Source organism: Camelus ferus, chromosome X (assembly GCF_009834535.1).
Source record: "Camelus ferus isolate YT-003-E chromosome X, BCGSAC_Cfer_1.0, whole genome shotgun sequence".
NCBI classification, from domain to species: domain Eukaryota; kingdom Metazoa; phylum Chordata; class Mammalia; order Artiodactyla; family Camelidae; genus Camelus; species Camelus ferus.
In genome coordinates, this window is record NC_045732.1 from 4,493,383 (window position 1) to 4,616,104 (window position 122,722).

The 122,722-nt window shown below is 38.7% G+C and overlaps 1 protein-coding gene and 1 long non-coding RNA gene across 2 annotated transcripts; both read right to left on the reverse strand.

Annotated features, from left to right (window-relative positions):
- Nucleotides 1-63,293: 63,293 nt before the first annotated feature.
- On the reverse strand, nt 63,294-97,132 carry LOC116661828. The gene is made up of 3 exons (XR_004317813.1): nt 96,566-97,132; nt 95,063-95,230; nt 63,294-63,745 (listed from the first exon to the last, which is right to left on the reverse strand). It is a non-coding gene; the product is annotated as an uncharacterized LOC116661828 (long non-coding RNA).
- Nucleotides 97,133-104,736: 7,604 nt separating this feature from the next.
- Nucleotides 104,737-118,011, reverse strand: AMER1 (APC membrane recruitment protein 1). The gene is made up of 2 exons (XM_006191824.3): nt 117,920-118,011; nt 104,737-112,943 (listed from the first exon to the last, which is right to left on the reverse strand). The coding sequence occupies exon 2, from the start codon at nt 112,834-112,836 to the stop codon at nt 109,432-109,434; it is 3,405 nt and encodes a 1,134-aa protein (XP_006191886.1). The 5' UTR covers nt 112,837-112,943; nt 117,920-118,011; the 3' UTR covers nt 104,737-109,431.
- Between the last annotated feature and the right edge of the window lie 4,711 nt (nt 118,012-122,722).

The window sequence follows — 122,722 nt, forward strand, 5'->3', positions numbered from 1 at the left end:
AAAAAGGGGATTGGAAGGGTATTTGAAGAAATCATGATTGAAAACTTCCCAAACCTAAAGAAGGAATCAAATATCCAAGTACAGGAAGAACAGAAGGTCCCAAACAAGAATCCAAATAGACCTACACAAAGAAATATTAAAATTAAGATGACCAAAGTTGAAGAATAAAAAATGATTCTAAAGGCAACAAGAGAAAAAATAGTTACAAGGGAATCCCTTGTATGGCTTTCTGCTGATTTCTCAGCACTAACATTTCAATCCAGAAGGGATTGGTAAGATATATTCAAAGTCCTGAATTAGAAACAGCTGCAACCTAGGATACTCTATTCAGCAAGATTATTCTTCAGAATAGAAGGACAGATAAAGACTTTCACAAACAAGCAAAAACTAAAATAATTTAATAACTCTAAACCTATGCTAAAAGAAATATTGAAAGATCTACTCTAAATAGAAAAGAAGCAGGAAGCTATAAAAAGGAAAAAAAACATAATTGGATATTCAATAACTACAATGAGTTGAAACAGAATAAACATGGAGATGTAAAAGAGGGCATCAAAAGCATTAAAGGTGGGAGAGAAGTGCATAAAATATAGATTTTTTTTTCTTTTTTAGGATGTTTGAGCTTATATGACTATCAGTTTGAAGAAAACAGATATAGTAATGGGTTAATATACTTGAAAAACAGGGTAACCACAAATCAAAGGCATACAATAGAATCACAAAAACCAAAAAGAAACCAAGCTAATGCAAAATAAAATTATCAAACCACAAAAAGAAAAATTAAATAAGGAACAAAGCAGAAATACAAAATTAATTAAAAAACTAGATTCAAAATGGAAATAAACACATATCTATCAATAATTACTATAAATGTCAATGGACTAAATGCTCCACTTGAAAGACATAGAGTGGCAGATTGGAAACAAAATAAGAGTCTACAATATGCTGACTACAAGAGACCCACTTTATGGTGAAAGACACACATAGACTGAAAGTGAGAGGAGGGAAAAAGATATTTCTTTCAAATGGAAATGACAATAAAGAGGGAATACCAACACTGATATCAGACAAAATAGACTTAAAACAAAGGTGATAAAGAAAAATAAAGGATACTATATAATGATTAAAGGAGCAATACAAGATGAGGACATTATGGTTATTAACATATGCACTCAATATAGGAGCACCTAAATACATAAAGCAAATACTAACAGACATAAAGGAAGAAATTGATGAGAACACAATAATAGTAGGAGATTTTAACAACCCATTAACATTGACAGATCTTCCAGATGGAAAATCAATAAGACAATGTTGATATTAAATGACACAATATAACAGTTGTACTTGGTTATATTTAGGATATTACATCCTCAAAAAAGAGAATATGCATTTTTTTCAACTGTGCATGGAACATTCTCTAGCAAAACAGAGGACTCAAAACTTTCAGACAATAGGAATTATTTCAAGCATCTTTTCTGACCACAATGCCATTAAACTAGAAATCAAACACAGAAAAACAAACGAGAAAAAAGAAAACAATTTCATGAGGACTAAACAATATGGCTAAAAAATCAATGAATGGGTCAAAGATAAAATAAAAGAAGAAATTAAAAATTATTTTGAGACAAATGACAATGAAAACACAGCCACATAAAATCTAAGGGATGGAGAAAAAGCAGTCCTAAGAGAGAATTCCATAGTGATACAGGCTTTCCTTAAAAACAAGAACAATCTCAAATAAACAAATTAACCTATCACCTAATAGAATTAGGAAAAGAAGAGCAAACAAAACCTAAAGTCAGCAGAAGGAAGGAAATAATAAAGATCAGAGAGGAACAAATAAAATAGAGATTAAGAAACAATAGAAAAATCAACCAAACCAAGAGCTGTTTTTTTGAGAGTGTAAGCAAAACTGACAAACCTCTAGCCAGGCTCTACAAGAAGGAAAGAGACAGGATACATACAAAAAAAGAAAGGAAAATGGAGAAATTACAACCAATATTACAGAAATACAAAAAAAAAAACTATGGACAAATATATGAAAAAAATTGGACCACCTAGAAGAAATAGACAAGTTTCTGGAAACATACAATCCACCAAGGCTGACTAAAGAAGAAATAGACCACTCAAACAGATTGATCACTAGAAATGAAATAGAATCAGCAATTAAAAAGAAAAAACCTCCCAAGAAATAAAAGTCCAGGACCAATAAGTTTCACTGGTGAATTCTACCAAATATACAAAGAAAAACTTATACTAATCCTTCTCAACCTCTTCCAAAAAATTGAAGTAGAGGCATTACCCCCAAACTCATTCTATGAAGCCACCATCACCCTGATATCAAAACCAGACAAAGACACTACCAAAAAAGAAAATTACAGGCCAATATCATTGTTGAACATAGATGCAGAAATCCTCAGCAAAATACTAAGAAATAGAATCCAATAACACATAAAAAGATTATACACCATAATTATGTAGGATTAATACCAGAGACACAAGGAAGTTTCAGCAAGCACAAACCAATCAATGTGATACACCACATCAACAAAAGAAAGGGCACAAATCACATAATCATCTCAATAAATGCAGAAAAAGAATTTGATAATTTTCAGCACCCATTCATGATAAAAAATCCTACCAAAGTTGGTATAGAGCAAATATATCTCAACATAATTAAAGCTATTTATGACAAATCTACAGCCAGCATAATAATCAATGGTGAAAAATTGAAAGCCTTTGCAATAAAATCTGGAATGAGACAGGATGCCCACCATCACCACTTCTATTCAACATAGTCTTGGAAGTCCTATCCACAGCAATCAGGCAGGAAAAATAAATAAAACAAATTCAAATTGGAAGAGAGAGGTAAAACTGTCAGCATATGCAGATGACAAAATGCTATATATAGAAAACGCTAAAAGCTCCACATAAAAACTACTAGAGCTGATAAAAGTATTTGGCAAAGTAACAGGATACAATATTAACATATAGAAATCAGTTGCACTTCTTCTCACTAACAATGAAATATAAGAAAAAAGAGAGTAAAGAAAAAATCTCTTTTAAAATTGCATCTAAAACAATAAAATACTTAGGAATAAATCTGACCAAAGAAGTAAAAGTCTTATACATGGAGAATTATAAAACATTGATTAAGAAAATTAAAGAAGACTTAAAGAAATGGAAAGATATCCCAGGCTCTTGGATTGGAAGAATCAATATTGTCAAAATGGCCATACTTCCCAAGGCAATCTACAGATTTAATGCATTCCCTATCAAGTTACTTAGGATATTTTTCACAGAACTAGAACAAATCATAATAAAATTTATATGGAATCAAAAAAGACCCAGAGTTGACCAAGCAATACTGAAGAAAAGGAAGAAAGCTGGAGGAATAACCCTCTCAGACTTCAGTCAATACTACAGAGCTACAGTAATCAAAACAGCATGGTATTGGTACAGAAACAGACATACGGACCAATGGAAAAGAATAGAGAGCCCAGAAATGAACCCAGAAACTTTTGGTCAATTAATCTTTGACAAAGGAGGCAAGAACATACAATGGAATAAAGACACTCTCTTCAGCAAATGGTATTGGGAAAACTGGACAGCTGCATATAAATCAATGAAGTTAAAACAATCCCTCACACCATACACAAAAATAAACTCAAAATGGCTTAAAGACTTAAACATAAGACAGGGAACAATAAATCTCCTAGAAGAAAACAGAGGCAAAGCATTCTTTGACATAAATCTTAGCAATGTTCTCCTAAGGCAGTCTACCCAGGCAATAGAAATAAAAGCAAAAATAAACAAATGGAACCTAATTAAACTTACAAGCTTTTGCACAGCAAAAGAAACCATAAGCAAAACAAAATGACAATCTACATAATGGGAGAAAATGCAAAAGATGAGACTGACAAGGGCTTAATTTCCAGTATATATAAACAGCTCATACAACTTAATAACAAAGAAAGCAAACAACCTAATCCAAAAATGGGCAGAAGATGTAAACAAGCAATTCTTAAATGAGCACATACAAATGGACAATAGGCAAGTGAAAAAATGCTCAATATCACTCATTATCAGAGAAATGCAAATCAAAACTACAATGAGGTATCACCTCTCACCAATCAGAATGACTATCATTCACAAGTCCACAAATGATAAAAGTTAAAGAGATTGTGGAGAAAAGAAGATCCATCTACACTGCTGGTGGGAATGCAGTTTGGTGCAGCCACTCTGGACAACAGTATGGAGGTTCCTCAAAAAATTAAAAATAGACTTACCATATGATCCACCAATCCCACTTTTTGGCATATATCTGGAGGGAAATCTAATTTGAAAATATTAATGCACTCCAATGTTCATAGCATCAGTATATACTGTAGCCAAGACATGGAAGCAGCCTAAATGTCCATCAACAGATGACTGGATAAAGAAGTTGTGTTATATTTATACAATGGAATACTACTCAATGATTTAAAAAAAATAAAATAATGCCATTTGCAGCAACATGGATGAACCTGGAGGTCATCATTTTAAGTGAAATAAGTCAGAAACAGAAAAATTCCAAATGATATCACTCATATGTGGAATCTAAAAGTAGAAAAAAAAAAAGAGAAAAGACACTAGTGAACCCATCTACAAAACAGAAACAGACTCACAGACATAGTAAACAATCTTATGGTTACTGGGGGGAAATGAGTGGGAAGGGATAAATTTGGGAGTTTGAGATTTGACAATGATCACAACTATATATAAAAATAGATTAAAACCAAATGTATTCTGTATAGCACAGGGAACTACATTCAATATCTTGTAGTAATCTTTAAAGAAAAAGAATATGAAAATAAATATATATATATGTATGTATACATATATATGTGTATGTATATATATATACACATATATATATAAAAATGCTGTACACCAGAAATTGAGATATTGTATCTGACTATATCAATTTTTTAAAAGATAGATAGATAGATAGATAGATAGATAGATAGATAGATAGATAGATAGATAGATAAAATGGCACGAAACAGGAAGAAACTTATAGACATAGAAAACAAACTTACAGTTACCAGAACGGAGAGAGTGATATATTAGGAGTTTGGGGTTGACTGATACAAACTACTCTGTACAGAATAGATAAATAACAAGGCCCTACTCTACAGCACAAAGAACTATATTCAGTGGCTTTAGTAACCTGTGATGAAAATGAATATATATATATATATATATCACTATACTGTATAGCAGAAACTAATACAAAATTATAAATCCCCCCAAAAAATTAAAGAAAGAAAAAATATAGACAGAGTGTGAGCCATCTCAGAATGTAAGAGAGGCAGCCCCAAAGCATGGGGTCATCTAGGAAAGTGAGAGCAGCCCTGAAGTGTAAGGGTGGTTAGTTTTTATAGACTGGGTAATTTCATATGCTAATAAGTGGGAGGATTATTCCAACTGCTTTGGGGAGGGGCAGGAATTTCCAGGAATTCAGCCCCTGTCCATTTCTTGGCCTTTTACAGTCAGCCTGGGAACTCTCATGGCACCATGGGTGTGTCATTTAGCATGCTCATGTATTACAATGAGCCTATATTGAGTCTCAATATCTACTGGAAGTCAAATCTTCCACCATCTTGGGCTAAGTAGGTTATAACCAGTTTATGTCCTATCCTCAATTGCTGTGTCATTCTTTTGTTGGTTGTGTCCTGCCCTCTTCCTTCTTGTCTAATTTTTGTTAAACCAAAGCATTCAAACTGGCTTTTATTTATTAAAGAATCTCAGGTCATGTGAAGTTGAAAAATATTTGGGTTAGCTTCTATATATCTAAGAGCATACCTGAGATATATATATACACACACACACACACACACACACACTTAATTTTTCTTTAAGTCAATTAAATGGAGCTCTTTACAATTTAATATTGGCAATACCACCTGAAGGTAGAAAGATATATACTTAAAACACACATAATGATATACATAATATACAAGCAGACACAGAGGTCTTATAGGTTTCGCTTTTTAAAAAATTTAGCCATGTCTTAGGTAGAAAATTCAAAGGAGTAGTAGGATCCAAATTGTGTTTCTGGCAGATGGAATAAATTAAGGTTACTTGGTCAGAAGGCCAAAGTCTTTACCAAAAAATTCTTATTTGCATGTAAGCCATTTTGTTTTTAGAAGCTTCTGCATACTAATAAAATAATGCATTCCATTTTCTGAGAGATTTGGGATCCTCTTTTTTAAGGGTATCTGTTAAGGTGGACTTATTAAAAACAAAGTTTCCCCAGAATGGTTATCAAAATTCTAAATTATCCAAAAGTTCATTCATTTTTGCAGAAAGACACAAAATCCTGATCTAAGGACCAGGTTGAATCTATCTTGCCTTTGGATTCCCTAAAACATCTTAAGTATGACGGGTCCTGTTTTCCAATAGCTGTTCTAAAACACCAGGAATCACGTTTTCCCTCCTTTTGAACATAAAGGGTGACTTAACAGGAATCTTCATAAAAACAGATCCCATATAAAGCCAGAGAGCTCAAATCAAAAAGAGTAGAGTTAGGCTCCTTGAAAGACTTATCCTCAAGATCCTGGGTTGATGAGAAAGCAAGTGGGCTCAATGAACTCTGTCACTACCATCACTTGTTTGTTCACCAGCCTCAGAGGTTTTTTTTTGGGGGGAGTCCTTCTTTGAATCTCACTTCTAATCACCAAGTTATGCCAACCTCAGAAATTAGTCAGTTATTTTGTCAGCAAACTGGCTTTATTCAGAAATAACAGATAATTGCAACTCAGGACAGGTAAGATATGGTGTATATTAAGGAAGCCTGAAGAGCCAAGGGAAGGTAAGATTTTGTTAGGTTTTAGGGGGAAATTGGGGAGGGTGGTTTTGAATAAAAATTCATTAGAGAAGAACAAGAGTTTGAGGTTGTGGCAGTTTCTTATGGGCTGCAAGTAGTGCTTAGCACATTGTTGCTGGGGCAGGGAGATAGCTTCCTTTTTTAAAAGTAAGAAATGAGTTTTCAATGTGAAATATGTAATCCTTTGTACAAGAAGAAAAGTAACATTCTTATCATGGGTAAGAAGTTAAGACTGAAAGAATTTTATACAAAGAATTCTATACAAACAGACCTTGTTAAAATAATTATTATCTTCCTCCCTCCTGCTAGGTATGTAGGTTGCAGCAAGTGGTATGTGCATGAGAGCTCTCCTTTCAGAGATTCCCTATTCCATTTTAACAGAGTTTTTCTTTATTCATTTTTACAGATTCAGTGCAATTCCTATCAAGATTCCAATGTCACTTTTACAGAAACATTTTTAAAAATTCTAAAATTTCTATGGAACCACAAAAGACCCCAAATATGCAAAGCAATCCTGAGAAAGAACAAAGTGAGAGGCGTTGAACTTCCTGATCTCAAGCTACACTATAAAGCTATAGTATGGTACTGGCACAAAAACAGACAAATAGATCAATGAACCAGAATCAAGAGCCTAGAAATAAACTCAAGCACATATGGTCAACTAATATTTGACAACGGAGTGAAGAATATACAGTGGAGAAAAGACAGTCTCTTCAATAAATGGTTCTGGTAGAATCAGATGTAAAGGAATGAAACTCAGCCCCTATCTTACACTACTCACAAAAATATTAACTCAAAGTGGATTAACGACTTAAATGTAAAAACTGGAACAATGAAACTCCTAGAAGAAAACATAGGGAAAATCTCCTTGACATGGGACTTTACAATGATTGTTTTGGATATGACACCTAAAGCACAAGCCACAGAATCAAAAATAAATAAATGGGACTACATCAAAGTAAAAAGCTTGTGTACAGCAAAAGAAACAATCAACAGAGTGAAAAGATAACCTAAGAATGGGAAAAATATTTGCAAACCATATATCTGATAGGGGGTTAATATCCAAAAAATATATAGAACTCATACAATTCAAAAGTGATATAGAATATGCTTTGTGGTCCAAACTTATTTAGTCAAATAACTCCCTAGTTTTCTTTTTTTTTTTTTTTTAATATTAACACCTAGTAACATTATCCCCACCCCAGGTATCCAAGATAGGATGCACTTTGAGAAATACTGGTTTATACTATTACTTTCCCCTGGAAGTTTTATTTTAACAAGGAGATCCTTAAGCTAGAAAGATGTGGCTTTAATAGAGGAATTTCAGGCATTGGTCAGTTGAAGTGGATAGATTGGACATCTGAAATCATATTATGAGTGGTGCCAACACAGATGCTATACCCCGCACTAACTTAACACTCTCTTTCATCCTCACATTAGAAGCTCAATGGGTGAATCAGACTCAGTCTGTGGATGTGAATGTTGGTGTGCTTGGCTTCATGAATAAATTGCTTTATTTCATCAGAAAGCCTCAGGATCAGAGCCTCTCTGATATTACATAAATATATATGATTATCAAGTAGATAGATGAGGTTTTTTTCTTCAACTTATACATTCTAGCATGGTTGTTTTTCAAAGTTCTCTCCCTGAGAAGATGTCCATTTTTTCCTTTGATTCTGCTGTAGTTCACAAGGTGGGAAGCAGACAAATCAGCGTTCAAATCTCACGTCTGTCAGTATCTGAGTGATATTGGATGAGCTAAGTTTCTGTGTACTTTAGTTTCCTCATCAGTGGAATAGTGGTAATAAAGCCCAGCTAGAAGGTTGTTCAGAGAATGAATTAAGTTTAATGCCTGGAACAGTTATTGTCTACCATTTTACTCTGGGGGACAGACATCCTTCAAGTCATTAGAAGAGCCTCAGGAATGCCCCAGGTTTTTGTCCAAATAAGCAGCTCTTTTTGCTCCCCAATTTATCCATCAAAAATTAAACTCATTCTCAGAAGATCAGGATTTTTCTGGTGGCTGTGAAACCAGTTGGATCTAGAGTCTTCTGCTTTTAACTGATATGCTGAGCTACCTCTCCTATGGGGTCCTTCACTGGAGATCTCTCCCCTCTGGGTTGTGGCGTCCACTTCTACAAAGCAGACTTTATATTCCCTGCCCTGTCTGATTCCCAGGGTTATGTGCAGGTTACATGGGAAAATAGATATGAAATAGTTTTTAAACATTAAAGCACACAAACACACTCACATATGTATAATTGAATAGGAAGGTAGCCTGGTGGCCAGGATCCTTCCTCCGTCTTTGACTCTTTTGCTCTTTATCCACTCTGGTGACTTAAGAAAGCCCCAAACTTCCCACAGTTTGTATTATACAGAACTAACTTGTACTGGGCAGATCAAATGAAAAACCTATATGAAACTGTGGTCACAATATTTATAATACAATTAGACTACTCAGACATAAATCCATTCTTAACCTTATCTTCTCTGTTTCCTTGATGCCTCCACCTATAAAATGGAAGGTAATTTTAGCACTTACCTCATAGCAGTGTTATAAAGATGTAATGAGATAATCCACAAAAGAAGTCTAGAAGCATGCCTGGCACATAGTAAATGCTAGATGCATGTAGAATCATCATCATCACCATCATCATCATCATCATCATCATCATCATCATTATAATTATCATCATCGTTTATGGAATCCTACCATCAAAATTTTCTAGGTCAACTTCTCTCACTTTACAGAGGTGGAAACTGAGGCCTAGGAAAGGAAAGAGACTGATCCCAGATCACACAGACGGTGGCAGAATCTAAACAGAATGTACTATAGGTGGAACTGAAGATTGAAATCTGGATACCAAGTAACATAAAGCAAGGGTCCCTATCACAATTCAGAGCTTAGCACATACAAGTTTGCTGGCCAAATATGGCTTCCTATAACACACTGGAAGATTTGAGAAATGGTAACTTGATTGTTCAATTTGGTGACAGTTTTGCATTCTGAGTTGTTAATTATTGATCAAAGAAGAAATTGCTTTCCAAACCAAGTAACCTTTATCCTTGGGAGCAAAAGGCTAAAGAGAACATTAATGAACAAAACTGATACATTGTTCTGCTTAAGACTGGAAGCTTTTTAAAATGTTTTCAATTGCACACTGGTGGACCTAGCAGAAATCCTCACATACTTATCACAGGCTATCCAGGCTCAGAGCTGGGACATTCCCCCATCTCCCCACCCAGAGGTTGCCCACAATTGCTGCCAAAATGACCACAACCTTGTTATAGCCCAGAAGGAATCCAATGTTGAATGATGAAAGGTCCTTAAAGATGACTCAGTTTAACCTCTCTTTTTTCAGTTGAGATCAGAGGGACAGAGAAGAGAAGGGACAGGTCCAAGGTCACACAGGGAAGAGCTGGGATTTGGACCCAGGTCTTCCCAACAGGGAAATAAGATTTCCCTAAGCCAACAGGTATATGGAGCAAGAGGAAGAAAATGACTGTGAGACATTCTAGAATATACTGTTGACAGAGATAATCCATCAGTAAAAATGTCAAAGAGAGGAAAGCCAAAGTGTAGCCCACACCCGTGATGTAAACATTTAAAAATAATATATGCTCTAGGTGGTGGTCAGGGTTGGGGCGGGTCACCTGAGAGATTTATATACAAAAACAGAACTGTATAGGGACACAACTTTGTACATAGTTGGAAAGAAAAATAACACACATTTGTTGAGTGCTTAACTATGTAATTATGTGCTAAGATTTTTCATGTCACTTAATTTGACCCATGCATCAACTCTAGGATATACCTCTCATCACCTTTTTTATCAAGGCTCTAAGAAGTTAAATGACTTGTCCAAGTTCATAGCTTGGTAGTGGGAGAGCCCACAGCCATCCCACTACAAATACCAGGCCCTGTCCACTGTGTTATATACCATACTAAATCCATCTATGTGGAGACCAAGGGAAATACTAAACTTCCTTGTGTAAAACATCATGATAATTTAAGATGATACCTTTAGTCTTCTGTGTTTTGGTTTCCTCAGCTGTAAAGATGGAGCTTGTTACGGACTAGATGTTTTTGTCTCCCCAAAATTCATACACTGGAACTTTAATCCCCACTGTGATGGTATTTGGAGATGGGGACTTTGAGAGGTAATTGGGTCATGAAGCTGGAGCCCTCATGATGGTATTAGTGCCCTTATAAGCAGAGATGTTAAAGAACTTGCTTCCTCTCTGCTTCATACCATGTGAGGACAAAGCAAGAAGATGGCCATATGCAAACCAGGAAGACGGCTATTATGAACCAAATCAATTCCTGATCTTGAACTCTCCAGCCTCCAGAACCGAGAGAAATAAATGTTTAATTAAGCCACTCAGTCTATGGTATTTTGTTATAGAAGCCCAAACTAAGACAGAAAAAAATATTACTACTTACCTCCTGGGGTTGCTATGGGTATTAAATAACTTAATGTGTATTAAGTACTTGGAACAGCACCCAATATATTGAAATATTATGTAAATCATTGCCATAATATTATTACTGTTTTGTCAATAAACAGAGACAGTACATTAGCCAATCAAGGCAAAACCTTTGACTTCAACAGGCTTTAATTTCTTTACCTGTAAAATGTGGGACTGGGAAAATTTACTGAAATCAGGAGATGCAAACTGAAATGCCTTCAGGGGTTTAACAGCACTAATACCTCTATAGAATTTACTAAGTGATAGGCACTGTTTTAAGCACTTTATGAATATTATAACATTTAATACTCACAACAGCTCTATGAGGTAGAGCTCATAGTAATACCATGCTATTATTATTAACTTCATTCTTACTGATTTGAGAATTAAATCACAAAGTAAAGCAGCACAAAATCACAGAGCTGAGAAGTATAAGAGCTGAAATTGAACCCAAGCAGTCTGGCTTCAGAGGCCACATTCTTCTTTTTCCATCCTATTTCTCAGGCATTTGAGGAAATGTATGAACCCTGGTATAAGACACTATAGAGTGGTGAGGACTGTGTTAAAAACTGGACCATGTATGTCCCACTTAAAGATTTTCAGATTGAAAAGTTTAAAAGAAAATATTGGGCTGGCTAAAAAAAGAGATCCACAGGCTTAGTTTCGCCCAAGAGGCTACCAATGTGCAAGGCCAGCATTAGATTTCTTCCAGCTTTGACATTCTGTAATTCCATAAGAATCTAAATCATATACAACTAACTTGTGCCTGCTTTTTCCTCTTTGGTGATGGAGTAATGTCAGACAGATGGCCTTTTCAGAGACTTGATATGTTAACTACCATTTCCTCCCAAGTCCCTCCCCAGCACATGACACTTCTGTTGTACATTGGAGAGGGCAGAAAACAGGAATGCAGTGTTTCAATTACTCAAAAGAGAGAAATAATTTGTTCATACTCAGAGGGATTTTAACCTCCTTTTTTAAGTTGCAGATATGCTGGATTTAAAAAAGAAAACAAAAAGAATCAATGTGTAGTCTTTTAGAAGTAGTTGCTAAGAGATGATCAATAAATCCACTGGTGCCCCTGCTGTGCCCTTGGAAGTCTCACATCTTTTGCTTTGAGAGAGGTGAAAGGAAAACATGGATTAAATAAACCATAAGTGAAAATTAGTTTGGCTGAGAAAGCAAAGTTGGCTTTAATGAACTCAGTTACAAGACTTCAAAAGCAGTTTCAGACTGGGAATCCAGCCCTCAAGAAGCTAAAGTGACCAGGTTTCTACCAGGAAAGTAAAAGTCACAGGGACAAACCCAGAACTTCAGATGCTTTCACAGACTGGGACAAATTCGCCCAGTGTTAAAGGTTTAAAAAAGCAGCCAGTGAATGACCCCATAACTACAAAGTGAGATAAACCCCTGTGTAAGCAAAATGTTAAGATAGCCCCAAAGATTTCCCACCTCCATCATATATATGCTCTGCATATTTCCTGAGGACTATGAATTTGATTAGGTCATATTTGATGGCACAATTGGCTTTAAGAAAGAGAGGTTATCTGGTGAGAATGAGAAAGCCTTGATGTGTTGTTGCTGGCTTAAAGATGGAAGTGGTCACATGGCAAAGAATGTGGGTGACCTCTAGGAGCTGAAAGCAGTCCCTGGCATTTCTTAACCAGTTAAGAAATGGGGACATTAGTCATATAACTTCAAGGAACCAAATTCTGTCAATAACAAGAATGAGCTGGAGTGGCTTTTTTTTTTTTTCTCCAGAAGCTCCAGTTGGAAATTCAGCATGGAAGACACTCTAAGTTTGTGGTAATTTATTATTCAGCAATAGAAAATTAATACACAACAAACATTACAGAGCCATAAAATACTAATGAAATTTTGCCATTTGCAACAACATGGATGAAATTTTAGGTTACCATGTCTAGTGAAATAAGTCAGATTTTAAAAGACATAAACAGTATGTTTTTATTTATATGCAGAAGCTAAAAAATAAAACAAACAAATGAATATAATAAAACAGGAACAGACTCACAGATATTGAGAACAAACTAATGGTTACCAGAGGAGAAAAAGAAAGGGAGGAGGGGCAAGATAAGGGTAGGGGATTAAGAAGTACAAACTGCTGTGTATAAAATAAGCTACAAGGATATATTGCACAGTATGGGGAATATAGCCAACATTTTATAACAACTTTAAATGAAGTATAATGTATAAAAAATTTGAATCACTATTTTGTACACCTGAAACTAATATAAATTTTGTAAATCAACTATATGTCAGTAAGAAATAATAAAAATGATGAAAAGGTAAATAAATAAATAAATAATGAAATAATGAAATAGATGAACTCTCAAAATTCAATATTAAAATTTTTGAGTAGAATGAAGAAAAAAACAAGAAGAGACATTTCACCACAGATGATATATAGTTGGCAAATAAACACATGAGAAAATATTCAACTTCATTAGCCTTTAGGGAAACTCTGAATAAAACCAAAATGAGAATTCATCATGACATTCAGAATAGCTAAACTAAAAAATAGTGCAACATCAAATGCTATTGACGATGTGAAAAAACTAGATTACTCATATGTTGCTCATGGGAATGTAAAATGGTACAGCCAGTCAGGAAAACACTTAGAAATTTTTTTTCAAAACTAAACATACAATGAAACTACTACAAGACCAAATATCAAACTCCTGGGTATTTATCCCAGTGGTATGAAAACCACAAATCTGTATACGAATGTTCATAGCATCTGTGTTTGTAATAGTCAAAAACTAGACTATAATTCAATAAAAATAAATTTAAAAAAAACCTAGAAATAACCCAGGTGTTTTTCAACATGGGAATGGTTAAACAAACAGTGATATAGTCATACCATGAATAATGAACAGCAATTGAAAAGAACAAACTATTGATATATGCAACAATCTAGATGAATTCTGGATGACTATGTTCAGTAAAAAAAAATCTAGACTCGAAACTTACATGCTGTATGATTAAATTTATGTAGCAGTTTTGAAATGACAAAATGATAAATATTTAGAACAGATAAAAAGAAAATATACATGCATGTATTTTCACTGCAGCATTATTTACAATAGCAAAGACATGAAAATATTCTAGGTGTTCATTGATGAATGAATGGACAAAGAAAATGTGATTATCTATTTATCTATCTATCTATCTATCTATCTATCTATCTATCCATCTATCTATCTGACTACTGTTCAGCCATAAAAAGAAAATATTATTTGTGGCAACATAGATGGAATTTGAGGGCAGTATGCTAAGTGAAATAAGTCAGACAGAGAAAGACAAATACTGAATGATCTCACTTATATATAGAATATCTTAAAAATCCCCAAAAGCAAAAATCAAACTCATGTATAAAGAGAACAGGTTGGAGGTCGCTGGAAGTGGGGGGTGAGAAGTGAATGAAATGAGTAAAGGGGTCAAAGGTATAAATTTCCAGTTATAAAATAAGAAAGTCCTGGGTAATTTACAGAATGGTGACTATAATAATACTGTACTGCATATTTGAAAATTGCTAAAAGAGTAGATCTTTAAAAAATCTCATTACAAGAAAACATAACTATTTTTGGTGATGAATGTTAACTAGACTTATTGTGATGATCATTTCCCAATACATAAAAATATCATATCATTATGTTATATACCTGAAACTAATATAATGTTATATATCATTTATTTTTCAATAAAAAAGATTTTGTTGAATTTAGTGACTGGTTAGATGAGGGATGGAAGACAAGGAAAAAGGGAAGAAACAAAAGATGATCTTGGGCTCAGGAATCAGATGGTCTCAGCCTTATTTCTGACTCTGCCACTTACTAGCTATGCAAATATGGGCAAGTCATTTAACCTTTCTGTGCCTCAGTTCCCACACCTGAAAAATGAGAGTGACAATAGTGCCTACTTCAGAGGATTACTGTGAGGATTAAGACAATACAGGTAGAGAACAGTACACAGCACATAGGAGGCACTCATATATATGAGCTATTATTTCTCCTTTTACTGAGAAGAAGAATTGCTTTTTGTACTTCTCACTCTGCCCACTGCTCAGACAACCGTGCTACTGTGAAAAGCATACCTATCTAGAATTGTTGGGACCTGATGCAGTAATTATCTGTCTGGGCCTATTTGTAAAATAGGGAAGCATTAGGTTATCTATAAAGTCCTATAAAGCTCCATCTTTCTATGTTTCTGAGATTATGTATTTACTGCTGTGAAGCTGAGGAAAGATTAATTAAAACACCTGGGGAAAGATAAGCCAGTTTGGAAAAACTATCAGTTGTTATAAAGTTGCATGCTGGCAGGGGCTGCATTGGTGAAATGTGGCCTCTAGAGGGTGCTCAATACACAAAGTATACCATTAAGGAGTCAAAGAAAGCTGTGAGAGTAAGAATGAGCAGAGGAGTAGCTGTTTTCAAAGAGCAGGTCGAATTTGGCACCACTTATCTAGATAGACTGGAGCTCTCTCGGAATACAGTTGGGGATGGTGAGAGTTCTTATTTATCAGGCTGTGTCCCACAGCTTAGCTGTGACCATATCCCAGTGTTTACATGAGCTAGTACTGAGGTTCTGACATCGTATTTCCAAACAGCTTCGCTGATGAGTTTCAGGGTTTTGTGGTAGGATTTCAGGGACCTTGGGAAGGGGAGAACTTAAGGGGAGGTACAGACAAGGCTTTTACTCCCTAAAGAGATTTGGAGGTGGGGAAGGGAATGTGAGTAGCCTAAGAAGAAGGGCATACAGATATTCAAACGATCACTAGTTTCTTAACTGGGCTAAGTGACCATGGAATCCTTTGGAAAGAGATCCAAGCTAATGAGGTCAAAGTGAGACCATGTGACAAAGAGATCTTAAACTTTCTTCAGTGACCCATGTGGTGGAAGATTGCAAGAATGTGGTTTCTGGAAAGGAGGCCTCAGATGCCTTCCTTGCTCCAAGAAACAGCAGATCCCTTTCCTACTAGAATAACTCTGGAACTCAGAGAAGCCAATTACTAATAAAGAATCTTCTGATTTCTGCCTGTTTCTAAGTTCTGTAAAATAAAATCTTAGCATCTCTGGGTTTAAGTAGGTGCTTACCCACACACTTTGGCTGGCACCCTTACAATCTCAGTACGTTTCTCCCTCCCACCAAATAAGGGCTCTAAAAGGCATAGGGAAAAGATGTCTCCTGTAGATCCCTCTACAGGACTGGAGTACTGCTTTGTTTTATTTTTCTCTCAGACTTTTATTCCAGCCAAATATAAATCTTCTCAAAAAGAAGATGGTTATCTCTTTGGTCTTGCTTCCCCATGTTGAAAAGGAGAGAGTTTTAGGAGTGGGAGGCCAAGATGGCAGAGTAGAAGGACGCTGGTAGCTCATCCTCTCCCACAAATACACCAAAACTCATATCCATGCACCCACTCAGCCAATCAGAGCACCTGCCAAACTTCAACAGAATATCGCCCTCTTCAAAAGACAAAAACGCCACCAATCTGGTAGGAGAAAAGGAAAAAAAAAAAAAGAAGAAAGGGCAAAACAGTGCAGGACCAGTCACCCGGGGAGGGAGCAGCAAAGGAGGAAGAGTGCTCGTTCACTGGGTCTCCCCTTCTCCAATGGAGAGACCAGTGGGATGGACTGCTCAGATCTGTATGGAGCAACCCCTTGACCAGCAGAACTAAGTTGAATGGGCACAAAGTGTCCCTAAGACACCCAGCCTGAGACACGAGCTGGCAGCTGAGGGACTGGACAGTCTGCCTGAGCTGGGTGGAGGACTGAGGAAGCTGCACTGAGGCAGCCCCGGGGGACTGCAGGATGCCATGCTCTGTGGATGAGTGGGTACACAGGGCAAAACAACATGGGCCCTCCATAAAACAACACGGCTGATGTGCCCTGGGAGGGGGAGGGTGATTTACCTCCATCTCTGAAAACCCACAGAAGGTTTTTGGGTGAAAAGAGGCAGGGCTCAGGCACAGCCACCATACCCTCCAGTGCTTAGCACCCAGGCGAGGGCGGGGCCAAAACCTGAATCCGTAACTAAAGGCTTTGCAGCCTCAAAGGCCAGATGGAGACTTGATTACAGCCTGAGGCAGATAGGGTCTTTCCTTCAGAGAACTCTCGAAACCAAGACAAACAAGGGGCTAAGTTTTGGCACAGAGCACAGGCGGGGATGTTCTGTGGTCTTCCCCAAGCCTGCCTACGGAGCACTGACCCAAGGCAGAGGGGTGTGCTGCACAGAGCAGGGGAGTGATCAGCGCTGGGAGAGGGAAGAAGGCCACCCACCTTCCTGGTAGGAATGCAGCACCTGACAGCAGTGCTGGGAGGGGGCAAGATCTGCCCTCCTACTTCGCCCAAGTGCAGCATCTGACTGTGGCATTGGGAGGGGAAGTGACCCGCCCGCCCACCATGAAGGAGAGCAGCATGTGACCCGAGTGTTGGGAGGGGGCGCGATCTGCTTGCTGACAGGCACTGGGAACAGCACAGACTAGGGGCGACAACAGAGGGCGTCTGGAAGCAGCAAGCTGAGTTCGTGAAACAAAGCCAAGACAGAAAGACTTGTTGATAAGATTATTAACAGCACACAGTCTCCACGAGGACACACCCTGTTTTATTATCTTATTTATCTGTTCTAATTTATATTACCTTTTTAATTTTTACTTTCTAAACAATTATATATGCTTCCAGATTTAATCCCTTTTAAATATTTCTTTTAAAATATTTTTATTACTATTATGTTTTTAAAACTCCACCTCATTTCATTTTTATTTCTCTTGGTTACGATCTCCTATTACTGATTATACACAGGTTTCAAATATATTTCTTTGTACTTTTCTCCTTTTTTAAAGGTTTTAAAAATATGTCTCAACCCGATTGCTATTCTACTTCAAATTGATCATTTATTATTAATTATATACTGCTTTCAAACCCTTTTTTATCCTATCTTTTAAAATTCTTTTTATTTTATCTTTTTCTTCTGTTCAATTTTTTATTACATTTTTAATTTTTAATTTTTAAACACTTGTACATGCTTAAACTTTTAATCCCTTTTAAATTTTTCTTTTAAAATATTTTTATTATTATTATTTTAAAAAATCAACCTGATTTCATTTTCATTTGTCTTAGTTTTAATATCCTGTTATTGATTATACACAGGTTTCAAATATTGTTTTTTGATCTTTTCCCTTTTTTTTAAGGTTTTCAACTCGATTGCTAGTCTGATTCAAATTGCTCTAACATTATTGATTATACACTGTTTTCAAACCTTTTTTCTCTCTTCTTTTGAAATTATCTCTCTCTCTTTTTTTTTCAGTTTTATTCCTGCATAGGCGTTAGATAGATAAATAAATAAACTCCTTAAGGACCACAATAGATAACTGATACTCCATAAGCCTCAGTGCCAGAGAGATATGAGCAAGATGAAGAAGCAGAGGAACAACTCCCAATTAAAAAAGCAAGAGAAATCGCCTGAATGAACGATCAATGAAATAGATATTGATGGCCTACTACACCAAGATTTCGAAAAAGGAGTAATCAAAGTACTGAAGGAACTAAAAGAGATAGTGTTGAGAGATATAAAATATGTCAAAAATGCAATGGAAGCTATAAAGAAGAGCCAAGAAAAACTGGAAAACTCATTTGCTGATATGAGAGCTGATCTAAAGTCTGTACAAAGCAGGTTAGATAATGCAGAGGAACAAATAAGTGATCTAGAAGACAGTACAACAGAAATCATCCAATCAGAAGAGCTGAGAGAAAAACAAATAAAAAAAAGTGAAAACAACATAAGTAACCTATGTGATAATATAATGTGACAATCTCCACATAATAGGGGTTCCAGAAGGGGAAGAAAGGTCAAAGGGGATTGAAAAGGTATTTGAAGAAATCATGATCGAAAACTTCTCAAACTTAAAGATGGAATCAGATATCCAAGTACAGGAAGCTCAGAGGGTCCCAAACAAGAAGAACCCAAACAGAACCACACCAAGACATACTATAATCAAGATGGCCAGATTCAAGAATAAAGAAATGATCCTAAAATCAGCAAGAGAAAAACAAAGAGTGATTCACAAGGGAACCCCCATAAGGCTCTCAGTTGATTTCTCTACACAAACATTACAGGCCAGAAGGGAGTGGCAAGATGTATTCAAAGTCCTGAATGAAAAAAAAAAAAAAAAAAGATGCAGCCTAGGATACTTTATCCAGCAAGGCAATCTTTTAGGATAGAAGGAAACATAAAGAGTTTCACAGACAAGCAAAAACTACAATAATTTAGCAACACTAAACCCATGCTAAAAGAAATATTGAAAGGTCTACTATAAAGAGAAAAGAAGTAGGATGCTACAGGAATGAGAAATTAATAATGGTAAAGGTGAACACTACCATAAATTACAAATGGAATAAACATGAAATTGTAAAAGAAGACATCTAAATCATTAAGAGAGATAGGGAAGCAAGAAAATATAGAGTACTTTTTCTCTTTTAAATGCTTTTTGTTCTCAATAGGATTGGTTTGAGACTATATTACTATCTGATTAATAAAAACAGTTATAGTAATGGGTTAATAGACTTAAAAAAACAGTAAGCACAAGACAAAAACTTACAAGGGAGTCACAAAAACTAAATAAAATCCATGATAACACAAAGGAAAATTACTAGACCACAAAAGGAAGAAAAAAGGAACAAAGAGGAAATAGCGAATCAACTGCAAAATTAAGATCAGGGGGTGGAGGGTGGGAAGGAATAGACTGGGATTTCAAAATCATAGAATAGATAAACAAGATTACACTGTATAACACAGGGAAATATACACAAAATGTTGATAACTCACAGAGAAAAAAATGCAACAATGAGTGTGTATATGTCCATGAATGACTGAAAAATTGTGCTAAACACTGGAATTTGACACAACATTGTAAAATGATTATAAATCAATAAAAATATTAAAAAAAAACTAAGAGCAAAATGGCAATAAACACACATTTATCATTAATTACTATAAATGTTAATGGACTAAATGCTCCAATCAAAAGACATAGAGTGGCAGACTGGATAATAAAGCAAGAACCTTCAATATGCTGCGTATAACAGACCCACATCAGGGAGAAGGACACATATAGATTGAGAGTGAAAGGATGGAAAAACATATTCCATGCAAATGGTAAAGCCGAAAAAGCAGGTGTAGCAGTGCTGATTTCAGACAAAATAGACTTTAAAATAAAGATCATAAAGATAAAGAAGGACACTTTATAATAAAAGTAGTAATACAAGATGAGTATATTACACCCATTAATATATATGCACCTGATATAGGAGCAGCTAAGTACATAACATAATTACTAACAGAGATAAAGGGAGACATTCATGGGAATACAATCATTGTTGGAGATTTTAACACCACATTAACATCACTAGACAGATCTACCAGACAGAAAAATAAGGCAACAGAGAAATTAAACGATATAATAAAAAAATTAGATTTGGTGGATATTGTCAGAACATTTCACCCCCACAAAATAGGATATACATTCTTTTCAAGTGCACATAGAAAATTTTCTAGAATTGATCATGTACTTGGGTGCAAAAGAAGCCTCAACAATTTTAAGAAGATACAAATTATTTCAAGCATCTTTCCTGATCACAATACCATGAAACTAGAAAGCAAATACAGAGAAACAAAGGAGAAGAAAAGGAAGCATGGAGATAAAACAGCATGCAATTAAACCAATCGGTCAATGATGTAATCAAAGCTGAAATTAAAAAATACCTTGAGACAAGTGAAAATGAAAACAGAACCACACAAAATTTATGGGACACAGCAAAGACAGTGCTAAGAGGGATGTTTACAGTGAAACAGTACTTCCTCAAAAAAGAACAATCTCAAATAAACAATTAAACTGACTAGCTAGAAGAATTGGAAAAAGAAGAGCAAAAAACCCCAAAAGTCAGCAGAAGGAAGGAAATAATAAACATCAGGGAAGAAATAAATAAAATAGAGATTTAAAAAAAAGAAAATATCAATAAAACCAAAGCATGTTTTTTGAAAAAGTAAATATAATTGACAGACCTCTGACCAAATTCACAAAGAAGAGAAGACAAAGCACAAATTAGCAAAATAAGAAAGGACAATGGAGAAATTACAACAGATAAAATAGAAATACAGGATATCATACGAGAATATTATGAAAAACTATATGGAACCAAATGGATAACCTAGAGTAGATGGACAACTTTTTGGAAACATACAGTCCACCAAGACTGAACCAAGTAGAAACTGACCACTTGAACAAACCAATCACTAGTAATGAAATCGAATTAGCAATAAAAACCTCCCTACATATAAAAGTCCAGGACCAAATGTCTTCACCAGGGAATTCTACCAAACACAGAAAGAAGAATCCATACCAGTCCTTCTCAAACTCTTCCAGAAGATTGAAAAGGAGGGAATACTCCCAAACTCATTCTATGAAGCCACCAACACCCTGATATCAAAACCAGGCAAGGACACTACCAAAAAAGAGAATTATACGCCAATATCACTGATGAGCATAGATGCAAAAATCCTCACCAAAATAATAGCAAAATGAATCCAACAACACATTAAAAAAATTACACATCATGACTGAGTGCGGTTCATCCCAGAGACACAAGGATGTTTCAACATATGCAAATCAACCAATGTAATACATCACATCAACAAGAGAAATAACAAAAAACACATGATCATCTCAATAGATGCAGAAAAAGCCATTTGATAAAATTCAACACCCATTTATGATAAAAGCTCTCACCAAAGTGGGTATAGAGGGAATGTATCTCAACATAATAAAGCTATTTATGACAAACCTATAGCCAGTATAGTACTCAATGGTGAATACCTCAAAAGCTTCCCACTAAAATCTGGGACAAGACAAGGATGCCCATTATCATCACTCCTATTCAACATAGTCTTGGAAGTCCTAGCCATAGCAATCAGGCAAGAGAGAGAAAAAAATGGGATTCAAATTGGAAAAGAAGAGGTAAAAGTGTCACTATATGCCAATGACATGTTACTATATATAGAAAACCCTACAAGGTCCACACAAAAACAACTGGAGCTGATCAAAGAATCATGCAAGTTAGCAGGTTAAAAGATTAATTTGCAAAAATCAGTTGTGTTTCTTTGCACTGATGAACCAACAGTAAAAGAAAGTAAAGAAACAATCCCCTTTAAAATAGCACCTAAAGTAATAAAATACCTAGGAATAAATCTAACCAAGGAGGTGAAAGAATTATACACAGAAAACTATGAACAATTGATGAGGGAAAGTAAAGAAGACTTTAAAAAATGGAAAGATATCCCATGCTCCTGGATTGGAAGAATCAATATTGTTAAAATGGTCACACTGCCCATGACAATCTACAGATGTAATGCAATCTCTGTCAAATTACCCAGGACATACTTCACAGAACTGGAACAAATCATAGTAAAATTTATACGGAACCACAAAAGACCTAGAATCGCCAAGCCGTTACTGAAGAGAAAGAAAGAGGCTGGAGGAATAACTCTCCCAGACTTCAGACAATACTATAGAGCTACAGTAATCAAGAGAGCATGGTATTGGTACAAAAACAGACATATGGACCAACGGAACAGAATAGAGAGCCCAGCAATGAACCCACAAACTTTTGGTCAACTAATCTTTGAAAAGGAGGCAAGAATATACAATAGAATAAAGACAGTCTCTTCAGCAAATGGTGTTGGGAAAACCTGACAGCAGCATGTAAATCTATAAAACTAGAACACTCCCTTACACCATACACAAAAATAAACTTAAAATGGATCAAAGACTCAAACATAAGACAAGATACAATAAACCTCCTAGAAGAAAATATAGCGAAAACCTAATCTTACATACATCTCAATAATGTTCTCCTAGAGCAGTCTACCCACACAATAGAAATAAAAGCAAGAATACATAAATGGGAACTAATGAAACTTACAAGCTTCTGCATAGCAAAGGAAACCATAAGTAAAACAAAACAACAACTTATGGAATGGGAGAAAATTTTTGCAAATGATGAAACCAACAAAGGCTTGATCTCCCAAATATATAAGCAGCTCATATGACTTAATAAGAAAGAAACAAACAACCCAATGCAAAAATGGGCAGAAGACCTAAACAAGCCACTCTCCAAGGAAGAAATACAAATGATCAATAGGCACATGAAAAAATGCTCAATATCATTATTATCAGAGAGATGCAAATCAAAACTACAATGAGGTATCACCTCACACCAGCCAGAATGGCCATCATTCAAAAATCCACAAATGACAAATGCTGGAAAGGCTGTGGAGAAAAGGGAACCCTCTACACTGCTGGTGGGAATGCAGTTTGGTGCAGCCACTGTGGAAAACAGTATGGAGATTCCTCAAAAGACTAGGAATAGACTTACCATATGATCCAGGAATGCCTCTCCTGGGCATCTATCTTGAAGTAACTCTACTGCAAAAAGACACCTGCCCCCCTAATGTTCATAGCTGCACTATTTACAATAGCCAAGACATGGGAGCAGCCTAAATGTCCATCAACAGATGACTGGATAAAGAAGTGGTGGTATATTTATACAATGGAATATTATTCAGCCATAAAAACCAACAACATAATGCCATTTGCAGCAACATGGATGTTCCTGGAGAATGTCATTCTAAGTGAAGTAAGCCAGAAAGAGAAAGAAAAATACCATATGAGATCACTTATGTGTGGAATTAAAGAAAAAAACCATAAATACAAAACAGAAACAGACTCATAGATATAGAATACAAATTTGTGGTTGCCAAGGGGGAGGGGTGGTGGGAAGGGACAGACTGGGATTCCAAAATTTTAGATACTGACAGGCATATAAAGAATAGATAAACAAGATTATACTGTATAGCATGGGGAAATATATACACGATCTTGTGGTAGCTCACAGTGAAAAAATAAAATTTGACAATGAATATATGTATGTTCATGTATAATTGAAAAATTGTGCTCTACACTGGAATTTGACACTACATTGTAAAATGACTATAACTCAATGAAATTTTTTAATAAAATTAGAAAATAAAAAATAAATCATATATTTAAAAAAGAAGAAAAAAAAAAGAAAAGGAGAGAGTTTTAGTGGATCTATGTTGGTGTTAAACTTCTTTTAGAATGCTAAAGCCAGGTAGCTAAGCTTTCCCTGAGAGCCATTTGAGGGAAGTAAGGAAGCGAATAAGAGAAGCGTATAGAGACCTTTAAAGGAGTACTATCACAAAAGGACTCAAAATTCTAAGGGCAGAACTTACTTCTTATATTCTTATATTGCCTGGAGGCTGTGATTAGATTCCCCAAGGGGCAGAAAAGAAAGACCCTTCCCTGAGTTTATCCCCCTACACTGTTCCTGATTCTGACTGGAATTTGTCCCAGGCACAGCAGTCCATTGAAGTACAATATGCTGGATCCTACTGTGAGAATCTAGGATTTTTTTTTTTTTTGGGGGGGCAAGGCAACTTGTGGGCCTGGGTATCAGACAGCTCTCTGTTGGAATCTAAACAACCACTTCTGCTAGGTGACCCCAAGCAACTTACATAATTTTTGTAAGCTCCACTTTCCTATCTATAAACTAAGCTGATTGTACTCTGATTCTTGGTGAATATTCACAATAATGTACCTCATTAAATTGTTCATTTTATATGTGTACCCATAAAAGTGAAGGTTTCCTTCCTCAGGAATAATGACTGCTCACAGAGTGGCTCCCAAGAAAACTTCTGTAATCTTTCTGGGCTAACTCTTCTACATCTGCAGAATTGGGATACGGTGAAGAAGGGACTATCAGTTAGAAGAAAGTCGGGGCTAAGTGGGATGAAGTCATGGATTGCCAGTTGCATTTATTACATCTCAAGGACAAGTGCAGGAAAAACCTGTAGCTGGAGAAACCAAACATCTGATGATTTTTACCAGCTGATTTGGAGGCTAATGTTGATTTCATATCAATTGGCTCCTGATTTTTTTTCTAGAAAGTTAGGTTTGGAAGAGCAGTGGAGATCTGGGCCCAGCCCCAGACCCTAAGAGGGAGAGGGTAATAAACTATTCACTCTGAGGCACTTACAAATCTAAATCACAGGCTGGGTGCATGAAGCAGAAGGACCTCACCCCTTGCTGCCTCTGCCAAGGTAAGTTATAGAGGGGGACTCTAGTGCTTACACTGAGCTCAGGACCATTTGAAGATAGTTACCCAGTGCCATGGGAAAGAAGAAATAGGGAAAGGAGACAAACACAAAGTCTTTCTCTTGGTGTCCAACCTGGCCACTGTAGCTTCATTTTAACCCCCCCTCCCTTTACCCACATGCATGTGTGTATACACATGTATACATACACTTAGGCTGTAGTAACCAGGAACAGAGAGCCAGGAGGGAAGGAGACAAGGATTTTCCACCCAGAAGAGATTTTCTGATGGTACTTTGTCAGAGAGAATGGAATAGGGAATCCAGTGATTTTCAGACTGAAAATGTTTCCATTCCGCTTTTCTGGAATCCCCAGGCCTTAGTCAGCTGAGGCTTCTTCCTCCAATGGTCAGAGTTAGTCTTTTCCTTACCAGGATCAGAGAGCAAGGGAGAGAGGGGGCACATTCACTTATCCAAATACCTGGAAAGCTTAAAGTGCTGTATAATTGTCAGGAACAGCAATTTTTACTGTACTGATTGGATTCTGCTTGTTGGACATAAGGTCAGTCCTGAATTCTGTTCCAAGTCAAATAAGTGCACTTGTTAAGCTTTGTTATTGTAGTTTTTCCTTTCTGACTTTAGGAAACTCTTTGGAGAAAACAGTGTTTCCTACAAGTTACCTAGGGGTATTTTAACAGTTCCCAGATTAAATTGGAAATACTAGTATTTTGTCACTAAAAGGGCCCTGAGAAATCCTTTAGAAAAGAATCCTCATGTTATAGATAGAGAAACTTTGGCACAGAGAGGAGACACATGAGGTTAGAAAACAAATTAAGTCTAGGGTCAGTGACTGAGACCCAGGTCTGACAACAAAAGGCTCCTTTTGATCCTATTAGGACTATTCCCAGGTCTAATCCCATCCCCAAGGATCAAGAAAGGAAAGAATGTTTGGAAGGGCCAATCCTTACCAATTTACCCCACTTATACAATTCAGAGATAAATATTCCAGCCCCAGGGGGATTCCTTAGTCTGATGTAAGAGTCCTGAATTAAAGGCAGATAGTAGTGAGATAAAAATTAAAACAATGATAGCAATAGTTCAAATTATAACAGGTAATAAAGATCTAGTATCTCAAGTCTTTACCCTGTACTAAATGCTTCACAAGTAATCTCTCATTCCATCCTCACATTCATCTTGCAGGGTAGGTCAGGATAGTCTCATTTATAGATGAGGGAACTGAGGTTTTAAAAGTTTGAGTAACTTGTTTAAAGACATATAGCTAAGGAGTTGATGTGCTGGATTTGGAAGCCAAGTCTTGCTGAACCTGAGGTCCAAGAGTCTTCTGCATGGAGGCTCAAATGTCACCTCTATTTGAAAGCCACCTGATCCTTCCATAGAAGATCTCTTTCTCCCTCTACTGAATTCCTGTATCATCGCTTCCTGTCTTTATGCCTATGTCTTATTTACCCCATAGACTGTGAGCTTCTTGAGAATATGGACTGTGTCTATGTGTTTGTGTGTGTGTGATTAGCACCTAGCCCAGTGCTCAGCACATAGAAAGTACTTGTATTTGATAAATGTTTGTTGACTGACTGGCTGACTGAAAGATATTCTGAAGATATTCAGGTCAGCAAAGTACCAATGAGAAAATGGCAAGTCATGTCCACATCCCTCTTTTACTCCAAGTTTGGAGTATAAAGGATACCTTTAGGCTCTACCTGAAGGCATATTCCTAATATCAAGCCACTATTGGTGAGAGCCTTTCAGATATCCCCTTTCCTCTTCCATCTCCATGGAAACCCCCATTCTGTCTTTACCTTCTCCTGGGGGAAAAGGAACTGTCATAGAGTGGCTGTAGGGCTTAAGGTTGGCCTAATTCTAAACAGAAGATTTCAGATCACCAAACCCTCCCAGACATCAATGGCAGGTGCTAGTGATAGGCTGATTACATCATGTCAGCCAAGTCACTGTGGGTCAGAACTAAAAATCTCCATAGAGAAAAGAGAGATTGGAACCTGAAATTTTACAAAAAGGGAAACTGAGACCCAGAGAAGGGAAAGGATTGCCTCAGCATCACATGTTCATTCAATGGCCTAGCCAAGGCTGAATCTCTAGGTACCTTGTCATTCAGCATGGGACTGTTTGTATCCCACCACTCTGCTTCTTTAATCAAAAGGTTTCCATCAAAGTTGGCATCCTAGAGAGGAGTTTTTGTTTTAGTACTCTTTAAACTGGATTTGAAAATGGTACAATAGTTCCATTTTCTAGGTCTGGACAGTGAGCTCCATCATGTAAAGTTATCTTCAATAAAGAGGGAATTATCCTGTGAAAAGAAGGGAGGAGGATGTTCTAAATAAACCTACCAATTCTCCACGTTTTTTCTTGGTCATCCCCCAAATTAATGGAAGTAGTGGGTCAAGATTCCCTAATAGGTCCAACAAAACATACTTCAAGATTAAACAAACCTTCCAAATTGATTGATGCTATCGCACTCTATCTCCTCTATCAAAACTTTGGGGATCTAAGGCTTGATTCCAACTTTGCCTCTAAGGGACCATCATAGGATTATTGAATAATATTGCTTAACTCATCAGAGAAACATTGAGGACTTCTGTTGATTGTAGTAAGATCTGGGTACTGGCTGTAGTCAGTACTCATATTAAACCATGTGATATTGAACAATTTATTCTGTCTATGATCCAGTTTCCTCAATTAACTCTTTCTGATTCTGCCCATCTACTCGGTTTACCTGTTCACTAATCCTCCTGTCTATCTACCCTTCGTTATATATATTTGTCCACTTGTCTGCCCATCTACTGCTTATTTGGAGTAGGTAAAATGACTAAGAAGTATTTCTGGAGTCAAACTTCCTGGGTTGAATCCTAGATTTCTTACTTTCTGATTGTATGGTGTTAGGCAAGTTACTCTCTGTGCCTTGGTTTTATCATCTGAAAATTTGAGATAATAATACTATCTATGTTGGCTTGAAAATTAAGGAGTCAGTCTGTTTAAAGCATTTTGAGTAGTGTTTGACATATAATAAGCACCTGAAAAATAAATGTTGGCTGTTATATTTGCATGCCCACTAGGTTCCAGGCATTTTGCTAGGCTTAGGGGATTCAAAATAAGACACGTTCCCAGACTTCTAGAGTTCTGTGTGAAGGAGATACATAAATAAATAAATTATAATTTAGTGTGAAAAGTACCTTAATATAAAGTTTTTGCCAGGTACTGGCAAAAGACGTGAGGGACCAAGATTACTGGGGCCAGGATTAAGGAATACATAATAGAGAAGACAGCACTGGTGCTAGGTCTTAAGGGATAAGGTACAAGGCTGTGGTGCTAGAGCACAGTGCCTGAAAAAGTGTTCAGAATCTTCCATAGGTGTGATGCATTTAAATAACTACAGCTCATGCAATATGGCTATTGGGACAGGCCTAGACCAGAGTGATAGGTCAAACCAGGAAAGGCCTCCAAAGGCCCCACGTTTATCTTTTCCCCTGACAGGAGTAAGGAAAGTATGGAAGCACATTTCTAGTGAGATAAGGACAAAATCAAATGTTTTCTTGAGGAAGTGCTCTAGGCACTCTATCTGTATTATAGAGTGGAACCAGTGGAAGAAGTCTGGTGAGATGGTGAGGGCCTGAATGGAAAGGAAGACAGAAGAAGTGCAGAAAAGTATTGCCAGTTTCAGAACAGTTGGTTCAAATAAAACCTTGCACCAGAGCAAAACACATATATCAACTCAGAACAGACCTTCCCTGGATAAAGTGGGCATGAGGATCCTAAAGACCTCTGAGAAGCTTCCACCAAATCCAAAGAGTACAAAAGCCTTGAGCTTAGGCATAAAATCTAATGAAAGGTGATCTTTCAGACCAAGTGGCTATTCTTAGACTTGTGTGTGTAAGCAACACTCTGCAAAAGGCCATGCATGTGAGTAATGTCTGTAATTCATTTAGGTTTCTGTGCACACAGCACCTCCTCAGAGACTCCTTCCCTGACGATCTGGTATAAAATAGTAAGGTTCTATTCCTGGGTTACCACTTACTGCCCAGCTCACGCTGGGCTATGCTGTGGCCAGGGTAGAAGATATAGTCCCTTGTCTTCAAGTTTCTCTGTCTTTGTCAGTCTCTCTCTGTCTCTGTCTCTGTCTCTGCCTCTGTCTCTCTTTTTCTCACACTCACACGCACACACACACACACACATACACACATCAAGCAAAATAAGACGGCAGCTAGTTAGAACTAAATGATATAGTCCAGCCTAGAATTTTTATAGTAGGTGATAGCATAAACAAGGAACAGTTCCCAGATGTGGAGCTCACTAGATTTCTTCAAAGATAAGATGGAATATGACAGGTGTACTAAAAGATGAGCAGGAATTTAGGTAGAGGGGACAGGTAATAGAACAGGGGTAAAGAGCTTGGGCTCTGGACTCATTTAGTCTTGGATTCAAAAATGGATTCTGCTGCTTATTCACTATGTGTCCTTGGGAATCTTGCTTTGCCTCTATAAACCTCAATTTTCATGTATAAAATGGAGAAATTAATAATACCTACTTCAAAATGTGATTGTGAGTTTCAAGGACATGGTTAAACAGTTAGAAAATCTTTGCTTTTGTTGTTATTGATATTCAGTTGCTTCTAACATCCTTTTTCTGTGACCTTTTCACTTAAAATGGCAGCCCCACCCCAGCTATCACAGGGTCTCCAAAACCCATACTCACTGTAGTACCCCACACAGATCTGCCATCTTGGGAAAATTCCCTGTGTTACCAGTGTTTTTTGCTTTCCCCACTTCTTCAAATTTGACGTGGCCTGTGTCCCATTTCCACAGGATTCTATTGCATAGCTTTTTGATCTGATAATTTAATTCCTTGTGAGAGATAAATAATTAATGACCACATCCAAAATTTTTTTAAAAATTTATAGTACTATCAAGAACATAATACTGATTCCCAGAGGCATGTAGAGAAACTAGAGGTTTCCTAAACAGGCTACATCTTTAAGTATTGAGGACATGCCCCTGCTGGAACCCTAGGGACTTACAAGATTTTTATTCAAATCACCTCCTCTGAAAGAAACCTCCTTCCACTGCTCTCCTCAGGCCTCAATCTGCTTTGCCTCTCTTTTCTCCTTTGGCCTTTTCTGACTTTGTAACCCAACATGGAATGGTTTACTTTAACTCTTCTAATCAGAAACCCCATAAGACACTGTTGTTCAATAACCATAATGATCTACTCCCAGTGCCAAGCCCAGACCTACATTCCCCATTGGCCTAGATTGAGCAGAGGGGACATCATGTCCTTCAGACTGACTGAGTGCCTATCTCATGAACTCCCACTCAACCTTATCAATTATTCCTTTAAAGCAAGTGAAGCACACTATACTATGCCACAAGACTCCCTGGCTAAGCTGTTCTTTCCAAACCCTGCACCCAGGTAAAGGAGGGTAGCATTATTAGGAAGGATTAGAGACAAAGTAACACTCAACTTGCACCTGGAAAATATCTGGGGTAAATTTCATACCATCAACTTGGCTTCATCCTACTGCCATGATGAACCCAACTGAGAAGGTATCAGTTTCCTGCCTGTGTTAGAAGTTGGCATTTTCCAGGAAAAATTTTGCTCTTCCTTCCTTCTGAAGTGATAATCATGACCCATCTGTGTGGCCCTTCAACAGATGACACAGCTACAGCAACCATATATAACAACAAAAACAAAAATAAATACGACTTACTCTGTGCCAGGCACTGTGCTAAGTGGTTCACATACATTAACTCACTTAATTCTCACAACAACCCTGGGGGGTAGGTGCTATCATAATCATTATTCTCCTTGTACAGATGATGAAACTGAGACACAGAGTTTGAGGGACTTGGTCAAGGTCACACACTTAGCAAGTTATAGAGCTGGACTCAGAATCAAGCAATGTGGTTTGTTCAATCATGCTCTTAACCTCCTATCTTATATATTCTCTCACCACTGTCCAGTGAAGCCTCATTAGCTGAGTGCCAACATAAATGGACTTGCAGAATGTATGAACAATATATTTATTGAGCAGATGAACTCTCAAGGTTGAATTGCAAGGAAACTTGTAACTCACTTAAATGAAAACACTACAGTGGCTTTGGATTTTTGTATCCACTAAATCTGCATCCATTTGCACATACCTAATGTACTAAAGAGTCCTTATTCTTTAAGGCAGGCCCACTCTATGCTAGTAGATATTTCATGCAGTTACATGTACTAACATCAGGTAACATTTAAGTCCCTCAAACCTGACAATTCAGATTAGCTTCACACCAAATTAATCTTGTTTGTAAAGTGTGATATATCTTGGCTTTTTAGGGTCACTTTACTCATCAGGCTAATTAAACATGTACCATGTGCTGACTACCACATGGGGTGCTGAGGCCAGAGACCAATGCAATTTCCACCCCACCTCCAAGAGTTTACAGTGTGTCCATGCCACATGTTGAGCTCTATGGGTCCTAAGAAGCATGATTTGAAAGCTCTGGGAAGGCAGGAAATTCTGAGTCTGAATTACAATATAGTTGGTGCCCGTTTTGAATGAATGAACAATAGCAAGATTCAAATGAAAATGTTTTTAAATTTTTGATCTCTGCTTTCAGAAAACTTACTTACAGTGTAATTGGGCAAATACCTCATGCAAAAGACAATATTTACCAAAGATGATAAACAGACTAACTGAGAAGTATCATCCGATTGATTCTAAGCACATTTATAGCTATCTCTTTTGTTTCCATAATAGTCATAAGCTAGGTAGGAAAAGGAATTTTTCTTTCCAGGACACAGGTGGGGAAATAGAGAACTAGGGATACATAGTCAGAAGAGATTTTAAAGGTTATCTTATGTAACCTCTAACCCAATCCTAAACAATATCTTTCCACCTCACCCCCTAACTATTGGCTAATCCTGAAAACTGAAGACAAAACCTCCCATTCCACAATTCCCTCCACAGCATCTTTGGCAAATGATCATTTAGCCCCTGATGGATACATACAAAATTGTGTTCACTCCACCCAGACTGTTCATATTTTATTAGGCAGCTTGCCTTACTAAACAAGTCCTCATTAGATAGGGTTGAAATTTTTCTCTATATAACTTGCCCTGAGTTCTGCTCTCTGGAAAGGTGTCTACTTTCTCTTTCACATGCCAGCCCACTCAGAGAAATAAAGAGACATGTCCAAGACCACTGGAAGTCTTTCCATTTGTCCCTCACACCTTGTAATTTTAAGATAACAAACACCCTCCCTTAGGAATCAGTAATGAGATTCACTCAATAAAATAATCCATGAGCATTGGGCTAAGGAGGGCTCACCTTCTAAGAGCTGCCAATCTAGTGAGAGAACAAGAGACATAAACTGTGTCCTATAATGTAGAGTGATTAATATCTGAGCTGCAATACAGAAGAATGGGAGCTAGCTGCTAGGGGACTTCATAGAAGTGGTATATAAGTTGAGTCTTAAGAATTGAGAAGGGGTTCTATAGATGGAGATCCTGAAGAGGTTCCATGAGGAGAGAACAAGGAGTGATAGTTCAAAAGTTATTAAATCACAGAGCTAGGAACATAACCTGTAATCTTTTGAATTACTCAGCTTTTTTTATTCAAGATTGTGTGTGTGTGTGTGTGTGTGTGCATGCGAGCATGTGCACCTGAGTGTTCATGCATGGGTGAGCATGTGTCTATGTGTGCATGTGGTTGGAGGAAGAGAGAGAGAATCCGTCTTTCAGCAAAAGGATGATTTCCTACCCTTGGTGAGTGAGTTACAGCAAGTCCATCTTCCCTACTGAACCAGCCAGGGACTACTGAGCATTGTCTCCTGACTGGTATCTGACACTTGCCTGTCTCTAAGTAACAGGAATCTGTGCATATTAAAATATACACTGATGCAGATACATAGGCTTTGTTAAAAAGTCAAAACTAGAAATGGCACGGCAACCAAATAACCAATAACCCAAAATAAGAATCCTGTCCTGCATCACATTAAGGAACAGCTGGAAAACTCTGTCCATACCTCTCAGAGTTCCAGAGTCTGCTGCCTAATTGCTTGGCCATAGAAAAAAGCTATCAAAGACTTTCCTTCTCCAAATGGTTGGAAATCATGCTGTTATTTTCAAATCCACCCATCCATTCTTTACCATTTTTCTGGACACCAGAGAATTGGTCTGAAAACATTATCTCTTAAATCCAAACCATGCATAAGTGGCTGAAAGCCAAGGGCTGAGGAGTACAGGGTGGGGAAGAGCTGACCACAGCTAACATAAAAATTCTACTTGCTAAGGGCCCCTCTTAGCTCCCTGTACGTAGGGAATGCTGCTGTCTTTGGGGTAAAACAGACCCCCAAATAGTTGCCATACAGTAGAATCACAGAAGTAAACACAGGTGCTGGAGAAGCACAAAGGAGTCACAGTCAAACCAACTAAACAAGGGTCAGTATTCTAGAGGAGATGTTGTCTCAGCCAAGTGCTGAAGAATGAAAGTTAACCAGGTGCATGGGAATAGATATACAGTTCATGTGGATGGAATAAAATTTCCACTTTGGTTCCACTTTACATTAAATATTTTCCTGCTAAAATTGTTTATCTTTCCATTGATTTCAAACATATTTACTCTTACTTCTTTCAGTATAGTTATAATAGTTACTTCAAATTTTTGATAATTACAACTTCTGTGTCATCTGAGTATCTCTTGATTTTATTTTTAATGATTTTAGGAAATAAGTTTTCATATTTTTGCTTATGTCAGGTGATTTTGGATTATACCTAAACATTTTGAATGCTATGGTATGAGACTGTATCTTGATTAATTCATATTAAGAATACTGAATTTTTATTTAGCAGGCAATCCACCTGATTGGATTAAATCTAAAAATTCTGACCTGCTTGTGTGGCTGTGATTCTAATGCCAATTCAGTTTCCAAAATGTTTGCAATGTTATTCAAGATCTGTCCCATGTCTGTGCCACCCAGTGACCAGTCTAAGATCTGAAAGGAGGTTAACCTGTAGTTCAGTTCTCAAAATGTTTGCTGTGTTTACTGTTCAAGGTCAGATCTATGCATAAACAGCTCTGGGGCAAGCCCATACAATTTATAGGATTACTGTCTTGAGCTGCCTCTTTTCTGTGATTTCTACAACACGTTCCAGCTCCAAGGATCTCCCCTTTCTGGTTTTCTAGGAAGAAGCCTGGGTTTTGGATCCCCTATCATGTCACATACTTCTCACATCTGCATCTACCACTTGGGATCAAGAAACAGGAGGGTGGAATAAGATAGAATGCAACAGGGATTATTTCCATGCACTTAGAACAATGTTTTCTCTATTCAGAGAAAAGAGTTCCTCTCCCCTGGAATATAAGTTACCTTCTCAACTGTGGTTACCATTGCTTTAACTGCTGCAGGATTGCCCGTGGGCTGGAGCAGGAGAGAAAAGATTAAACAAAAAAGACAGGGGATTTCTCCCACTCTCTCTATGACCCTTAAGCCTTTTCCTGCTCCTGAGACAAGAAAAAAGATATCTCTTTTTATCCACACTTATTGTGGAATTCCAGATTGAAGGTGGCCTTTGAGTCCAATCTAAGGAAAACTAAAGGAAAGGAAAAAAGTAAACAGGAAAATCAGTGCCAGATCAGTCTTCTGGTTTTCCTCCCCAGTCTGCCTACTGTCCATTTGCTTTCTATCTTCAGATAGCTGCTCCATGCATTCTCTACAGTGTTTCCAGTTTAAATCAGTGGAAGAGTCAGGGTGGAGTGTACTTAATCCATCTTAACAGGAATCAGAACTTAAGAGACCTTTAACGGGGACAATCTATAGAGTTCTGTGATTAATTAAATGAGGTATGAGAGAGGGATAAACAAGTCTTATGGAGACATCAAATTTTCCATCATGGATGACTGGATAGCATTATTCTTAAACAAGATTAGAAGCTTTATGGGTTGAGAAGCTTCAAAAAAGATGCTGTGCATTAGCAAAATGGTGGATTCAGAAGTTCCAAGCTCTTGTTTCCTCATATAAACATAAAAAGAACCCAAAAACTGTCTGATCATTTTTTTCAGTTTTGGAAGGCACTCGAAAGGTTACAGCAACCAGGTGAATGCTGAATCAAGAAAAAGACATCTTCAATATGGAAGGAAAGTTTTGTGGATTTTTTTAAACTCAATTTTACCCCTATGCCCTCCCCAGTGCAGCAGTGGTTTTGATCTTGAAAAAGTGATAGACTGATTCCTAGTTCCCTCTCACAAACAAGAGGGAACAGAGGAAATTTTATTTGCAAATTATTGTTTATGTTTATTCTAACCTGGCTGGAAGATACCTGAAGGACTGATGCCAAATTCAGCACTCAGATGGAAGAAGGAGTGGACACTGATTATAGGTACTTCAAAACAGACTAGAGACCCACAGACATCTGGGGCAAGAGATTATGAGTGGAGATATACAACAGACCATCTAAGGCCAAGAAGAGAAGTTGATATGAGATTCTTTGGTAATTAAGGCATTCAAAAGCAGTCATATATATGGGAAAATTTAGAAAGCCATGTACATGTGCAGGGAAGATACATGCTCAGAAAAGAACTGATGAGACCTGATGAGACCTTAAACTCTCACCATCACAGACAGATCCCTAGGCTCAGATCAAGCCTAACTGAGAGTTATAGAAGTGACACAGCACAGAGTCAATCTGCAAGGACAATGAAAGATTTGTGTTTCTTTCACATGCTTATCTCTTTTGTTTGCTTGAGTTCCTGGCATTCAAGGAAATCTCTGTCAAAACATTAATGGAACACAAGCTACAGGAACAAAGAATTTAGTTATCACACACAACAAGTTGTAATCTGCAAAAATAATTTGAAAAAGTAAAATTACAAAATACTACTATAGCCTTCAACAATCAAGTAAAAACCAAGCACACTCTGGAGAAGGTGGAGAATCTGATCTCCAGAGTTATCATTTTGTAATAGTCAAATGCCAAATTTTCAAGAACATCCCCCCAAAAAACCACATAAAGCATACAAAGACACAGGAAAGTATGGCCTATTCAAATGAACAAAATAAAATGACAGAAACTGTCATTTCAGAAGCCCAAACATTGGACATACTAAACAAAGCCTTAAAATATATTTTAAATATTCTCAAAAAGCTATCAGAATACATGAGGAAATAACTAAAGGAAACCAGGGAAATTATATAGTAAAAAATGAGAATATCAAATGAGAGATATTATAAAAAAAGAACCAAACATATATCTGGAGATAAAAAGTGCAATAATGAAATTAAAAATTCACTATAGGAGATCAACAACAGATTTAAGAAGGGGGAAGAAAGAAACAATGAACTTGAACACAAGTCAAATGGCACAGAAAGCATAAATGGAATAAAGAGGAACAGAAAGAGAAAAGAATGAAGAAAAGTGAACAGAACCTACTAACTATATAGGACCCACAAAGTAGACAAATATATTCATGATAGGAGTTTCAGAAGATAACTAGGAGAGAAATAATGGCTGAAAACTCCCTAAACTTGGGGAAAGGTGTGGAAATATAAACCCAAGAAGTTCAATGCTGCAAGTAGGATAAATTGAGGAGACCCACACCAAGATAAATTTTATAATCAAAATGTTGAAAGTCAAAGATGGAGAGTCTTGAAAGCAACAAGAGAAAATTGACTCATCATTTACAAGGGAGCCTCCATAAAATTACTAGCAGACTTCTAAGCAAAAACTTGCAGGCCAGAAGGCAGTGTTGAAATAAAAATTAAAAAAAAAAACCTCTTATCAATTAACAATTCTATATCCAGCAAAACTATCTTTCAAAACTAAGGGGGAAATGAAGGTACTCACATTAATCAAAAGCTGAGGGCAAGAGGATTGGCCAAGATGGCAGAGTAGAAGGACACTCATAGCACTCCCTCTCCCACAAACACACCAAAACTCACATCCACGGACCTATTCAGCCATCCAGAGCACCTACTGAACTCTGACAGAACATCACCTTCTTCAAAGACAAAGAAGCCACGAATTTTGTAGGAGAAAAGGGAAAAAGAAAGAAGAAAAAGCAAAACAGTGTGGGACCAGTCCCATGGGGAGAAAGGGGGCAAAGGAGGAATAGCACTCATTCACTGGGTCTCTCCCTCTCCAACGGAGAGGTCAACAGGATGGAGGGGGAACCTCTGAGGGTCAGATCTGTGTGGAATAGCCCTTGACTGACAGAACTAAGTTAAACGGGCAGAGAAGGTCTCTACAGCCCTCAGCTCTAGAGTCAAAATGGCAGGTGGGAAGCAGGATAGGCTGCCTTAGCCAGGCAGAGAACTGGGCAGGCTGTACAGAGGACACCCCGGGGGAATGCAGGATGCTGTGTGCCATTGCTGGGAGGGTATAAAGAGCAGAAAAACCTGGGTATTCCATAAAATATATATATATATATATATATATATATATAAGCAACACAGCTGGTGTGCCCTGGGGGGAAGGGTGCCATAGACTCTATCTCTGAAATCCTGCCTAACCAGTCATCCGGAGAAGAGAGGTGGGGCTCAGCCACAGCCACCATATCCTCGTGCTTAGCACCCAGGTGGGGGCAGGGCCAAAACCTGAATTCATACTTAGGGCTTAGCAGCTTCATAGGCTAGACTTGTAAAAACTGGAGGCAGACAGGATCGTTCTGCCCTGGTACCTCTAAGAACTCATGCCTCCAAGACAAACAAACAAGGAGCTGAGTTTTGGCATGGAACAGGGGCAAGTGCTGTTCCCTCATGTTCCCTGAGCCCACCTATGGAGTGAGGACACGAGGCAGAACAGGCTGCTGCACAGAGTAGGCAAGCAACTGATGCTGGGAGAGGGCAGGACCCATCCAACTCCACCCTACTCAACACCACCCCCACCCACACCACTTCACCCACCTACCATGCAGGAGCACAGAACTTGACCACAGTCTTGGCAGGGGGCATGATCTGCTGGCTGACCAGCACTGGGAGCAGCAAGATCAGGGACACCAACTGAGGGCCTCTGGAAGCAGCAAGCTGAGTTTGCACAGCAGGGCAAGGACAGAAAGACCTCTCAGTAAAACCAATAAGAGTGCACAGTCTCCATGGGAACATATCCAATTTATTTTTCTTTTTTTCTCTGTTATATTATCTTTTACTTTTTTAATTTTTACTTTTTAAATAATTGTATGTTTCTCTATTTTAATCCCTTTTAAATTATTCTTTTAAAATGTTTTTTTATTATTATTTTAAAATTCACCTCAATTTCCTTTTCATTTCTCTTAGTTTTGTTCTCCTGTTATTGATTATACTCAGTTTTCATTTTTTTCTTTTCTCCTCTTTTAAGGTTTTTAAAAATACATCTCAACACGATTTTTTTTGCTTCAAATTATTCTTCTGTTACTGATTATACACTGTTTTCAAACAGTTTTTTTTTTTTTTTTTGCTCTTCTTTCGAAATTCTCTCTTTTTTTAAGTTTTATTCCTGGATACACTTAAGATAGAGAAATAAATAAACTCCTTAAGGGCCACAATAAATAACTGATACTCCATAAGCCACAGTGCCAGAGAGATATGAGCAAGATGAAGATGCAGAGGAACTTCTCCCAATTAAAGAAATAAGAGAAATCCCCTGAAAGAATGACCAATGAAATAGACATTGATAGCCTACTAGATCAAGATTTCAAAAAAAGGAGGGATCAAAGTACTGAAGGAACTGAAAGAGATAGTGTTTACAGACAAAGAATAGATCAAAAATAGAATTGAAGCTATAAAGAAGAGCCAAGTAGAATTGGTAAACTCATTTGTGGAGATGAGAGCTGATCTAAAGGCTGTATAAAGCAGGCTAGATAATGCAGAGGAACAAATAAGTGACTTAAAAGGCAGGACAACAGAAAGCATTCAATCAGAACAGCTGAGAGAAAAACAATGAAAATAATATAAGGGACCTATGGGATAATACAGAGCATGCCAATCTATGCATAATAGGGGTTCTAGAAGGGGAAGAAAGAGCAAAGGAGATTGAAAAGGTATTTGAAGAAATCATGACTGAAATTTTCCCAAACCTAAAGAAGAAATCAGATATCCAAGTACAGAAAGTTCAGATGGCCCCAAACAGGCAGAATCCCAACAGAATCACACCAAGATATATTATACTCAAGATGGCCAAGGTTAAGGATAAAGAAATGATCCTAAAGGCAGCAAGAGAAAAACAAACAGTAAGTTGCAAAGGAACCCTCATTAGGCTTTCAGCTGATTTCTCTACACAAACACTACAGGTCAGAAGGGAGTGGCAAGATATATTCAAAGTCCTGAAAAAAAAAAAAGATGGAGCCTAGCATATTTTATCAAACAAGGCTATCCTTTAGAATAGGAGAGATAAAGAACATCACAGACAAGCAAAAACTAGAAGAATTTAGCAACACTAAACCAATGCTAAAAGAAATATTGAACGGTCTACTATAAATAGAAAAGAAGCAGGATGCTACAGAAAGGAGAAAACCGTAACTGGAGAAGTGATAACTACCATTCATTACAAATAGAATAAACATGAAATTGTAAAATAAGACATCTAAATCATTAAGAGTGGGAGAGGGAAGCAAGAAAATAGAGACTTTTTTTCTTTTTTAAATTTTTTGTTCTCTCTAGGATAGGTTTGAGCTTATATTACTATCTGTTTAATACAAACAGTTAGAGTAATGGGTTAATATACATGGGAAAAAAGGGTAACTGCAAGCCAAAAACTTACCTTTGAGTCACAAAAACTAAAGAAAATCCAAGATAATACAAAGGCAAATTATCAAACAACAAAAGGAAGAAGAAAGGAACAAAGAGGAAGTAACAAATCAACTACAAAACTAAGATCAAAATGGCAATAAACACACACCTATCATTAATTACTGTAAATGCCAATGGACCAAATGCTCCAATCAAAAAACATAGAGTGGCAGATTAGATAATGAAAAAAAAGAACCTTCAATATGCTGCATAAAAGAGAACCACTATAGGGAGAAGGACACATATAGATAGAGAATGAGAGGATGGAAAAAGATATTCCATGCAAATGGAAATGATAAGAAAGGAGGAATAGCAATACTGATTTCACACAAAATTAACTTTAAAACAAAGGCCAGAAAGAAAGATGAAGAAAGACTTTTGTTAATGGTTAAAAGAGTAATAAAAGATGAGGATATTGTACTCGGTAATATATATGCACCCAGTATAGGAGCACCTAAATACATAAAGTAAATGCTAATATATAAATGGAGAAATGGATTGGAAAACAATCATCATTGGAGATTTTAATACCACATTAACATAACTGGAAAGATCTTCCAGACAGAAAATAAATAAGCCAACAGAGAAATTAAATGATACAACAGAGCAATTAGATTTGGTGGATATTTTCAGAGCATTATACTACCCAGAAATAAAATATAAATTCTTTTCAAATGCACATGGACCATTTTACAGGATTGAACATGTACTTGGGCACAAAAGAAGCCTCAACAATTTTAAGAAGATAGAAATTATCTCAAGCATCTTTTCTGACCACAATGCCATGAAAGTAGTAATCAACTACAGAAAAACAAGGGAAAAAATGACAGAATGGAAGTTAAACAACATCCTACTAAAAAATCAATGGGTCAATGGTGAATTCAAATATGAAATTAGAAATACCTTGAAACAAATGACAATGAAAACACAACCACAGAAAATTTATGTGACACAGCAAAGGCAGTGCAAAGAGGGAAGTTTATAACAATACAGGCCTACCTCAAAAAAGAAGAATAATCTCAAATAAACAATCTAACCCACCAGCTAAAAGAATTAGAAAAAGAAGAGCAAAAAATACCCAAAAGTCAGCAGAAGGGAGGAAATAATAAAAATCAGGGAATAAATAAATAGAGATTAAAAAAAAAAACAATAGAAGAAGTCAATCAAATCAAGAGCTGGTTTTTTGATAGAATAAATTAAATCAACAAATTTCTGGCCAAGCTCACAAAGAAGAGAAAAGAGAGAGCATAAATAAGCAAAATAAGAAAGGTAAATGGAAAAATTACAACCAATAGCATAGAAATACAAAATATCATACGAGACTATTATGAAAAACTATATGGAACCAAATGGATAACCTAGAGTAGATGGACAACTTTTTGGAAACATACAGTCCGCCAAGACTGAGCCAAGTAGAAACTGACCACTTGAACAAACCGATCACTAGTAATGAAATCAAATTAGCAATAAAAACCTCCCTAGACATAAAAGTCCAGGACCGGATGTCTTCACCAGGGAATTCTACCAAACACATAAAAAAGAATCCATACCAGTCCTTCTCAAACTCTTCCAGAAGATTGAAAAGGAGGGAATACTCCCAAACTCATTCTATGAAGCCACCAACACCCTGATATCAAAACCAGGCAAGGACACTACCAAAAAAGAGAATTATACGTCAATATCACTGATGAGCATAGATGCAAAAATTCTCACCAAAATAATAGCAAAATGAATCCAACAACACATTAAAAAAATTATACATCATGACTGAGTGGGGGGTTCATCCCAGGGACACAAGGGTGGTTCAACATATGCAAATCAACGAACGTAATACATCACATCAACAAGAGAAACAACAAAAACCACATGATCATCTCAATAGATGCAGAAAAAGCCATTTGATAAAATTCAACACCCATTTATGATAAAAGCGCTCACCAAAGTGGGTATAGAGGGAACATATCTCAGCATAATAAAAGCTATATATGACAAATCTACAGCCAGCATAGTACTCAACAGTGAAAAATTCAAAAGCTTCTCACTAAAATCTGGGACAAGACAAGGATGCCCACTATCACCAATCCTATTCAAAATAGTTTTGAAAGTCCTAGCCACAGCAATCAGGCAAGAGAGAAAGATAAAAGGGATCCAAATTGGAAAATAAGAGGTAAAAATGTCACTATATGCAGATGGCATGATACTATATACTGACAACCCTAAAAGGTCACACAATAACTACATGAACTAACTGAAGAATTCAGCAAGGTAGCAGGTTACAAGATTAATTTGCAAAAATCAGTTGCATTTCTTTACACTGATGATGAATCAACAGGAAAAGAAACTAAGGAAGCAATCCCCTTTAAAACAGCATCCAAAGTAATAAAATACCTAGGAATAAATCTAACCAAGAAGGTGAAAGAAATATACATAGAAAACTATGAACTATTGATTAAGGAAATTAAAGAAGACTTAAAAAATGGAAAGATATCCCATGCTTCCAGATTGGAAGAATCAATATTATTAAAATGATCATACTGCCCAAGACAATCTACAGATGTAATGCAATCCCTATCAAATTACCCAGGACATATTTCATAGAACTAGAACAAATCATAATAAAATTTATATGGAACCACAAAAAGCCTAGAATTGCCAAAACATTACTGAAAAAAAAGAAAGAGGCTGGAGGAATAAATCTCTGAGACTTCAGACAATACTATAGAGCTACAGTCATCAATACAGCATGGTATTGGTATAAAAACAAACATATAGACCAATGGAACAGAATAGAGAGCCCAGAAATGAACCCACAAACTTTTGGTCAACTAATTTTTGACAAAGGAGGCAAGAGTATACAATGGAATAAAGACAGTCTCTTCAGCAAATGATGTTGGGAAAACCTGACAGCAGCATGTAAAGCAATGAAGCTAGAACACTCCCTTACACCATACACAAAAATCAACTCAAAATTGATCAAAGACTTAGGCATAAGACAAGACACAAGAAAACATAGGCAAAACATTATCTCACATACATCTCAAAAATGTTCTCCTAGGGCAGTCTACCCACACAATAGAAATAAAAGCAAGAATAAACAAAGGGGACCTAATTAAACTTACAACTTTCTGCACAGCAAAGGGAACCTTAAACAAAACAAAATGACAACCTACAGAATGGGATAAAATTTTTGCAAGAGATGAAACTGACAAAGGATTGATCTCCAGGATATATAAGCAGCTCATATGACTTAATAAGAAAAACAAACAAACAAACCAATCCAAAAATGGGCAAAAGACCTAAACAAGCAATTCTTCTAGGAAGAAATACAAATGATCAAAAGGCACATGAAAAAATGCTCAATATCACTAATTATCAGAGAAATGGAAATCAAATCTACAATGAGTTATTACCTCATATTGGTCAGAATAGCCATCATTCAAAAGTCCACAAGTGATAAATACTGGAGAGAGTATGGAGAAAAGGGAACCCTCCTTCACTGCTGGTTTGAATGCAGTTTGGTGCAGCCACTGTGGAAAACAGTATGGAGATTCCTCAGAAGACTAGGAATAGACTTACCATATAGCCCAGTAATCCTACTTTGGGCATATATCCAAAAGTAAGTCTACTTCAAAAAGACGCCTGCATCCTAATGTTCATTGCAGCACTATTTACAGTAGCCAAAACATGGAAAAAGCCTAAATGTCCATCAATAGATGACTGGTTAAAGAAGATGTTGCATAGTTATTAAATTGAATACTATTCAGCGATAAAAAGTGACAACATATCGCCATTTGCAGCAACATGGTTGTCTCTGGATAATGTCATTCTAAGTGAAGTAAGCCATAAAGAGAAAGAAAAATACCATATATTATCCCTCATATGTGGAATATGAGGAAAAAAAGGAAGGAAAAGACAAAAGAACATAAACTCAAAACAGATACAGACTCATTGACATAGCATACAAACTTGTGGTTGCCAGGGGTATGGGGGTGTGAAGTGAGACTGGGAGTTCAGAATTTGTAGATACTTACCAGTATATATAGAATAGATAAACAAGATTATAGTGTATAGCACAGGGAAATATATACAAGATCTTTTGGTAGCTCATGATGAAAAAGAATGCAACAATGAATATATGTATGCTCATGTATAGCTGAAAAATTGTGCTCTACATTGGAAATTGACACAGCATTGTAAACTGACTATAACTCAATAAAATAAAATTAAAAAAAAACAAATAAGCTACCAGGATATATTGTACAATACAGGGGTTAAAGCCATTATTCTATAATAAGTATAAATGGAATATAACCTATAAAATAGTGAATCACTATGTTGTACACCTGAAACTTACATAATACTTTACATCAAATATACCTCAATAACAAAATTAAATTCGAAAAAAAGAAAGCTGAGGGTATTGATTATTACTTGATTTGCCCTATACGAAATGCTAAAGAGAGTCTTTTGGGTTAAAATAAAAGGATTCTAGTAAAACAAAAATGTATAAAGAAATAAAGATATCCAATAAAGGTAAATAAATGGTCAATTCTAAAAGCCATTATTATTGTAGTTTTATTTATAAATAGACTTTTAATTTTCTTCAGGATTTTAAAGACAATAGTATAAAATAACTATAAATATGTTATTAGGCACATAATGCATAAAGATGCAATTTATGATATCAATAACATACAAGGGACAGATCTGAATAGAAAGAGGTTCTGTATGTGATTGAAGTTAAATCAGTGCTAATTCATATTAGATTTTAAATAAGAAAATATCTATAGACTATACACAAATGGAAATTAAAATGCTTAATTATTAAAAGAAATAGCTAAGCACAAAGAAAGACCGTAAAGGGAGGAAAAGAGGGACAAAAAAGCTATGACATACAGAAAACAGACAATGAAAGAAGTAATTCATTTCTATTCAGTATTTACTTTAAATATAAATAGATTAAACTATACAATCAAAAGACAACAATTAGTAGAATGGATTAAAAAAAACAGAAACCAATGATATGCTTTCTACATGATAATTTTAGATCTAAAACCACAAATAGGTTGAAAATGAAAGAATGGGGAAAGATATTATGTGTAAATAGCAATCAAATGAAAGCTGGATGGGGCAAAGCCAATATCAGACAAAATAGACTTTAAGTTAAAAACTATTGCAAAGCAGCTCATACAACTCATAACAACAACAAAAAAAAATAAACAAACCAATCAAAAATGGACAGAAGACTTAAATATTAATTTCAACAAAGAAGACATACAAATGGCCAGCAGGCATGTGAAAAAGTATTCAATATTGCTAACAATCAGAGAAATGAAAATGACAGCTACAATGAGATATCACCTCACACCAGCCAGAATGGCCATCATTAAAAAGTCAACAAACAATAAATGATGGAGATAATGTGGATGAAAAGGAACCCTATTAACACTCTTGGTGGGATTGTAAATTGGTGTAGCCACTATGGAAAACAGTATGGATGGTCCTTAGAACTAAAAATAAAGATACCATATGATCCAGCAATCCTGCTCCTGGGCATATATCTGGAGAAACTCTAATATAAAAATATATACCACCATGATGTTCATAGCAGTACTATTTACAATAGCCAAGGCATGGAAGCAACCTAAATGTGCACTGACAAATGAATGAATAAAGAAGATGTAGTGTGTATGTACAATGAAATAATACTCAGCCAATAAAAAGAATGAAATAATGCAATTTGCAGCAACACGGATGGACCTAGAGATCATTATACTAAGTGAGGTATGTCTGACAGAGAAAGAAAAATACCATATGATATCATTTATATGTGGAATCTAAAATATGATACAAATGAACTTATTTACAAACCAGAAATACAAAGACAGACATAGAAATCAAACTTACGGTTACCAACGGGGAAAGGGGGTGGGGGGAGGATAAATTAAGAGTTTGGGATTCTCAGATGCACACTACTATGTATAAAATAGATAAACAACAAGGTCCTACAGTATAGCATAAGGAACCATTTTCAATATCTTATAATAACTTGTAAAGGAAAAGAAAAAAATATATATATATATTCATATCTGAATCACTCTGTTGTACACCAGAAATTAACACAACATTGTAAATCAACTATACTTCAATTACAATTAAAATTAAAAATTAATAAAATATAAATAATAAAAATAAAGACTGTTGCAAGAAAAATGAAGTTTATATATTGATAAAAAGATCAATTCATCAAGAACCTATAACAATTATAAATGTATATGCACTAAACGCCACATAACCCAAAAACATATGAATCAGACACTGACAGAAATGAAGGAAGATCAAGCTACATAATAATAGTTGAAGACTCCAATATCCCACTTTCAATAATAGCTAGAACATGTAAACAAAGATTAATAAGAAAATGGAGGATTAGAACACACCATAAACCAATTAGACCTAAAAGAAATATAAAGAACAGTCCACTCAACAACAGCAGAATGCATTTTTTTCTGAAATGTATATGAAATATTCTTCAGGAAAGACCACATGTTAGGCCACAAAACAAGTCTTACAAGTTTTAAAAGAAGTTTTAAAATATTGAAATTATATAAAATTTCCAATTACAATAGAATAAATTTAGAAATCAATAATAGAAGAACACTGAAAGTTAACAAATATGTGGAAATTCAAAAGCACAGTTTTAAACAATTAATGGGTCAAAGAAGAAGTCAAATGGGAAATTAAAAATACTTAGGGACTAATGAAAATGAAAATAAAACATGCCAAAATTATGGGAAACAGTGAAAGTGGTGTTTAAGAGAAATTTATAGCTGTAAGTGCTTACATTAATAAAGAAGTTTTTTGATCAATCACCTATTCCAAACTTTAAGGAACCAGAAAAAGAAGAGCAAACCAAATCCAAAACTAGCAAATGGAAAAAATGAAGATTACAGCAGAGTTAAATGAGTGAGAATAGACAGAAAAAAATCAATGAAACCAAAAGTTTAAAAGTTCAAAAAGATTAAGAACAATCACATACCTTTTGCTATATGGACTAAGAAAAAAGACAGAAGACTTAAGTTACTAAAATCAAAAGTGAAGATGGGGATATTACTGTGAATTCTACAAAAATAAAACATATTATAAAAAGAATACTATGAACAATTGTATTCCAACAGATTGGTTGACCTAGATGAAATGAATAGATTCCTAAATAGAAAACTTAACAAGGCTAACTCATGAAAAGACAGACAATCTGAATCAACCCATAACTTTTAAGGAGATTGAATCAGTAATAAAAACCTCCTGACAAACAAAAGCCCTGGACTAGATGGCTTCACTGGTGGATTCTACCAAACATTTAAAAGAAATGCTAATGCTAATCCTTCTCAAACTTTTCAAAGAAAATCGAAGAGGACAAAACACTTCCTAACTCATTCTAGGAGGCCAACATTACCTTGATACCAGAATCAGATGAGTTCACAAGGAGAATAAATTATAGACTTTAAAGTTCTCATTACAAGAAAAAATTTATGTAACTATATATGGTCATGGATGTATCTAGACTTACTGATTTATTGCGATGATCCTTTTGCAGTATATACAAATATTGAATGTTGTATAACCTGAAACTAATATAATGTATGTCAATTATACCTCAATAAAAATGATAATTTTATATATATTTTACTGTAATGAAAATAGCCCCTCATGGGCACCAAATGTGCAAATTGTTTCATAATTTAAGAGATTTCCATTCCCTAAAAAGAAAAGAAAAGAAAGACACTGAACTCGGTTGAGGTTCTATGGGACATCTTAAGTGAGATTACATTTAAACTTCCTCCACTAAATATAATATTAGCTGTTTTTTGGGCACATAATTTTTAAAATAATAACTTTACTAAGATATCATGCAAAGACTATACAATTCGTCCACTGAATGTGTGCAATTTAGTGGATTTTGGTATATTCACAGGGTTGCACAATCATCACCACAATCAATTTTAGAACATCTCATCACCCTAATTAGTAGGTACATAACATTCATAAATTTAATGATATTCTCTTTCATTACTAAATTGCCAAGAAATGTTGTTATTTTTGTTGTTGTTATCATCAGTAAGACTTAAACTTTAGCAAATATTTTCCTGTATCAATAGAGATATTTTCCTGTACAGAGGTAACTATGTAATCAATTTCCTTTAGCCTATAAATGAGGTAAGTGCAAATATATGTTACAAATATAGCATGGTTCCCAGTACAAACAATGTTAGTTTCCTTTCCCTTCATCATGCCACAGATCAACTGTCTTTCACATGTATCTGGCTGTTTCATAAAGCATCTTTCTTTAATTTACCCAAGTCACTCCAAAAATTCAGAATAATTTTGACTCCTCCTCTACCCCTCAGAAACAAAGCTCAATCCATTTTTTCATAAAATGTCTTTCAGGGTTATACCTTCCTCCCTTTTCCAATAGCTGTCAATAGAATCTGGGCCTATACACCTAAGGCAAGTAGCACTGTGGCAAGAGGCAGCTAGCTAGCCTCCTAGCCACCAGCCTTTCTCTACTCTATCTTGGGTCTGCCAGATCTCATTCTCAGACAATATTAATAGCTTCACATCATTGGTAACCCAGAATCTGACCATGTTTTTTCATTATCTGTGCACTCAAACTTAACCACATTTGACTTATGGAACTCCAGCTACTCTATCTGCTCCCATTCTTCTTGGGCTTATTAGTCCCAGGAAAATCCCTCCTTACTGCCCTCAGTGCAAACTTGGTCATTCCTATTTCTATGTTTGCTTTCCCTGTTAGCCTAATTAAAATCTATTTTCTTTTCCAATTGAGATCCTGCCCATCTTTTAAGCTCCAGTCCAAGAGAAATTATCTTGTTGTCTACTCTCATCACAACTTGTCCATCCCATTGCCTGGCCACTCAGTGTGCTTGAAATGACTTGTACAAGATCTACTTCCCATGTTAGATTACAAACATCATGAATGCAGGCTTAAAGTCTGTCTTACTCAGTTTTATTCTCAATGTCCAACACTATATCTAGCACATATGGGTCACACAATAACTATTCATTGAAATTAATAGACTCAAACACCAAAGTACCCATATGTATGCCAAAGCTATCAATCTTGGTCTTCAGTTCACCATACATATTCTTGTCAGTAAAGACAATTTGTCAACAGTATAACTCAATTGACACTGAGCATCTCACCAGTTTGTGGTCTCCTTTGAATGCCAAAGTACAATTTTATTAATCTTTCTACAGCCATCTAATTCTCTAGCATATAGCCAAGTCCTGGCACAAAAGTAGTGCTCAATTTATAGTTCATAAATGGATTTTGTTGTTGAAATTTTTTTAATTTTATAAGCCTTTCCACTTGAATTCACAAATTGAAAAACATTCTTTGTATTGTCAGACCACACATTCAGATTTTTTATTTCAAAAATATGGATTGTATACATATATGCCAGTTGCTGGAATAACCACACTGCAAACACCATCCTTTCTCTTTCCTGGATTCCTACTTATTATCTAGGCCACACTGCCCAACATTCAACTTTTATCAATATTAATAGAACAATTGCTATTTCCTCTAGGCTGGAGACTTTGGTATTTATTCTTACATTCACAACAACTCCGTAAGTACCAGTATTAGCCTATTTTACAGTTGAGGAAACAGGATCACAAGAAGATCTGGAAATCAAATTCAAATCCAGTTGTGTCTGACTTCAAAGGCATACACTCCAAACCACCATGCTAATGGCTTTCAAATTATTTGACCAAAGCCCACAGTAAGAAATTCACTTTACATTGCAAACCTCTATGCACTACTACACTTGCATATGTATGTACATAAACATATACAGACCAGAACTTACAAAACAGTACCTGCAATGTACACAATCTTCTATTCTACTCTATTGTACACTATTCCATTCCATTTCATCCATCCATCCCATCCCATTATATTATTTAGAATGTTGATCTCCATATCTTATATTGATTTCACAATCCACTAATGGATTGTGACTCCTAGTTTGGAAGACACTGCGCTGCACTGTGCTAAAACCTCAAATTCATTCATCTTTCAACACCCCTGCTGTCACCATCTTAGTCTAGGCCACCAACATTTCATGCTTGGATTATGGAAAGAGTCTCCTCACTGGGCTCCTTACTTCTACTCTTGTTCCATTCTCCACACAGGAGTCAGAAGAATCTTTTGAAAGCTTAAATCATGTCAATCCTCTATTCAAAATCCTCCAAAGACTTCCTATTACAGTTAGAATAAAATGTGAACTCCTCATCATTGCCTACAAAGCCCTGCATAATCTAGACCTTACCTACGTTTCTAATTTCATGTAATTCTGTCTCCCTTTCTCACTATGCTCCAACCACATGAGCCTTCTTTTTGTTCCTCAAACACAAAGTTTGTTCCTGATGAGGGTTTTTGCCCTTGCTTTCCTTCTACTTGGAATGCTCTGTGCCCCAACTTTCCCATGACTGGCACTTTATCTTCCTCAGATCCCAGCACAAACAACATCTCTTCAGAGAGGCCTTTTCTGACTACTCACTCTAAAGTAGTCACCCAAACCCACCCAATTTCCTTTTGCATAACATTGTAAGATATTTCTCTCATGGCATTTACCACTATTTAAAACTGTACTATTGATTTGTGTGTATGTTTATTGTCTGTCTTATTCACTGCTATATCCTGAGCACCTAAAACAGTGTTTGGAACATAGCAGGTGCTTAACGAATATTTTCCAAATGAATGAATTAATGTTTCATGGGCATCTTCTCTCCCCCTTGGGATTGGTAGCTCCTTTAGTACAGGTAATGTGCCCAATTTTTCTGGCTCCTCCAGGGCCAAGCCTGACTCTGTGTCCACTCTGACATGATTCAGGCTGGCCCATTTGTTGTTTCAGCTGCTGTTATCAAACTGAGTTGGAATAATAGGATAGCTTAATTCTACCCACCTCACCCCTCACCACTTCTTTTTGAAGGTAAAAATCCACTGAGCAGCCAAGGAAGGAGCTCTGAGATAAACTCGAAGTCCCTGCATCCAACTAGTCATCTATAAGCTTTAGGGTAGAATGAGCTTTGGAGCAGCTGGTTAAATAAAATGGTCCTCCCCACAGACACCAAGAAACCTGCTCCAAATAGGATTTATACCACAGCATAAAAGTAATTCCTTTGTGTTTCCAAACCCAGTTCTTCCTAGAGTGTGATCACCTGCAAGCCTTCTCTTTATTCTCACTGTCCGAGAGACAGAGACAGAGACAGAGAAAGAGATCCCAGTACCTGCTTGAAGGTCAGGAATGAAGACCAGAGAAAGATACATAACGAGCCTATAGCCAGTCAGTGGCTGGAATCCAGGCATTCTGGGAATTCAGATTCCCTAAATCTAAATTTCAAGGCTTTAAGAGGCTGTGAGCTGTCCTAGTCAATACAGGACTCTGGAAACAGACCAGTCATCAGAGCCAATGGGTTTCTTTTCTTTTTTTTTATCTTATTATTTTTAATATTTTTTAATGATTTATAATCATTTTACAATTTTGTGTCAAATTCCAGTGTTCAGCACAGTTTTTCAGTCATTCATGGACATATACACACTCATTGTCACATTTTTTTCTCTGTGAGTTATCATAACATTTTGTGTATATTTCCCTGTGCTATACAGTATAATTTTGTTTATCTACTCTACAATTTTGAAATCCCAGTCTATCCCATCCCACCCTCCATCCTCCTGGCAACCACAAGTCTGTATTCTCTGTCTATGAGTCTATTTCTGTCTTGAATTTATGCTTTGTTTTTGTTTGTTTGTTTGTTTTTGTTTTTGTTTTTTAGATTCCACATATGAGCGATCTCATATGGTATTTTTCTTTCTCTTTCTGGCTTACTTCACTTAGAATGACATTCTCCAGGAGCATCCATGTTGCTGCAAATGGCTTTATGTTGTTGGTTTTTATGGCTGAGTAGTATTCCATTGTATAAATATACCACCTCTTCTTTATCCAGTCACCTGTTGATGGACATTTAGGCTGTCTCCATGTTTTGGCTATTGTAAATAGTGCTGCTATGAACATTGGGGTGCAGGTGTCATCCTGAAGTAGGGTTCCTTCTGGATACAAGCCCAGGAGTGGGATTCCTGGGTCATACAGTAAGTCTATTCCTAGTCTTTTGAGGAATCTCCACACTGTTTTCCATAGTGGCTGCACCAAACTGCATTCCCACTAGCAGTGTAGGAGGGTTCCCCTTTCTCCACAGCCTCTCCAGCATTTGTCATTTGTGGATTTTTGAATGACGGCCATTCTGACTGGTGTGAGGTGATACCTCATTGTAGTTTTGATTTGCATTTCTCTGATAATTAGTGATATTGAGCATTTTTTCATGTGACTTTTGATCATTTGTATGTTTTCCTTGGAGAATTGCTTGTTTACGTCTTCTGCCCATTTTGGTCAACTAATCTTCGACAAAGGAGGCAAGAATATACAATGGAATAAAGACAGTCTCTTCAGCAAATTGTGTTGGGAAAACTGGACAGCAGCGTGTAAAACAATAAAGCTAGAACACTCCTTTACACCATATACAAAAATCAACTCAAAATGGATCAAAGACTTAAACATAAGACAAGATAAAATAAACCTCCTAGAGGAAAACATAGGCAAAACGTTATCTGACATACATTTCAAAAATTTTCTCCTAGAAGAAATAAAAGCAAGAATAAGCAAATGGGACCTAATGAAACTTACAAGCTTCTGCACAGCAAAGGGAACCAGAAGTAAAACAAGAAGACAACCTAAGGAATGGGAGAAAATTTTTACAAATGAAACCGACAAAGGTTTGATCTCCAGAATATATAAGCAGCTCATACAACTCAATAAGAAAAAAAAGGGGTTTCTTTTCTTAAAGACAAGATACAGGGAAAATAAGGGGAAACCTTCAGTCATAGGCAGCAGGTCTCTCAGGCAAGGTGCTTTGTCCTCCTCTGCTCACAAGGGGTGAGCCAGTGAGGGGATGTGTCCCTCAGTCTCATGTGGCCCAGCCAGATGAAAGAAGCAGACTCAGGGAAATAAATGCAGTCTCTGGCTTCTGGATCTCTGAAGGGCTCAGTAGCAAAGGAAGCAGAATACTTTTTGTGGCCCCAATGTGCTTAAACAAGACGTCTCCAGGTTGGACCTTCATGGCCTCATCTCAGCTGGACTAACTCCCAGCTGGTCTCTATGCCTCCAGTTCCCCTGAGAATGTCCCAGGAAAGCTGGCCTCCAGAACTTTGCTAACAGGAGCTCCCATCTTCTTAGCATGCAGCATGACAGTGTAGTACAGAGTCAAAAGGCATGGATTCTTGAAGTTAGACTTCATGAATTCAAATACTAATCTCACCTCTTCTTAGCTGTGTGATCTTGAGCATGTTTTCTGAAACAGTCTGCGACTTTGATTTCCCATCTGTAAAATGGGGATTATAGTCAGTGTTCCCACTTCATGGAGTTGTGGTGAAAATTAAATAGGTAATTGTATGTAAAGTACTTAGAATGATGCTTAGTTTTTTGTTGTTGTTATTATTTGTAGTAGTATTTAATCTTCAAACTCAGATCAGTCCCTATCTTCTCTTCAAAGCCTGTTTTGACACCTAGAAACTGTTATCCCTTATGTTCTCCTATAACATCTCATCTTAGAGTGACAGAGCAGGATATAAAATTAAGGCCCAGAGAGGGTATGGGTCTTGTCCCAAGTTATCCTGAAGGATTGGTAAAGTTAAGGGTACATTTAGGTTACCTATATCCTCAAAGCCTTCACATGCTTTGAATCCTTTCTTTCAATTCCTTTCAATCTTACAGAAAAATACAAATAGCAGGAGCCCCAAAGTAGTCATAAAACAAATGTTTCAAAATAGCCTTTAAATGGCCTCAGTATGCTGGGTCAGAAGGATGGAGGTACATGTGGTACAGGTTGGGAAAAAGATCATGTATGAGGAATGTGAGCACTAAATGTCTGGGGTTGGTTCAGGAATCCAACTCTGGGTCACACTCAGGCTCAGGTACACCCACTCTTTCCATCCAGAATTTCTAGCCTTGGCCAAATGAGTGACAAGGGGATAGTCATTCTTCAAGGAGGCTGAGACTGTATCATTAGTGTTGAGGTACAGGAGAAAGGGAGAACAGTATGTGGGGATTAACTGGGAAGGTTACACATATATAATTTAAAAGATGTCAGTATGAACAAACAACCCTAAAACTTATATGGAATCATAAAAGACCCAGAATTGCCAAAGTGATATTGAATAAAAAAGAACAAAGCTGGAGGAATAACCCTCCAAGATTTCAGAGCTACAGTAATCAAAACAGCATGGTATTGGCATAAAAACAGTCTCTTCAGCAAGTGATGTTGGGAGAATGGGACAGCAGTATGTAAATCAGTGAAGTTAAAACACCCCCTCACATCATACACAAAAATAAACTCAAAGTGACTTAAAAACTTAAATATAAGACAAGATACAATAAATCTCCTAGAAGAGAAGATAGGCAAAACATTCTCTGACATAAATCTTAGCAATGTTCTCCTAGGGCATTCTACACAGGCAATAGAAATAAGAGCAAAAATTAACAAATGGGACCTAATTAAATTTATAAGCTTTTTCACAGCAGAAGAAACCATAAGCAAAACAAAATGACAACCTATGGAATGGGAGAAAATATTTGCCAAAGATGAGACTGACAAAGGCTTAATTCCCAGAATATATAAAACAGCTCATACAATTTAATAAGAAAAAAAATCCAAAAATAGGCAGAGGACCTAAACAAGCAATTCTGCAATGAAGACATGCAAATGGCTAATAGTCACATGAAAAAATGCACAATATCATTAATTATCAGAAAAATGAAAATCAAAACTACAATGAGGTATCACCTCATACTAGTCAGAATGGCCATCATTCAAAAGTCCATGAACAATAAATGCTGGAGAGGCTGTGGAGAAAAGGGAACCCTCCTACTCTGCCAGTGGAAATGTAGTTTGGTGTAGCCATTATGGAAAACAACATGGAAATTCCTCAAAAAACTAAAAGTAGACCTACCGTATGATCCAGCAATCCCACTTCTGGGTATATATCCAGAGGGAACTCTAATTCAAAAATACACATGCACCCCAATGTTCATAGTAGCACTATATACAATAACCAAGACATGGAAGCAACTTAAATGTCCATCGACAGATGACTGGATAAAGAAGATGTGGTATATTTATATAATGGAATACTAATCAGCCTTAAAAAAGAATAAAATAATGCCATTTGCAGCAACATGGATGGACCTAGAGACTGTCATTCCAAGTAAAGTAAGACTGAAAGAGAAAAAAAAAAAACATATGATATCACTCATATGCGGAATTTGAAAAAAAATAAAGGACACTATGAACACATCTACAAAACAGAAGCACTCTAGCAGATATAGTAAACAACGTTATGGCTACCAGGGGAAAGGGAGTGGGAAGGGATAAATTTGGGAGTTTGAGATTTACAAATGTTAGCCTCTATATATAAAAAAAAGATTTTTGTAAAAGTTTGTTCTGTATAGCACATAGAACTATCTTCAATATCTTGTAATAAACTTTAATGGAAAATATGAAAACAAATAAAAGTATGTATATGACTGGGACATTGCATTGTACACCAGAAATTGACATATTGTAATTGACTGTACTTCAATAAAAACAAACAAACAAACAAACAAAAAGGTGTCATGGTTTGACAGCCCTGAGGCATTGAGTAGGCACTAGAAGACAAAGTTATAAAAATTACTAACCATTGGCTTGGCTCTGTGAAATGGCAAGCTCCTTCTGGCTTCCTTGACAGCTCCAAAAAGCCATTAAAATGTGGGCAAGGCTGATTCTGATGAGCTGGGACAGGACTTACAAAGAGATTTGAAGAGAGTTTGGCTTCCCAGGCAGCATCCTCCCTGACAGGCAGGATTCAATCCAGGCTGTTAGAGGTTGGGATAGCCCAGACTTTGGTACACATAGGCTCAGCTTCCAAGGAAGGAAAGCTTCCCCCCAGAATTAAATACACTGGGGAAACTGAGGACAAGTTAGTCAGGTATATTTACCCAGGCATCAGAAGAGAAGAGAAGAGAAGAGAAGAGAAGAGAAGAGAAGAGAAGAGAAGAGAAGAGAAGAGAAGAGAAGAGAAGAGAAGAGAAAAGAAGGAAATGAAATGAAAGGAAATGAAAGGAAATGAAATGAAAGGAAATGAAAGGAAAAGTGAAGAGGATTAAATGTGGTCACACAGTCAGAACAGAAATGTTCTCCTCTCCTTCATTATTTAGACAGGAAACAGAAGTCCCAAAAAGGAAAGAAAGAGATGTGCCCAAGTTCACACAGTGAAATGAGCAAAAGTCAAATTGAGGCTTGAGAATTCTAATTTCCAATCAAGTCATTGGTTTTACCAAAATTGTGAGACATATAATTCATATCAAGATGTATATTCAGTCTTAATTTTCTCCCTTGAAATAAAGTGGTGGTTGAAGAAAACTTTTTCAATTGGGTGTAGCTTCTTCTTCTTCTTTATTTTTATTTTATTTATTTATTTTTTTTTTGATAATCCGGAGAAGTCTGGTCCACAGTTTGAGGCTGACAGAGACTCAACATACAGGGCACTGATGGTATTAATGTTGCCAATCTGACCGAGTCTCTCCCTCTCTTTATCTCTCTCATTCTTTCTGCCTCCCAGAACCACTATGAGAAACAAATAAAGAAATGTTAGCAAAAAGATCCCCTCCTCCAACATACAGAGAACTCTATCCTCTTATTTCTGTAAAATGAATAACAAATGTTCATTGAATACTTAGAATTTGAAATACATTGTTCTGAATTCTTTATATGTATTCATTTATTTTTACAGAAATCATAAAGCAGGTACTATTGTTATCATCTCAACTTTAAGGCAGGTATCAATATTATCATTTCAACTTGAAAGATGAGAAAACTCAAAGTTATATGACTGATCAAATATCACATATCCAGTAAGTAGTGGAGCCAGAATTTGAACATGTTAAGGCTGGGTCTAGAGTTTGCAATGGAAAAGCACCAGTCTGTAATAGCAACAGTTGCTCAATTATCCACATTAGTAGTAAGTCAATGAACAGGAGGTAGCCCAAACACATCAGAGGACAGGTGAGTAATGGAGGAAGGGAAGGAGTCAGCTAAGTTACAGTATGCCTACTTTAAACCAAGCACTTGTCTTTACATTTTCTGAGGCTGGGCTTCAGTCCTGGGTCTGTTCTGGATGCAAAATCAGCACTGTCTCCCCATCATGGACTGAAGTCAGTCCTAGCTCAGCTCTGCCACTGGAACAATAGTAATTCCTGCTGTCATATATTGAGCACTTGCTGTGTAATAGGCACAAAGTTATCTACTTTCTGTGCATTAGTTTATTTAATTCCTATGAGGAAGTTACGATCATTATCTTCAGTTTGCACAGTAGAAAAATGAGGCAACTTATTCAAAGACGTAAGTAACTGAAATAGCCTGTGACCCCAATCAGCAGCCAATCAGGCTTCCTCCAGAGTTTATGAGTATGGGCCTAGGACCACAATTGCCTAGGTAGGAACTCTAGGTACCTAGAACCAATGACTTTCCTCTTGGTGATTTACTCTCTTCCTCTAGCCAATGGGACTAATAGTAGTACATGTCCCTTTGGTTGTTGTAAAGATTACTTGAATGAGTACAGCTAAAGTATCATGCACACAGACAGATCTCAAAAAGAGAGTGGTTTTAATATTATGTAACTTTCAGGCAGTAGCCATGCAGCCTTCAGTGAGTTTGACATTAAACACCAATGTGGTTTCCTTGAGTGAAGGTCAGCATGGGTCATCACACTGCTTTTTATTAGAGGCTGAGGAAAAGGTGAAAATGGAGGGTGTCCCTAACAACTAGTGTATATTCACCTTCTCTCCTCTCCTCTTGCATTACCAATTAGCCATATTGTCTACCAGGAGCACAGGTATTCTCTGTTCACACAGAACTAGCTGAGTGTGACCTTCTGAGTTAAGCTAGATACTTAACCTGCTTGAGCTGATAGCAAGAGGCTTTGATGTGCCTATTCCTGTCAGCCGACTAAACTGTGATCTCCTTATTTCCCCACTACCCATAAGTTCCACAAGTTGTATTTATCATCAATGGGAAAGATAGACTTTTGGTGAGCCTTGGATTCTACAACAGCGTAATTGCCTAGATGGAGGAGATGAAAGATGGAAAACAGGAATAGTCTTGTGAATGTTACATAAAAAAGGTCACTATTAAAAGTGGGAAGAGCACTGAAAGGGAAGTCAAGAGGCTTAAGCTGCATTCCAGTGTCTGGTGGGACAGCAGGTCCATAACAACTGCCTGCTATTTATTGAGGGCTTATGATGTGTCCAGCACTGTGATAGCAGTTTACCCTAAATTACATCATTCAGTTCCCACAACCACCTTGTAAAGCAGGTATTATTAATATGACTTCCCCACTCCCCATTTTATAGAAGAGAAAGGTGAAGCTCCTAAAGGGGATATAACTTGTCCAATATCACACAGCTAGGAAGTGGGCAGAACTAGGATTCAAACTTAAACAATATGAATCTAGGGCTTATTGGGTTAAATAACCTTCATTCCACAGTGAAGCTCTGCAGCTCTGGGACTCACCTTCCCTACTGGTAAATGGAAGTTCCTCTCCAGTTCTGAAATGTAGTAACTTTATTTAAACCCTGGAATGGGTAACTGAGAGAACAATCATGAAAGCTGGGAATGATCTTCTATCTCCTTGGGCAGAGTTAAATGGGGAGTCAGCCAGTGGAAGGCAGAGGAAGAGCCTGGAAACATTGCCTCTTTGGACCATTTCCCACCTGAGGAGCTTGGGATTTATTAGACACCAGCATGTTTGTAGTAATGATTCCTTTTCTCTCCCTATCCGCCCCCGACAGGACCACTGAGAAAGCAGGATAAGCAAAGCCACCTAGCAAAACCTGGCCCCAAGACAAATGCCAAACTCTGTCTAGTCAAATGAGCCCCCAAACCTGGTGGAGTGCAAAGGAAGAATTTGTTTCTTCTCTCCTCCTGAGTTAAGTAGGGGAGGAGGACAGAGTTATCTAAACTAATTTTCAGAGGGAAGGTTTTTACCAGTGAATCTGAGTTCAGATGGAGTTGCTGGATTTCCATATTATATCCCTAGCATTTTCTAAGCATATCATATTCTGTAAGTGATTGCCCACACATTCTCTCTTTGCTAGCCCACAGTAAACCAAGGAGCTAAGGATAAAGAGAAGGAGGAAGGGAAAGGCACATCACAACCATTTTATTGATGGATTAGGAAGCTGAGGCCCAGAGAAGGGAGGGGCAGTGCCCAAGGTCATATAGTCAGGGACACACAGGCCCAGGAGGAATAGAAAAACAAAATTCTGCCCTAACTGCTGGATGGGTCAGTAAGTGGGCACTTGCAATAGACGGAGCTACTTAATTCCATCCCTTGCTGTGGGGAGACACTTCCTAATTCCTGAACAAGATGCTAGGAAGCTGTAAGGGCAACTTCACCTGCATGGTGCCTGCCATGAACTTAGCCAGTCAGGGAGGAGTCAACGTAAGACTATCCACACTGTCCTCTGGAGAAGCCAGAGAAGCTCAGAAAAGACACACATGGCAGCTCCAGAACCTAGAACCCTAAGTGCATTATCCTGTTGTTGGACTTTGGTTTAGATTTTATTTTAACTCATTATAAAATAAGTTACTAATTGATCAAAATTACATAGTCAAACTAGAGGACCATGCATTTTATAAGGAGTCAGGAGAAACAGGGGACCCAGCTGCCCAGATTCCTCTGTGACTTTGATTAAGTGTTGGTCCTGCTTGGAGCCTGAGCTCCTCTTTCTACTACATGAGGGGGCTCTACTCCATTGTTGTTTAAATTTCACTCAAGCACAGGGGTCGAGTGAACCTGGATGGGAGAAAAAATTTGCATCTCTATTTTTCACTAATCTCTGCCTGAAATGTATCATTTCCTTCAATGATGAATGTTGGCAACAAACCACAGTGGTATTGGCTGCACAGATATTTTTGTATCACATTACAATTCTAGCAAAGATGGTAAACATTATTTAAGCTCATCACCACTTAGTAATTATGCTATTAGACTCCCCTCTAGATCTTATTATTTAATGCAGATATACATTACTATATCATAGATTTTAACAGATTTATTGAGACACAATTTATATACCATAAAGTTCACCTGTTTAAAGTGTATAAATCAATGATTTTTGTATATTAACAAGTTGTGAAACCATCTCCATAATCTAATTAGAACATTTCTACCCCTCTAAAAAGAAATCTTGTACCTATTGTTGATGCCCCCCAGCCAAAAATTACCAGGAATATACCTGTAGTTAAACAAGTTAGGTTTATTACTGGTTGCAGGCAGGGAGAACAGAGACCATGGGGAACTATGAGGTATTTCAGTAAGATGTATCAGAATCTACTATAGGATTGGGGTTTTGGTTGGATGATTTGGAAGAGACTGTAAAGAAGTGGGGTTTTGCTTTAGGTTGCATGTTGTCAGAAATTGAGGGCAATTCTCTGATTGCACACCTCAATAAATCTTGTCTATATGGAGGGGAGCCTAGAGTGAGGATAAAGGTATAATTGGTAAAGAAGTAGCAGTTTTGGTCAAGAGAGAGGATGTTTGGTATTTGTGGGCTGTATTTTTGTCTATGCTTAGAAAAAATTATGAAATAGTCTTACTTTGTCTCATTTTATTTTGGTCTCAGAGTAATCTTGCCTGAGGCTGGTATTCTGTGAGATTATTTATATTTTACAGGACAATAACATGACTTGATTGTGAGTGCCAAATCAGTTTCTGAATGCCAGGTGCTATTTTTTTTCTTTTTAGTTCCCTCTTTGGGAAAAGGACAAATGAAGTTGGGCCACAGGACATTAATCCATGATATCCAGATTTTCACCATTGCAGAGATTTTTTTAAGATCAGCAAAAAGTGTGCATTGAATGTCATCTGTAGTTGAACCACAGTTCATTCTTTCCTCTCCCTCTGTTATAGAATTAGCTTTTGAAATATCTGCTCAGCAATTGCTGGTTGAGCAGCATTTCAGACTCTAGATCGGATATATCAGCCAGCTAACTATAACAGAGAACACTGTCAGAAATAAAATGAATATTAGTCCTCATAACATGTCTTGAAATAAATACAAAACAGAAACAGACTCATAGACATAGAATACAAACTTGTGGTTGCCAAGGGGTTGGGGGGTGGGAAGGGACAGACTGGGATTTCAAAATTTGTAGATACTGACAGGCATATGCAGAATAGATAAACAAGAGTATACTGTATAGCACAGGGAAATATATACAAGATCTTGTGGTAGCTCACAGTGAAAACAAGTGTGACAATGAATTTGTTTGTTCATGTATAACTGAAAAATTGTGCTATGCACTGGAATTTGACACAACATTGTAAAATGACTATAAATAAAAACTGTAAAAAAAAAAAGAACTACAATAAAAGGGTATCTTTAAAAAAAAAAAAAAACAGATCTTGAAGTCAGAGGCCTAGAATATAGAAGACAATGAATGAAAATACGTCCAAGAATTCAGCAGGGCCTATTTTGGAAATCCAAGTAGCTTTTTATTTAGCCTAGTCACAAACTATTCTATTTGTCCTGTAGTATTTATATAGCTGCAACAAGAAGTATTTGCTATAGCAAAAACTACTCCTTGGCTGGCTAAGAGGAAACAAAGGGCTATTTCATTATCTATGACAATTTTAGTTAACAAATTTGGACAGTTTGTTGGGCTTTGGAGAAGAAGTTTTATAATGACTTCTGCTAAAGTCAAGTCAAGTTTTGAACCACTTTTTCTAGTTGTATTTTTCCCATTGTAGATTATGAAGTATGTATGGAAAGGAAATCAATATCCTTCTAGGGATTTTTCCTGAATAATCTTACTTGTTTTATTTTGAAGGCTTCTGAGTATCATTTTTAAGGAAGTAAAATTTACTGGAGGGATAGTAATTTTAAAGATCTGGAAATCTCTAACAATTACTTCTAATACACAAGATAAATTAGTATGTGGTAGGCAGATATAAGTGTGATTTTTTTGTAAGAAATAGTATCCTAAGTGCATGAATATGTGGTGTATTCATACAACAAAATATTATTTAGCCATAAAAAGGAATGAATTACTGATACATGCTACAACATGATGAACCATGAACCATGAAAATTATACTAAGTGAAAGAATCCAGACACAAAAGACTGCATATTATACGATTCTGTTTATTTGAAATGTCTGGATAGGCATTTTCACAGAGACATAAATTTGATTAGTAGTTAAGGGCTGGAGAGAGAGAGAGGAATGAGGTATAATTGCTTAATGGGTACAGGATTTGTGTGTGTGAGGGTGTATGTGTGGTGAGTGTGGTGATTGATAGTAATATTTTGGAAGCAGCTAAAAGTGATAGTTGTACATTATTGTGAATATACTAAAAACATTAAATTATATACTTTAATGGTTAAAATAGTGATTTTTATGTTACATGAATTTTATCTCAATGAAAAAAGGTAACAAATAGTACCCTAGTAGAGCACAGACTGTATGAGAGTTTGTTTCATTTATTTTAATAAGATTTAGTTTTTGCTGGGAAACAAGCTGCTGGAAAACAAGCCACTGGAAAACAAGCAACTAGAAAACAGGCTGCACTTAAATTTCCATGAGCTTAAAATATTATATTCACACTTACTTGCTTAAAATACACATGGTTGATTTCTTTTAATGTTTTACACAGTAGATGACCTATAACACATATTATTCTAAAGAAAATTTGTGAGGGGCAATCCTGAGATTGACCAGAAGGGCACAAAGAAGGGCAGGTATTTCTTAGGGTAAAACAATGGATGGTCCTGGAAAGCCAGATCATCCATTAACAGAACTTTGTTCTGGCATGAAATCATGTGGTTTAACAATGGGGAAGTATTTGCTATCTCAAGATGTCCTGGAGCCAATAACAGGATAGACTTAGAAATTTTGCATACCCTGAGGAGGGTGATTGTTCCTGGAAGGGATAGGCCTGAAATTAATCAGTTAATGGGCAAGCAGAACTTAGTGCTTATCACATGGAATATCTAAAGCCCCACCTCTTTGATCCTGTTTGTTTCTGAGCTGTATACTCCTAATAAATATGATGTTGATCAGGCTTTTGGCACTCTAGATCCATGAGCTCTTGTGTCCCCTGGTCCCATCTTTGCTCTTTACTTTGTCTCTTTGTTTCTTAAGTCTTGCATCGCCCATCCTCAGACACGGTCCCGAGCTGCGCTGGACACAGCAAGTTTTGTATACCCAGAGAAGGAAAAATTCCTTGAGTAAAATTAAACCATTCTTGCATAGCAGGCTGAAGTGTCTCTGAAAAGAACAATTGACTATTATAACTAAGACAGCCCCAATATTGGTGCCGATTTCTAATTAACTTGATCTTGTTGATAGAATTATAATGATTTCAGCAAAAGCATTTTGTTGACATGAGATTAAGTTACAATTTTTGCAAGACTGAAAATTGAGATTGATATTACCAGGGAAATTTAAATACCAGAGGAGCCTATTAAAAGAATTTGGCATTCTGAAATATTTTACTGCCAGCTACTAAACTCTTGCCAGTGGAGTCAGGTAAGGGTAATAGAGCCAACAATTCTTTAGTTTCAGAGAGTTGTCTTTGGTATGGGAAAAACATGTAAGAGAGTTTTGTTTTCCCTTAAGTAGTAGAAGGAGAACATAGTGCAAAGTTATAGAATCAAGATAGGGGAGATCATATTACTATTTTAGGGGTGTCAACTTGGGATAATAGACAAGATTAGTAGAAGAGTAAAGGAACAGAAAAGGATGCTGACGAATCCTAAAATTAAACTTTATCTGAAATATTGGACAGAAGCTTTCTATGTCTGAAGTCAGTTGTTTCTGGAGGATTCCTAAGAATCATGTCTAAGATTTCAAAGTGAAATGTATGTCCATTTTTCAGGAGAATGTGATGTATATCTTTTGAATTGGGAAAAATGAATCTAAGGATAAAAATTTTGGGAGTTTTGAAGATGTTTCAGATTTGATATAAATCCATCTGAGTCTGGGCTTTTCTTTATGGGAAGGTTTTTGGTTATTAATTCAATCTCTTTACTTGCAGTAGGTCTATTCAGATTTTCTATTTCTTTTTGAGTTAGTTTCCATAGTTAGTGTCTTTCTGGGAATTTTTGTCTATTCCATTTAAATTATATATTGGCATATACATTTTCATAATATTCCTTTAAAATCTTTTTTTTTATTTCTGTGTGGTTAGTAGTGATGTTCCCTGATTTTAGAAATTTGAGTTTTATCTGTTTTCTTGGTCATTTTGTCAATGGTATCAAACTTTTGAAAGAATCAACTTTTGGTGCTGTTGATTCTTTCTATTGTTTCTATTCTCTACTTCACTTATTTAACTCCAATCTTACTATTTCCTTCCTTCTGCTTACTTTGGGTTTACTTTGCTCTTATTTTTCTGGTTTCTTAAGCTTCTTATAGTCATTTCCAGCTATAAATCTCTCTCTAAGAACTACTTTAGATGTACCTCATAAGGTTTGGTATGTTATGTAATTGTTTTCATTCATTTCAAATTATTTTAAAATTTCCTTTGTGATTTCTTCTTTGAACCATTGGTTATTTAGAAGTGTGCTGTATAAGTTTCATATATTTGTGAATTTCCCAAATTTTTCTTCTGTTGTTGATTTTTAATATAATTTCATTGTTCTTGGAGAACATAATGTGTATGATTTCAATTCTCGACTTCCAGTCAAGATGGTGGTGTGATAAGACCACGAGCTCACCTCTCCTTGGGACTACAATAAAACCAAAATTTACTGCTAGATAACCATCAAAAATAGGCTGGAACCTAGCAAATAATATCTTATTCAACTGGAAACATAAAGAAGGAACCACAGCAGGACCATAGGAGGGACGTGCTCATGATATAGTTGGGCCCCATACCCCCTGGGTTGGCGACCAACAGCTGAAGAATAATCAAGTTGCAGAGGCCCTCCTACAGAAGTGAGAGCTCTAAGCCCCACATCAGGCTCCCCAGCCCAGAGTTCTGGCATTGGGAGGAGGAGGAAACCCCAGGACATCCGGTTTTGAAGGCCAGTGGGGAAAAAATTCCAGGAACCCCATGGGACTGGGGGAAACAGAGACTTCACTCTCTTGAGAAGCATACACAGAATCTCAAGTGTGCCAGGTCCAAATGCAAAGGCAGTGATTTCATAGGAACCTGGGCCAGGCCTGCCTGATGGTTTTGGAGTCTCCCAGGAATATAGGGGATGGCTGCAGCTCATTCAGGGGACAGAAAAGCTGGTGGTGGACATTCCAGGAGTGTTCATCTACCTGAGTTTCATGGAGGCTGACACCGTGATTGGATCATTTGCACCAAGATCTAGCCCCACCCAACAGCTTGTAGGGAAGCCTCAGGCCAAACAACACACTCGGTGGGAACACAGTCCCACCCATCAGCAGACTTTCTAAACCACAAAGGCCTCTAGACATGGCCCTATGCATCAGAGGTCCAGGACCAAGTTTCACCCAGCAATGGGCAGGCACCCACTCCTCCTGCCAGGAAACCTGCATAAGCCTCTAGGACAGCCTCATCCACTAGGAGACAGACACCAGATATAAGAAATAATCCCAAAGCCTGTGGAAGGAATCCATAAACACAGGCCAGACTCTACATTAGGACTGGCTAGACTCTAGTCCTTGGGTGACAAGACAGGAATGTACTGCTGGGATGCATAGGACATCTCCCACAAAGGGCCATCCCTCCAAGGTCAAGAAACATAACTAAGCTACATAAAAATACAAATAGAAAGATAAACAATATGAGGTGGATGAGGAATATTTCCCAGGACAAGGCACAAGATAAAATCCCAGAAGAAGAAATAAGCAATGAAGAGGTAAGCAATTTATCTGAGAAAGAGTTTAAAGTAATGATGTCAAAGATGTTCAGAGAACTCAAGAGGAATATAGATGCACATAGTGAAGGTTTTAACAAAGATTTGGAAAATATAAAGAATATCCAAATAGAGTTAAAGAATAAAATCACTGAAATGAATAACACACTATAAGGAACCAAGAATAGACTAAATGAGGCAGAAGAACAGATCAGTGAGCTAGAAGACAGATTAGTGGAAATCACTACTGCAGAATAGAATAAAGAAAAAAGAAAGAAAAGAAATGAGGATAGTTTAAGAGAACTCTGGGACAACATGAAGCACACTAATATTTGCATTATAGGGGTCTTAGAAAGAGAAGAGAGAGAAAAAGGACCAGAAAAAATTTTGAAGAGATAATAATCAAAAACTTCCCCAACTTAGGAAAGGAAAGTCAACCAACTCCAGGATGCACAGAGAGTTCCATACAGTATTAACCCAAAGAGGAACACAACAAGGCACACAGTCATCTAACTGACAAAAATTAAAGATAAGGAGAAAGTATTAAAATTAGCAAGAGAAAAGGAACAAATAACATACAATGGAACTCCCATAAGGTTATCAGCTGATTTTTCAGCAGAAACCCTATAGGCCAGAAGGGAGTGGCAAGATATATATAAAGTGATGAAAGGGAAAAACCTACAACCAGGAATACCCTATCCAGCAAGGCTTTCATTCAGATTTGATGGAGAAATAAAAAGCTTCACAGATAAACAAAAACTAAAAGAATTCAGCGCCATCAAACCAGCTTTACAACACATGTTAAAGGAACTTCTCCAGTCATTAAACCATAAGAAAAGAAAACAAAAAGAAGAAAGAGGAAAAAAAAAAAAAACCTACAAAATATTGCTTTGGCAGGTTGGGGTCTTTTGTGGTTCCATATAAATATTGGAATTGTTTGTTCTAGTTCTGTGAAGAATGTTGTGAATACTTTGACAGGGGTTGCATTGGATCTGTGGATCGTTTGGGTACTATGGCCATTTTGATAATGTTGCTTCGTCCAATCCAGGAGCACAATATATCTTTCAATTTCTTTGTGTCATCTTCAGTTTCCTTCAGCTGTGTTTTACAGTTTTTAGAGTATAGGTAAATTCCTTGGCTAAGTTTATTTCTAGGTACTCTTTTTGACTCAGTGGAAATGTTTATGCCAGTTATAAAATTCTGGTTTTTGAAGTGGAAAAAACAAGTGACTGAAGGGCTGCAAATGGCAAAATAACCTTCTTTCTTATGGGTGAGTTGTGTCCCATTACATGTATATGCTGCATCTTCTTTATCCATTCATCTGTTAATGTGCATTTGTGATACTTCCATGTCTTGGCAATTTTAAGTAATGTTGCTGTTAATAGCGGGGTCTATGTATATTTTTTAGTTAATTCTTATTTTGTGATTGGCTTTATCCCTTTGGTAAATGTGCAAGTATAAAAAACTAAAATTCTAAATGTTCTTAGAAACAAAGAATAGTACATATATATAAATTTAAAAATATGCACAGTATGCTGTATATATGTATTTACATGAAATATATTGTATATGTGCTGTCAAATTGTAACAATTCTACCTAATAAAACTAAAAAATGAAAATAAATAAATAAATAAAATTTAAAACATAAAAAAGTATATACATTCAGCCCTTCTGAATCTACTGAGTCTTGTTTTATGGCTTAACATATGGTCTATCCTGGAGATTGTTCCATGTGCACTTGAAAAGTATTTCTGATGTTCTTGAATGGAGTGTTCTATGAATCTTTTTCCATTCTTTACTTTAAACCTATGTATGGAAGAGAAAAGATGGTGGAGTAGAAGGACACTCGCAGCTCACCCTCTCCCACAAATGCACCAAGACTCACATCCACAGAACCACTCAGCCCACCAGAGCACCTGCGGAACTCCAACATAACATCGCCCTCTTCAAAAGAAAGATGCCAAAAATCTGGTAGGAGACAAGGAAAAACAAAAGAAGAAAAGGCAAAGCAGAGCAGGACTGGTCCTGCGGGGAGGGAGCGGCAAAGGAGGACTGGCGCTCCTTTGCTGGGTCTCCCCTCTCGAACAGAGAGGCCAGAGGGATGGAGGGGGAGACTACGAGGCTCGGATCTTTACAGAGCAGCCCTTGACTGACAGAACTAAGTTAAATCGGAACAGAGGGTCCCCCCGACACCCAGACTGAGAAGCTGGGCAGCAGCTGCAGGCAGGGCCAGGCTGCCCAAGCCAGGCAGAGGATGGGGGCGTATGCACTGATGCAGCACCGGGGGACTGCAGGGGGCTGCACGCCGTGGCTGTGGGCGTACAGGGCAGAACAACCTGGGCCCTCCATAAAACAACACAGTTGATGTGCCCTGGGAGGAAGGGTGCATACCCCCATCTCTGAAAAATCGCAGTAAGTTTTCGGGAGAAGAGAGGCAGGGCTCAGATACAGTTGCCATATCCTCTGGCGCTTAGCATCCAGGCAGGGGCGGGGGCGAAACCTGCATCCGCACAGAAGGGCATAGCAGACTCAAATGCCAGACTGAGACTGGCCTACAACCCGGGCAGATAGGATCCTTCCATCCTGGTCCCTCAGAGAACTTGCTCCACAAAGACAAACAAGGAGATGAGTTTTGGCCCGGAGCAGGGACAAGGCTGTCCCTCAGGCTTCCCTGAGCCCACCTGTGGAGCGCCGACCCAAGGCAAAGCTCGCAGCCATACAGAGCAGCAGAGCTAACGGAGCCGGGAGAGGGAGGGCGGCACCCCACATTTCGGGCAGGAATACAGCCCCTGACCACGGTGCTGGGAGGTGGCGCGACCATCCCTCCTACCTGGCCAGTCTGCAAAATCTGACTGCGGCATCGGGAGGGGCAGTAACCCGCCCACCCACAGCAAAGGAGAGCTGCACCTGACCCAGTGTTGGGAGGAGGCGCGATCTGCTTGCTGACAGGTACTGGGAGCAGCACAGAAGAGGGCGCCAACGGAGGGCCTCTGGAAACAGCAAGCTGAGCTTCCAAAACAGGACAAAGACAGAAAGACTTCACATTAAAAGCACACAGACTCCAGGAGAACACCGATAACATTCCCCCTTTTTTTCTTAAATCTGTTTTTACCTATTCTATTTTCTATTACCCTCTCAATTTTTACTTCTTAATTCATTCCTATTTCTCTTGGGTTTTGATGTCCTGTTATTGATTAGACACAGGTTTCAAATACATCTTTTCATCTTTTCCCCTTTTTTAAAAAGGTTTTAAAAGGACGTCTCAACCCCATTGATATTCTGCTTCAACTCGCTCTTCTATTATTCATTATACACTGTTTTCAAACCTTCTTTCTCCCTTCTGTTAAAATTCCTTCTCTCTCTCTCTGATTTTTTTTCTTTTTTTCCTGTCTTATTCCTAAATAGGCATTAGATAGATAAAATCCTTAAGGACCAAATAGATAACTGATACTCCATAAACCACAGTGCCAGAGAGGTATGAGCAAGATGAAGAAGCAGAGAAACCTTTCCCAATTAAAAGAACAAGAGAAATCCCCTGAAAGAAAGATCAATGAAATAGATATTGATAGCCTACTAGATCAAGATTTCAAAAAAGGAGTGATCAAAGTGCTGAAGGAATTAAAAGACATACTGTTTAGAGATACAAAATATGTCAAAAATGAAATTGAAGCAATAAAGAAGAGCCAAGTAGAATGGGTACACATTGACAGAGACAAGGAATGATCTAATAGCTGTGCAAACACGACTAGATTATGCAGAGGGACGAATGAGTGACCTAGAAGACAGGACACTAAAAGCACACATTCAGAAGAGCTACAAGATAAACAAATAAAAAATAAAGAAAATAGCATAAGGGACCTAAGGGATAATATAAAGCATCCCAACATTCACATCATAGGGGTCCGAAAAGGGGAAGAAAGATCAAAGGGGATTGAAAAGGTTTTAGAAGAAATCATGACTGAAAACTTCCCAAACTTGAAGAATGAATCAGATATCCAAGTACAGGAAGCTCAGAGGGTCCCAAACAGGAAGAACCCAAATAGACCCACACCAAGGCATATCATAATCAAGATGGCCAAAGTCAAGGATAAAGAAATGATTCTAAAGGCAGAAAGAGAAAAGCAAAGAACCCCCATAAGGCTCTCAGCTGATTTCTCTACACAAACACTACAGGCCAGAAGGGACAGGCCAGAAGGGAGTGGCAAGATATATTCAAAGTCCTGAATGAAAAAAAGATGCAGCCTAGGATACTTTATCCAGCAAGGCTATCCTTTAGGATAGAAGGAGAAATAAAGAATTTCACAGACAAGAAAAAGCTGCAGGAGTTTAGCAACACTAAACCCATGCTAAAATAAATATTGAAAAGTCTATTCTAAATAGTAAAGCAGCAGGATGCTACAGAAATGAGAAACTCACAACTGGAAAGGTGATAATTCTTGAATTACAAATAAAATAAACATAAAATTATAAAAGAAGACATACAAATCACTGAGAGTGGGAGAGGGAGGTAGGGAAATATAGAATGTATTTTTTTCTTTATTTTAAAATTTTTTTTTAACAGTAGGCTGTGTTTGAGATCATGTTACTATCAGTTTAATAAAACAGTTATAGTAATGGGCTAATAGATTTACAAAAAAGGGTAAACACAAGGGGAAAACTTAAAAGGGAGTCACAAAAATTAAATAAAATCCACGATAATACAAGGGAAAATTAGCAAACCACAAAAGGAAGAAGAAAAGGACAAAGAGGATATAACACTCAACTGCAAAGATAAGTTCAAAATGGCAATAAACACACATCTATCATTAATTACTGTAAATGTTAATGGACTAAATGCTCCAGTCAAAAGACATAGAGTGGCAGACTAGATAATAAAGCAAGAACGTTCAGTATGCTGCATACAAGAAACCCACTTTAGGGAGAAGGACACATATAGATTGAGAGTGAAAGGATGGAAAAGGATATTCCATGAAAATGGAAAAGCCAAAAAAGCGGGTGTTGCAGTACTGATTTCAGACAAAATAGACTTTAAAACGAAGGACACAAATAAACATAAAGAAGGACATTTTATAATGATTAAAGGAGTGATACAAGATGAGGATATTACACACATTAATATATATGGACCCAATATAGGAGCACCTAAGTACATACAAGAATTACTAACAGAGATAAAGGGGGATATTGAGGGGAATACAATCATAGTTGGAGATTTTAACACTGCATTAACATCACTAGACAGATCTTCCAGACAGAAAATAAACAAGGCAACAGAGAAATTAAATACTACAATAGAAAAACTAGATTTGGTCGATATTTTCAGAGCATTACACCCCAAAAAATAGGATATACATTCTTTTCAAGTGCACATGGAACATTTTCCAGGATTGATCATGTACTTGGGCACAAAAGAAGCTGCAACAATTTTAAGAAGATAGAAATTATCTCAAGCATCTTTACTGACCACAATGCCATGAAACTGGAAATCAACAACAGAGAAACAAAGGAGAAGAAAAGGAAAGCATGGAGATTAAACAATATGTTATTGAAAAAACAATGGGTCAAAGAGGAAATCAAAGCTGAAATTAAAAAATACCTTGAGATAAATGACAATGAAAGCACAACCACTCAAAACCTATGGGACACAGCAAAGGCAGTGCTAAGAGGGAAGTTTATAGTGATATAGGCCTTCCTCAAAAAAGAACAATCTCAAATAAACAATTTAACCCACCACCTGAATGAATTAGAACAAGAATAACAAAAAGCCCCAAAAAAGCAGCAGAAGGAAGGAAATAATAAAGATCAGAGAGGAAATAAATACAATAGAGATTAACAAGACCATAGAAAAAAATCAACCAAACCAAAAGCTGGTTTTTTGAAAAAGTAAATAAAATCGACAACCCTGTGGCCAAACTCACAAAGAAGAAAAAAGAGAGAGCACAAATTAGCGAAATAAGAAAGGAAAATGGAGAAATTACAACAAATAAAATAGAAATGCAGAATATCATACAAGAATAGTATGAAAAACTATACGGAACCAAACTAGATAACCTAGAGGAGATGGACAAATTTCTGGAAACATACTGTCCACCAAAACTGAATCAAGAAACTGACCACTTGAACAATCCAATCACTAGAAAGGAAATAGAAATAGCAATTTAAAATCTCCTTACAAATAAAAGTCTGGACCGTTTGGCTTCACCGGGTAATTCTTACAAACATACAAAGAAGAACTCTTAACAGTCCTTCTCAAAATCTTCCAGAAGATTGAAAAGGAGGGAATACTCCCAAACTTATTCTATGAAGCCACCATCACCCTGATACCAAAACCAGGCAAAGACACTACCAAAAAAGAGAATTATAGGCCAATATCACAAATGAACATACATGCCAAAATCCTCACCAAAATTTTAGCAAATAGAATCCAACAACACAAAAAAAAAATTATACATCATGACCAAGTGGACTTCATTCCAGGGACACAAGGGTGGTTCAACATATGCAAATCAATCAATGTAGTATATCACATCAACAAGAGAAAGGACAAAAACCACATGATCATCTCAATCGAGGCAGAAAAAGCATTTGATAAAATTCAACACCCATTTATGATAAAAACTCTCGCCAAAGTGGGTATAGAGGGAACATATCTCAACATCATAAAAGCTATATATGACAAACCTACAGCCAGCATAGTACTCAATGGTAAAAAACTCAAAAGCTTCCCACTAAAATCTGGGACAAGACAAGGATGCCCACTATCACCAATCCTATTCAACATAGTCCTGGAAGTCCTAGCCACAGCAATCAGGTAAGGGAGAGAAATAAAAGGGATCCAAATTGGAAAAGAAGAGGTAAAATTGTCACTATATGCCAACGACATGTTATTGTATATAGAGAACCCTAAACGGTCCACACAAAAAGTACAACCGCTGATTGAAGAATTCAGCAATGTAGAAGGTTACAAAATTAATGTTCAAAAATCAGTTGCATTTCTTTATTCTAATGGTGAATCAACAGAAAAAGAAAGTAAAGAAACAATCCCCTTTAAAATAGCACCCATAGTAATAAAATATCTGGGAATAAATCTAACCAAGGAGGTGAAAGAATTATACACAGAAAACTATAAACCATTGATGAAGGAATTTAAAGAAGACTTTAAAAAATGGAAAGATATTTCATGCTCTTGGATAGGAGGAAACAATATTGTTAAAATGGTCACACTGCCCAAGGCAATCTACAGATTTAATGCAATCCCTATCAAATTACCCAGGACATATTTCACAGAACTAGAAAAAATCATAATAAAATTCATATGGAAACATCAAATACCTAGAATTGCCAAAGCATTACTGAAGAGAAAGAAAGAGGCTGGAGGAATAACTCTCCCAGACTTCAGACAATACTATAGAGCTACAGTCATCAAGACAGTATGGTATTGGTACAAAAACAGACATATAGACCAATGGAACAGAATAGAGAGCCCAGAAATTAACCCAGAATCTTTTCATCAACTAATCTTTGAAAAGGAGGCAAGAATATAGAATGGAATAAAGACAGTCTCTTCAGCAAATGGTGTTGGGAAAACTGGACAGCAGCATGTAAAACAATGAAGCCAGAACACTCCCTTACACCATATACAAAACTCAACTCAAAATGGATTAAAGACTTAAACATAAGACAAGATACAATAAACCTCCTAGAGGAAAACATAGGCAAAACATTATCTGACATACATCTCAAATATTTTCTCCTACAAGAAATAAAAGAAAGAATAAACATATGGGACCTAATGAAACTTACAAGCTTATGCACAGCAAAGGAAATCATAAGCAAAACAGTAAGGCAACCTTCGGAATGGGAGAAAATTTTTACAAATGAAACCGACAAAGGCTTGATCTCCGGAATATATAAGCAGCTCATACGACTCAATAAGAAAAATATAAACAACCCAATCCAAAAATGGGCAGAAGACCTAAACAAGCAATTCTCCAAGGAAGACATACAAATGATCAAAAAGCACATGAAAAAATGCTCAATATCACTAATTGTCAGGGAATTGCAAATCAAAACTACAATGAGCTATCCCCTCATACCAGTCAGAATGGCTGTCATTCAAAAATCCACAAATGAAAAATGCTGGAGAAGCTGTGGAGAAAGAGGAACCCTCCTACACTGCTGGTGGGAATTCAGTTTTGTGCAGACACTATGGAAAACAGTATGGAGATTCCTCAAAACACTAGGAATAGACTTACTGTATGACCCAGGAATCCCACTCCTGGTCTTGTATCCTGAAGGAACCCTACTTCAGGATGACACCTGCACCCCAATGTTCATAGCATCACCATTTACAATAGCCAAAACATGGAAACAGCCTAAATGTCCATCAACAGGTGACTGGATAAAGAAGAGGTGGTATATTTATACAATGGAATACTACTCAGCCATAAAAACTGACAACATAATGCCATTTGCAGGAACATGGATGCTCCCGGAGAATGTCATTCTAAGTGAAGTAAGCCAGAAAGAGAAAGAAAAATACCATATGAGATCGCTCATATGTGGAATGTAAAAAACAAAAATGAAAACAAAAACAAAGAAACAAATGAAGAAATAAAAACAAAGTGTAAATACAGGACAGAAATAGACTCATAGACAGAGAATACAGACTTGTGGTTTCCAGGGGGGTGGAGGGTGGGAAGGGATAGGCTAGGATTTCAAAATTGTAGAATAGATAAACAAGATTATACTGTATAGCACAGGGAAATATACACAAAATGTTATGGTATCTCACAGATATGAAAATGTGACAATGATTGTGTATATGTCCATGTATGACTGAAAAATTGTGCTAAACACTGGAATTTGACATAACATTGTAAAATGATTATAAATCAATAAAAATTAAAAAAATAAAATAAAAATAAAAATAAGGAAAAAAACTATGTATGTCTTTGAATCTAAGCTGTGTCTATTATAAACAATATATGCATCATGTTATGTTTAACAAATCTGTCAGCATCTGACTTTTAATTGGAGAGTTTAGTCCATTTATATTTAATGTAATTATGGATAAGGTAGAATTTATGACTGCTATTTTTCTATTAGCTTTCATATGTCTCTTGCATTTTATTCTTGTACTCCATTTTAAATTGAAATACATACTTTGTTGTCTACCATTTTAATTCCCTTGTCACTTCTTTATTTTCTTAATGGTTTCCCTGAGACTTATAAATATATTTTAATATATAGTGATATTATTTGGATTAATACCAACTCTATTTCCATAATATATAAAAATTTTGCTCCTGTATTACTCCATCCCTCCTCCATTATAATAATATTGTCACAGCTTAAAACTTTATACATTATGTGCCCAGCAAGATAAATTTATAATTAGTGCTTTACGTAGTTGCATTTTAAGTCAGATAAGACTAAAAATGAGTTAGAAACAAAAATACATTTATACTGTCTTTATTAGTTGTGTAAATAGAAAACTCTAGAATATCTATTGGTTTATTTTTATAATTTCTATCACTTACTGATATTTGGTAAAAAAATCACACCCATACTTCCTTCTATGATAAAAGGAGATATCATATTTACTTCTTTAGACATGGTTTCCGTTAACTCTATGAAAATGTCTCAAATAATAAACTTAAAATATTTGTCATGAGAATGCCAAGATGGCAGACTAGAAGGTTGCTCTCAGCTCACCATCTCCCACAAATACACCAAGAGATAAATCCTTGGACCACCCCATTCACTCAGAATGCCTGCTGAACTTTGGCAGAATATCTCCTACATAGAAGATTCCTAACAAAAGCTGGTAGAAGGGGAAAACAGAAATCAGTGCAGGACCTGTCTGCAGGAAGGGAGTGGCAAAGGAGAAGAAGTACTCAGACGCTGGGATGCTCCTTCTCCAATGGAGGGGTCAGCAGGGAGTTGAGGGGTAATGTCCAAGGATCAGAGGAGTACACAGCAGCTGCTTGGCTGACAGAACTGTGAGAAACTGGCACAAAGGGTCCCTGCTATTGATCCTGAGCCCTCGATGTGAGCCAGCAGGTGTGGGCTGGGACTGGCTGCTGGGGCCAGGGGAGAGGGCTGGGGCTTACTGCACAGGGGCAGACTCAGGTGGCTCGAGTTTACTGTGGGCTGTAGCTCAGAGTGTGTACAGAAAAGAACAGTCATAAAAAGCAATGCTGCTGGTGCACATGAGGGTGGAGTGTTGCAAAGCAGCTGGTCAAAGCCATTGTCACTGCAGTTTCATGACACCATTGTTGGCACATTTTCAGGAGAGGAGAAGCAGGGCTCAATCATAGTCATCATACTTGGTGTGAAGCTCCCAGGTGGAGGCCAGGTTAAAACCTGAATCCAAACCCAGGGGAGCCACAATTTCATGGGCAGGACTGAGATTTATTTGAAGCCTCAGGCAGAAGGGAAGGATTTGCTCCATAGATGCCTTTGTGGACCTGTGCCTCTAGGACAAGCAAGACAGAGCACAACATGGGTAGATGCAGCCTTTTTAATGGACATGCCTACCACATGTGGACGTGGTGCTGGGGCCCTGATAGGGCACCCTGGATCCAGGTGCATGACTACACGATTGCTGCAACAGATCCTAGTGCCTGATGTTGGCAGATCTGCAGTGGTGGCTTTGTGGGTGCAGACCCTGGGGGACATAAGAGTAGAGTGCTGACATTCCTGCAGCTAAAGTGAGGACAAGGGCAGCATCAAAAAAAGTACTTAAAGTGTACCAACACCACCTACAACACACCAGATCCGAAATGGGTCTGGAAGCCTCCATTCCAACAAAAGAGGAGCAGACCTGGCCCCTATCAGGGCTGTGACAAGCACAGAACAAAGAGGAGTCCCCACTCAACAACCAGGACAGGTTCTGATCACAACACCATTGACACCCTCAATCAAAGGGATAACAGCCAACATACACAGAAGAAAGAGATGGCAATCATCCATACAAAAAACAGACCTCACAACAAAATTATTGGACTTATACAGTCTACACAGGAATGCTCCCACTTAAAAAAAAGAAAAACAGCCCTTCAAGACCACAACAGATAACTGATATTCCTTTATCCATATAGCCAGAGAGATATAAGTAAAATGTAGAAGCAGAGAAATCACTACCAATTAAAGAACAAAAGAAGTACCCTGAAAGAATTATCAAGGAAATAGACCTAGACAGTCTACTAGATCATGACTTCAAAGAAGGGGTGATAAAACACTAAAGGAAATAAGAGAGACTATAAATAAGCATGCAGAATACTATAAAAAAGAAATAAAACTATAAAGAGGAGCCAATAAAAAAGAGAAACTCAATGCCTGAGATAAGATCCTAACTAAAGGCAGTAAAAAACAGACTATATAATGCAGAGGAATGAATAAGCGATTTAGAAGACATGATGACAGAAATCACCCAATCAGAACAGCAGACATAAAAGTAAGTAAAAACCAATGAAAGCAGTATAAGGGAATCTGTGGGATAGTATAACATGAGCCAATCTATGCATAATAGAGGCCCTAGAAGGAAAAGAAGGAGAAAAGGGTATTGAAAAAGTATTTTTTAAACATTTTTATTGAGTTATAGTCATTTTACAATGTTATGCCAAATTTCAGTGTAGAGCACAATTTTTCAGTTATACATGAACATACACATATTCATTGTCACATTCTTTTTCGCTGTGAGCTACCACAAGATCTTGTGTATATTTTCCTGTGCTATATAGTATAATCTTGTTTATCATTCTGCATATGCCTGTCAGTATCTACAAATTTTGAACTCCCAATCTGTCCCTTTGAACCCTCCTCCCCCTTGGAAACCACAAGTTTGTATTCTATGTCTATCAGTCTGTTTTGGTTTTGTATTTATGATCACTTTTTTTTAATTCCACATATGAGTGATCTCATATGGTATTTTTCTTTCTCTTTCTGGCTTACTTCACTTAGAACGACATTCTCCAGGGACATCCATTTTGCGGCAAATGGCGTTAAGTATTTGAAGGAATCATGACTAAAAAGTTTCCAAACTTAAAGAAAGAATCAGATATCCAAGTACAGGAAGCACAGAGGGTCCTCAACAAGAAGAATCCAAATAGACTTATACCAAGATGAATTATAATTAAGGTGACCAAAATTAAAGATAAAGAAATGATTCTAGGCACCAAGAGAAAAACAAACAGTTACAAAAGAACCATCATAAGGCTTTCAGCTGATTTCTCAACAAAAATACTGCAGGCCAGAAAGGAAGGGAAAGATATATTCAAAGTCATGAATTAGAAACAGCTTCAACTTGGGATACTCTATCCACCAAGACTATCCTTTAGATTAGGAGAGATAAAGAATTTCACAAGCAAAAAACAAAACAAAACAAAACAAACAAACAAACAAACAAAAAACAACAACAACAATTCAGCAACACTAAACCTATCTTAAAATAAATATTGAAAGGTCTACTCTAAATAGAAAAGAACCAAGAAGCTATAGAAAATATAAAACCATAATTGGATATGTGATAATGACAATGAGTTGCAAGAGAATAAACATGAAGATGTAAAAGAGGACATCAAAATCATTAAAGGTGGGAAAGGGGAGCAAGAAAGTATAGAATATTTTTGGTTCTTTTTAGGATGTGTTTGAGCTTATATGAATATCAGTATAAAGCAAACAGATATAATAGTGTGTTAACATACTTAAAATACAGGGTAACCACAAGTCAAAAGCGTACAATAGTCATGAAACCAAAAATAATACAAAAGAAAATTATCAAACCACAAAAATGAAAACACAAAGGAAAAGAGAGTAACAAAGAGGAAACAGCAAATCAACTGGAAAACTAATTTCAAAATGGCAATAAATATATCTATCAATAATTACCATAAATGTCAATGGGCTAAATCCTCCAATCAAAAGACATAGATTGGCAGATTGGATTATAAAACAGGAGCCTATAATATGCTGCCTACAACAGGCCCACATTAGGGTGAAAGACACACATAGACTGAAAGTGAGAGGATGGAAAAAGATATTTCATGCAAATGGAAATGACAAGAAAGCAGGAGTAGCAATACTGGTATCAGGAAAAAAACAGACTTTAACACAAAGGCTATAAAGAAAGATAAAGAAGAACATTATATAATGATTAAAGGAAAAATAGAAGATGAGGCTATTATGCTCATTAACATATATGCACCCAATATAGCAGCACCTAAATAAATAAAGAAAATACTAACAGACATAACAGAAGAAATTGATGGGAAAACAATAATAGCGGGAGACTTTAAAACCCCATTATCATCATTGGACAGGTCTTCCAGACAGAAAATCAATAAGGCAATGAAGATACTAAATGACACAATAGAATGGTTGGAACTGGTTGGTATTTTTAGGACATTACATCCCCAAATAAACAGAATATACATTCTTTTCAAGTGTACATGAAACATTCTCTAGGATAGATGGCATTCTCAGGCACAAAAGAAGCCTCAAGAAATTTAAGATGATAGAAATTATTCCAAGCATCATCTCTGAACACAATGCTATGAAACTAGAAATCAACATACAGATAAACAATTGAGAAAAAATGACAGCATGGAGATAAAACAACATGCTACTTAAAAAAAAAAAAGGGTCAGTGATGAAATTAAAGAAGAAATTTAAAAATATCTTGAGACAAATGACAATGAAAACAACCACACAAAATCTATGGGATGCAGCAAAAGCAGTCCTAAGAGGGAAGCTCATAATGATACATGCCTTCCTCAAAAAAGAACAATCTCAAATAAACAACCTAACCTACCACCTAAAAGAATTAGAAAATGAAGAACAAACAAAACCCAAAGTCAGCAGAAGGAAAGAAATAATAAAGATCAAGGAGGAAATAAATAAAATAGAGATTAAAAAACAATAGAAAAATCAACCAAAGAGCTAGTTTTTTGAAAGAGTAAACAAAATTGAAAAACCTTTGGCCAGGCTCAACAAAAAGAAAAGAGAGAGGACAAAAATAAACAAAATACGAAATGAAAGTGGAGAAATTACAACCAACATCAGAGAAATACAAAACAAAACAAAACAAAACAAAACAAAACAAAAACAAAACAAACAAAAAATTAGAAAATACTATGAGCAACTATATGGAAAAAAATTGGGCAACCTAGAAGAAATGGACAGTTTCTGGAAACATATAGTCCATCAAAACTGCATCAAGAAGAAATAGACCACTTGAACAGACCAATCACTAGAAATGAAATAGAATCAGCAATAAAAAACCTCCCTACAAACAAAAGTCCAGGAAAAGATGGCTTCCCTGGGTAATTCTATGAAACATACGAAGAAGAATTCATACAGATCCTTCTCAAACTCTTCCAAATGATTAAAGAGTAGGGAACACTCCCAAACTCATTCTATGAAGCCACCATCACCCTGATATCAAAAACAGACAAAGACACTACCAAAAAAAGAAAATTACAGGCCAATATCATTGACGAACATAAATGCAAAAGTTGTCAACAAAATATGTTAATAGAATCCAAGAACACATAAGAAAGGTCATACACCATGATCAAGTTGGATTCATCCTAGGGACACAAGGATAGTTCAACATATGCAAATCAATCAACATAATACAACACAACAACAAGAGAAAGGACAAAAATCACATGAGCATCTCAATGGATGTAGAAAAAGCATTTGATAAAATTCAACACCCATTTATCAGGAAAACTCTTACCAAAGAGTGTATAAAGGGAACATATCTCAACATAATAAAAACTATTTATAACAAGCCAACAGCCAGCATAATACTCAATAGTGAAAAACTTAAAACCTTCCCACAAAAATCTGGAACAAGACAAGGATTCCACCCTCACCACTTCTATTCAACATAGTATTGTATGTCCTAGCCACAGCAATTGTGCAAGGAAAAGAAATACAAGGGCTCTGCATTGGAAGAGAAGTGGTAATATTGTCACTATATGCAGATGGCATGATGCTATACATAGAAAACCCTAAAAGCGCCACATAAAAACTACTAGAGCTGATAAAAGAATTTGGAAGGGTAGCAGGAACCAAGATTAACATACAGAAATCAGTTACACTTATTACACTAACAATGAAATATATGAAAAAGAGCATACGGAAACAATCCCTTTTAAAATTGCATCCAAAGCAATAAAATATTTAGGAATAAAGCTGATCAAGGAAATGAAAGACTTATAAACAGGGAACTACAAAACACTGACTAACAAAATTAAAGATGACTTAAAGAAATGGAAAGATATGCCATGCTCTTGGATTGGAAAAAATCAATATTGTTAAAAATGGCCTTACTGACCAAGGCAATGAACAGAGTTAATGCAATATGTATCAAATTACCCAGGACATTTTTCACAAAACTAGAACAAATAATTCTAAAATTTATATTGAATCATAAAGGACCCAGAGTTGACAAAGTATTACTGTAGAAAAACAACAAACCTGGAGGAAAAGCCCTCCCAGACTTCAGACAATACCACAGAGCTACAGTAATCAAAACAGCATGGTATTGGCATAAAACAGACATATGGATCAATGGAACAGAATAGAGAGCCAAGAAATAAACCCACAGACCTATGATCAATTAATCTTCAACAAAGTGGGCAAGAATATACAATGGAGAAAGTCTCTGGAAATGGACAGTCTCCTCAGCAAGTGGTGTTGGGAAAACTGGACAGCAGCATGCAAATCAATGAAGTCAGAAGACTCCCTCACAGCATACACAAAAATAAACTCAAGATGGCTTAAAAACTTAAATATAAGACAAGACACTATAAACTCCTAGAAGAAAACATAGGCAAAGCATTCTCTGACATAAATCTTAGCAATGTTCTCTTAGGGCAGTCTACTCAGGCAATGGAAATAAAAGCAAAATAAAGAAATGGGACCTAATTAAACTTATAAGCTTTTTCACAGCAAAGGAAACCATAAGTAAAACAAAATGACAACCCACAGAAGGGGAGAAAATATTTTCAAATGATGCATTTGACAAAGGTTCAATTTCAATGTCTTTGCCAGTTATAAAATTCTGGTTTTCAAAGTGAAAAAAAAAAGTGAATGAAGGGCCACAAATGGCAAAATATCCTTCTCTTTTATGGGTGAGTTGCATTCCATTATATATATATACACCTATATATATATAAAACTGGGACATTGTGCTGTAGACCAGAAATTGACACCTTGCAGGCTGACTATACTCAATATTTAAAAAAATAAAGATTTGTCTAGTAACTCCCATGTCTGTGTTTTCACTGGGAAATTGTCTAATGATTATTTTTCCCCTGTGTATGAACCATACTTTCTTTTGTCATTACATATCTCATAATTTTAATTAAAATTCAACATTTTAAATAATGTAATGTGGCAACTTTGCAAATCAGAATCTGACTGCTTCTCCAGGTTTACTGCTGTTCCTGCTTATTTTACTGTTGTTGTTGTTTTTTCTTTTGTGAGTTTTATGAGCTATTTTTGTAAACTCTGTATTCTTTATGTGTAGCTATTAAAGTCTCTGCTCAGCTTGCTTAGTGGCCAGTTAATGATTGGATAACATTTTTTTCTTAATTCCTGGAAGCAATATATACTCCAATCTTTGCTAAGACACACTATGTATATGTTGTGGCATGCCTTTACACTCAGACAAGTAGTTTATAATTCTACCTTAACTTTCAGTTCCTACTTGTACAGAACTTCAAGGTCAGACAGAGATGAGAGCATAGGTTCTTCTCAGGTCTTATCTGAGCATACACACAGCCCTAGGCACGTGTAGACCTTCTAGATTTTTAAGAATATGTTGGAGCTTTCCAAAACATGTGTTTAAACAAGCACCTACACCTTCCCAGAGAAAAGACTCTCATCACTGGGCAAGATCAGAGTTATTCTTTTAAAGGGGATCTTTACAAAAACCACCAGACAGATAAGATAATGACAATTCTTTGATAATAAGGCTTTGAGATAGCTGTCATTCCATTTAGCTTCCTTTAAGTGGTTGCCAAGATGCTTTGGAATATGGGCTGTTATTTTATTTTTTTTTTAAGTTTAGTGTATAATTGGAGATAATTTAGAGGCTGGAACTAGGGCAAATTAAAATACCAGAAAGCTCACTATTCTTACTGAGATTCAGTTGTATTTCTTGAATATACACTACTCAGTTTGCTGCAAACCTTTTTTATAATGTCTGGTGCTCTAAAAAAAAGTTGATTCTGACTAATTTTACCAGGTTTTGCCTTACTTTTATAGCAGGGCAAATTTTTGGAGTGTCTTGCCACCTATCGTTTTCACTTACATCATCCTGTGCAACTACTTTTTAATTAGTTAAGAGAGAAAAGTATAAACAGATATGTAATTATGCTTTCTATTATTATCTATATAATTACATTTATTGGAGTTAATATTTTCATGGAGATTTAAATTAATATCTGATGTCACTTTGTTTCAGCCTAAAGAAACTCCTTTATTATTTCTTGTAAGGCATATCTTCGAGCAATGCATTCTCTGTTTTTATCTATGAATGTTATTTCTCCTTCATTTTTGGAGTATAACTTTGCCATATGTACAATTCTTGTTTGACAGTTTATTTTCTTTTCTCTGCACTTTGGCTATGCCATTCTGTTTTTTTTTCTGATGAGAAGTAAGCTGTTATCTTGTAATTTTCTTGTATGTGATGAATCATTTTTTCTCTTAGTCCCTTCAAGTGTCATTTTATTTATTTTTGGCAGTTTAACTTGTGTTTGGATGTGGATATTTTTTAATTTATCCTACATGAAGTTCATTGAACATCTAGGATGTGTAGATTAAAGTATTTCATCAAAATTGGGATCATTTCAGCAATTATTTCTTCAAATATTCTTTCCCTCTTTCTCTCTGTTTGCCTTCTGAGACTCCCATCATGTGTACCTTTGATGGTGTCCCATAGACCTCTTTACTCTTTCTCATTATTTTTTCTTCCTGTTCCTCAGACTGAAAATGTCAATTGATCCATCTTCAACTTCACTGATTCTTTCTTCCGTCAGTTCAAATCTTCCATTGAACACCTCTAAAGAATTTTTTATTTCAGTTATTCACCTTTATGGCTTCAGAAGTTTTATTTAGTTCTTTTTTAGGTTTTCATTCTCTTTCTCTTTATTAACAGTGTATATTTAGGGAGACATTTTTCTAATATTTTTCTTTGGCTCTTTAGAAATGTTTTCTATATGCCATTCATTTTTTGGTGAAAAATTGGCCTTTTAGCTAATATAATGTGGCAACTCTGGAAATCAGATTCTCTCTTCCACAGGGTTTGTTTTTTGTTTCTCTTGTTGTTGTTTACTTGCTTAACTTTCCTCAACTAACTCTGTAAAGTCTGTATTCTTTGATATATGTGGCCACAAAAGTCTCTGCTTGGATAACTTAATGATCAACTAATAATTGGACAGAAATGTCCTTGAATGCCTGGAACCAGTACATTTCTCAGCTGTTTCCAAGGAGCTTAGTGTATATGTTGCAGCAAACTTTCAATGGTCAGTCAGTCAGTTATTAACTCTTCCTTAGTTTTCATGTTCAGCTAGTGAAGAGACTCAAAGTCAAACAGAAGTGAGATATTAAATCCTTTTCATGTCTTTCTGGTGAAACAAAGAGTAGAGTATAAATAAATAATGTAAAGCAATAGAGAATGTAAAATACAGAATGTAAAAACAATAGAGAAAATCAACAACAAAAAAAACTCTGACAATGTAAAAAAATGGCAAAACTTTAACTCAAGTGGCCAAGAAAAAAAAAAGAGGAAACTCAGATTACTAAAATCAGGAATAAAAGAGGTGGCATCAATACCAATTTTACAGAAATAAAAAGAATTGTAAGGGTAACTATGAACAATTGTATACCAACAAATTAGTTAACCTAGATGAAATGGACAAACTCCCATGAAAACACAAAGAATTGAAAATGATTTATGAAAAAAAATAGAAAATTTGAATAGACATATTACATAGAAATAGATTGATTTAGTAATTTAAAATCTTCTTACTAAGAATAGTTAAGGATAATTAAACTTCCTAAGTGAATTCTACCAAAGGTTTAAAGAGGAATTAATACTGACATTTCATAAAATCCTCCAAAAATTGGAAGAGAAGGAAACATTTCCCTACTCATTTCATGAGACCAGGATTACTCCGATATAAAAATTATATGAAGACATCACAAGAATATAAAACTGCAGACCAATTCCCTTATGAATATAGATATAAAAACCTTGAGCAAAATACCAGCAAATAAAATCTATCAGCTTATAAAAGAGATCACACATCATGACAAAATTGGGATTTATTCCAGAAATGAGAGGTTGGTTCAACATATCAGAATCAGTCAATGCAAATTACCATATAATATAGGACAAAAACTATCAAATGATAATCTCAATAGATAGAGATAAAGCACTTGACAAAATCCAAGACTCTTTCATAATAAAAACATTCAACAAATTAGGAATAGAAAGGAACTTCCTTAATCTGATAAAAGGTGTCTACAAAAATCCCACAGATAATACCATACTCAATGGTGAAATACTGAAATCATTCCCCCTAAGATCAGGAATAAGGCAATGATGTTCATTCTTGCCACCTCTATTCAGCATTGTAGTTGAGAGTCTAGTCACAGTAGTTAGATAAGAAAAACAAATTGACATTATCCATAACAGAAAGGGAAAAAAAGGTATCTCTATTGGCAGATGACATCATCTTGCATATATAAAATCCTAAGAAATATACCTCCATTAAAGTAAATATTAGAGCTGGTAAATTAGTTCAGCAATATTTGAGGATACAAGATTTATATACACAAATCAACTGACTACTTTAGCAAAAAATGATCTGAATATTTAAAAATTAATTCCATTTATTTAGATCTAAACAAACAAAAACAAACAAACAAACAAAAACAAAGCATAAATACATGACAGAAATAGACTCATAGACAGAGAATATAGACTTGTGGTTGCCAGGAGGATGGAGGGTGGGATGAGATAGACTGGGATTTCAAAATTGTAGAGTAGATCAACAAGATTATACTGTATAGCACAGGGAAATATACACAAAATGTTATGATAACTCACAGAGAAAAAAATGTGACAATGAGTGTGTATATGTCCATGAATGACTGAAAAACTGTGCTTAACACTGGAATTTGACACAACATTGTAAAATGATTATAAATCAATAAAAATGTTAAAAAAATAATTCTATTTATAATGGAATCAAAAATAATAAATACATGGGTATAGATTTAATAAAAGAAGTTCAAGACTTGTACACTGAAAGTACAAAACATTGTTGAAAGAACTTAAATAATACCTAAATAAATGGAAATTAATCCCATGTTTATGGGCAGGAAGACAATATTAAGATTAAAAAAAAAAGAACATAAATACAAAACAGAAACAGACTCATAGACATAGAATACAAATTTGTGGTTGCCAAGGGGGAGAGGGGTGGGAAGGGACAGACTGTGAGTTCAAAATTTGTAGATACTGACAGGCATATGTAGAATAGATAAACAAGATTATACTGTATAGCACAGGGAAATATATACAAGATCTTGTGATAGCTCACAGCGAAAAAAAGCGTGACAGTGAATATATGTATGTTCATGTATAACTGAAAAATTGTGCTCTACACTGAAATTTGACACAACATTGTAAAATGACTATAACTCAATAAAAAATGTTTTAAAAAAGATTCAATACTCCCCAATTTGATCTATGGATTGAATGCAGTATCTATGAAAATTCCAACTGTTTTTTTTTAAGAAATTAACAAGTAGGTCCCCAAATTGATATCGAAATTCAAGGGATCCAGAAAAGTCAAGGCAAGCTTTAAATAGAAGAACAAATTTGCAAGACTCATATTCCCAATTTCAAATCTTACTACAAACTTATAATAATCAGAAATTGACACAATGTTATAAACTGACTATATTTCAATAAAGTGTGTGTGTGTGTATATATATATACACATATATATGTGTGTGTGTATATATATTATATATATATAATATATATACAAAATAGATTGTGTGGTAGCAGCATAAAGATAGACACCTAGATCAATAACAGAATTGAAAGTCCAGAAATAAGCCCTTACATTATTTGTCAACTGATTTTTTTGACAAGGATGTCAAGATATTTCAATGGAAGAAAAATTAATCTTTTCAACAAATGGTGCTGAAACAACTGGATATCCACACATAAAAAAGTGAATTTGGATGCTTACCTCATGCCATATACAAAAATTAACTCAAAATGGAACAGAGACCTTTATGTAAGAGCAAAAATTAATTTAAAATTATAGAAATTTTAAAGAAAAACTGTTGAGGGTTGAATTGTGTTTCCCCTAAAAGATATACTGCATTTCTAAATCCCAGTAGCTCGGCATGTTATCATATTTGGAGATAGGGTCTTTACAGAGGTAGTAAAGTTATAATGAGGGCATTAGGTTGAGCCCGAATCCAACATGACTGGCTTCCTTATTGAATGGGAAGATTTGAACATGGAGACACACACACACAGATAATGCCATACTAAGATGAAGACTAAGATTGAAGGATGCTTCTACAAGCCAAAGATCACAATTGACTCTTCTTTTCTTTCAGCAGAATATTCTGCCTCTCTCCTTGTCCTCTATGGCTTTTGATGAGAAATCTGCTGTCATTCAAATTCTTGTTCCCCTGGGTATTGATAAAGATGGCAGTGTAGGAGAACATGGAACTTATTTCCCTCCCTGTACACATCAAAGATACACTCACATGTGGAATAATTCTCACTGGAAACTAACTGGAAAGTGGCTGAAAACTCCTGTACAACCAAGATTGCAAGAAAGATCCACATGTAATTTCATAGGAAAGAGGAAAAATTGATCAGGTCAGGATGTGTGCACCTGGAAGGAGACTCAGAGGAAAAGGGACAATACATGGGTGGAGACCCACCTGGGAGAATGAGCAGTTTGAGTCACAGATTGGGCACCCCAGTCCTTGGGTCCTACACAAGGGAGATGAACCCCCTTGGCTAGTTGGAGGAGGGCTGGGACTAACATGAGGGCTGAGGGAAGCCTGGACTTTCCTTGTGAGAAGCACACAAACAATGGCTCACCCCCAAGGCAGGGTGAATCTTCCCTTGATTGAAACTACATGGCTGGCTGACTCCTTTCTCATGACCATGTTGGCCCGTACCCCAGACCAAGCCAAGTGAATTCTCCAGCCTCACTTCTTCCATGACACAGTGTGTCATTGGATCTAAGGCTTCTATGAGTAGGGAGAAAACTCAACTATGGGACAGTGAGGTGACCTGGTCCCAGGGAAGAGCCTGGGTGGGGCAGCATGGGCCGTTGTTGGTGCTTACTCATGCAAGGCATCAGAAACATCCCAGAACTGTGACTGTGGCCACTCCACCATAGTTCACAAGCCAAGATGCACCAAGAGTCCACAGAGGACCTGCCTGACCTGCTGTGTGTTTCCACAACAGGGTGGGAGTCAAAGAGGCTGTAAGGAATAATCAACTATGAGGGACAAAGGGGACTTGGAAACGAGGCTGTGTCTCAGCAGAGCAAAGGAAACAATTGCTTGCCCCTGCACAGGCAGCACATCAAAGATAGCTTGGAACTCTGTGACTAACATGAGCTGAGAGCCCAGATGGGCTCCACTTGCTAAAGCACTCTCCCTCTCTGTGGCAAGGGTCTAGTGCTGGGAGAGGAGAAAGCACACTCTGAAGGAAACTGAGCTGGCTCAGGCCCAACCCTCAGGACTTCTGCTCCAACAACTTGGGATCAAACCTCAGTCTCAATAGGGTGGTGATGGCCATTGAGCAGAGGAGAAATCCTATATCACACCTGGCTCCAGCTTTGGCTCATCCATCTCCAGCTCCACCATCTACTAAGGTGATAGTTGTGAGCACACCATGAGGAAAGATGTGACTTGCATTCATGTCAAATTCAGCTCTCTTATCAAAGACAATGGGCACACACAGTCTGTTTAGAGACACTATCACAGAAAAACACCCCTTCAAGACCACAAAAGTTAACTGTTTCACCTAAATTACTTGAGGCAGAGGAAATTAAGGAAGAGGAAAAAGTAGATCTGGTCTCAACTGACAGAACAAGAGAAAATTCCTGAACAAAATAAATAATAAAACAGAAATAAAAATATATAACCAAATAAAGAATTCAAAACATTGGTAATAAGAATTTAAACTAAATTAGAAAAAAAGAATATATGGACACAGTGAGAATTTTAACAATGAACTGGAAAAATCTATCAGAAATGAAGAATTCAATAATTGAAATGGAAAACACACTAAAAGGAATAAGTAACAGACTAAGTGATACTTAAGAACACATAGTGAATAATAAAGAACCATAAGTGATCTGGAAGATGTAATAATGGAAATCACCCAACAGAACGGGAAAAGGAAAACAAATTTTAAACATTAGAACAGTTTAAGAGATCTCTGTGATAAGAATAAGCATACCAACATTCACATTATAGGGGCTCCAGGAGAAGAAGAGAGACAGAATGGAATTAAAAATGTATTTGATGAAATTATGGCTGAAAACTTCCCAAACATTATGAAGGAAAGATATTCAGGTACAAGCAGCAAAGAGGGTCCAAAGAAAATGAACTTAAACAGACCCACACCAAGACATAATTAAAATAGCCAAAAGTTAAAGATAAAGAGAGAATTCTATACGCAGAGAGAAAAATACAAATTGTTCTATACAAAAGAACCCCCATAAGGTTATCATATGATTTCAATGCAGAAACTTTGCAGGACAGAAGGCAGTGGTATGATATATTCAAAGTTCTTAAACAGAAAAATTGCAACCTAGGATATTCTACTCAGCAAGATTATCATTTAGCATTGAAGGAGAGATAAAGAACTTCTAAGACAAGCAAAATTAAGAGTTAATCAATACTAAGCCTACCTTAAAAGAAATGTTGAACAGTCTTCACTAAGTGGAAAAGAAGTAAGAATCTATAAGAAAGGGAAAAACACACTAGGAAATGCATATATAGTAAGGGCTGAGGATCAACCATTTAAATAAGCCAGTATGAAGAATAAAAGACAAAAAAGTAAAAGCAATTACAATTACAAAAAATAGTTAAGGGATAAACATGAAGATGTAATATATGACATCAAAAATACAAAATGTGAGGAAGGGGAGAAAAAATGCAGATCTTTTAGAATGTGTTTGAACCTAAATGACTACCAGTTTAAAACAAGTAGATACAGTTCTAGGTCAACATATAACAAACTTATAGTAACCAAAAATCAAAACTACACAAATGATACACAAAAACTAAAAATAAAGGAACACAAGCATACTACCAAAAAAAAAAAAAAAACCCATAAAACCATAAGGGAAGAAACAAAAAGAAGAAGCAATGAACAGAGAAAAACAACTAGAAAACTCATAATAAAATGGCAATAAGTACATACTTGTCAATAATTACTTTAGGGAGAGGGTATAGCTCAATGGTACAGTGCATGCCTAGGATGCACAAGGTCCTGGGTTCATGCCCCAGTACCTCCACTAAATAAATAAACCTAATTACCTCCCCTACCCCCCAAATTACTTTAAATGCCAATGGAATAAGTGCTCCAATGAAAAGACATAGGGTGGCTAATTGGATAAAAAAGATCCATCTATATGTTGCCTACAACAGATTCACTCAGAGATAAACACACAGCCTAAAAGCGAGGGGATGGAAAAAGACAGTTTATGTAAACAGAAATGATAAGAAAGCAGAGGTAGCAATACTCATATCAGACAAAATAGATTTAAGAACAAAAGCTATAACAAAAGACAAATGAGGGCATTATATAATGATGAAGGGATCAATAAAAGAAGAGGATATTACACTTGTTAAGATATATACACTCAATACAGGAGCAACTAAATATATAAAGCTAAGAATAACAACTACTACTAAAAGACAAAAAGTGAGAATTGACAAAAATCCAATAGTATTAGAGTAATTTAACACTTCACTTACATCAATTAACAGATCATCCAGACAGAAAATCAATAATGCTACCATGGTTTAAAATGACACAATAGACTATTTGGACTTAATAGATATCTATAGTACATTCCATCCAAAAACAGCAGAATGCACTTTCTTTTCAAGTGCACATGTAACATTCTCAGTATAGGCCACATGTTAGGTCACAAAACAAGTCTCAACACATTTAAGAGGATAGAAATTATATCAAGCATTTTCTCTGATCACATTATGGAACTAGAAATCAATTACTGAAAGAAAAAATGGGAAAAGAACAAACACATGGGGACTAAACAACATGCTACTAAAAAACAAAAGGATAAATGAGGAAATCAAAGAGTAAATCATAAAATACCTCAAGACAAATGAAAATGGGACCACAGCTCTTCAAAATCTATGGGATCCAACAATGGAAGTTCTAAGAGGTAAGTTTACAGTGAAATAGGCCTTCTTCAAGAAAAAACAAGAAAAATCTCAAATAAACAACCTAACCTACCACCTAAATGAATCAGAAAAAGAAAAGAAAAAGTCCAAAATCAGAAAAAGGAAGGAAATAATAAAGATAAGAGAGGAAATAAATAAAATAGAGACAAAACAATAAAAAAGATCAATAAAATCAAGAGTTGTTTTTCAAAAGATAAACAAAATTGATAAAACTTTTGCCAGACTTATCCATAAGAAAAAAGAGGGACATAAATAAATACAATTAGAAATGAAAAAGGAAAATATAACAACCAATACCACAGAGATACAAAAAATCATAAGAGAATACTACAAACTGTGACAACAAATTGGGCAACCTAGAAGAAATGGACAAATTTCAACAAACACACAACCTGCTAAGAATTAATCAAGAAGAAATAGGTAATTTAAACAGATAACTAGAAGTGAAATTGAATCTGTGATTTAAAAGACTTCCAGCAAACAAAAGCCCAGGACTGGATGGCTTCACTTGGGAATTTTAGTAACATACCCATCCTTCTCAAACTATTTCAAAAAATTGAAGAAAATTGAAGAATCTCAAATTCATTCTATGGGATCACGATTACACTTATACCAAAACCAGAGAAAGACACTACAAAAAAGAAAATTACAGGCCAATATATTTGATGAATATAGATGCAAAAATCCTCAACAAAATGTTAACAAACTGTATCCAACAATATATAAAATGATCATACACCATGATCAAGTGGGATTTATTCCAAGGACTCAAGGATGGTTCAATATTCACAAATCAATCAGTGTGAAACACAAAGGAAGGATATAACAAAGGATATATATAGGAAGGATGTAACAAAGGAAGGATAAAAAACACACGGTCATCTTAATAGGTGCAGAAAGAGTTTGACACAATTCAACACACATTCATGATAAAACTCTCATCAAAGGTCGTATAGAGGGACCATATCTCAACATTAGCAAAACCATTTATGACAAATCCACAGTTCTCATCATACTCAATGGTGAAAATCTTAAAGTCTTTCCTCTAAATTGAGGAACAAGACAAGGATGCCCACTCTAACCAATTTTATTTAACATAGTATTGGAAGTCCTAGCCATAGCATTCAGACAAGAAAAAAAGAAATAAATATCATCCAGATTGGAAAGGAAGTCATAAACCTGTCACTACTTGCAGATGACATTGTACTGTATAGAAAGCCCTAAAGCCTTCACCAAATAACTATTATAACTATTAAATGAATTCAGTAAAGTTGCAGGAAAAAAGATTAATATAGAAACTCTGTTTATTTTCTAAACATTAATAGTGGACAATCAGAATGAGAAAGCAAAAAAAAAATCCTATTTAAAATCACATCAAAGAAAATAAAATACCTAAGAATAAACTTAACCAAGGAGGTGAAAGATTTATACTTTGAAAACTATAAAACATTGATGAAAAAATTGAAGATGATACAAAGAAATGGAAAGATATCCAGTGCTCTTGGATTCGAAGAATTAATATTGTTAAAATGGACAAACTTTCCAAAACAATCTACAGATGTAATGCAATTACAATCAAAATGCCCATGTAATTTTTCACAGAACTAGGACAAATAATCCTAAAGTTTATATAGAATGATAAAAGATCACAAATTGCCAAAGCAATCTTGAGAATAAAATACAAACCTGGAAGTATCACCCTCCCTGAATTACAAGGCTACAGTAATCAAAACAGCATGGTACCTGCACAAAAACAGACAAATAGAATAATGCAACAGAATAGAGAGCCCAGAAACAAACCCATACCACTATAGTCAATTAATCTGTGACAAAGGAGGGACGAATATAAAATGGGGAAAAGCAGTCTCTTCAATAAGTGGTGCTGGGAAAACTGGAAAACTACATGAAGAAGAATGAAATTAGAACATTTCCTCAGACCATCTACAAAAGTAAACTCAAAATGGATTAAAGGCCTTTTCTGGTTTCACTAGAGAAATACAAGCATATTTCAATGGTTCAGAAATAACCTATTTGGATAATTTCTTGAATACATTTCTTAAATATGTAGGTTTATGTCTTTCACCAAATTTTGGAAGTTTTCAGGTATCATTACCTCATGTACTCTTTCACCTCCACTCTCTTTTTTATCCTTCTGTGACTTCAATTATACGAATGTTAGATCTTTTGTTTTTGTCCCACTGGTATGTGGCTTTGTTCATTATTTTCAACCTATTTTCTCACTGTTGTTCAGATTGCATAAAGTCTACTAATTATCCTATTCACCAATTCTACCCTCTGCCATCTCCATTCTACTATTGAGCCTATCCAGCATTTTTAAAACCCTCAGTTACTGCATTTTTCTTTAGTTTTATAATTTTCATTTGGTTCTTTTTTGTAACTTCAAATTCTGTCTTAAGATTTTCTAATTTTTCATTTGCTTCAGGAGAATTTGTAATTGGTTGTTGAAGCATTTTATTATGGCTACTTTAAAATACTTGTCAGATAATTCCCAACATCTGATTTATCTCAGTATTGACATCTGTTGATTGCCTTTGCTTGTTAAAGTTTGATTTTCCTGGTTCTTGTTTGATGGGTAATTTTTACATTTTAACCTGGATATTTTACGTAGTATGTTAGGATACTCTGGGTCCTATACAAATGTTCTATTTTAGTAGGTAGCCACCCTATTTAGGTTTAAATGCAGGTCTTGGACTACTTTTGTGGGCTGTAGTTTCAATAGCAATTTAATTTAATTTAATTTAATTTAATTTAATTTAATTTAATTTAATTTAAGGCCTTTATGGTAACATTTTAGTCTTCTTGGTCTATTTGGTGCTGATGGAACTCCCATTTTTTTCTGATGATGCTGCCTAAGGGGTGGCAAGAATCCCCCAGGCAAGGCCACCTGGTGAACATACGTTGGGGAAAAATAGTCATTGTCCTGCAGAGAGGAAAAGCACATTCCAGGTAGGGCCACTTGTTTTTCTAGGATACCCTTTGCTGGTACCACATAGTTACCTAATATCTCTTAATGGAAGAGAGGAGTCTGAGGCCTATCAGAGAAAGGGAATGATTCCTTTTACTGCTTATTTTCAGCCAGGCTCCCAATCGGTTCTCTTTGCTGGTGCTGTTGGGATTACATGATGTTGTCAAAGGGACATCTGTTCTTTCTGGGGAAGGTTGAACCTTCCTTGTCTGATTTCTGTTTTTAGGTTTGGGAAAATATCAGGTCTGACTCACCTTTTGTTCATGGGTTGTGAATGCATTATATGCTATATTCCTCCAATTCTATGATCCTTAACCAGCTCACCTTCTTATCACTTTTTGAGTTTTCCTTTGGTTGTGCCTTGTGTTATTTCCAGAATTTGTAGTTGCACTTTAGGGGAAGCACATATGGACCAGAAGACCCTGTAAAACATTTTTAAAATCATTATTAACTGTCCTAAAGATGAGTAATATATTGTTTCTGCCCTCAAGGAACAATTGACTAGTCAGAGAGATGAAACAAGAATATAAATACAATGGCAGTATTTATTATTTGCTGTGTTTGTTTATAGTTAACAAGCATTCAATTTAAATTAATAAGTGTTTAACTTTTATAACAACCTCTGAGGGAGGTAATAATACGTTGCCCATTTTAAATATGCATGAGAGAACTTAAGCAACTTCCTCGATGCCACACAGCTAGTAGGTAATAAAGTGAGGACTGGGACCTAAGCAGTCTGGCTTAAAAGCTGCTACTCTTACCTTTATGTTAAATTGGGTGCCAAAAGAGAGAAGAAATGAATGGTTGTATGGTTCAGAACTACCATAATGTGGAAATAAGGAGGAGGTAACCTTTAGGAGGATGAGGGATAAGTGGGATTTCAATGGGTGAAGGTGGTAGAAGTCTAGTCAGAAGGAAGAACATGCATAAAGGCCCTGTGGTGGTAACAGTGGGGGCCCACTGAGGAAAAAGCTAAAGCATCTAGTATATAGAGTGGTGAAAGATAGGACTACAAAAACATTTGAAGCTATAAGATAGAAGGCTTTGAATGCCAGAATGAGAAAGTCAGCTTTAATTTCATAGACAATAGTAACATCACAAGAGGCATGGCCTGAGCAGTTGGATGATTTCTAAATAACATTCTGGTGTCAGTAGCTGAGAGTAGACGCATGGAGTTCAGTGGAGGCTAATGATGAAGGTCTGACCTAGGGCCATGGTAGCTGAGATGGAGAGGAAGTGATGATCCAATAGATATTTAAGAGGTAGAATCAACAGAATTCAACAACTAATTAGATATGGAGACTGAGCAAAAGAAAAGAGTCAGTGATGATTCCATTTAGGAGCCCGGCTGGCTGGTAATGCCATTAGGTTAAATGTTGAACTCTTCTGGCTTCAGGAAATGGAAAAAGGCAGTATAACACCCTCTGTGTATCAACTTTTTGAGATGTGAAGACTATTCATTTATTGACAGGGAAGTTTCTTTTATCAAGGCAGAATTCCTTTCACCTTTCCTCATGATCCTATTTCCAACTGTTGTAATAATTTTCCTTTGCTCTCCCCTGAACATATTCTAATTTCTAGCACTCTTAGGATGCAAAACACAGGCAGGGTGGTGAGGGTGAGGTGGAGAAAGAGAGAGGAAAAATGAGGGAGAAAGTCTGTGTTAGGGCAATGGGGCTATGGAAAAAGGATATGACCTGAAGGCTAACCTTTAACTTAGAGGGGACAATGAGGCAACAGACCTGTAGTTATCTTACCCCATCAGTACTGTGGTTCTCATGTCAGAGCTTTGTCTATTTTGACAAGGAATCAGAGGACAATAAAGCAGTAATGGAGTCTTCAGGGTTGAGACAAGGAACTAGGAGTCCTGGGGTTAACTCCAGCTCAGCTTCAGATCATCTGAGTGGCCTTGGGAAATCCTCTTCCATTCCAGGTATTCTACTCCACTAAAGATGACATTCTGTTGGACTGAACTATATAAAATTGCTAGTACTCAGTTAGTTTTGACTTGCACAAAGAGCAACATCACATGGTTCAACCTAGTACTTTCACCGACTATAATCATGTGCCTGCTTACCTTTCCACTTTCCCACAGAATGCATGCATGTGCATAGACACACACACACACACACCACTCCTCGATTGGCAGCTCTTTTATGATTGAAACAGTTATAGATATCTGGGGAAAAAAAATTCCAAATTTGCAGTATTTGCTGATTTCCATAGTGGAAATTACTCTCACCATTGCCAACTTCATCTACCAATGTGACATCATTGAATGTGGAGTTAGGAAGAGATGTGCACGATTGGTTCTTGAAAGCTGGTATAAGCTGGCTCTAGCACACCACTGCTTATCTCTACATTCCTTTATAACACTTACCACAGGATCTCAGACTTAGTATGAGAAAAGTAATTGTTTGTCAATTTGAAGATGTAGCCTCCTCCTGAAGAATCCAAGCTGCACAAATAATGCCAGTCATAAAGACAACCATTTTGACATCTTGCTTTACAGTTTTCCAAATAATTTGTATACCCATTTCAGGAGGAAGACAGGACAAGAATTCCATATTCTTACCTGATGGATGAGGAAGCTGGGGCCCAGAGAAGTGAGGGGGAGGGTTCAATGTCACATAGTCATAGGTGGGGCAGGACCAGAAAGGCAGGTCTCTGATACAACTCCCAGGAGGGCAGGCAGACACTCCTACTACTGCTAAACTCTACTCACTGGAACTCAGCTCCATCTTGTGCTATGGAGAAGATACTCCCTGATTCTTGAGGCAGGAGCTGGAAGACTGAAGACTATTTCCACTAGCTGTCCACAATTATTGCAAATCTCTGAATACTGACTGCCATGAACACAACCAGCTAAAGAGGAAGCCACATGAGGCCATCTGTACTCTGTATGTCCAGAAACATGCTCAGCCCTGGTATTGAGAATGAGAAAGACAGAGAGAGGGAAAGACATAGAAACAGAGAGACATTAAAAGATTGAGAGAAGGACAGATAGATAGAAACTGAGCATCAAGAAAGTGAATTATTTTAGCCATGGTAATTAAAAAAAAAAAAGACTTACCATATGATCCAGCAATCCCACTCCTGGGCATATATCCAGAAGGAACTTTAATTTGAAAAGATACATGCACCCCGATGTTCACAGCAACACTATTTACAGTAGCCAAGACATGGAAACAACCTAAATGTCCATCGACAGATGACTGGATGAAGTTGTGGTATATCTATACAAAGGAATACTACTCAGTCATAAAAAATAATAAAATAATGCCATTTGCAGCAACATGGATGTACCTGGCGATTGTCATTCTAAGTGAAGCAAGCCAGAAAGAGAAAGAAAAATACCATATGATATCACTTATATGTGGAATCTAAAAGAAAAAAAACAAATGAACTTATTTACAAAACAGAAACAGACTCACAGACACAGAAAACAAACCTATGGTTATGGAGGGGGTGGGGTGGGAAGGGATAAACTGGGAATTCGAGATTTTCAGATACTAACTACTATATATAAAATAGAACAAGAAGTTTATACTGTATAGCACAGGGAACTACATTCAATATCTTATAGTAACCTATAACAAAAAAGAATATGAAAATGAATATACATATGTGTATGTATGACTGAACTATTTTGCTGTACACCAGAAATTGACAAAACATTGTAAACTGATTATACTTCAATTTTAAAAAAGCTTAAAAAAATACACACACATCCATCAAAAATAAAACACTAAAGTTACTGTATCTGATGACTGGGCTGTCAGAGTGTAGGATCTGGCTACTGGCAGGAGCAAATAGCTTTTTGCAGTGCCCTGGCTTTGTGAGAGATATGAGCTCACAGAGGGCAGGCAACCAGTGCCAAAGTATTTGAATAATACTACCACCTTACCATCTACTGCATTTTCCAATAGGAAAAATGAAGATATTCTCTGCTGGAGCACAGGATTGGTGGGAGGGAGACACAGTAGGAATTATTGGCCCCATTTAGCAAATGAGAAAACATGCTCAGGGCTTGTGACAGACCTATTCAGAATATCAAAGACCAGCCTCTTACACACTCTGGCTGCTCCCAGCACAGGATTTCCCCAAGCCATGTTTTCAGCTTCCAGGTGAAGAGTCTTTTTTCAAACTGGCCTACCACTAAGCCCAGTCCCAGAAGTGGCATTATACATATCCTATGAATACTTGGCTCTAAGGCCTGAAAGTAACACTCAAAGTGGAGACCCTGAAGAAAGCACTCTGTTAAGTCCTTGGTTTGCACCTTGTATGCCAAATCAGCTCACTCACCTACAAAAAATTGTTGGAAACTCATAAAAGCCAAGCCATGACACCAAGCATCAGCCACTGTTGCCTCCTTCCCACTCACCTGTTTGGTCCCACTGTTCCTCACTTTCATCCTCCCTTTGCACCTGGGCTTCTCATGCCCTCTTTATGGTCCTTGCTTGGATGATGGCTTTAATCCTGATTATACAGCTCAGATCTTAGAATGCTCTTGTAGGTACAGCCTCCTGCAGGTCTTCTGGCTCCAGGGACTTCCAATTTCTGGTAAAAGAAACACTTGACACCCATTCTCCTTGGAGTCTCCAGTCCTGCCTTCCCTTGATGTGGGACATCAGACCTTGATTCTGGATGCTGACAGGTCCAGCCACCAACAGGCACTCACAGAACTCAATGGAAGAAACATGAGGGGCCCATACTTTTACTTCCCCAGCAGCTTAGGCCTTCACAGAGGGTGACCATATTGACTAGATTATCTCCCACTACAGGGTTCACACCTACCAAAGATCCAAGTGAGGCTGCCTATGTGCCAAGGATACAAGCCACAGTGACAGCTAAGATTGACAATCATCTGAGTAGGGCCTGCATGGGCCAGTCACAGAGCAGGGAAGCTTTATACATATCATTGCTAATCTCCACAAGGCACAGACTATTTCTCCCATTTTACAGTTGGAGATGCTGAGGCTTGGAGAAGGTCTCAGTTATTCAAGATCATATAGCTGGTCGTGGAGTCAAGAATAGGATCCAGGTCTGTTTGACTCCAAAGCTCATACCACTTAGCCTCTTGCAGGTTTCTAGGAGTAATGACAAAGGACCTAGGTGAATCTGTCTAAAGTGTCTTGTTCTGGGACCCATACTTGAAGAGAGCCACAAACATTGGAGTGGAGTGTGTCCAGGAGGGATTGAGAAGGCTGGGGATTGGGGCTTAGTACAAGGACACATGAGGAAGGGTTGGAAGATGCTGTAACTGTTTAGCCTGGAAAAGAGACAACTCCATGTAACATGAATCAGGTGATGCCATTTTCTGCTCCATCTAACTCAGGACAAGAATTAAAATCTTTGCAATGGTCTACCCGTTTCCCTCACTTTAACGTTTTATCTCCATGATCTCATCTTCTATTACTATCCCCTTCACTCACTCCAATTTAGCTATACTGGACTCCTGGTTGTTTCTGGTATATATTATCTGCTCTCACTTCAGGGCTTTAGTTCTTCTCTCAAATGTGACCTGTTCAGAGTCCTCTCTTGACCACTATTTTAAATTGTAGCCTCCTGTCTCTCTTCTACTTTATTTTTCTCCATTGTACTGATAATGATCTGACATACTCTATCTTTTGTTTATTTATTTTATTATCTGCCCACCTGTGGAAAAAAGTAAATCCCACAAAGGTAAAGCCTTTTAAAATCTAATTTATTCACTGTTGCACCTTTAGCACCTAGAAAAGAACCTGGCATAAAATAGATACTCAATATATGTTGAACCAAAGAACACCATCTCTCCCTTCAGATCTGGAAGAACTGTTATAGGGCAAAGGGAGTAGATAGCAAACAGAGCCTGTGTGTCTCCCAGGGACTAAGCTAGGCTGATTCCAGCTCAATATGAGAAGGGACATCTTAAGCATTAAAACTGTCCCAGGAACTTATGCCAGTGGAGGTGAGCAGGGACAGGACAGATGGTGTAGGAGGAAGTGAAGGATCAAAAGGGAAAGGGTGATGAAAGGACTGCAGCCTGAGACTCTGTGTTTCCCAACCCCACCATTTACAGATGAAGAAACTGAGGCTCTAAGAAATCACCAAGTTTCCATCAGTTGCAAGCAGAGCAGGGACTAAAATTTTGTGTTCTAAATTCTATGACAGTGAAATATTTATTTGCAATAAGGCAGTACTTTTTGGCAGGGTAATTTCTGGAAATACTTATGTTTGTTTGTGTCTGTTGTCCCTCTATGTCCCTACTCCCCATTCCTCTGCTCCATGGAGGTAACTAGGCCTTTGAAAGATCTCTTCCAAGAAGGATTTCACAGTGTAGAAAGCAGAAGCAGGCTGAAGTCACTCAATCTATCATTCTTTTATAAAAATCTGAAAACCCTATTGAGGATATATAGTCATAAAAAAAGAAGCAGAGAGTACAAAAGAAGAAGAGAGATCCCTACCACTCCCAGCCCCACTTGGAAAGGGAGAGCTTCTAAGTCTGGGGCAGTAGAAACACAAGCACTGTTTAGGACAGTGCCTCAAAGATGGGGAGGAGATGGCTCTAAGGCACCCAAAAAGAGGCATAACCTAAACCCCCAGGGCTTTTAACTTCCCCTCCTTCACTGCTGGCATGGAAAATGAAGATGTTGGTGGTAAATAGAATAGATGTAGAGATTAGGTGCCCTTGCCCTATTTTTGTGTAATATAAATACTCCTTGGATTTCAGGGCCACCCTTGAGGGGGCCCCCAGTCATAACTGACATGGGATTTTCTGCTTCGCTGTTAGGATGGGAGACTTGGATTCAGAATTCAGTTGTTGTTGTTATTATTATTATTATTATTATTATTATTATTATTATTATTATTATTATTATTAAATTTTTTTTTTTAGAATTCAGTTACTTTAAAGAAAACAAACAAAAACTATTTCTTGCCCACCCACATCTGATTTTGTGGACAGAGATGGATGCCCAATTCATTTTTGGCCTCTTGAAGGACATAACATTACTTTTAATCACTGCATTTGTGGATAGGCAGAGCATCCACTTCCTGTTGGCACTGCATTGTGCTGCATAGGAGCCCTCAGGGATATTTCATGAGTTTCTCCATGGGCTGGGACAACCACACAGAAAATGTGCTCAGGCATCCAGAGGGAGGAAGTGCAAAAGCAGGAGAGAAACTGAAGAAGTAGAGGAAAGCAGCCTTCAAGAGCCCATCAGACAGAAATTATTCTTCCAGAGAATGAGACTGTTTCCCATTGTGGCTATTAAGTGATTTGCAATTAAGGCAATGCTCCAATTGATGGTGAAGTTCTGAGTGGCCGGAGGCCAGTTCTCCAGGCATCTAAGTGCTCACGTCTATTGACTCACTCTGCTATTCATCATTTTTCACAGGCTGCTTATTAGCAGGTTAAGTGGGAGGACAGTTGGGCCCACCTTGCTGGGAACAATTCCCAGAGATCCAGGGCTGGAGTTTGGAGAGGGAAAAACGAGTTTCTCCTTGGGCCCACAAGGGCCTCTGACTTGGTCTTGGAGCTGAGAGGCTAGGCTGGGCCCAGGGGGATAAGGAGTCAGCCATAAGTCTCTTTTAGCTTTAAGAAGCTCTGACTTTGGGCCTGCTGCTGGGGGCATTGCTGAGATTCACCCCTATCACCCCTAAAGTATATCAAACCAAGCAGCTTCACTACAAGTGCAAGAGAAAAAGCAGGAGATTTGAAGCCCAGTGATCTGGGTGTGTGGACTTTGGGAAGGGTCTAAAACATTCTGAGGCTCTGTCTTCTTATCTGAAAACACAGATAACAACAATGTTAATCTCACACAGTTTAGGTAAGGATTACACAAGATAAGGTAGTTAAAGTGTCTAGTGCCTGACACATATCAATAGTATTATTCATTCTGTGCATGGAAAATTATTAATAATCTTTCTCTTCTACCACATCTTCCACCCCAGCCTACCCATCCTCTTTCCCACCCTGACTTGCAGTCAATATTCTATATTGCCATGAGCAAGTCATTTCACTTCTATATGCCTCCATTTACTCATCTATAAAGTGGGTATGGAATTACCTGTTCTGCCCACCTGCTTCAGGGTCCTTTTAGAAGACAATGGAGATGGAAGCTTTTGAGACTAGAAAGTGATACCCTCAGGTCAGTTGCTCCTAATGGGTAGGTCTGGCTCCCAAAAGCCATGCAGCCCTGCAAAGTCTAGGAATTATCTAGAGAGAAGAGGAACACCATCAGTAGGGCACAGAATCAGGGTGGGGGCAGTGGGGAGCTAGCAGCTTGCCCACAGCATCCTCCAAAAAGCTTCCTTACACAAAGGTCTCTTATCTGTTGGGTTTCAATCTGTTCTAAACAGTAACTCGAAACAAAGCCCATTCACTAGGCACAACCCAAGCCCTCAAGCACATAAGAGAAAAGCACTAGAGCTGACCAAGGTTGTTTTCTTGATGGTCTAAGGAAGGTCTTAGGAGGTTCTCTCCACCAATGGCCCTCTCCAGTATTGCAAAAGACTCCCCAGGGAGCCACAGGAAGGTAGCCATCAGTCACTGAAGAACAGGAGGTGGTCCAATACATCAGTCATGTAGGGTACTACAAAAAAGAACTCCCCACCAGGCCAACTGAGTCAGAATCATGATGGGGAGTGCTGGACTTAGGTCATTGACAAAGTTCCATGGGTCACTCAGAGGCAGCCCAATCTTCCGTCTTACACATGGAAACTAGTCTAGTCAAATCTATGCCCATGCCACCCACGTTATCATTAGGAAAACTGAAACTCAGAAGGAGAAAGGATTTGCCTAGTCTAGTTGATTAATGAGGGGCAAAAATTAAGGCAGAAACCCAGGCTTCCCTGACCCCCATGAACCTCCAAGGGATGTAATAAGGTCTTCTCAGAATGTCTTGCTCCTAAAGCTCCCTGAGCAACCACAACATTTGTCTTCCTTTCATGACCAGCCCAGGGCAGAGAATTCCATTTCTATGAATTATCAGATTCCCTCCCAGTACATTCCCTCTCTTTTCTCTCTTGCTAATTTGCTTTTATTTTAACTTTGCTTTATTCATGAAGTCCTGGGGGCCAACAAGCTTCTTTGCTCATCTGAGAAGGGGCCCCAGGGAGCCTAGAAGCACTATCCACAGCACTTTCAAGCAGCTGCAATTTTAGGCCTTCTGGGTTGGATGCAGCAATTGGGCAGAACTCAAGGAAGCCCACCATCAGGTGTCAGATGCCCTTCCTCGCTGGCGGCCAAGGGTAAGAGTTTGGATTAGAGAAACCTAAGCCATTAGCACAATCACCTTCTCCTGGTTGATGGTGGGTAATAGAAAGGGGCAGGTGATTCCTGCCTAGGCTAGGACGAGCCTGGAAATCAGATATGACTCAGGTGACTGGGTTGTTGATGTGGTATATCTCTCGTGCCTACTGGATGAGATGCTCTGAAAAATGGGAGTAAGCCATATGCTCCTCACTCAGCCCCACAGCTGAATAGGTGAAGCAGGCAGCTCTCCAGCCAGCAGCTCTGCCCACAGGCCTAGGTAAAGGATACCATTCCTTTCAGGTTGGCCTGAGAGTCCCACCATTAGATGACACATCCTTTTGATGGAGCCATTGGTAGGAGGTCCACACCTCTGCCTCCTGGTTGGTGGGGAAGCCAGCACACTTACATGAACTGAGGCTAACCTCAGAAGTGCTAGTCAGCCCCATGGTAGGTCTCAGGGCATGGAAGGTGTGATGGAGAGTTTACCAACACATCATCAGACTGAGATGCAGGGCATGGCTTGGATGAAGAAATGACATTTCTTCTACTTTCAGGCTTCTGTTACCCCTGCTGGGTGACACCTCCCCACACATACACATATCTCCTTGCTTTCTCCATTTCCCTTCAAAGGAAAAACAAACAACCATGGATCACAGGTATGCTGCTGTGGAACAAACCACAAGAATACACTTTAGTGACTGGGGGGGTCCCTCTTGAACCCAGTTTATTAGCATTTAGCAAAAGAAATATTTGTTGTTACAAACAGGCAGTGCATCAAGATATCCAGATGTCAGTGAGAACTAAGATTGGGCAGGTCACAATCCAGGCAATTCCATGATGTCTCAAGGATAGGTAAGAGGAAGATAGGGCACATCCAGGGGCCATGCTTCCCCTTCTGCACTGGGAGAGAAAGAACTCTTACACCTGGGGTACAGATGTACTGCAGCTTCCAATTTCTTCTTTCTGTCCCCCAGTCATTTTATTTAACATGACCTAAATATACATTCCTGGTTTCTCCCCCCCACCCACCCCATATACATCAGGGAAAATAAGCACCAATAGTAACAGGAATAATAATTAAAGCCCCGCCTCTCAGTAGGCCCAACCCTCACACATATACATGCTATGTGGATTTTCTTCCTTGGAGTGACTATAGGATGGAAAAGTGGGGATCAGGCCATCAAGCCATCACCCTAACAGTCACTGTCCCCCAAAGTTCCATCCATGTGTGAGCTGGAGCAGGGCAGGGAAGTGGGTATGATGGTAGGGGAAGACATTCCCCCAAAGCAGCAAGAGGGGTCAAGGAATTCCCCAATGTGTCTTCTGGGTGAATGTCACAATCAATTGAGCTCCTGGAAAGTCCCATGCAAGGGTTTCCTCAATGAGATGGCCATTTCTTGATGGTTCAAGCATCACTTCCATCTGTTTTCTCCAGCTTCTTGGGGAGAGGGGGAATGGTCGAAACCCCCGCCCTCCCCACTGGTTAGAGAATGTCCCCAAAATGCTCCTTTGGAGAAACTCAACATGACAAATAGCAAAATATGGGCACTCTGGTTTCAAAACTAGAGCACAAAACATAAAGAGGAGAGAGAGAGAGAAGGAAACAAAGAGACAGAGACAGACATATGAGTATTTCCAGAAGGTCTACACACGGGAAAGGGCAAAGTCCAAAAGAAAAAATAAAACCACAAAACGACACACTGTTTGCCAGGTTCCACATGCCTAAGTCACCTGGCATTTGTCTTAGTACCTGGGCACCTTCTGCTGTCCCTATCATGGAGGGAGGGAAATGGACAGTGTGATACATCAGGGATAGGGAGAGGGGAAAGAGCGAGGGCCCTGGGCAGTTGAGACGCCAGCCCTCTGCACAAGCAGCAGCAATTTTTGTGTCATCTTCGTTTTGTTTAAAACTGTAAACAGCACCGCTTAAAAATAAAATATATCAGAAAAGAACAATTGATAAACATTGTTTTCCATGAATATAAAATGCAAACAATACAAAAATAGATAATTGACTTTTGATATATATATATATATATATATATATATATTAAAAACAACTTGGATGTAACATACACATGGGTAAACTTGAAGTCTCCCTGCTAAACCCCTATGCCTCCCTCCAGCAATTGGGCCCAGAGGCCGAGGGCAGGTGGGGCGGTAGCAGTGGCAAGGGTGAGTAAGTTGTTGGCAGCAGGATGAGGGGAATGCACCCTGGGTGTGGGAAGCTACTTCCCTCCCTGGTACAGTAGTTAAGGAGAAAGCCTGGTGTTGACCGAAGCCTTTGGCCCAAGGAGGCTTATGGACTGGTGCCCAAGCTGAGTCAAGGTGGTCTGGACAAGGCCTAACTGAGCCCCAAGGCAGGGCTTCCTTGAAGGTGCTAAAGCACTGAGAAACTGATAGCCCTCGGAGAGGCCTTCTAGGTGGCCTTCTCTATCCAGTCACTGATCCCCCAAGGACCAGTCTCATCTGGGAATTCTCGGGATCAGAGCTATCTGACACTATATAAACCTGCTGGTCAGCAAGACAAGAGCAGCTACCTTCTCTCAAGTCATATCTTCCCTTGAAGTCACATCCAAAAACATTATCCCATGACCTTGCAATGCAGATAGGGTGTTCATCTGTGGACTTGACATCTACACTGTTAGTAGTCCAGGACATATTTGGTGTTAGCCAGGCAAGCACTGGCATATGTTTGGGGAAAGGCCTGGAGTTTGGCTGGCTCTCCGGTGTCACTCTGTGCTGCCATCATGTGTCCCCAGCTGGTCTTCCTTTGTCTTCTAGGCTGAAGCTGAGACTCAGCCATGAACTGCTTGGATCTGGAGTGAGACTTAAAGGAGACTGTTTCTACAGCCAGGTACCCTGACTGCCTCACTTGTGGTGAGGATCCCATCCCTGGCTGGCCAGGACAGTGAAAGGACTTGCAGGCAGCAATGTCCAAACCAGGAGTTGTCACTCAGTCCCAGGCCTTACTCTGTGATACTTGACCTTCCAAAGCCCAGCAAAGTGTGTCAGGGTTATGACTGCTTTCCTCTTGCTGCCCTCTTGTTCTGGAGGGCAGCTCTCAGCCCTTGGCCAAAGGCTGACCACCTATGTTTTCTCTTCTCAAATAGGCTGGTGGCCCAGCAGGCTCTGGAGTTTGGTGATGGCTCTACTACCTGCTGTGGCTGGTACAGTCCACATACAAACAGGAGCTTGAACTGCCCTGAAGGACAAGCAGAGGCAGAAGAGGCAAGAGGCAAGTGGTGGGTTTTCCCCTGTTGTAAAGGCATTTGGTGAGTGTTTACTTCCTGCCAAACAGCCAGGCCAATTTCAGCCCCACCCCCTCAGGGCAGCTTTGGTGAAAGGCCAGAATTTTGACACTTCTCTCCTGGAATGCTGTGCTTCAGGTGAGGAGGGCCTTCCTCACCCTCTTTGATTCTCCAGCTCCATGACTGATGCATTTCTTCACAATGCAGACAAAGTCAGCCTGAAGAGCTGGTCTGGGTCCCTTGAGTGTTGGTGTTGGTGCCATGCAAATTCATGTGGTGCTTCCAGGAGTGCAGCTTCTACCAACTAAGTTTGCTTTTTGTGGGGAGGGGCACTGGGCCAACCTCAATCTAAGAAATAGTGACAAAGACCAGCAGACACATCCCTTGGTCAAGTGACATTTTGCCCACAAGGCACCTTAACTTGGGGGGCCAACAGCATTTGTTCCTAAGCTAAGTTGCCAGACCTTGGGGATGCCAAGAGCCCTGTTTACCTCTTCTTTTAACAGGCATAGAAATGGGTGGGAGATGGAAACAGGGATGAGCAAGGATCATAATCTGAGTCAATATCCAGGCAAAAAATGTTCCATATACTATTTCCAATAAAGATATTTAAAAGGAATCATCTCATATTGGTGATTAATGAGAGGTAGAGCCTGGCTAGATTCGCCTGTTGCAATGTCCTCCTGACAGCAACTCTTCCCTACCGGTATTTCCAAGCTAGTTCAACATGAGAACTGTGTGGATGCAGGAGAAGGGAGGGTGCCATTCATTCTATAAAGGAGTGCAACTACCATGCAAATCAGAATCCTTCAGCTTGGCAGAGTGAGGGCAGGTCACAGTCTTTCCTCTCAAGAAGCCCAGTCCTTTGATGATGCTAAGAACTTGGCTAATTGGAAAATGAAAGCTCTTTAGAGAGCCTGGAACAGCAGCCTAGATGTCTTTGGTGAACTGTGTCTTGGGAGTGCTAGCATGAGGTCTCTTTACAGCGTCCAATGAAGGGGTGGGCAATGCTTAAGGAACTTCATGTCTTTGGGGATGGGGAAAAGCAATTTTCCCTTTTAAGAAGCTGGGTTGCCTCGGGGTCTACAATGTTTGAAATCCTCTCTCCTGATGCCTGGGACAAATGAACCTCCTTTTCCTATCCTTCCCCTGTAACCTGCAAAAAAACCCAGCCTCTATAGACAAGCCCAATTAGGCTGCTTCTCTTCTTGTATCTCAATTAAAAGAATATTTTCCTTGTGATAAGACTATAAAAATTTTCCTTTGGAGGAAAAGAGAACCAAAATTCAAAAGCATCTGCAATTCAGGCAGTCACAAGCTTAAGAAATGAAGAAGGAAAAAACCCTATCATTCTGGAGCTCAAGACTTATAGCATTGTCTACAATACAACTCTATTTTGTCTTCTGTTTGCAACAGGATGAATTTGATCACTCCATTAAGGGAATTAGCATTTTTGTCTTCAACCCAAGCTTTGGCAGGCCAGGTTAAAAGACCCTGATCTAGTTATGATGCCAAAGTCCTCAGCAATAAGCAGTGAGACATATGCTACTTGATCCTCTCTAAGGGCAGCTAGCTGGGGCTCATAGATTATCTCATCTGATGTAATGGTGGCACCTATGCCAAGACCAAAGGAAGTGGGGGCAGGGAGGATCTGTACCATAATTTCACATTGCTAACAGCAAACAAGTTCCCTGTCCCCAAGTGGGAGGCAGTGCAGACCTGGCTGCTCATCAGTGGTTCATCATTCACTGGGTAGAGAAGTGGCAGGGGGTGCTAAGGGTTCAGTCTGTGTCAAGGATGCATGCTATATATATAATCACTAACTCAGCAACTGGAATAGGCACAGAATTACAGCATCCCAAACCCTACGTGGGTCACAAGAAAAAACCCTGAAAGCAAAAACTGGAGCACAGCAGCAGCAGCAGTCTCCCAGGGCAGATGTACTAGAGCTGAATGTGGCCACAGATGGCAGACATGGGAAGTGGGAAAACAAAGATGAAAGCTCATAGGAGCTTTCCTTGGCCAAAAGGATTTTCAAGTTAAACAGCAACCCCCACCCCCCACCCCTCTGCCCAGCCCTGATCCCCATTCACATGCTCAGGCCCCATGCCCCCAATTCCAGAACTGATGATGGCTACTCAGCTAGGTTCCCATTCATGACAGTGGAGGAATAGCTGGTAGGGAGAGAGGCACCTTGCTTGGCCCTCTCCTTTGACAGATCAAGGCTAGAAGCCCCATAGTGAATGGGCTGAGACTCTGGGGGCTCAGGCCGGACCCTGGGCAGCTGAGGAATGCCATGGGTAATGCCCACAGGCTTGGCCTGGGGCAGAGGGCTGGGGCTGAAGCCTCCAGGACTGGAGGAGCAACTGGGCTCGTCAACAGGCAGCGGCACATCTCTAGGCCTGGCCCTCACACCCTGGGAGACCTTTGGCTGAAGGTTATAACAAGGGCCCATGGGCAGGGGTAGGTGTGAAGGTCGAGCTAGCTGAGGCCTGGATTCTCCAGGTGCCCTTGACTCTGGCCCTGATACCGACAGCAACATTGACACGGCGATGGGAGATATGCAACAGGCTGTCTGCCCATATGGTGACTGGCTGGAAGGCCCATCCAACTGGCTGGGACTTATCCAGGCAGGGCCTGGCCCCACTGGGAGAGGACAGGGAGCCCAGGCAGGCCAGTCGTAGGTCCCTGGAGGTTCAGTATAGAGGGACAGGGGACTGTCTCGGCCCCATTCCTCCTCCTCCTCTTCTTCACCTGAGTCTTCTTGCTGAGCAGGAAGCTCATCAGACTCCATATAGCCCTGGGCCAGGTGAGAACTGGAGAGCTGCAGCTCCAGGGTCTCTGCAGTGTCAAGGGAGCGGCTCCGTCTGTTGAGGGCCATGGCAGCAGGTGGAGGTCGAGGGTGCATGCCAGGCAGTCCCAAATATCGAGGGAGACTGCTCACACCCCAGGGTAGGCCCTGGTAGAATCGGCTGCGGTAGTTGTTGAAGGCATGTTTCTGGTAGTAGCCTAGCTCAAAAGCTTCCAAGGAGGCTGCAAGGTCTTCATCATTGTGGAACTCAGGATTTTCTTCACACTTGCCTTCCCCATCCCGTTCCACATCAGCGATGTCAAAGGTCACCATGGGGGGCAGCTCAGGGAGGTTTTGAGTGAAGGATGAGTCAGAGTCAGAGCTGCAGGACATGCTAGAGAATAAGTTACCATTGCTGGTGAACTCCACAAGGGCCTGAGAAAAACTCACAGTGGCATTCCCTTCATTTTCAAGTTCCTCTTCTTCTGGCTCCTCAGGGGGTGAATAAGTAGGGTAGGCCCTCCTGGGAGATCCTCCAAAATTTGCTTCTTGCATGTCTGGCTCAAACATTGCATCACTCTGGAAGAGCTGCATTAGGCAGGTGCTTTGATCTTTCTTGGAGCAGGTTCCCTCAAAACGCTTCTCCAAAGGACGGAAGTCCCTCCAGTCTGGTTCGCTGCTTGCAGTAGCAGGAAAAGCTGAGGTGGTTCCTCTGTGGGAAGTCTGAGAGGCTCCTGATGCCCCTTCCACCAGCCCCATCACTGATGGGCCTAAAGGCCTCATCTGATACTCCATGATGGGCTTCTCCTGCCGGGCCTGTACCCCTCGGATTTGAGCCTCTTGAGCACGAACCTCTTGGGCCTGGGCCTCCCTGGCATAGGCCTCTCGAGTTCGGGCCTCTCTGACATGGGCTTCCCGGGTGTGGGCCTCTCGAGCATTGGCCTCCCTGGTGTGAGTTTCTTGGGTACGGGCCTCTCTCGTATGAGCCTCCCAAGTACGTGCCTCCCGGGCTTCTCGGGCCTCAAGCTGCTCCCGCCGAAGCTCCCAATACAGCAACTGTTTCTGGATGGTCACTAGCCTTTCTTCCTCAGTCTCCATTGCCCCAGGTGGCCGAGAGGAAGAAAAGTGCTCAAAGTTCAAGAACGGGTCAAATATCTCAGAGTTATGACCATGGAGGTCATAAAGGCAGTCATCTCCAGGTGGGGAGTTCTCAAGACTATCATCTGGCTCAAAGAACTCATACAGGGCATCTCCACTATAGCTGTCCCGGGGCAAGCAATCCCTGTGTATAAGCCCCAGGGCCTCACCTGAATCATCCTCAAGTCCAGGCGTGGTGGAGTCATAATAACCCTCATCACTATTGGGGGCAGACTCTTGCTGGTCACTCTGAGGAGTCAAAAGGTCCCCAGGGGCTAGGCCAGGATAAGACCTAACTGGGTCAAGAAGCATATAGCTGTGGTGGCCTGGGGATGTGGTGGGATGGTAGCTTGGATTCATATTGGACCTTGGGTACATCTGGGTACTGGCCCACAAATATTCTAAGTCATCATCTTCTTCCTTGACTTCCTCTTCTTCCTCCTCTAATTCCACCTCCTCTTCCTCCTCTTCTTCCTCATCATCATCATCAGGCAAGGCCATCTCCTCGCCCCCTCCTTGGTAGGTCACCAGGCAGGAACTTCGCTTGGTCCCATCTCGGTTGGCCCTCTGGCCTCCGGAGGCCATGCTGTCTGTCATACTATCCATGTCCTGCTCTGCTATGATATCACCACAACCTGTCAGTGAGTCAAAACTTTTCAAGGATGTGACATCCCCAAAGAGGAGGCTCAGCTGGTCACCCACAGGGGCATTTGGTGGATTTGCCTCTCCTGTCTCCACCTTCTCCCCTGTTTCTGGGCTATGGGGCTCCTCCGGGCCACTGGCTTCAGGGGCAGATTTGGGCTGCAGGAGTGCTGAGGCACAGGCTTCTATAGTATTTTCTGGATCTTTACAGGATGTCTTCTCAGGGGCTAGTGTAGAAGGCTCTGATACTGAAGAAACTTTTGGTCCAGGGGCATCTTGGGGCTTGGCATTTTCCTTTCTTAGGGCTTGGAGGGTCTCCTCTGTGTGGGGCAGAAGGGCTGAGTCCACACGCTCATGAGGCCTGGCTCTGGCCTCCTCAGGCTCTTTGGCCCCTGGATCACTTTGCTCAGCTATAGAGACCTTGCTCTTCCGGTGACGGCGGATACTGCTGAAAAAACCTTTCAGGCCTTTTTTTGGCTTGGGCACAAAGGGAGCCTTCTCAGCCCCAGCTTTCTCTGTGGCTCCAGCCACAGACATCTTGTGTCTAGAGCCTGTCTCCAAAGCCCCATGGGCACTCTGGGAGCTAGGAAGTCGGCAGGATGACTCAGGCAAAGGTAAGGGGATGCCAGTTCCTTCACTGACAATGTCCTCAGGGCCATCAACTGCTTCACTCAGGCCATCGTAGGTCTTGCTCTTGCTAATACCTTTCTTAGAGCTGCCTTTCCCAGAACTTTTGCTTCGTCCCCCTCCAAATAAACTAGGCAGGGTACAAATGCCTTTCTTGCCACCAAAGAGCTTCAGAGCAGTTTTTTTCAGCCTACCTGGGCCAGATGAGGGTGTCTCTGATGCTAGCTCTTCTGTCGCCTCAGCTGCCTTGTTCTTGGCTCCTTTCTCTGCCCCTTGGTCCTGAGTGTCCACAGAGACTGCTGCTCCCTTGGCCTGAGCAGCTTTATCCTTTCGGGTCTCCATGATGATGGGGACAACTCAGGTATATTCAGCTGAAAAATGCAGACTTTTGGCTTCTGGGCACTGTTATAACATCATCAGTCAGGAAACAGGAAACATCACAGTTGGGTCTGAAGATGAGAGAGGCAAAAACAGAGAGACAGTACTGGTGAGCAAGCGTCCAGGCTGGGTTTATTTTCACAGGTGTCTGTGGTTTCAGGCTTGAGTAGAACCAGAAAGAAAGAGAAAATGTAGGGAAAATCTTAATGCACTCCATATGCTTGGCTTGCCAGGTCAACCTCCTCTGGGCCCCAAGGCAGTGAAACCCTACACTGAGCAGCAGGCAGCCAATACCCCTAACCCCCTTACCAGGTCCAGTCACTTCAGGCCACCCTAAGCTCGAGGGAGCATAGCGCAGGGGGATCTGTAGATGTGAGAAAGGCCCACAGTACTATTGGCCACAGGAGGGATTCTCAAAGTGGGTGAGGTAGAGAGGCAGGAAAGGCAGAAGGGAGGCCAGCTCTGACAACACAGAATTTTTGAAAAGCATCTGGCAAAACAGCCCACTGGACTCTGCAAGTCCAGGCCTCAATTTCACATTAGCTTGGGCTCTCACTGACATTTTGCCTCTGGCTGGGTAGAAAAGTAGACCTGAAATTTTACCTCCTTCCCCTAGGTTCCCTAAATTGCCTGCAGGACCATGCTCAGACTTTCAGAAGCCCAGAGTAAGAGCCTTGCAGACCCACATTCCAGAGCTGCAATCCAGGATCAGCTAAGATGGCATGGTGGCCTTGAGGCAAGGCATTCTCTGGAATTCCGTAACCTCAGTCCAAGAGGCCTAGAAATACCTCCCCCTTATAGTGGTTATGTGAGGGGTAGGTCTAGGTCAGACTCCCTGTTGACTGTCCTCCTGGGAACAGAGTTTAACCTGAGACCTATAAGTTTCACTTTAGAACCATGAGGCAGACTGTTTTTTTCCCACTCCTTTCATTATGTTGGCCCCCATTTAGCTCCCTATCTAGAAAGGGAGCTCCCTGAAGGCACAAATCTGTATGATTTGTGTTCCTGGCCTGGAAGGTAGGCTCTCAGCAGTTATTTAAATAAATAAACCTTATACAAGGCACATCCTTTTGATCTAGGCTCCCAATCCTCTAAATATCCAAATAACACAGAGATGGAATAAAAAGAAGGGCTAGCCACTATCCACCCCAGCATATCTCCCCTCACCCCATGGTCTGATGTATTCATTCCAGTGACTACAGCTGACTGACACCTGGTTCAGTGACCAGTCTGCTAAAACCCAATGACCCCTCCCTGGAAAGCCCCTCACCACTGTCCCCTTTGTAAGGTAGGCACCAGCAGATGAGGAGCTTGGGTAGGGAAGAGAGGCAGAACAGCTGCTGGGAGCCAGAGAGAGAGAAAGAGAAGAAAGCACCACTGTTGTCCGAGGAGCAGCTGGTTAGCACATCAGCCCTGTGATTGGTTGTCATGGTAACAAGACTCACATTCACCTGCAGTGGGAGACATGGACCAGCCTGGAGGGTGGAGAGAGCCTGGCAGCTACACTCTAGCCTCTGACCTCATTAGAGGAATCCTCCTGGAGTCCCTGATCTTGTCTTGCAAACATTAATTTTGTGCCTTATGCCTTGCTTGGCCTGACATTTGAATCATCAGTGTGACCCCAGGCTTCCATCAGGAGCACTCTGCAGAACTTAATATTAAATTTGGAGCTAGATAATGGCTGGTTATCCAGAAAATAAAAGAGAAAAAAAAACTCATTTGATCTCTCTGTAGAAATCTGTATTGCCATTTGCTCAAGTTAGGTGTTTTGTTTTGTTTTTTTTAATTCCATGTGACATATTTTTACATGGTATTGTTCCAGTTCAGCCCTGCAACTGATAGCCCACAATAGATAGGGTCACCTCCCACCAAGTACACAATCTCACACACACACACACACACACACACACACTCACAATCTATTCAGAGTCCTCTGCCCCAGAGTCTAATGGGAATAGGGGCCCTATCATCTATCTGAATCCCCTACTTCTCAAAGATCAGATGTTTTTACCTCAGCCCTGAAATTATTGACAGTGTTGTCCTTATGGTGCTGAGCATTGGGGAGATGGGGTGGCAATAGTGGAGTTATTTGTGAAACTGTATTCTCTTCTGTGGAATTCATGAAACATACCTCACCAGAACATTTGGTACAAGATAGATAAATTTGAGCTCAGTGCTGCCAGAAGGGGAAACCCTAGTCCTTGCTTTTGGGGAGCTCCTAGGCTAACAGGGAGAGAGTCCTATATGTAACAGTCTGAAGGCACAATATAATGCAGGCCTTAAAGAATAACCCCCATTATTGCTTAAACTGAGTGGTATAGTATTATTTTTCATACCTTGTTAATCATATCCCAGGATAAACTTGAAAGGCAGAAAGATAGCCTCTGGGCTCAGAAAAGCTGCCTTGAGAAGGAAGCATTCAATCTGGTCCTTGTTAGATAGGAGTGAGCAAAAACGGCAGTTATTTAGGGGAAAGGATGGGTAAGACTAGTAAGTATGGCTGGGCATCAAGGAAGATCAAGGTCTAAATGAAAAACCACATGGGCCTTCCCATCCTTATGAATCAAAAGCTTAATTATCCTACGGGTTTGGGGCTAGAATTCCTGGGAACAGAGGGATTAGGCAAACTGAATCTCCAAGAGAGCTGCTTTCCACAACCTTGGTGCCCTGCCTGGAGGGCAGTCCATTTGAGCCTTCTCTTGCCCTTGCTTCTGTGCTCTGTTGGAGCAGAGGCCAGCCCACTGCTCTCTACATTGCCCTCTTCCGTGTCACAGGGATCTGCAATATGTTGTAGAAGAAGCCATGGGCCACAGTGCGGGGTTCCAGACCATGCCAAGGGACCCCAAACAGGCCAACGCATTACTCTGAGCCTTAGGTACTTGTGAAATAGAGATCAAAATAGCTCCTCTATCTCTCCCCTCCATCTTCCCAGTCCACTGAAGTGGTGTGAGGATTAGATGGGATAATGGATACCAAAAGCATTTTGTAAACTTTAAAGTGAAAAGCAAATGAGAAAGGTTGGCATTACTGTTATTATTACCACCTTCCAGGTCAGATGCCAGTTTCTTAAGAAGTAGCAGACCATGTGTAAAAGGTCACTCATTTGAGAAAGCCACTCACTGCAGGAAGTGTGAGGGACCAGATGCCTTGGCCATGCTGAGGAGGAGCCAGGTATGAGGGAATTTTAAAGGCATGTGTGTGGATTTATACAAAGTCCTCCGCTGAGGGCATTTTAAAAAGCCCTCTGTGTATGTGGTGGGAGTGGGTGAACTAGGCAGGGTTGTGTTCCTGGGAATGAGATTCTCTTCTCCCAGCTTCAGGCCCTCCTCCTAGCTAGGCCCAGGGTCATCTCTGCTGGCAAGGACCAGCCTTGAAACTGCTGTCTCCTACCTCCCTGCCTTTCCCCTCCCAGAGTCATGTACCCCATTCACAGTGTCTCTGTGTCTCCCCAAGACAGTAAGGGAGGAGGTGGCAGGAATTGCCCATAGATAGTAGCCCCCTAGCCCAGCCTCACCTTGCCACCTCTGGCCTAAGCCCCTTGTCCATACTCCTTGCTACCTCACCAGGTCCTGATGTTGTCCTTCTCCAGTGAGCTATGCTGCCTTTACTCAGGACCACAAAGTACACTGGTCAGGAGAATGAGGTGGGGCAGAAGGTAAAGGGGACAGAAAGGGACAGATTCTGCAGCTCCCCTAGGCTGAAGCAGGCTCCCTTCATGGTTCCTGCCAAGAAAGTGGTCCTGCAAAATCAAAGCCCCTCCACCCTTAGGTTTCTTAACCTGTGTGGTTAAGTTTCAGGTGGACTGGCAGGTAAGGGGACTTCTAAGGCTATTCTGTGGTCCCTGGCAGGGACCACTTGCTGCAGCCATTGCTAGCAAGGCAGGAAGTGGGCTGTGTCCATCCCTGCTCCAGAGGCCAGCCTCAGGCCATTCTGGGACCTGCTAGGGCAGAGCTTCTTCCTTCTTCCCTCCTCTCAAAATACAGGCAGGAGACCAGCCACAAACCTGCCCCAGAGATCCTTCTCAGTAAGGAGGAAACAGCTGCAGCCTGAGCCTTGCACATTCTGCTCTGGGCCCAATTTCCTGGGCCAGCTCAACCAACTTAGAGAAGGCTGAGTTCAGGGAAGAAGTGTGTGGATTAGGTAGTTGCTCCAGAGGCATGCCCTCAACCAGTCATAGTTTCATAGACCTCCTCCCAAGAAGTCTTCCTGGGGGCAGGCCCACTTTGGGCTCACCCTGCCCTTGCATATGAGTGGGGAGTGTGGGCTAAGGAAGAAGCAGTAAGGATGGGGAGCCCAGCCCCTCAACTCCTGAGATTCATCCAGTTCTGCTCTGTAATCAGCTCTGCCTACCTGCAGGAAATCCAACAAGTTCTTTCAGTCTCCTCAACTAGAAAATAAGGCTATTGAGAATGCCTAACTCTTAAAGCTATTGTAAGAAACAAAACTGATGTACATAAAGTAGCAAATAAATTCATTATATAGCAAAAGCTCAAAAACATAGCAACTAGTTACATATATCTGTGTGTATATATAGATAGATAGGTATACCTATCTATATGTATATATGTTAAACTATAGTTGGATAATTTCTCAGTTGAGGTTGTGTAAGGTGTTCCCCATGGCTTTATGGTTATGTCACCAAACCTCCTTGGGCCTGTTTTCCCAAATAAGGGTGACTATGTAGTTATCTCACAGGGGGCTTGAATTGCTCTTTTAGCCAAACTTTGATATTCACGGATGCTAAAATGCTGCCTCAAGTCAGCTACTGGCTAACAGCTATGGATTATTTGGGAATTTCAGTTAGCCAGGTTCTCTAGCCCAAGCCAGACAGGTTAACAATTCAAACTCAGCTAAAGTACCAGCACCAAAGGAAGTACAAATCAACAGACTTCCTTCACGCACTCATGGTACTCACCAGTTTACAAAGTACTGCCCACTCCCTCACCCTCCATTTCTCCTTCCCAGCAACCCATTAATCAGGCCTGGCAGGGGATAGTAACTCCTTGTCACAGAAAAGGAAACTGTCTAAGCTTGGGAAAAGACTTGCCTAATAAGGTCACACAGTCGGATGATGATAGAGCCACACCAGCTTCCAGGTCTCTTGAGTCCCAGTTCTATGCCATTCTGCTGCACTGTGCCGGCCCCTAATCAAAGGAAGAAGACTGAGAGTGAGAACTGTGCAGGTTCCCTTCACACCTCTGAGAGCTATCATCTCCCACTCCCATCACACTCCTGTCCTGGCCCAAATGAGCCTTCTCTGCAGCATTTCCAGTCCTCACTGGCTGCCACTGTTTTGGCTCTACCTAGCACATTCCAGAAAGCCTTATGACTTCAGCATCCAAGAGCTGCCAACCCAGCCTGTGGCTGCTCTCCTCATCAGTAAACCCACCACGACCACTCCCAAACTGTAGAACATGTTCCTCTACTCTCTCTTTTCTTGGAAGATAAGTTTGAGGGGCCAAAAAAAAAAAAAAAAAAGGTCCAAATAGGAAACTGTCAATGAGGACAAAGATAAAGATAAAATGGGAACAAAGAACTTTAAGGAAAATGATCTATGAAATGATCTGGAACTTGAATCAATCATTTCTAAAGCCCACAGCCAAAGTCTACTCTCAAAATCATTTTTTCAGGTCCTGAAAGCAGGGATCTGGCTTGGTACCCTCTGGTGGAGCTGTAGAGGCTATTGGCAGAGCCCCAGCTAAGCTATCCCTGCAATCACCACTTTCCTAATGTTCAGCCTGTCAGAGGGGCACCTCTTCTCAGAGGGGCATCCCACCAACTCAAGATGCAGCACAGACCCCAAACTGGATCCTCTAGTTCCTGCTCTGATTCCCCAGCAACCAGCCCCTCAACTGAGTTGTTAACATACTCAGCCTTTGGTAATTCATTCTGGGAGGCCTCTGTCTGTCTGGTCATCTCTCTCGAATGGACCCCTCTTCATCTTACAGTCAATACATCTAGCACAGAGCAGGAGCTCAAACAACATTGGTTCAACAGAATTCTAATTCAGCTGGAGTTTATTAGCCCAGAATTAAAATGCCAGCTTTACCCTTTTCAGTCTGTGGGGCTTGAGAAAGTAGCCTAACCCTTCTGAGACTCAAATGCTTTATCTGTAAAATGAAGAAAATGCTACCTACCATGTGGGATCTCAGTAAGGATTAGCGATAATGAATGTAAAGACAGATTACTCATTTGGTACCAAGCAGATATTCAATAAAGTGCCCTTGTGATGGGGCCTCTTGCAGCCACCTTTTCCACTCCAGGTCCTCAGCTGCCCCACTCCCTCCCTGTGTCCTCTGAGGATGATACAAGCCTCTTAGCAGAGCTTCCTCTGGTCCCTCCCTGCCATAATACTGAAATCCCGCCCTCTGCCTCTCCACTTCCATCTCATCCATCCTGCACACTCTTGCCAGATTCATTTTCTTACAACCCAGATTTCAGGGCATCTCTCCTCTACTTACCAAATTATTCTGCATTGCTTACAGGACCGAGGCCAAACCCCTTTGCCTGACCTTCAAGACTTGCTCTCTGCATGCCCTTTGCAGGTTTCCTAGGCTCACTTCTCTGCCCCTTAGCCCCAGCCCCAAATACACAAGGGCTTCTCTAGTCTGAGAGATTGGTCACCCAGACACTGCTTCTCCCTGCAAATGGGCTTTCCTGGTGAATTGTCTTCATGCTCCAGCTTTCTCCTCAGGCTGCTGAGGCTGCCTACCCAGCTTGCCTGAAACAATGGTGGCTCTGGGAGTCATCTATCTGCCTCTACCCTCTCAGGCTCCAAAACCTCCTTAGAGAGGAATGTATCCAAGGTAGATGCCATGCCAGCATAATAAGGCTTCCATTGTGTTAGTACTAACCCAGCAAGGGTGAGATGAGAGATGGCCACCACCTACCCCCACCCCAGTTCAGATGAAGAACAAGAGAGGAGCTAATCCTAGGGAAACAGATGTGACAAGGCAGTTGAGGAAAGCCTGCAGTGGAGCAGCTGGACCAAGTGAATAATGGAGACTTTTGACTTTCCTAGGTATCCACTCCCCTATATGTACCATACCCTATATGAGAGACCAGGTAAGAAAACTGAGGTTTGGGAGGGGATCAGGATCAATGTGCTTGGAGGAAGAAGTCTTGAATTGGGGGCCAAGAGTTCTGTGCTCTTGTATAACCCTGGGCAAATCTCTTCCCTGTTCTGGACCTCAGTTTCCCTATCTAGAAATGGGTGATTGGACCAGGGGATTGGCTTTCCTCATGTTGCATGAGAAGCTAGGGGAAGGGTGATCCTGTGCCCAGTATTCTAGTGGCTGCTGAGTCAGGAGGTATGTTGAGGGAATATGATTTTGAAGGGCTTAGATTTCACTGGGAGGCCTGGAGGCCTAGATGCTTGGGCCCACTGCAGAACAGAGGTTCAGTGTGGTCCAGCCTCACTCCTCATTTCACTCACTCATCCTTACCCCCTGCAAACCTGCCCATCATTTTACTCTTTCTGAATGCACTAGGCCCAGCCTATTAATATTTCCTTATGTCCAGAGAGGAGAGGCCCAGAACTGGCCAGACCTAGCCCTCTCTCTCAAGAAGAGCTGCAGACCCCAGCAGGGAGGGTTGGGAGTACTGGCTAGAGAACAGGGGTTAGCATCTGCTTGGAAGCCCAGTGGTGGGGAAAAGAAAAAAAAAAACCTGTAGGAGATGAAAGCATTGAAGGCTCTGCAACAAGAAATGCACATCAAAGGGTCACAAAGCTCTGTCTTCCAACCCCCTGCAGCACCAGTATGCCTGCAGTATCCACCAAGCCCCTTCGAGCCATCTTTTCCATTGTTCATAGTATCCCCTAATCCCCAAAGGGGAGGTGCAGGAGAGCATTGCACCCTCACTCAGCTGGCACCTGCACCTCTGCAGTGGTTCTGGTTTCTCTGCCTGCCTTGCCAGAGATATACTTACACATGCATAAGTTTGAAAAATAAGACCAAGGCAAGGAGATGAAAGGCTCTGTGATTATTTAATTCAGAGAACAGAAGTTGGGGGTGGAAGAGATGGTTTTATGACTGTGAAATCTCCAATGAATTGTTAAGCAGAAGAGCAATGGTGGCCAGCTACTCTCAACCCCACCACCTCCCCAAACACAGACAGACAGACACACACACACACACACACACACACACATACACATACACACACTGTTGGTTTGTTAAATATAGCTTGAGAGGCTCAGATTAGATCTGAGAAAGAACTTCCTGGCAGTGAGATGGATAACCCAGGAATGAGTGACACAGGAAGGTTATGAAATGCCTCCTTCAGGGGCTTTATTTTTATCACCTAGTGTATCCGACTAGACAGGATTTGACGCAGGGGAACTGACGAAATAACACTGGGCATGCCCTCTTCTAGCCTCAAGTAGCTTATCTTTAAGTAAAGGGGTCCAGAAGCCCCTTCTCCCTCTTTGGTTCTACATGCAAGCCAGCAACCTGCCAGACTTGCTATTTTTCTCATTCCCTTCTTCCCCTGGACCAGCAGAGCAAGGCTGTTCATCCCCACCCACCCCCTCCCCAACTCCTCGCCACCTACACTTTCAGAAAGTGTAAATGTAACAGTTCTTGAGGAATTTTTAACACCTCCACTATATTAGGAGAGAAGCTGGACTGCCAACTTCTTTCAACTACCTCCTTTCCTGAAACGTTCAGCCCCTGACAGACTGTAGACAAAGAGCAAAAAGCAAAAGAGACATGAAATGGGAGGAGTTCCTAGCAAGCTAACCTAGCATCCCTTCACTCTTCATGAATGCATGAGGTGAGATGAGGGGTTGTTTAATATGATTTCTGTTGAATGGAGGCCACTGGAGACAGTGGGAGACAGTGGAAAGAGCCAGTGCTCATGAGGCAGTAGTCTATCCCTAAATGCTATGTGATCTTAAGCAAGTACCTGTTGCTTTCCAAGGCTCAGGGCTAGGAGTCCAAACTGGTACTCCCTGAAGGCCTGTCCAGCTGGGAGGAAGGAGACCAGCAGAGGCCTGGGGAACACTCAGCCTCCATCACATTGGGTTGTAGGCTCCAGGCTCCCTCCTTTCCCCTCCACTCCCCTCAAGGCTGAAGGGAGGCTGACACAATACAACTTTCCTCTAGAGATAGCCTGTCCCTCAGTTCTTCCAGATCTAAAAAAATCTTCCAGCTCCAGATCTCCTTTGCATCTAGTTCTTGGGCCTCTTACCCGCCCAACTTATGGCATGCTTCTAATCCCTTTCTAAGACCCCATTCTAAAATGTTTTCTAAAATCCTGTTTTATTGTGGCATATCTGTAAATAAAAAATATCAAAACCTCTCAATTCCTCATTCTTTGATGTACCCTTCCTCCATTTCCCAAAGCTCAGATCCCCATTCTACAACCTGCCATTTGGGAACCCCACCACCACTGGGCCCCAACCTCCTTTCTAAGAGTCACACAATCTCAACCAGACAAGACTCAGTTACTTCACTTGATCTGCTTTCCAGCCACCGCCTTCCATTCCTCCTTTTGCTTATACCACTAACTTTTGCCTAGCCAAACCCCTCTAATTTCTGGAGGCTTCCCAGGATGATCCCCCTGTATATACAAATCTCTCATCTCTCTCCATGGTAGTTTGCCTCTAGACTCATGAATAAGCAACAACAGGTATATGTAGTCTGGGGACTGGGCAGTCCAGATTCTGAGCTTATTTTTGAAGGGAGACACCATGAGTTATATTTTTTATTGTAGATGCAACCCACCCACTTCTCCATCTTCATTAAGTATACTCAATAAATATCCAAGCCTTGAGTATAATTTTTCTAATCACTTTCATATGAATCAGGACAAATGCCACTTGGAGAGGTAAGGGTCTTCTCAACAA

Coding starts and splice junctions, on each gene's coding strand:
- AMER1 (XM_006191824.3), bottom strand. CDS start 112,836: ATGGAGACCCGAAAGGATAAAGCTGCTCAGGCCAAGGGAGCAGCAGTC.